This window comes from Lynx canadensis, chromosome D1, assembly GCF_007474595.2.
Source record: "Lynx canadensis isolate LIC74 chromosome D1, mLynCan4.pri.v2, whole genome shotgun sequence".
Lineage (NCBI taxonomy): Eukaryota > Metazoa > Chordata > Mammalia > Carnivora > Felidae > Lynx > Lynx canadensis.
In genome coordinates, this window is record NC_044312.2 from 70,824,816 (window position 1) to 70,968,994 (window position 144,179).

Genomic DNA, 144,179 nt, shown 5'->3' on the forward strand with positions numbered 1-144,179 from the left:
TATTAAAAATACTATTATTAAAATCTTTGGGCCTCTTCTTTTCAGTTAAGTCTCTCAAAGTGATATTACCAGGGAAGAGTCTGAGTAGGCAAGGAATTGTATAGCTACTGTTGTACGTGGTCAAGATTAAAGTGTAGGTTTTAATTGTAGATTATATGTGAAATGTATGGTTAGGCCACTGAAGACTAAAGATGACAAGAATCTAAACTAAGGCAATGGTGGTAGGGGCAAGAAGAAAAGATTACAAAACTACTGAGGAAGGGAGGACATGGGACTTGGGGTCTGACGAGATATGGAAGGAAGAGTTTAGGTGACCACTGGGTTTCTAGCAGTAGTGACCAGAGAACACAGCAAAGGAACAAGTTTGAGGGGCAAGATAAGCTCATTTCACAATGTTAATTTTAAGTGGCCTGTGGGTAACATCCAAGAGACATCCCAGCTGATGATACAATTTGTTAAAGAGGTAGCTATAAAAACACAAGGCTTTTTATTTTTTTGCATGAATTTTTTCAGCTAGGAACCCTGGAGGTCAGCTAAATGAATTGTTTCATTTTAGAGATAAGGAGATAGGCCCACACAGATGTATCTACTTTCAGAAAGTTACTTAGAGAACAGAGATTAGATTTAAGAAGACTCATTCGAGGACTGTTTCAGCCCACCATGCTGCATCCCACTGGTAAATCTTGTTGGTTTTACAATTATTCAGAAAGACATACAGAGCTGTTTTCTCAGAATCCCACAATGATACGCAGAACCCCAGATGAAAGGTACAAATCCCACTTGCACTCTTTTGTCACTGCATAACTAACCTCTTAACCAAAGAGATCCTGCCATCGCTAGGTGGAGAAAATAAAGAGAAAAAGGTCAGACTGCTAGAAGTGACTTGATGAGTGACTCGAAATATCACGTTATTACTATCACCTGGCTGCACAGATCTTTGTGCTCAATTTTTAAAGAACTGCTCATTTGTCATTCTGAAAGCAAATAAAACCAGCATGTTCATCACAGACCATTTATTATATGAGGTATATGGGCGTGACAGTCACATCAGCTGTGATAAGTTGATAAGCGGAAGTGCCAAAAGCTAATTAAAAAATTGACATGATATGGGTGCCTGGGTGGCTCAGTCGGTTAAATGTCTGACTCTTGATCTCAGCTCAAGTCATAATCTTACAGTTCATGAGCTTGAGCCCCGCATTGGGCTCCACACTGACAACACAGAGACTGCTTGGGATCCTCTCTCTCCCTCTCTCTCAAAATACATAAATAAACTTTAGAGCTTTTAAAGAACCGACACACGAAGGGGCGCCTGGGTGGCTCAGTCGGTTGAGCCTCCAACTTCAGCTCAGGTCATGATCTCGTGGCTTACAGGTTTGAGCCCCGCATCAGGCTCTGTGCTGACAGCTCGGAGCCTGGAGCCTGCTTCGGATTCTGTGTTTCCCTCTCTCTCTGTCCCTCCCCCCTCATGCTCTGTCTCTCTCTCCTTCAAAAATAAACATCAAAAAAAATTTTTTTTAATTGACACTGTTAACAAACTATAATTTAAATAAAAATTTGAAAAGAAAAAAATTGACAGAAAAGACGTTATAAAGTTGAAGGCCAATGACACTCCAGTTAAGGAGTTCTTGAGAAATGAAGAAATCTTTTGAAGTAACTGGTGCTAAAAAACAAAAGCATTCAAGTAGAGTACAGAATTAGGACCTAATTTCAGAGGGAGGTATGGAGTGAGCGAGAGCAGGTTTCCAATTGTCTGCAGGTGAAGGAAGGAAGGAGATGGGGAAAGAAATGGAATGAACATTTACTGAAGAGTATGTGTGACGTGCCAAATAGTCACAATTAAATGCAGGCTTTAACTTCATCCACACATCAACTCTGTTAAGTAGCCATTATAAACACCTTACAGATGAGGAAACTGAGGCACAGAGCAGGCAGTGGTGGCAGTGTGTGACTTGCTGCACACCAGTTGTGTGTGACTGTCTGACACCCTGGCTTTGTATCTGGTTTCAACTCTTACTATCAAGCCTTAACTAGTAGTAACTTACCCTCTCCTAACACTGTAATCATCATCTGGAAATGAGGATATAATAGTATTTCCTCAGTCATTGGGAGGATTACGTATGCCACAGAAAAAGCACTCAATGTCGCGCCCGGTACGTATCAGCACTCCATAAACCAGCTATCACTGTCTAAGAACACAGCAAGTAATTGGAATACAGGAGTCCACATTTTGATTCTAAACTGAACTTCTGCACTATACCTGGTTGTGTCTTTAGGCTCCTGAGATCCTGGGGGTGGAGAGTGCAGCTGAGGGGCAGGGACAGATAACATTAATGGTGTGCTGGGAGTGTGGGTGAGGGCAGTTAAGGCAGGCAGCAGATAGGCCTGACCCTACTTTGAGGACGGTATTTAGAATTGTTAAAACAACAACAAAGTATAATTTTAAACTAAATCTTGACTTACAGGAATGGCTATAAATTATTAGCTAAGAACATTTACCAGTGTGGAAGGAAAAAAATCACCAGTAAAACTACTTACTTTACCCAATGTGTAGCACAGTTATTTCACCTCCAATACTACTGAGTTTCTAAAAATTTGTGGTTCTCTTGTCTTTTTAGATATCCTGAAAGGAGTTCTGTCACCTATATTATTTATAATTCATGTAGACAAGTTTCTCACACCAAGCAGAATAGCACTAATATCAATCTCCTTGCTAACAGAAAAATTACCTTGTTTTTCCTTTTTATAAGAACAATTTAAGGGGTGCCTGGGTGGCTCGGTTGGTTAAGCATCTGACTCTTGCTTTCTGCTCAGGTCATGATCTCATGGTCCATTGAGTTTGAGCCCTGCATCAGGCTCTACACTTGTAATTCTCTCTCTCCCTCTTTCTTTGCCCCTCCCCCACTTGCACACATGTTCTCTCTCAAAATAAATAAATAAACCTAAAAAAAAAAAAAACAAAAAAACCAAACCTTTAAACTCCAATCACTCTAATCCCAAAATGAAAGTAACTTCCTTCCTAAGAGCTCTAAGGGAGCACTGAGAGCTCCCTCTAGTGTCATGACAGCAAAATATAAGGGCCATTAAATTCTCTTGTAAGATTTACAGGTTTATTCATTCAATACCTTTTATATTATTAGGCCCTCACCTGGTGTCAGATGCCATGTTTATTCTCTTGGCACACATCATGGTCCTAATTATATGATATCTTCTAATATGAGCAACCACAACCTTTAAATGTATATTATATCCTAACACAGCACAGTGTGAACAGCTTTCTCCAAGCAGTGCTGCTACCCCATTCAGTTCACATTAATTGCATAAAGCTAATAAAATGCTAATGAAGTAAATAGTTTAATGTAGTATAGATATCTGACAAGTGCATTAACTTCTTTCTCTTTGTTCTCATTTATGAATTTAAGATAACAGCAATGTGAGCCAATCTGATCCCAACAATCAGCTTTAGCATGTTAGGGAGGCAATTTTCTGAAACTGCCAAGAGAGATTAGACGTAGAGGCATAATTCCTTGACACTTTAAATGCAATACTGATTGACTGTGAATAAAAAACCAAAACCTTTAACATGCCAAGTCACTTTTCCTGTCCTGTAATATCAGCTAAAGGTATTCAATGAATATGGATTCCCCGACCAAGTAAGATTAAGATATACTGGGTTGGGGGTGTCTGGGTGGCTTGATTAAACATCCAACTTTGGCTCAGACCCTGGAGCCTGTTTCAGATTTTGTGTTTCCCTCTCTCTCTGCCCCTCCCCTGCTCATGCTCTCTCTCAAAAAATAAAATAAAATGTTAAGGAAAAAAAAAAAAAAAAAAAGGATATACTGGGTTAAACCAAATTAAGGTGCTTCTTTATTGAAGGGGCTCTCTCAGAATTTCTAGTATGCTAATGTACATGGTGAATTTCCTGTTCAGGACGGTATGAAGCTTTTCCCAAACTTACTTGACTATGGAATCTTTTTTCTCCCAGAATATCTAATGACATCAAAGAAGCTAATGTTCAATGGAACAGAGTTTGGGAAATGATCTAATCCAAAGTTCCATCAGTTCCTCTGCTCTCATCATAAATTTCCAGCACTTGACTCAATGCATGAAACTGACCCCTTTCCTGCTTTCCTAGTATCTTCCCCACTGGTAGCCACTTACTTTGCTTTGGGATCTCAGTGCTCTGGAATCTCAAATGCCTTGTAATCCTCTGGTTCTTTCTGATTAAAAAAGCAAGTGGCTTCAAAGTTTATGACATCATACAAGGTATCAATCTCCTTTATACTCCAAACAAATCATTCTGTTCTCTCTCAAGTGCTGAAATAGGAGATGCCGCTCTCTTTCACACACCTTATCTATGGACACATCCTGAATGTAGCCTGTAGCCTAGCTGGAAGACAAAGTATGACAGTTCAGTGTTCAGACTTGGCTAAAAGATCAGACTACCTCAATCATCCCCAAGGAATGCAAGGGCCAACAGGGCAGCACAGCCAGACTCTAGGGAACTCAGCACAGAGAGCCATTTGGAGTCACATTGAGAAGTGAAGGTGCCCAAGCCCGGGTGTAAAGTAAGGAAAGGGGAGGAGTGTGTAAGGCTCGGAGGAGACATGGGAACAGCACAGCTTTTTGAATCCCCTGGAGTTGACTCGTCACAGTGCAGCCCCAGGAGCTGGCTGCTGCCAACAGAATTCCTAACAAACATAAAATAAGACTTGAAGCTAAATGTGAATGATAAAAAGATCTATTTTGGATGATCACTTTTCATTGTTTTTCAGAGTAATTAAGAATAGTATGTTTATTGCAGAAGAATGAACCTGGACCACTTTCTTACACCATACACAAAAATAAACTCAAAATGGATTAAAGACCTAAATGTAAGATAGGAAGCCATCAAAATCCTCGAGGAGAAAGCAGGCAAAAACCTCTTTGGTCTTGGCCACAGCAACTTCTTACTCAACACGTCTCCGGAAGCAAGGGAAACAAAAAGCAAAAATGAACTATTGGGACCTCATCAAAATAAAAGCTTCTGTACAGCGAATGAAACAATCAGCAAAACTAAAAGGCAACCAAAAGAATGGGAGAAGATGTTTGCAAACGACATATCAGATAAAGGGTTAATATCCAAAATCTGTAAGGAACTTATCAAACTCAACACCCAAAAAACAATAATCCAGTGAAGAAATGGGCAAAAGACATGGACAGACACTTCTCCAAAGAAGACATCCAGATGGCCAACTGACACATGAAAAAATGCTCCACATCACTCATCATCAGGGAAATACAAATCAAAACCACAATGAGATACCACCTCACACTTGTCAGAATGGCTAACATTAACAACTCTGGCAATGACAGATGTTGGCGAGGACGCGGAGAAAGAGAATCTTTTTTGCACTGCTGGTGGGAATGCAAACTGGTGCAGCCACTCTGGTAAACAGTATGGAGGTTCTTCAAAAAATTAAAAATAGAACTACCCTATGACCCAGCAATTTTACTACTAGGTATTTATCCAAGGGATACAGGTATGCCGTTTTGAAGGGACACACACACCCCCTAATGTTTATAGCAGCACTATGAACAACAGCCAAAGTATGGAAAGAGCCCAAATGTCCATCTATGGATGGAGCCTGCTTAAGATTCTCTCTCTGTCTGCCCCTCCCCCTTCTTGTGTGCTCTCTCTCTAAAATAAAAAGAATAGTATGTTTATTTAAGTTGGGGTTCATAATACCTTTTTACACTGAAGATGGATCTATTTTCTCAAGTTATTTGATACTTCCCCCTAGAGCTAAACGCCAGAGAAAAGCCTTTAGAACACAAGGCATTTTTGGAGATACTGGTTGCCGAAACAGTAAGTAAGTAAAACTCAATCAAGTAAATCAAGGCCTGTCTCATTTCATGTCACTGAACTTTTCTTTTTAAAGTTTATTTATTTATTTTGACAGAGGCAGAGACAGCACGAGTGGGGTAGGGGCAGAGAGAGAGAGAGAGACAGAGAGACAGAGAGAGAGAGAGAGAGAGAGAGAGAGAGAGAGAGAGAAGGAGAGAGATGAATCCCAAACAGGCTCTGCACTGCCAGGACAGAGCCCAATGCAGGGCTTGAACCCAAGAACTGTGAGATCATGACCTGAGCTGAAATCAAGAGTTGGACGCTCACTGACTGAGCCACCCAGGCGCCTCCTCCTATCACTGAATTTGCAAATTCTCTTTTTGAGAGAGACAGAGTGTGTGCACACACATGGCAGAGGAGCAGAGGGAGAAGGAGAATCTCAAGCAGGCTGCATGCCCAGTGCAGAGCCCAACATAGGGCTGATTTCACAACTGACTGTGAGATCAGGACGTGGGTCAAAATCAAGAGCTGGATGCCCAACCAACTGAGCCATCCAGGTGCCCCTGTAAATTCTCTTAATAAAGTCTGTACATGCACAACTCAAAAGGTCATTTAAATTTATAATAGAAACCCATTTAAAAAATATAAAATAAAAAAAAATTGAAAAAAGGGCACTTGGGTGGCTCAGTCAGTTAAATGTCCGACTTTGGCTCAGTCGTGATCTCACAGTTCATGAGTTCAAGCCCTGCATCAAGCTCTCTGCTGTCAGTGCAGAGCCTGCTTCGGATCCTCTGCCTCCCTCTCTCTCTGCCGCTCCCCCCATTCATGCACATGCGCTCTCCCTCTCTCTCAAAAATAAATAAAACATTTCTAAAATAAACTATATTAAAAAGTATAAAATAAACTATGACTAAAAGAAATCCATTGCTACATAACTAAAGTTATGTAATTATAGATTTATTTATAAAATAACAAAAGATTTAGGAATAGATCTGTTTATTATACTGTGAAAATGGTCTTGGTACATGTGAGAAATATTATATACTTTAAGGACAGCATTCAGAACTGTTAAGACAAAAGACAAACTATAATTTTAAACTCAATCTTGATTTAAGGGAAGGCTATTAAATTATTGGCTGGAATGCATTCAGCATGAACTCAGATTCTATATAACATAAAGCATGAAAGAGTACAAAAGATGTTGGGAGTCCAGTAAGCCCATACCTAAATATTAACTGTAAAACTGCAAGGACTTTTTTTTTTTTAAATCTTATACACTAGTTTTCTTCTGAGACAAGTTGATTTTATCTCCAAGACTTAAGGCCATTCCCTGTAAAGAAGAATGAAAATGTTTATAATTATTAAAACTACATAAAATCAGTAGGTTATTCTATCTTAACCAAGTCCCCATTCAATAAGACATCAATAATGAGGGGCGCCTGGGTGGCTCAGTCCATTAAGCATCCAACTTCAGCCCAGGTCATGATCTTGCAGTTCATGAATTCGAGCTCCACATCGGGCTCTGTGCTGACAGCTTAGAGCCTGCAGCCTGCTTTGGATCTTCTGTCTCTCTCTCTCTGCCCCTCCCCGGCTTGTACTCTCTCTCAAAAATAAATAAAACATTAAAAAGTAATAATGAAACCAAGGATATACAAAACAGACTCAACTCAACTTTACTTTGTTAAGTACTTTTAGTGCTAGATTTACAAATAGTCAATAGATTTGTAGCCTGGATTTCAAAAATTATAGAGAACCCATTTCACAAACACCCTACGGGAACCAATCTGTTTTAGGCAAATAATGCAGAATGACAGGCCCAAAAAGTGGGCCATTTTAATGAAGCAGAAGTTTTATTTCTATTAAGAGAATACTATTATTACATACATACATACATACATCTAATACATAAAACACTAGTATGATAGAGAATACTACATATAGAAATAATGAAGAAATGCATTCTTCCTTTTTATTCAGTTTAGAGATGATCTCAAAAAAAAACCCCAATTGTTACCTGACTCTTTGCACGAATTCTTATGTGGCCTGTAACAGGGGCCTCTGGTCCCTGTTGAATTGGCTTTTCAATGCTGACATTTGCAAGTGCATCTTCTCCAAATATGGAACGGGCATAGAGGTTGGCTGCCATAAAGCCACAGTAACCAGAAAGAGCCTGAAAGAAATTTGCGATAAATTCAATACTTCACTAGACAACTACACATAAGCAGGACCCATCAGCATAGGTAAATTATCATTTTTCAACACAGAACTTACCATGTAGTGATGGTTACATGACTACATAAATGTGTCAAAACTCAGGAACTATATATGTAAAAAGTGTGAAGGTTACTGGGGTGCCTGGGTGGCTCAGTCAATTGAGCGTCCAACTTCGGCCCAGGTCATGATCTCACAGTTCGTATGTTCAAGCCCCACATCAGGCTCTCTACTGGCAGCACAGAGCCTGGAGCCTGCTTCGGATTCTGTGTCTCTGTCTGTCTCTGCCCCTCCCTTGCTCTCTCTCAAAAAATAAATAAACATTAAAAAAAAATTTTTTTTTAAAAGTGTGAAGGTTACCGTGTCTGTATTATGCCTTAGGAAAAATGACTTCAATCAAAGACACAACACTTATTCCAGTTTGTATTTTTACATTCCCTGTTTACTTACAGTTTCCTGATTGCACCAGACCTTAAGTTCTAAGAAGGAAGAGACCATTTTTGTTTTGTTCATTACTATATATCCAGCAGCTCACAGAGTACTCGGCATATAGTATTTGTTTGTGTATCTGCTAGACTATTTTTTAAATAAACTAATATATGAATTAAAACCTATTTGGCAGAATTTTACTGGTAAAATTAGTATTATAACATTAGCAGAAATTCTACAAAGAAAAAAATTTCCATAGAGCCTCAGTTTAATTTTTCTTTCTAGTCTTTTTTCATACATATACAACTTAGAAAATTCTGTATTCGAACAGATATATTCTGACCCACAATCAGAGCCAAGAGAAAAGAGGGCATGGACATTTTTAAATTCAGTATCACAACCTATTCTGGAAGGAGCCTTTAGCTGAAAGGGAGAAGACTGACAAGGAAAACTAACTTGACTCTCAACTGGGTCACTGCACTGGGAACAAGCAGGTTGATGCATTCTGGTAGAAAAGGATAAGCGGACTGACGCATTCTGTGGGATAACTTATCTCTTAGCTAGTCCAGAATGACACTGCTTTTCTCATGCTCAACAGAAACAAAAACACACTAAAGGAAATACAACAAAGCCAGGAATCTGCCATACTACTCTCTTATCAGATTTAAGAAGTTCTCAGTTAAATCTTACCTTCTCTGGAGTGAGGCATTTCATGTTGGTTGACTTTAATATATGCTGTAAATAGTCATTTAAGTCAACAATATTTGTGTTAACTGTCACCTGCACAGAGGGAGGAAAAAAGTCAAGGAGATCAGAATCCTAACCATGAGAAAGTTATGAATTTCTTATCTTGAGGTTGAGAAAACACTCAGTTGTCATATAGAACCTCCTCAGTATTTATTGGGGAGGATGGGCAACAAAAAAAGTAAATGACATCTCTACAAAATCCAATAAACTGTAAGCTGGCATCAGAACTTTCATACATAGATAACTTCATAAAAGATCAACATGCTGTATATAAAATATTTCTAATAAAAATTAAGGCCACTTTGTAAAACCTCTTTTGGACACTGGATTCAATGGTAAATTATTATTTATACATGCAATTATTATTTATACATGTCTTTAATGTCTTGATCAATCAGATTAATAATAGAACTGCTCCCTCACCAATTTATAACAGCAACTTACTGACCTACTTGCATAATTTCTGGTGAAGACTAATTTGCAAGAATAGATTATCGAGAGACAGCTTCTCATATCTGACACTTTTTAGGGGGACTAATTTTATCAGACCATCCCTCAACACTAGCCAAATAGGAAGATAAGGAGTTCAAGGAAATCTCCCAAGGACTAACTTTGTTTTCCCATTCGAATTCAGCCCACATCTGACGGAATTCAGCATCAGTGCAAGTTGCAGGCTGGATATAGTCCATGATGTCGATGTGAATATCACTGAGGACTACACAATTTCTGTCACTTGCTGCTCCGGAGACATCATAAACTGCAATATACACACACACAAAAAGGTCCTGAATCACCAGAGGCAATCTAAAGGTAAATCTGAATGTTTTACAAATATTAACTAATACTCCCATCAATCCTATGTTGTAATATTATGATTTTCCATGTTATGGATGAGAAAACAAAAACAAAGAGAAGTCATGTAAGTTGCTCAAGGTCACAGAGTTGATTAAGTGGAAGGGCCAGGATTCAAACTCAGTTGGTAAATACACAGCAGTTGCAGTGTGTTAGGCACCCCGGGTGGATATGTAAGTAGGTAGTATTCATGGAGGCAACTACCCTAAGTAGGTGCTTAACTAATAGTTTTGAATGAATACTGAGGAGCCATGGTGCTTAATGATACAATTATTTGCTTCTACGACTGCTTTTTCCACAGCAGAGTCGAAATCTGATTGGAGTCTCTTCTCTTGACATTTCTCCACCGTCTTGACATTTCTATCATACTTTCAGAGAAAACTGAGGTTACCAAGAAAAAGTTCCTTCAATTTCTAGCCCCCTTTCTACAAACAAGTTTCTCTCTCTCTGAATCCATTCCCACCTCCTTACCCCACGTATCAGCACATCTGTGATCCCTGCTTTGGTCCAGGGCTTCATTCCACCAATCATTACCTCCCTCACTCGTGTGTTTACCTTTGTATTCTTTATGGACTTTTTTCCCTTTGTCTGTAAACATACTCACAGATCTCCCTCCCCCTCTGACTTCTCTTCAGTCTACTACCCTCTCTCATTCTTAACAAAACCAAGGTTCCAACTCAGAAGAGTCTATGCTCACTGTCTATGTCTCCATCTCCTAGTCTTCAACCCACCACCACTGTGCAAGACATACCAAAAGTGTTACTTCACTTCACTGATCGCCAAATCCAAAGGACCCTGCTTTTAGACTTCATGCTACTTGACCTTTTGAAGTTTCAGATTCTTTATGAAGAGTTTTCCTTAACTTCTTCTTGACCACATTTCAGATACCTTTGTAGGATTCTCCTCGGCTGACCCAGCTTTCAGTATTCCTGTTCTCTTAGATTCGGTTTTCAAATCCCTCTTCATGCCCTCTCTGGGGGGGGATTCTTCCATTTCTATGGCTTTCAAACAAATATTTATCTCTAGTTGAGACCTCCTGTTCAGACTCCTATCAAACTGTGCTTTGACATCTTTAGAAACTTTATTACTCAACTTGCTTAATATTTATTTTTTCTCTCAAATTTGTCCTTCTCTCCAGTTTTCCTTGTTTTGGTGACTGCCATAAATATCAACACAAGAAAGGCAATAAAACAATCTGAGGGTTATTCTAGCCCCTTCCTCCTCAATCAGTCCGTGTCCTGGGCATTCTATCTTCTTAATACTGATAATATTCAGCCCTTCCCTCCATCCCAACCTCTGCTACACTGGTTCAGACTCTGTCATCTCTCACCTGTGCTACTAAAATAGTCTGCTAGTTAACCTTCCTGCCTCCTCCAATCAGTCTTCTATCGTGTTGTTTAATCACATAACTCACTTTTAAGTCCTTAATGGCTCCCCTTTACATTAGGACAAACTGAAATCCTTAGCATGACAAAATACAGCTCCTACTAACCTTCCTAACCTCTGTACCCTCCAGTCCACTTTGAACTCCAAGTATGTCAAATTACTTGCATGTGTTCCAGCTGAATCCTTGCCTATCTGTGGAACACTTAGTAATCTTTCAAAACGCCACTTGAGCATTTAGTTGTTCCACAATGCCTTACCTAACCTTCCCTGCCCACTCCCCCCACCACTTTGAGAAAACTGACCAAATGTCTGCACAGACTCCCACTTTCCCCAGCACAAACTTCCTCGTAGCACTTACCATTCTGTATTACACATATTCTCTGTTTTCTCTGTATTCTCTATTCTACTTGTCTGTTCTCCCTTACCACAAACTACGTGAGGAAAGATCTGTTGTCCTCACCATGGTGGCCCCATCCCTGACACAGGACTTACTTTAAAAAATGCTATTGACTAAATACCTCTGTGTAAGTTAGTCCCTAGGTGGTCCGGGAACCAATGCCTGTACAATGTTTTAGACTCAGTTCAAAAGTTATCCTTTGAGGGGCACCTGGGTGGCGCAGTCGGTTAAGCGTCTGACTTCAGCCAGGTCACCATCTCGCGGTCCGTGAGTTCGAGCCCCGCGTCAGGCTCTGGGCTGATGGCTCAGAGCCCGGAGCCTGTTTCCGATTCTGTGTCTCCCTCTCTCTCTGCCCCTCCCCGTTCATGCTCTGTCTCTCTCTGTCCCAAAAATAAATAAACGTTGAAAAAAAAAAATTAAAAAAAAAAAAGTTATCCTTTGATAACATATCCTCTTCCTCTGTAAAGCCTTCAGTACAGTCAGCATTTTTCCTGTATGATCTCAAAGCGTATAGTATATAAACTAGTACCAATCACATTGTGCTGTACTTATATATTTACTTATCTATCTCCTCCTTTTGCTTGGCAGTTTCTTGAAGACAATGACCCTCTATGGTTCATTTCCGTACATCCGTGAACAGAGTACAGTGCTTACAATAGCAGGTGCCCCATAAATGACGAATGGGTGAATGAATGAATGAATGGAATAGATTCAGGTGCTGTCCTCAAGAAATGGCATACAGCTACTCTTTACAGAAATTCTTTAATAAAAATATTCAAACATCACAGGCTATAAAACAATTCCTTACCTATGTTACCAAAAATTATTCCATTTTCTGTTGATGCTACTTTGACATTAGCTTTAATATTTGCAAAATCATGAGGAGCAAGAGTCAAAGGAGATGGCTTTTCCACAAGTTTCAGATCCCCTGAGAAAACATTGAGATATGGTTAAAAAATTATTAAATCACATATATATTTCTCAAATCATAAATCACACATCTCCCTAAAAATAAAATCTTAAAATGTATGCAACTTAATTGCTTCTAGCAAAATAAGGAACAAGAGAAATGTTAGGATTCAAATATTTTGAGGAAAAAAATAAATCATTTAACATCTTATTCACATCAATATGCACATTTTTAAAAACAGGCTTCTCAGAATAATTCTATATTTAATTCGTGTGTGTGTGTGTGTGTGTGTGTGTGTGTCTATTTGGGGCATACCATTTTATCTCAATGACTGAATACAAACTTCTCAAAAATCTTAAGTTTTAAATTATAATATACTCCATTATAAACAAAGATAAAATAATCCACAGAAAGACTTGTAAATGCTTAGAAACAGTTTTTTGTTTTTGTTTTTTTTTTTAATACAGGCATCAAGCTATATTGAGGAAGACAGGGCAGAAGTATCTTTTCCCTTGATATCTTAAAGTCCTTTAACTCTTGCTTCAGTCACACAAAATTTCTAAAAGGCACTGTACTCACTATTCCTGTACACAATTTGTATTTTCCAACTTCAAAGCCAGCTGTAGAAGTGGTCAGAGAGAGTAGGATTCATGTGTCTTTATTAAGAAGAAAAAGACATCTCAAGCTGCTAACTGTAACAATATTACTTTGGTAGGTATTAGTTACAGACTCAGAAAATCCCTAGTTCTGTTCTAAGGCAATTAAAAATTTAACTAAGTGAACCATGTGGTAAATCCATAACTTTAATAGCTCTTATTAATTTCTAGAAAAACTGATATTTGTTATTTTACTGAACAAACCCATCTGGATGTACCAAGAGCATAAACCTAAGAAAGGCAGTGTCACAGAGGTTCAAAATATTGGGAGCTGAAGGAGACTAAACATTAAATGTAAAACTAATAAGCCTTGATACAAAATGTCACAAAGACTCAAGAGAATTCTTACACTAAAACTTGTACACTTCCCTTATTAATTTGTCATAAAGACTTGCTATGTAATAATATCTTTCCTTTATGGTAAATGTCCTTACCCAGAGTAGCTAACTCTAACGTGCAGTTCTGCAAAGTATCACTGGTTTGGTTCACAACAAGTACATCCAGGACGATATCATACTGGTTGACATGGACATAAGCTTCTGCATATACAGGATCTGAGAAACCTGTCAACTGGGTGACCTATCAAACAAAAATAAAGAGATAATCAAGTTACCAAGACCATTTAACCAAATATATCCCTAGCCAAATGACTAACTGTGTTAGGTAATTAATTAACAGGTGTACTTAGACAAATCATTTTGAAGTAGATAAAATAAAACTATTTTATAATGTAGATGTGGGTAACTGAAACGGAGACATTAGAAATAACAGGTGCTAGACTTTACAGCTGGGTAGGAGAAAGATGAGCAAATACATTAAACATGATCTCCATTTAGGAACCGAATAGATTTGGATACATTTTCAGTTAAATCCCTCAGCATCTAAACTTACTAGTTGCTCTCCAAAACTTGGGAACTAAATAAAATCCAGATCATGTGGTAGTCCCTGCTACCTAAGCTCAGGAACTAAATAGATTATATAGCAAGAAATGCTTGTAATTCCACAAAGATAAATTTTATACACTTCTCCCACCATATTTTTTAAAAACACCCATGTATAGCATTTTAAACATAATATTGTCACCAAAAACACATGCAGCAAAAGAAAAAAAAACAGATTAAAACTGGATTATGTCAAAATGAAAAACTTTTGTGCATCAGAGGACATTATTAACAGAGTGAAAAGACAACCTGTAGAATGGGAGAAAATATTTGCCAATCATACATTTGGTAAGGGACTTATGATCCAGCAATTTCACCTCTGAGTATAATCCAAAAGAAATGAAAGTAGTGCCTCAAAGAGATATTTGTGCACCCATGTTCAAAAAGCATTATTCACCAACAGTCAAAAGGTGGAAGTAATCCAAGTGTCTACCAACAGATAAATGGATAAACAATTATTCAGAATGGAGTATTACTCAGCCTTTAAAAAGAATTCTGACACATACTACACCATGAATGAACCCTGAAGAGGTTAAGTGAAATAAGCCAGTCACAAAAGGGCAAATTCTGTATGATTCTGCTAATATGAGGTGCCTGGAACAATCATTCATAGTGATAGAAAGCAGACTGGTGGTTGTCAGAGACTTAGGGGAGGCGGGTATGGGAAGTTATTGTTCAATGGGCACAGAGTCTCAACTTTGCAAGATGAAAAAAGTTCTGGGGATGGATGGATGGATGCTGGTGACAGTTGCACAATAATGTGAACATACTCAGTGCCACCGAACTGTAAGGGGCTTGGGGTGCCTAGGTGGCTCAACCAGTTAAGTGTTCGACTCTTGATTGCAGCTCAGTCATGATCTCAAGGTGGGTTTGAGCCCTGCGCTGGGCTCTGTGCTGACAGGAAGGAGCCTGCTTGGGATTCTCTCTCCCTTGCTCTCTGCCTCTCCCCTGTTTGTGCACATACATTCTCTCTCTCAAAATAAATATTTAAAAAAAAAAGAATACTTAAGAGGATAAATTTGATTTTATGGAAATTATATCACAATTTAAAAAAATTAATTAAAAACATTAAAAACTCTAATATTGTTGATGTCAATTCCCAATTATAAGGGAGAGAAAGTGTTTCAGTAGTTCCAATTCTGCTACTAACCATATCTAGGACCAATCAATTTGAGATTGTTTACTCTCACCTAATAGATGAAAGGAGTGAACTAGATCATTGATTTGTGAATTTATGTATTAAGAATAGAATAGTTTTCCTAATAAAATCCTATATGGTACTCAAAATACTAGGAATATAAAAAAGTGGGGTCACACTGTTTAAAATAACAGGGGACAAAGGGTGCCTGGTGGCTCAGTTGGTTAAGCATCTGACTTTGGCTCAGGTCTCACGGTTTGTGAGTTCGAGCCCCACATTGGGCTCTGTGCTATCAGTGCAGAACCTGCTTCAGATCCTCTGTCTCCCTCTCTGTCCCTCCCCAGCTTGGGCTCACTCTCTCTCAAAAATAAACAAGCATTACAAAAATATAATGTAACAAGGGACAGAAGAAACTGAGGGCAGGGTGTCAGAGCAGAGGCCAGAGCCCTGTCCTTTAAAAGTTTTAGTTAATCTTTTAGGATCTCCCAGCTTATGTGTTAGTCTATGATTCCACAAACAACTGGAACAAGTTATAAAACCATCTATTGGACTTATAGTACTACTGTAGAGTAAAATACTTTATTGGAATCTGAGGGTTTTTTTAAGCATTTTATTTTTTTTTAAAGTTTGTTTATTTTTGAGAGAGGGTGCACATGCATGCGCACAAGCAGAGGATGGGCAGAGAGAGGAGACAGAGGAGCTGAAGTGGGCTCTGTTCTGACAGCAGACAGCCCATTGTGGGGCTTGAACACACAAACCGTGAGATCATGACCTGAGCTGAAGTTGGATGCTTAATTGACTGAGCCACCCAGGTGTCCCAGTATCTTGAGTTTAATACATGTTTCGTGAACCTATTGATCACAGTGACTTGACAAAAACTGATGCTGTGTAACAAGTTATTTTTCTTTTAAAAAACAGCGAGACCATGGGGCGCCTGGGTGGCTAAGTCAGTTGGGCATCCGACTTTGTCTCAGGTCATGATTTCACAGTTCGTGAGTTCGAGCCCCGCGTCGGGCTCTGTGCTGACAGCTTGGAGCCTGGAGCCTGCTTCAGATTTTGTGTCTCTCTCTGCCCCTGCCCTGCTCACTCTTTGTCTCTGTCTCTCAAAAAGTGAATAAATGTTTAAAAAAAAACCCAGTGAGACCAGGGGTACCTACCTGGGTGGCTCAGTCGTTTAAGTGTCCGACTCTTGATCATGCTCAGGGCATGATCTCACGGTCTTCAGATCAAGCCCTGCATTGGGCTCTGCACTGGCAGTGCAGAGCCTGCTTAAGATTCTCTCTTCCCTCTTCCCTCTGCATCCTCCCCACCCCCCCCAACAAACAAACAAACAAACTCCTGTTTAAAAAAATATGGGAGCAGCCACTTCCTAATTACTACTTTTTTTTTTTAATACTAATTTTTAAAAAAAATTTTTTTTATATTTATTTTTGAGAGACAGAGAGACAGAGCACAAGTGGGGGAGGGGCAGAGAGAGAAGGAGACAGAATCTGAAACAGGCTCCAGGCTCTGAGCTGTCAGCACAGAGCCCGACGCGGGGCTTGAACTCACAAACTGTGAGATCATGACCTGAGCCAAAGTGGACGCTTAACTGACTGAGCCACACAGGTGCCCAATTACTACTTTCTTAAGTGGCTAATTTAAATCACTTACCAATGTATTTGACATTTTGTTACCTTGTTAAGTTTAGATGCGAGGGGATCTGCTGCCTCTTTCCTCTGTGTGTTGCCCATTGCTGCCAGCAAGCTCAGCTGAAACTGATCTTCCTTGCAGTTCATTTCATTCTTAGCAGTTAGTTGCATAAAGGAAATGGGGTCATCAGGCTGTACTGTCACATTTCTCTTTTCAGATTCTTTCTGTGTTGAGAAAACAGTACACACATCTCTCTTTAATACAGAAAGGAAGACAGCTTTCTGTAGGCCTATAGGGACAGCCTTCACATAGGAGAACAGAAAAATCAACAAAATAAAAAACCACAAAGTGCTTTTATGACTTAATCATATATACCTTACCTTCTGAGATAATTTCTCTTCTTCTAGTTTAGCAGATAACATGTGAGAGAGGGACTGTCTGCATTCCTTATTGAAAATGTCATTCATTAAAGGTGAACATTCAGACAAGACCTTGAGGCACAGGGAAATTCGATCTACGTCATCATCTGTAATTGGCTTCTTAGGAAGAGACGATTTTCCCAAATGAAGGATAGTGGCCATAAGCAACATAGCCTCAGCAACAAAAGACTAGAAAAGTAGAGAAATGGATTATTATTGTCACGGTTCTCCAATTCAATAATGTCACTTTATTATAACTCACAATCCAAGGAATAAACCTAATTTTCGCTTCACTCAAATAAGATTTCAAATGCTTTAGATTTTATCGCCATATATTTGATACACCCTTTTCCTGCCTATCTTTTTAACTGCCACCCTCTAATACCTTCATTAACCTTCAACTGAAATAGCAATGGCTTTTTAACTGTTTTCCCTTACCTAACCCCTTCACATGCCAGTGCTATCTTTTTTTTAAATTTCCAACTACAGAAAAGTTAAAAGAATGATACATTTTACCAGTTGATGACATTATGCCACATTTGCTTTCTTATTCTGCCTGTATGTGTACACTTCCTTTTTTGACTAACCATATGAAAGCAAGGTACTCCACCCCATAAGTACTTCAGCATACACGTCTTAAGAATCAAGGCAGTTTCCTATACAACCACAATATTGTTATCTCACCTGAGAAATAGAGCAATCTAAAAATATATATACTATATACTTATATTCAAATAAATTTTCCTAATGTCACAAAATGTTTTTATTGTTTTTTTGATCCAGGATCAGCTTCATCAATCTTACTTGGCTGTTATTCTCTTTAGTCCTTTCTAATCTAGACCAGTACCCCCTGGCTTTCTGTACTATTTTCCAGAAATGAAAACCCATTTAAGAGACACTTCTGGGATAAAATAGACAGTGACTGACTAGATGAAAATACTGGAGAGAGAGGTCTTTCCTTCACTGGGCCTTGACTGATCCTAGCAAACAAACGACTGGCTTCATAAACCCTTACATCTCTTCCACAAGGTACCATTATCGTATTACTTTGTCAATTTTACAATAACGTTATATTACTATGTCCGTTTCCCCATTACCATAAGCTCTTTATTTTTAATAGTTTTAAATATTTATTTTGAGAGAGTGTGCATGCACGCACACACAAGTGAGAGACGGGCAGAGAGAGAGGGGGAGAGAAAATCCCAAGCAGGCTCTCCGCGGTCAGCATGGAGCCTGACACAGGGCTTGATCTCACCACCATGAGATCATGACCTGAGCTGAAATCAAGAGTCAGATTCTTAACCAATTGGGCCACCCAGGTGTCCCCATAAGCCCTTTAATGACAACAACTTCAGCATTTCCTTTTAGGTCCTTCACTGTTCAGTGCATATAGCAGACACTCAATATTTGCTAGGTAAATGCAGGATAAATAAGCTTACATTTTGCTTTTTCTTCTCCTGAACCAAAGCTACATAGCGCAAGGCAATCTTGGTCAGAGTTGTGGCAAGGGAGGCAGCAACAAAGAAATCTCCATCCAGAAGGAATCCTCTTAGGGGAGGTCTGCAAAGCAACCACAAAAAGTGAAACCCACCCACCCTTTCTTAAGCAGCATACAGTTTTTGCAGAAATGATTCCAATAAGCCTATTTAACAATCTCACTGCCACCCTTCAGTGAAAAGGATTCTCAGTTTCCTCCTTAGCTTTTAGAATGGAAAAAGGAAAATATACATGGTTTTACAGCTTATCCTCAAAAGATGCTAGAGCCACTGAATATGGAAAAAGAAAATGATTACCAGTGTATGTACTGGAGCCAATGAGCTACATTCAAATTCCAGCTTATCTATTTATTGTTTCCCTATGGGTAAGTTACAAACTTTTCTAACAGAAGAGGAATTTGAAGTATCTTCTGTAAAACGCGGATAATCATATACTGCATTTCAACAAGTTGTTGTTAATAGACAAACTACTTAGCACAGTGCCTAGCATACAGTAAACAACTGTTAAAATTTTAGGCATCATTTTTATCTTCGTTATAAAAGTGGGAGTGCAAAATAAGGCAGAAACATCAAATTGTTATTCCATCAATTAGAAGTGGAAAATCTTCAAAATATGTTTCCCAAGTACTAATACAGACAATGAAACTCACAAAGTTACCTCTACTTTGCATTTTCTATGTGAGTAAATTGATTTTAAACAGAACAGTTCTTTCAATGAAAGTAGTTTTAAGAAGCAGAGATTCAAGCCATTAACACAATTCCTGGGAGAAAGAAATTAAATGTCCTCCTTTCAAGTATCTTAAATGGCTAAGATTTCCATTTTGGTCAAAAAAAGCAAACTAATCAGAGAAAAACCACTTGTCCTATCACAGGAGTGATAACTTAAACAGTACAGATGGTAAGGTACAGGTGCTGCAAATTACCTTTCATCCTCTTTCTTGGTGGGTCGGGAACTACTAAGGGCGCTCTGAGTTGCATAGGTGCCCATCTCAGTTACTAACTTCTGAACTGGCCCCACAGTCATTTCCTCTTCAGGTTTTAATTCACCAGCTTCTTTCTTTATTTCTGACTCTACGATTGGGATCTAAAAATCAATTGGAATATCAATTTAGTAATAATATCAACCGCAAGCAAATTGTATTTAAATATTCAATCATTTCTATGGAGGAGGCAATTCCCCCGAGGGGATTTTTGCAACTCTGCATTCAATTTTCTTTCCTTCCCTGGGCAATGTAGTGAGGAGAACAGGGCTTTGGAGTGAATGCCACTTACTTGTTGAATGGTTCTGGGCAAGTTAATTAAACTACTTTGAGTCTCAGTTTCTCTCTTAAATGGAAATCTTAATTCTATTCATACAAGTTACTTTATAGGAAAATGCTTAGGACAGTGACTAAGAGTAGATACTTACTAAGCCTTACTCCTCTTCTCTATCCCTTCCCCTGCAATCCTAGCCCTAACAGCACCTATGCTAAAATGAAATAAACCTGACTTGTATGTACATAGTAACTTCATCAACTACCTTTTTTAAAAAACCAAATGGCTACTATGTATTTATTCCTCAATACCAATCCAATCATCTAACTTAAGAGCTCTTCAATCATTAACTATCAATTCCCTGATTTCATAAGTGAAAAACCTAAAGTCCAGTCATGTTAAGAAACTTAGATCCAAGGTCCCAGAGTTAATTACCAGCAGAAGCGAAACTGTAACCAAGGTCTCCTGACAAGCACTGTTCTTCCTATTCTACCATATGGTGGGATGAGGAAACACTGCCAGTTTTAGTACAGAAATATTCTAATGTCAGCCCAGTTCTTATAATATTTACATTCTCCTTTCAAAACATAAAGGCTAGCACAGAGTTTTACAAGTCTTTTTTTTTAAACATAGAACCTCTTGTTCAAATAAAACCTTACCCTAAACAGTAAATAACACAGACAATGCTGTATGCAGCTCAATGCAAGGGAGAGGGATGCCCCTAATTTCCCACAGCCTCTAAGCCTTAGTTATAGAGGTAATTAAGACATATTTTTCAATGTTCTTTAACCCTGACGCTACTAACTAAAAACATGAAAGAAAGCAAACCAGCACACAAAAGTCAGATTTACTGAAGTAAATACCACCATTTAAGTAGTTTTTTCTAAAGTAAGACATACCTCCCCCAGGGACCTGCGGACTTCTGTCATCACACTCTGAATGTCTTCCTTGGTACTACAGTATTCTCCCAGGATCCATAATGCTCCTCGGTAAATCCTAAGGGAAGAACACAGTTCTTGAAGCAGAGATTGTTCTCTGTGAATTTAAGCTCAAGGAAAACAACAAGATTCTGCAGTTCCAAGGGTATATGGATGAAATTTTAAGAAAGAATGTAATAAAGGCACTAAGTTTCTTTGATTCTCTCCAGAAATCACAAGGATTAAAAAGAAAATAAGTGTTCTCACCCATTATTATTACAAATATTCTAAAACTGGTAAACTCATTAGTAAAAATAAAACACCAAAATGTTTCCCAGAAAGGTGTTATCCTCCATTTAGGACAGAGTTAAGGTAAATTTTATTTTAATCACTTACTACTATAAAAACTGTATTACTTTGATGTAAAAAGTAATTCACTTTTTATTACAGCCACTGAAAAGAATAGACAAGATGCTGAACAGAACTATTAGGAAGGAGTGCAAAGGATTGGTAATACAAAAAACCCAAAAACAGAAGGAAAGCAATAATTCTCTAATTAAAAATGTTAAACTGAATAGAATCTTCAGTCACCTTTTCCCTAAGATTTTCATTAAATTTATTCAGAAAAATTTTAGAAACTAAAGCTCTAAGAGATGATGGCCACTGAAGGCAAAACTTAGATATACTTGTTTTCTCACAAAGGAAGCAAATCTTTCTCACTTCCACAAATATCAATTCATTGTCATATCATAAAAACAATTTTGCAAAACAAAAAAACAAAACAAACAAACAAACAAACAAACAAAAACAATTTTGCAATGGTCCTTTCTTTTCTATCCAGGCAGATATAATGGAAGTGTATTACACTCCACCTATCAGATGCTTTCAATGAAGCAAAGTTTGGATGCAACAGTCCTTTCTCATTAGCAAAAGCTATTTTAAGGGAAATGCATGACGTCAGATTTGGGCTGCATTTTCAATCCCTCATTTTAGTAAATGCTAATGGGGGATATAAATACTGATATCCAAAAAGTGATACCCTTTAAAAATATGTTCCTTTGCCACTTTAGGATACACCATGTTTTAGAGGAAATACGGATAGAGAAACCTAGGTCAATCATACCTACAAAAACAAATTCTGCCCATAGATTGCAGATTTACAGAGAGTAAGGTAAGGTGATGTTTACTATGACACTTATGTTGGTTTTAGTGTTTTGCTTCATGTCTTCTCTCTTGTATTTTCTACCAAATGACCCTTTAAAGATAGAAACGGTAAAATGCTTGCTTGACCTTACATTTAAACAGATGTTAAACTTACTTGACAGATTTAATAGCATGAAAGACTTCAAGCATCTTCTCAACAATAAGCATTCTCAGGTTATCAAAGCGCTGAATGGCTTCACGGACAAACTCCAAGACATCAGCGGCTGCTGCTTCATTATTGTCACTGAGAAATTCCATTAACTGAAAGGAAAAAAAAGAAAAATAGGTAAGTTATATAATTTTCAGAAAGAAAATTATCTAAGTTTTAAGAAGTAAACAAATTCACAAGAAATATAATTAATGATTTTCAAACACGTAACAAAATGTTGAGAGACAAGTACTGTTATGTAAACAAAGTCACAATGTCTTTTCTGGTTTTTGTGCAGCCAAGTTTACTACAAAAAAACTCACTATAAAACAAAAGCTGGAAATACACAACTCAAAATAAATTAATTGGATACACCTCAGTTGTAACTAAAAGCAAAATCATTTCAGAGGAAATCTGAAGTTCAAAGATAAAATTTCAAATTATAATAACATACTTCATTTATCTGACAGTGACAGAAGCCAAAGATTCTAGGTATATATATTTTTCCTATAACTAAATCCTTCAACTTTTTTTTGTTGTTTTTTTTTTGTTTTTTTTGTTTGAGAGAGTGAGCAGGGGAGGGGCAGAGAGGGAGAGAGAGAATCCCAAGCACATTTCGCACTGTCAGTGCGGAGCTCAATGCGGGGCTAAAACCCACGAACCATGAGATCGTGACCTGAGCTGAAATGAAGAGCTGGCCACTTAACTGACTGAGCCACCCAGATGCCCCTAAAGCCTTGAACTTAACAAAAAATTTTTTTTTAACGTTTTATTTATTTTTGAGAGACAGAGAGAGAGGCAGAGTGTGAGCAGGGGAGGGGCTGAGAGAGAGGGAGACACAGAATTTGAAAACAGGCTCCAGGCTCTGAGCTGTCAGCACAGAGCCCGACGTGGGGCTTGAACTCAAGAACCCTGAGATCATGCCCTGAGCCGAAGTCAGACACTTAACTGACTGAACCACCCAGGTGCCCCTAAATCCTTCAACTTGTAAAGAGATAAAACTATTTGAGAGAAATACTTATTTGCCCTACTGAATCACATATACACAGCATAATTTTGCCACAGGTAATTGTAACAAACATCAATTATAATAATACATGGAAGTATTCATCACTGTGTTTTTCTGTATTTATTAAAACAAAAAAACGTTTGTTTGTTTGTTTGTTTGTTTATTTATTTATTTATTTTTGAGAGAAAGAGAGAGAGAATCCCAAGCAGGCTCCACGCTGTCAGTGCAGAGCTCAACAGGCTTGAACTCATGAATCCTTGAGATCATGGCCTGAACTGAAATCAAGAGTCAGCCGCTTAACCGACTGAGCCACCCAGGCACTCCCGTTGTTTAGTTTTTTTTTTTTAATGTTTATTTACTTTTGAGAGAGAGAGAGACAGAGTGCAAGTGGAGGAGGAGCAGAGAGAGGAGATGCAGAATCTGAAGCAGGCTCCAGGCCCTGAGCTATTAGCACAGAGCCCAATGCAGGGCTCGAAACCACAGACTGTGAGATCATGACCTGAGCCAAAGTCGGACGCTTAACCAACTAAGCCACCCAGGCGCCCTGTTTACGTTTTTGATGTAAATGTAAGAGAAAGAAGTCAGAGTCCTTAACCTTCTGAGCTTAACAGTGAACATCAAGATCCCGTCTGACCACAAGATTTAGTGAATCTACTAGACAGTTCCAGAGTCTAAGTGCTATGTAACTCTTTTCATTCTTTTAGAGAATTTCAAAATTAAAGTCACTGGAATTACATACCACAGGAATAACATTTGCAGCCATATCTGGAAATCGGACAGAACAGGAATGCAATGTTCTCACAAGGAGTTGTCTGTATTTGTCAGTATCTTCATGCTCAGACACATTATTTGTTTTAATCACTTCCTTCTTCAGAACAATAACCAGCTAGAGAACCAAATAAAAGTGGGAATTATACCATGTTTGGCCTGACAGCTTACAACAGTGCTTTCTTTCAGAGTTTTGTTTTACCTCTTCAACATTCCTAGAAGAAACAAGATCCAGTGCTAACTGCAGAGTTTTCTTGCGTACTTCTAAGTCTGGTGTGCTCAATACTCTCAGGATGTCCATAACTAGATCCTGAGAAAGAACAAAAACTCCAGAATTAACACAAATATTAACAGAAAAAAATCCTAACCACACAATAGGGTATCTATCACCACCTTAATTCTTTAATCAATAATACAATCACTAGTGGTAGAAGAACCAGATATCTGGGGTATCCTGATGTAATGCAATATGAAGTATATAATATCACATATGATGCAAACTACAAACATTTACTCTTTATCAAGCTTTAGATCAAACATATAGTTAACAGGAAATATAGGAGTCAGAGAAACAAACTGAATGACACCACTGGGAAGTCATTAAATAAACCCACAAGGAAGAGCATCTTACAGGACCATTGGTCTGGTCTCTTCAACAAGCCCACGTCATGAAAAAAAAAATACTGCTCCAACTGAGACATAAGGACATAATCAGGTAAGCCATATGGTCAAGAATTGGACAAGCTAAACAAAAGTACATTTCAGGGACATCTGGGAAAATCTGACTTTGGAGTTGGCATTGGATAATATTAAGAAACTATTAATAATTTCATTAAATGTGGTAACATTATTTTTGCTCTGCAGGAAGATGTTATGTTTTAAAGGAATATACTTTAAAATATAGCAAAACTAGGGATACCCGGGGGGCTCAGTCGGTTTAAGTGTCTGACTCTTGATTTCTGCTAACATCTTGATCTCACGATTCAGGAGACTGAGACTGGCATCGGTCTCCACGCTGTCAGGGGCTCTGCCCCTCCTTCCTATTTGCTCATGCGTGCGCTCTCTCTCAAAACAAATAAACTTAAAAACATGTTTAAAATATAGCAAAACTAATTTACACATGATTTTACTTCTTTATTTATTATTATTATTTTTTAATTTTTTTTTTCAACGTTTATTTATTTTTGGGACAGACAGAGACAGAGCATGAACGGGGGAGGGGCAGAGAGAGAGGGAGACACAGAATCGGAAACAGGCTCCAGGCTCTGAGCCATCAGCCCAGAGCCTGACGCGGGGCTCGAACTCCCGGACCGCGAGATCGTGACCTGGCTGAAGTCGGACGCTTAACCGACTGCGCCACCCAGGCGCCCCTGATTTTACTTCTTTAAAACTTTATTTAAAAAAACTTCACTGATAAAAAAGTTCTAAAACTCTATTCCTGTGTAACTTTCACTTACATTCACCAGTTGTTAATTCTGTTGCATATGCTTTATCAAACTCTACCCCTAAACATTCTCGTGTACATTTCCAAAGAAGGACAAGCTCTTACATAACCACAGTACAATGATCAAATTCAGAGAACTTAACACTGGGAACAATGATATTAACTAATACACAGTCTATAATGCACATTTCTCCAACTGTCCCAAAAATGTCCTGTAAATTTTTTGTTGTTGCTCTGATCCGGGATAGCATTGGAGTTAGCTGTCATGGGGCTTTACTTTTATAACAATCATTATTCTCACAGATTAAATAGGTATGTTGATAATTCCATAGAATTCAATTATCTTTTTTTTTTAAGTTTATTTATTTATTTTGACAGAGAGAGAGCACATGCACGCACACACAGGGGAAGGGCAGAGAGAGAATCCCAAGCAGGCTTCACAGTTTCAGTGCAGAGCCCAAAGCAGGGCTCAAACCCACGAGTTGTGAGATCATGACCTGAGCCAAAATCAAGAGTCAGATGCTCAACCAACTGAGCCACCCATGTGCCCCCAATTCAATTACCTTTTATTTTCAATCAACTGGAATAATTATTTTTCACAAACTGTAAATTATATCCAAATTAAAATGCGTGTATTTCTATTACTAAGAATATCCAATGCAGTACAAATAGCATATAAGATAACATTAATTCATTTTAGAAAAAAATTTTTTATGGCAAAGACAATACCCCAAAAGACTATGGTGATTCAAAAGTTACATCTTAGTTGACCAAAATTTACACTGCCCAGTCTCCAAGAATTTATGTTACTACACTTGATCTTAGCCAAAAGGCCAAGGAGTGATTCAAGAATTTATGTTAACCAAGACAGCAAGGCTTAAGTATTATCTCAACTTGAAAAAGATTTTATCTAGGATTTTTCTCTTCCAGATAATGTTTACCTGTAGTACTCGTTCATGAGCAGGATGCTCTTTTAATTCTATCAATCGATCCAGAACTATGAGCTTTACGTTGTTGTCACTTTCCTTAATAATTAAATCAATGTAGCACTGAGCAGCAGCCTATATAAAAAAAGAAACATGTTTTAAACACACACCCATCTTAAACACAGAATTTGAAGATAAGGAAAAAAAGCCCCTAAGAAGCCAAAATATATTCACTACTACTGTACTAAAACTTTATGTATTTTCCCCAAAGGAATATGTCCCTCTATTTCCTAAATTCTAACAAATTTCATTATTTTCAAGTTTAAAAAACTTAGGAAGCATCACAAATTAAAATAATGAAAAGGGGCTGCTATAGGTAGAAATACCAACAGTCAAAAATTAAGAGTCGAAACTAAGGAAAAGGTAGAAAAAAGCAGACAGAGTATTCCCTAAAATATAGCTATTGAGTATCTTTTAGTTTAGGTGCAAAGTCTAACACACCTGCATTACAGTACAGAAAAATTAAGACCATAAAAATTACCCTGACTCATTAAAAGCAGAGGACAAAGGAACAACCTGAAAGAGCTCCCAATGACCAAAGCTGGAATAACATGACCAATAAAATTAAATAATAATGACTACAATATACAGAATGAAATAGCCATGCTAATATAAAGAGAGAAAGAAAGCGGGAGGGAGGAAAAAAGTACAGCTCCTCCTTGCAGAACTCCAATTATTAAATGTAGAATGAGGAAAATAGAAAACCACCATTAAAATATCACATTAACAACTGCTGTACAGGGGAGCCTGGGTGGCTCAGTCGGTTAAGCATCCAACTACTTATTTCGGCCCAGGTCATGACCTCATGGTTCGTGGGTTGAAGTCCCACATCAGACTCTGTGCTGGCAGTGCAGAGCCTGCTTAGGATTCTCTCCCTCTCTCTCTGACCTTCCTCCATGTGCTCTCTCTCAAAATAAATAAACATTAAAAAAAAATTGCTGTACAGAAATGCTAAAATTAGTTGGTTTAAGTCTGAGCAGAAATAGGATATTTCTTTTTTTTTTTTTTTAATTTTTTTTCAACGTTTATTTATTTTTGGGACAGAGAGAGACAGAGCATGAACGGGGGAGGGGCAGAGAGAGAGGGAGACACAGAATCGGAAACAGGCTCCAAGCTCTGAGCCATCAGCCCAGAGCCTGATGCGGGTCTCGAACTCACAGACCGCGAGATCGTGTCCTGGCTGAAGTCGGACGCTTAACCGACTGCGCCACCCAGGCGCCCCTAGAGAGACATTTTACAAAGTGACCCACCCACTACTCTTAAAGTGTCAAGGTCATGAAAAACAAGAAAAGGCTTGAGAAAGTGTCACTGATTAGAGGAGACTAACACATGACAACTATATGTAATGTGGGATCCTGGATTGAATCCTGGTACCAAAAAAGGACATTTTTGTGGGGGAAAACTGGTGGAATTCAAATAATGCCTATAGTTTAGTTAACAATAATATTGTTCCAATGGGAATTTCTTAATTTTGACAATTATACAATTGCTATCCAAGACACGGACATTATGGGAAGCTGGTGAAGGGTGAACTTTGTCCTACTTTTACAACTTTTGTTGTTTCGTTGTTCTGTAAGTCTAAAATTATTTCAAAATAGAGTTAAAAAAATTTTTTTTTAAATTTTTTTGTTTACATTTATTTATTTTTGAGAGACAGACACAGTGTAAGCAGGGGAGGGGCAGAGAGAGAGAGAGGGAGACAGAATCAGAAGCAGGGTCCAGGCTCTGAGCTGTCAACACAGAGCCCGATGCAGGGCTCGAATCCACGAACCATGAGATCATGACCTGAGCCGAAGTCAGACGCTTAATCGACTGAGCCACCCAGGTGTCCCAGAAAATTTTTTCTTCTAAGTATTGGCAGCTAAAGCAATCAAGTCTCCTATTTATACAAGCTGGCTTTATAGAACAATTCGTTCTCTGAATATATTAGAGGTTCATCGTGCAGTCTTGATACAGTAAATTAAAGAGAAAACTTAATACTCCATTATTGAAAATATGTACTCTTTTTAGGATCCATCATGTAGAATCTAAAATTCATTTCCCAGATCTAGGTTTTAATGTAATTAAAGTATGGAGAGTGATCTTAAAATCTTCATCATTCTCCAGAAACCAGAAATATTAGTATTCTCTGTCACTCTTTCTCCCCACATATATATATGAAAGCAGGAAGGAAGAAAACAACATTGGGGTATGTAAGGAATCTAATAAGTTCACAACATTTATAAATTGTTGTCTCTGTGTCATGTAATCACATAGTAAACTGCAATGCCACTAAATCATAGTGCTAAGACAGCATTCGTATCATCCAACTGGCACCAAAAGAAATAAGCAGTACCTTGATTGCAGTGGGCGCACTAGAAAGTGTCACTAATGTTCCAGCGGCTTCATATTTTACAGCAGGGCTAGATGACTGTAGTAAGTTATAGATGCAGCGAATGAAACGAGCCCTTTCTGATGGATTAGCATGACAGACCTGGAGAAGGAAACATTTAGGTTTCAACGGACTTCAGGGATACTTGCTTTCAAACAGATTTTTTATAGTTGTCAGCTTACGGGATGCTACTTCTTATCATCTGAAAGCTAAGAATAGTCTTATAAGGGCATCTGAAGATGTCAGCCAACGTGAGATGAGACACTGTGGCTGGTAATTTCAGAAAGAAATAGGTTTTACTTTGGATAATTGTTATAGCTACTCATTCATTTATTCATTCAGTCATAAATACTCTCACAAAAGGTTTTCAAATGGTTTATAATAAAAGATATGCGTACTATACACAAATGAAATAGAAAAAGAAAATGTAGAGTAACAAAATCAAGGACAAATTATTAACAAGTGATATTAAATTTGATTCTAAATTTTTATTCCAGATGTAATGCCAAAAAGGAAAACATAATGGATATCAATCTCAATAGCTTATAAAAGGAAAATATCTGTTCTTAAAGCAAGAAAGATAACCCCCTTTTTAAGTACTACTACTTCTTATTGGGAACTATATTCCATACTGTGGAGACAACTAATTTTCTATGTTGTCCTAAATATATTTTAATACCTTTACCTATAAAGCAATTTTTTTTTTGATGTTGGTATTTCTGTCAGATTTTCCTAAAATATGTACAGTCAAATCTCTCATTCAGGCAAGACTCAGAAGCTATTCCCTTTTACTATAACCTGGACTCTGTTAGACCAAGAAGTCTCTGAATAGCAGAGAACCGCTATTTTTGAGAACCTAAGTGGCATCTCTAAACCATAAAATGAATTAAAAGGATCTATAGTAAAACCTTGGATTGCAAGTAACTTGTTCTGCAAGTGTTCTGCAAGATGAGCAAACATTTCTAATAAATTTCAACTTGATAAACGAGCGAAGTCTTGCAATATGAGTAGTACGTGACACCAAATGTCACATGATCATAATTGAGCCAATGGTTCTCTCTCTCTCTCTCTCTCGATGATGGATTGTGAGTGATCATCTTCCATGCTCGGATGCATCTCAGGCCACAGTGTTTGGCAGAAATCAGTGATTTTTCAGACTGTTGGAAGGTGCCCACAACTGGCACTAGTGTATTTTTTGTCACTTCAAAGCACCTACGGACAGACCTTTGCTTTTCCATACAAGAGTAAGCTTAGGAATGCTTTGCTTCATTCTAGGTCAGGCTGCCTGCAGATACAGACCCTTTCCTTTGTTGCCTTATTGGAAGTTACATTAAATACACTATATGACAAGAGTTTATTAATACTGTACTATAGTCAACATCCGTGCGAGCATATACAATGGCCCCCAGGCAGAAAAAGGTTGAAAAGAAAGGCGGTAAGGAGATGATTACAGTGGAAGTTAAGAAGGAAATCATCGAGAAGTACGAATGAGGTATACAAGTAGCCGAACCTGCAAGATTTTATAAGGAGGCTACATCTGCATCTCCTCTGAGAAGAGGAAGAGAAAAAGGCAGAGGAATACCTCACTTCAAAAGAGATTAGGGAGATGTGTACAATGTGGGAGACAGTGCAAAATTTTATAGAAAAGCACCACCCAAATAAGGCTGTAGCAGTGTGAGTGATGAATCTGTTTAACGATAATGCAATGTCACATTTCCGGAAAATCCTCAAAAGGAGGCAAAAGCAAGTGTCACTGGATAGGTTCCTTGTTAAAGTTGCATGAAAAGAAAAAGATTCGATTGAGCCAATAGGTAGCAGTGATTCTGTTAGTGATAGTGAAAGTCATCCTACACAATAACCCTCCTTTCTTGTCTCCCTGACACTAGCCATGGAGATTTTCAAAGGTAATGCATGTTAATTTTTCTTTATATTTTGTATTTTCTTTATTACTTTGTATTATGTTACAGTACTATAATCATTTTTATATAAATATTTTTGGGTTGTGGAATGAACCATCTGAGTTTCCATTATTTTTTATGGGGAAATTCACTTTGATATACAAGTGCTTTGGATTACAAGCATGTTTCTGGAATGAATTATGTTCACAAACCAAGGTTTTACTGTATATATTTACAGCTCTGGTTTCAACTTAAATGGCAGTTCCAAATGACTGGTACCCCGTATGGAAAGGGGCTTTTTTCTTTCAGAATCAAAGACAGCTGTAACCAGCAGTGTCTGCTCTAGGTACTTTGTTAGTGTCATCCTATTTAGCAAAGTCATCCCTGATGTATATTTTTGTTGCCCTCCAATGAATGGTATCAATAGCAAAACTGGATGTTATTACATCTTTTATCAGAATATTAAGATGCAATCAATTCTTTCTAAGGCTATATCAAATTTAACTGTTTCCAATAAAGCACTTCATTTTAAAACCCAAATCTCTTACCTAGTTTTAATGGCCTACAATGTCATATTGACATATTTAAAGTCTCTCTATTCTCTTTTACAAATAAGGAACACAGTAAGTATTTAAAGCTTTTCTGGTTTGTTTTTAGATGTCCAAAGTAGTCTGGTGTGTACTTAAGAAAAGACCTGAATTTTATTCCAAAGCCTGATTCACAATCTATTCAGTTACGGAACAGTGCACAATGATTTCTCTGCAGCTGTATTGGGTCAAGCCATGCGTTTTTAATAGAATTCTTTACGGAAGTTTAGAAAAACAGGAAGTGCTTGGAAAACAAAATAAACCAAAGGGAAAAGAAAAAAAAAAAAGACTTTCACAGGCAATGCTATAAAATATTTCTACTACTAAAACATTATCCCAGCAAATAAGCAGCATTCCAGAAAGAGATGATTTAACCTTGTCTTAAACTCCTGAAGTTTATTTTACCCCTTATAGATCAGTCTTACCTTGTAAATTAGCTCAACAATAACCAACTGAAGAATGTCTCCAAATGTCTGAACTTGATCAATGCAAGTACTTAGGTAATCCAAAGCTCGATCCTAACAAAATAAAAACGTATTTATCAAATTCCACTTCATTCAATAAAAGGACTTAATTGGTGCAACCTTAAACATACACAACTGAATATAAAACAAATGAGGCAAACAGGGCAAAGAAAAATTAAAAGAAGGGGGGAAGAAAGGTTAACACATAAATGTTAAGAAAAATACATTTTCTAGAAATGGGCCACAAATCTGGGGTCTGGATTTTCTAGCACCTAAATGGAAAAGAAAAACCACTATGTGTTATATGACTCAGAGTACCCATACAATCAAAACAAACCAGCTATTTAGGTGCATAGTTATTCCTATTTCTAAGACCTAAAAGAAAAATCTCATTGATTTTCATATACTGAATGTGTGATATAGAAAACTATGACCTCAACAGTATCTCTACAGCAAAAGTATCAGAAAATTTCACCGAACTTTTTCTGATTATGTCCCCCCCCCGGCCCCCATGTAGGTAAAGTGCATAACACCAAATATACAGGTTAATAAAACCAACACTACAAGAGGACAAAACATTCTGGCCTAAATAAACAGCTTTCTTATAATCTTGTTCACAAAGATGAAATGACAGCATCTAGATTTCAGAGAAATGGATAGAGTCCCTATCCTTCAGTCTTCAAGCATATCATTTTCCACATTTTGGTAATACTGGATAGCAAAAATTCCAAGATTAGATGCCACCAAAGTATGGAGAGTCATTGCCAAGCCACCAGCAGACCCATTCACTTTCAGTACCAGCAGAGCTGGATGTAGAGTTGACACCAACTTATGAAATTTGAAGAGCCTAATAAGGATACACATTTATGCTGAAGGCCATGCTTCTTTCAGGCTCAGGGCGAACCCTATACAAAGCTACTACTCTTCTCTGTTAAGCCATTTTAGAGCTACATCAACAGAAGGAAAAACAGGTTCAAAGCCCCAAAATAGAGTGCCACAAAATAGGACCATAATAATTTCAATCTGGAAAAACTGTCAAGTGGCTATTATTAAATATCTCTCAAATGTTTACTTAAAAAAAAGTATATGTATAAGCAATAGTCGGGAGAGGGGTTAAGAAAAACTATTTTACACAAATCAAGTTCAAAAATCTAAAAAAAAACCCCAAAATATACAAACACTTCTACTATAAACAAAATTACTAAAAAATTTGATTAGGACTATGTAGTACTTTTAATTCTCATTGAATTACAGACACAAAAGTATTTTTTAAAAAGTACTTCACCTAGGGGCGCCTGGGTGGTGCAGTCGGTTAAGCGTCCGACTTCAGCCAGGTCACGATCTCGCGGTCCGGGAGTTCGAGCCCCGCGTCAGGCTCTGGGCTGATGGCTCCGAGCCTGGAGCCTGTTTCCGATTCTGTGTCTCCCTCTCTCTCTGCCCCTCCCCCGTTCATACTCTGTCTCTCTCTGTCCCAAAAATAAATAAACGTTGAAAAAAAAATTAAAAAAAAAAAAAAAAAAAAGTACTTCACCTGATCTGCATGAATTAGCATCATAAATGCATTCCTTTTACAACTTGCATCCTTCTCATTCACCAGAAAATCATGTATCAGTTCAGGAGCATCAGGTATAAGGTGTTCAAAATTCCTTGAAATAAAACAGGTAATATTCATATTTAATAAAAACTACTGTTATTTTAGTAACTCAAAATTAATCCTTATCAAGCTTTATAACACTATCAATTGTTTTACCTTTTGAAACTTTTTTTAAAGGTTTTTTTTTTTTTAAGTTTATTTTTATTTATTTTGATAGAGAGAGAGAGAAAGCATGAACAGGGAAGGAGCAGACAGAGTGGGGGAGAGAATCCCAAGTAGGCTCCACGCTGTCAGCATGGAACTTGATCTCATTAAATGAGATCATGACCTGAGCCAAAATCAAGAGTCAGACACTTAACCACGCCACCCCAGTACCCTGCCTTTAGAACTTTAAATCAATTAAAATTGTGGGTAGGAGGGGCACCTGGGTGGCTCAGTTGGTTAAGTGTCCAACTTCAACTCAGTTCATGATCTCGCGGTCCGTGAGTTCAAGCCCCGCGTTGGGCTCTGGGCTGATGGCTCAGAGCCTGGAGCCTGCTTCTGGTTCTGTGTCTCCCTCTCTTTCTGCCCCTCCCCGTTCATGTTCTGTCTGTCTCAAAAATAAACATTAAAAAAAAATTTTTTTTTAAATCGTGGGTAGGAATCACAAACTTACATTTTCATCTATTAAATTATCAAATTATACGTTTTCTACTTCAATAAAGAAAAAGGTGACTTATTCCACATGCTATCTATCACCTGAGTATCTCTAATAATTGTCTTTCATATACTTTAGGAATATAACATCAATGCTCATAATGACCATCTCAAGGTACTAAAAGATTCTTCATTAAGAATTATCAGAGGGGTCTCTGGGTGGCTCAGTTGGTTAAGTGTCCAACTCCTGACTTCAGCTCAAGGCACAATCTCATGAGTTTGAGCCCCATGTCAGACTCTGTGTTGACAGTATGGAGCCTGAATAGGATTCTCTCGCTGTCTCTCTGCCCCTCCCCTGCTTGCTCACTCACACTCTCTCTCAAAAGAAATAAATAAACTTAAAAAAATTATCAGAAAAAAAAATAGTACCTTGAATTTTATTAATTATGCACTATATTTATTTACTTACTAACTTCCTATTCTGGAAATTAAGTACTTGCAGTATATAGAATAATGAATACTAGCTTAAAAACCATCACCTATGGGAATGCAAGCTGGTGCAGCCACTCTGGAAAACAGTATGAAGATTCCTCAAAAAACTAAAAATAGAACTACTCTACGACCCAGCAATTGCACTACTAGGCATTTATCCACGGGATACAGGTGTGCTGTTTCAAAGGGACACATGCACCCCCATGTTTATAGCAGCACTATCAACAATAACTAAAGTATGGAAAGAGCCCAAATATCCATCGATGTTTGAATGGATAAAGAAGATGTGGTATATATATACAATGGAGTATTACTTGGCAATCAAAAAGAATGAAATTTTGCCATTTGCAACTATGTGGATGGAACTAGAGGGTATTATGCCAAGTGAAATTAGAGAAAGACAAAAATTATATGACTTCACTCATATGAGGACTTTAAGAGACGAAACAGATGAACATAAGGGAAGGGAAACAAAAATAATATAAAGACAGGGAGGGGGACAAAACAGAAGAGACTCATAAATATGGAGAACAAATTGAGGGTTACTGGAGGGGTTGTGAGAGAGGGGATGGGCTAATGGGAAGGGGCACTAAGGAATCTACTCCTGAAATCATTGTTGCACTATATGCTAATTTGGATATAAATTTTAAAAAATTAAAAAATCACCCAACAATTGTTAATTTATAGTCATTTCTGTTTCACTTACACCTCTGCCCACTTCTCCTCCCATATTATTTTGAAGCAAATCTCAGACCACTTATCATTTTTCTGTAAATATATCAGCATATTATAATTAAGGATTCTTTTAAAAAAAGTAATCAATATACCACTATACCTTAAACCGAAAATTCCTTAATATCATCATATACAGTGTTCAAATTTCCAACTGTCTTATAAATGTACTAATTTCTGTGTGTGCAGTCTAGTTTAAATTCTGATATTTGTGTAGTCTGTACAGTAACTTACAAAGAACTCTACATTATTAACCAGAATACCACTTCCCTAACAGATAACAAAATCATGTAATAATAAGAGAACTGTGAAATTACCTAACAATCAACTCTACAAAAGACATTTACAAAAATCACATCCTACTTCTAAATGGATTGACACCAGCGATTGTAAAAACCAAGCATTCTAGCCTTATCTAACTGGTTCTCTGAATCACTGTTAAAGTCCAAAATCTTCAGCTTTCCAAGAACAGGAGTCAGTTGAGAACTGCAACCTTTCTCATTAAAAAATACCCTCCTTATGCCTCTAAGGGTAAAAAGACAAGAACCACATTCCACATAAAGAGAATTCAAAAACAGGGTCAAAAAACTCAAAACCTACAGGGTTAACTTGACCTAACAGGTTAACTGGTCAAAACCAGTTAATAAATTAATTAAGCGCACTGAAGTTACTACAGTTAAGAATGATAGGCACTGTAAACTAGAGTCTGTGTACAACTTATTTAAAGGGAGCTAGTGTCATCCAATATCAGCATATTGTTGTCAGACAGAAACTAGCACCCAGTGTTGTCAGATCTTTTCAATGATGACAATATAATGATATTAAGAAAAAAATACTGTTCAAGCCAAACCAAACATTACCTGTAAAAGACATATGACTTGCAAGTAACTGCTTTGGAACCTCCAGGCTAAAAGACTAAACAATCCTCACAAAACTAAGCCGCAGGTGTGCCTTTACTTACCTATAGATAGTATAGATGGCCAAAACAGCATTTCTTCTAACATAGCTGTGTCGATGCTCCAAACAAGCACGGATAGCTGGCATTAAAGGTTCTAGCAATTCTGCTTCTTTCAATTTGCAAAGAAAACGAAGAGTAGATCCTCGAATAAATTCATTAGGATGCTGAAGATCCTGATAAAATTTAAATATGAAATATTGAGTTCCAGCATTTTACAAAACACACAATTTTTAAGTGCAAAATTTTCCTATGTAAAAAATAAGAAAGTAGGTTTGAGGAAAAAGATCTAGATTACCAGACAATTTCCTTTAGATTCCTGTCTAATCAATTTTTCTCTTTTAAAGTTTATTTATTTATTTTTTAGAGAAAGAGAGAGAGAGAGAGAGAGAGAGAGAGAGAGAGAGAGAGAACACACACATGTGCAAGGGAAATGTTGAGAGTGGATCCCAAGGAGGCTCTGCTCTGATAGCTGACATGAACTGTGAGAGCATGACCTCAGCCGAAATCAAGAGTCAGACACTTAACTCACTGAGCCACCCAGGTGCCCCTGTCAAATCAATTTTTACTTATCATAGCAATGTCTCATATTCTATGTGTCACTATTTTTTATTAAGAACACATAAAAATGTATGGAAAATGTCCAAAGAAATTAACAATAAAACTTTTTACAGTAACTTACAACTTCAGTTCCAAATATCAATAACTTCTATCTTACCCAAGATCCAATTTTAAAAATTAAAACTAAGCCCATTCCACCAATTTTACAATCAAAAATCAAAGCAATAATCAGAAATAACCATGGTTTGGTTTACCTTTCTGTATGCATCACAAACAAGGATCATTTCATGTAAAAGTCTTCCATCTGGAGTTGTTTTAGGAACAATTTCCCAAAATACTAGAAGTAATTTTTTGATGGTATGATCCTGAAGAGGTAGTACGAAACGAATGATGGTCATCAGAAGCCCAGGAAGCTTTTCACCATTCAGAATCATAATGATCACTTTCTTCAAAGCTTCAGTCTTTGACTTCACATCTCCTTTTTCTGATTAAAGAGAAAAAAAACACACATTTCAAAGGAAAATTCCTCTGATAATTTTACAATTCAGAAAACGTTTTCTCACTTTATTAGCAGTAATGGCAATAATGTAATAGAGTGGCAAGGGCTCCCCACCTATCTCTGCCACAAATAAGCTGAATGACTTTACACAAGTCATTTATTTCCAAACCTCATACTTCACATATAACATGAAGGCACTGGATTAGATCTCTGGTCCCTAACCCATGGAATTACTGCAGAAGCCATGAATCTACAGGTATACCAAACAATGCATTTCTCAAACACATATGTAGCTATTTTTCAAAGTGTAAATAGATGTTAAGATAAGTGCTTCTGAATTCAAAGTGGCTTTTAGTTAGTGTGTATTTCCTCAATCAAAGTTACAACCACTATCATGAGGGGAAGGAGGAGGAAGATCAGTGGCATTTTTTTCAACATTAGATCTTCAAACTCAAAAGGCTGGGAACTAATACACTAGATTAATTCCAAAATCCCATCATATTTCTACAGACTATAAAACTTTAGGATCTTAAGAAATCACCTTAGAAATTGGAAGAAAATTACAATGTACTAGAGGAAAAGCCACTATTTAGAATTAAGGATGACACGTTTAAGAAATAAGTTTATTGTCCTTACTTAGCGTAAAACAATTTATACTATAAACTATTTTATGCAAAACAACCTATAATTTCATATCATTATCACTGCAAATTGAAGAATTCAGGGTAAAAATCTCTTGTATCTCAAATTTGAAGGCAGGAATGTAAGAGGCAAGTACACCAATACAACTGTTTAGATCACAGAAATAAATTACCTAGGAGATGGAACAACAAAGAGGGATGACAGAAGTTTTTAATAATTTCAAGGAGTTATCATGAGGAACAGAATAAAACTAGAAATATAGTTCCAGCAGTTAGAGCTCAGTGGCTCTCAAATAAAGAGTTTCTTGTGGTTGCCAAAGAGACAAGAAACTGTGAATGACCAGCTGGTAGAGTTACAGAAAAAATTTAAGCTTTGGAAGAATCATAGCAGGTAAATCAAAATTTCTCTCTAGCCCCCTAAGGCTATTTATCTATTACTAGCTTGGTATGATATTTTTACATGTTGCAAACTAGAGAATATCTTCAAATATTTGGACTAAATCACAGTAAAGGTTCTTGCCAAATTTATCCATCCCACAAGTGTCAACATTTTTGCTAAAAACAAACAAAACAAAAAAAAAACATTTTTGTTTAAAACAGACCAATTTCAAATAAATAAATGTTAAAAAAAATTTTTTTTAAATAAATAAACGTTAAAAAAAATTAAAAAAAAAAAAGAGGGCGCCTGGGTGGCTCAGTTGGTTGAGCGGCCGGCTTCGGCTCAGGTCATGATCTCACGGTCTGTGAGTTCGAGCCCCGCGTCGGGCTCTGTGCTGACAGCTTAGAGCCTGGAGCCTGTTTCAGATTCTGTGTCTCCCTCTCTCTGACCCTCCCCCGTTCATGCTCTGTCTCTCTCTGTCTCAAAAATAAATAAACGTTAAAAAAAAAAAAATTTTTAAAACAGACCAATTTCTCATGCATCTCTCCCTGCTTCAGAGTATTATCCTGCTACATATGAAAAACTTGGTATGTGCCACATCAACTCAAGAAACCAAAAAATGATGAAGAATCAATCTGTGCAAACCTTCAGTTTTTAAGTCTGTGAGGATGACAAAAACAAAGCATCAGGAGAGGTGACAGAAGCTGATAGCAAAAACTATGATAAGATGACAGACTGGGCAAAGTTTTAAGTAGCTAAAGTTGGATTTGTGAGCCTAAACAGGTCTTATCTCTGTCTGGAAGCTTCCTGAATATAAAAAAAAAAGAAAAGTTTTTTTCCCTAATCTGTTTGATAACATAAAGGACACAAAGTCCAAAAGGCATAAAACTGTATCATTATAATGCTGATGTCTTTTGTTCCAGTTTTTTTTTTTTTTTTTTACTACTTTTCCTAAATTAGCAAATTCTAAAAGTTTAGCAGAAACTTTTAACTGGTAACTAAATAGAAAACCTGTAAAAAATATACAATCATTTATATTGCCAGCCCTCTTAACTCCAATTTCCACTTATTCCAACAATTCAAAGTGAGGTAAAGGATACTTTTTTTCCTATATCTTCAAAATTTTCAGAACTTCTTGTCCTTTATGACACTACTAACAAATAAACCAAAATAAACCAAGTACTTCCTACTCCGGGTAATGTAAAGTCATCAGAACTCATATCAATTGACTAATAAAAGTATACATAAAATAACTCAATATATCACCAAACAAAAAAGTATTTGTTACTCTAACTGGAAACTATTTCTAAACTTTTTCTCATATCAACTCTTTTGAGATACAGTAAAAAATATATACAGCAGGGGCGGCTGGGTGGCTCAGTTGGTTAAGTGACCAATTCTTGGTTTCTGCTCAGGTCATGATTTCACAGTATATGGGTTTGAGCCCCACGTTGGGCTCCGCGCTGAGGAGCCTGCTTGGGATTCTCCGCTTCCCTGTCTCTCTCAAAATAAATAAATAAACATTAAATATATATATGCACATACACATAAAATTTGAGATTTAAGACTACTTCTTTCTTTCTTGGTAAGGGGAAGGTAATTAAGGCAGCTGCAATTACAAAAAAGATATTGTTACAATTAAGGACAGATTCTGTTCTTTATCTTCCCATCTATAACCTCAGTATTTTAGGGTCTAAAAGCGAAAACTTTTAAATTTTAAGAAAAAAAATAGTGGGGTGCTTAGGTGGCTCAGTCGATTCAGTGTCTGACTTCGGCTCAGGTCATGATCTCTCCGTCTGTGAGTTCCAGCCCCGCATCAGGCTCTGTACTGACAGCTCAGAGCCTGGGGCCTGCTTTGGATTCTGTCTCTCTCTCTGCCCCTTCCTGTTAGCGCTCACGCGCTCTCTCTTAAAAATAAATAAACCTTAAGAAAAATGTAAAATGGGACACCTGGGTGGCTCAATCAGTTGGGTGTCCAACTTCGGCTTGGTCATGATCTCATAGTTTATGAGTTTGAGCCCTGAGTGGGGCTCTGTGCTGACAGCTCAGAGCCTGGAGCCTGCTTGGGATTGGGTCTCCCTTTCTATCTGCCCCTCCCCCACTCACGCTCTGTCCTCTCTCTAAAATAAACATTAAAAAAAATTTTTTTAAAGAAAAATGTAAAAAAAGTAATGAAAATTTATTAATTTGCATTTCATTCTACTATCTTACATAAACATGAAAAAAAAGGAACTATATGTACCTTTTGTATATAGGGGCATGGGTTTAAATGCCATAAAGGAGGGTTTCTTTTTCCTTCTCTAAAAATAGATCTCAATAGAAACCTAATGTTAAGTAGCCTAAAATCAGGAGGTATTCAATGCTTCTGATTAAGAGGTGGAATGAGGCAAGTAACATATTGTCTCCTTTCAAACTGCAAATTATCTTCTAAAAGATATTTCCAAGATTTGAAGCATAATTCTCACTCTATTCTTAGATTAGAGTCACCAGTGTAGGTTAAACTTATTTTCAGTAGTTCAATGAAACAAGAATTATTACTTTGGAATGCATTGCTTTAAAAAAATGTTTCTGACAGAATCACTCACAAAAAGGAGACAGAACATACACTTTTAAAATCCACTTGTTTTCTTTTTGTATAAAATGCTTTAAAAAAGCTTAAACTTTTTTAAACCTCAAAAGCTTGAAAAAGGGTTGACTTCATTTGTTCAATAGGTGGCGAACCCAAAAGAACAAAGTTCTTTTGGTTTTACAAGCTAAGGAATATGAAGTTCAGTGCACAAAGAAACTAAGACATTCAAATACACATTCTCAACCTGTTATCTATAGAAAACTGTCAGCTATACTTCAGCATAATATATTAAGCTACACAAGCCATTATATCTAACAACTAAACTATTATATTTCTTTTGCTTTACTAAGACAAATTGAGATGTTATTTCCAAAAACCAACATTGCAAGCCTAAATGTAACAAGTTTCCATTTTCAGTAAGACCAAAGGTCTATTAAAGAGATCCTAGAAAACAGTGTTTAGACAAAATTAAGTATTTCTAATTACAAAGAAACTTGAAAAGGAGCTTTTTGTTTTCATTTTTTTCTCCATTTAATTTTCAAAATATTATCAGAGTTTACCTAGATCATTTTTTAAGCTAATTTCAGATGGTGGTTCTGAATCCATGGGCACGTTAATTAACGTATAGCACACGTTCTCAGCAGCCGTCATGGTTTCGGGATATAATCAAATCTCGATACAAGACGTAAGGATGATAGATGCCAGAAAATCTAGAAAAAGAAATACAAGGCTATCGTTACAAGTAAAAAACCAAAAACACAACCAGTAACTATTGTGATCTTTACTGTCTAAAGTTCATTCCGTTTGGCTAGTGAGTTTAAAGTATTAGAAAAGTGGGATCAGTTTATATGTGGTCCCATAAAAATAATGCCTAACAATAAAAAACACGGTCTGCCTCGGTCTAAGGTATATTATCTCCCACCCCACAAACCCGCCCAGGGCTTGAGAATGCTGTACTGCAACACTAAGGCCCACAATATAGTGACAGTCCTCCAGCCCCACCCCACCATTTAACAGAACAATGATTTTTGAACATAACACACAATCTGAACTGCTCAAGAGACCTGCGCACGAGTACTCAGCTAAAAACCAGAAACATTTCGCGTTCATGGGTGGACGCGACTGCGTGTCCGAGGGTCAATGGGTGCGCTGCACCCCACCCCTCCTCTTCCTCCTGCAAGGCAGCCCCCCGTCCTGGAATGGTGAGTCCCGGAGCCCGGGAAGAGATCAGACCCCTGGTCAGTACGCAAGGACGGGAAGGGGCGTCTGGCCCAGAGCTCCCCAGCCCCCCGTTCCACTTGGCCAGGCCCGGACGCGAGCGGCCTAGTCGCTCCCCTTCCTCATCTTCCCGCCGGAGAGCCAGTTCCTCCGACTCAGCCCGGCCCAACACGCCTCCGAGATTGGGGGCTTGTAGCCCGCTACCTGGCTCCCAGGGGCGGCAGCTAGGGCAACGGTGGGACCGTCGACTCCGGCTCCAACCCGCAGCAGCAGCCGCCGCTCCGCACAGTCTTCGGCTGACGTGGAAGGAGGTGGGGGTTACGAGGCCAAGCCACCTAGCGCCTACGGCAACTCAGAGAGGACATGCCTTCTCTGTCCTGCGCTTGCGCTCTGCAAGTACGCTGCAAGTTTCTTCCTCTAGTCCACGGTTGTTTTAGACTACGTTGGGGACTGGAGAAGCATTAAGCTTTCCCCGCAAGCCAAGCGCCGAATTAAGCGCTGTGGTTATTTAAGCGGTACTTAGAAATTGTTTCTTTCAGGAACTGCAACAGGCAAGGGAGGAGGTGCCCGGAAAGAGGAAAATAGGGTTGTGTGGTCCAGGGGGAAAGAGCACCAGACTGGGAGCTGGAAGCCATTTTCTAGTTCACCCACTAACAAAACAGAGAAAGTAACTAATTACTCTTTGGGAAAGTCGCCTCATTTCTTCTAATAGGTAACACTAGATTCTATGAAGATCCATTTCAGTTCTTAACGTCTCCTCTCCAGTAGTCTGAATCTCTGCCTCTGCAGTTAGGCTGGGTTTATTGGAACATCAAGGCCACTCTTTATCTCGTAATGGTCCCTTTCACGATCCTTTTTGAGCACCCAAGAAATTAACTTTTTTTTTTTTTAACGTACAAAGGGAGATTAACGATTTTAAAAGATTTTTACCTGTCTCCACAAACCTAATTGTTACAGCTACAATCAGCCATGGCACCTTCAGTTTTGCCCATTTGAGGTTCCATGTGCCCCCACACAGCATCTTCCCAGCAAAGGTTTTCTGCCCAATTATCATTAAACATTTTTTTTGAACCCTTGAGCAAAATACTGTGAATACAAAGACATCTGACAGAACTTGCCCTTAATAGGTTCACTTCAGTTAGGAAGACAATACAAATACTGCCTCATGTATCCAGAATCTAGCTATTTGAGATTTTTAGAACCATCAAGCAAAATGTAAATTCTTCAAGCACCCAGAATATATCACGAAAGTCACCCATTTATAGCACTTTCTAAGAAAGCTCTTCAAAACCCGTGCATTGATTAAAAAAAATTTTTTTTCATCGAAATAATTGTGGAGTGATCTAGAGATCCCATATACTATCCCACTAGTTTCTTCCAGTAGTAACATTCTGCATCATTACAGTACAATACCAAATCCAAGAGATTGACATTGATATAATTCAGTCCTTACCTCATTCTGATTCACGTTTTACATGCATTCACTTGTGTATTTAGTTCTATGCAATTTTACCATATTTAGATTCATGTGACTACCACCACAAATGATACAGAACACTTTTAAAGATCCCTCCTGCTATCCTTTTACAGTCACAGCCACTTCCTTCCTTAATCTCTGACAAGTCTGTAATTTCCCATATCTCTGTAATTTTTTCATTTCAAGGATGTAATATATATGAACTATACAATATAACCACTGAGATTGTTTTTTCATGCAACGTAATTCCCTTGAGATCAACCCAAGATATATATACAACAGGTTCTTTCACTTCCATGTGTTTAACATGAAATTTTGCAAGTACAGTATCTGGTTTCCAAGCCCACATATCAAAAAGTGACAATCTGTTGGCATGAAATAAGGCCCCCAAAAGCGTAAAAACTAGACAGCAATATGAAAGCTCAGTTTAGAGCCACTATGGTGTAGGACCAACCACACCCACTTCAGTTGCCCTGGAGGATCATTGTGTTACAGAAGAAAATTTGAGACTTACCGTGACAGAGTCATTAAGGAAACTATTAAATGTGAAGAGGGCAAGAAAATACAATGTTTTACAAAATCTCATTTTAGGTCTGCACTTAAAATGTCATTGGTGGTGTATATGTATTGATGTATATTAAGTACAGAGTTTGTTCAACAGATATCATGACCTTGAAAAGCCTATTTCTTCCTGGTTTATAACATGCACCTTGTTTTGGGACTTCTATTTTCTATCCTACTATGTAATTATATCATTTTTTTTTTTTTAATTTTTTTTTCAACGTTTATTTATTTTTGGGTCAGAGAGAGACAGAGCATGAACGGGGGAGGGGCAGAGAGAGAGGGAGACACAGAATCGGAAACAGGCTCCAGGCTCTGAGCCATCAGCCCAGAGCCCGACGCGGGGCTCGAACTCACGGACCGCGAGATCGTGACCTGGCTGAAGTCGGACGCTTAACCGACTGCGCCACCCAGGCGCCCCTGTAATTATATCATTTTGAATGCATGTGAAATTTAAATTTTTTGAGAGCAAAGACCTTTTGAGAGTCATATACCAAGGATCATAAAAACAGGCATCTAGGAAATCAAGGCCTAAAGAAAAGGGACTTGCTCTCAAATCACAAAATCATCAAACATTGAGAAAGCTGGTCCCACAACCTGAATCCTGTGACCCACTTTACTGCCTCTTATTTTTTAACCATGAGTTCTTCAAAGCTGTACATATAGATGTCTAATAAATTCCAGGTAAATTGATTGTTTGTGTATCAGTGATAGGTTTTATGAGAGGATACAACTAGGAATTTTATTGTTTATCATTAACACAGACTAAACAGAACGAATATAACACACTAGACAAAGTGACAATGAAAAGGCATTACAACGAACTCTGTACAAACAGTGGAGTTGACTGAATCTTACTGGGGTGGAAACGATTTTAAATTCTAAGGTCAACGTATAAGACTAACATCACATATTAAGAAGATTACTAAAATCGCCTCCGGGGACGCCTGGGTGGCTCAGTCGGTTGAGCATCCGACTTCGGCTCAGGTCATGATCTTGCGATTTGTGAGTTCCAGCCTAGAGTCAGCCTTTGTTTTCATAGCTCAGAGCCTGGAGCCTGGAGCTTGCTTCAGATTCTGTGTCTCCCTCTCTCTCTGCCCCTCCCCGCTTGCACTCTGTCTCTCTCTCTCTCTCTTTCTCTCAAAAAAATCTTTAAAAAAAAAAATCTTTAAAATCGCCTCTTAAGTACTATCCAGATCACATTTTTTTCCCACCTGAGCACCAGTCAAGTAATTGGTTTACATTTAGGAACAGGTACAAAACGATATACATTATACATGTTATCTTTAAACAACAGAATCACTCAACAAGACAGAGGCTGGCACAATGATAGGCACAGAAGAGACCCGCCTGAGGCTTTAAAGATCAGATTATGAAATTTCCCACTTATGTTCCCTCCTCCAGACTATACTAGCTATTGAGTCTGAAGGCCTGTGGGAGAACTCCCTCTTCACTTTGCGTTTATGAAAGTTGCATGTGCTTAATGCAAATCTATTGTAGGTCAAATGGCCACATGGTACTTGTGGTCTCATCCCAAGCTCAAATGGCAGACTCCTGAGGCTACTTTCAGAACACAGACCCAACACCTCATACACATTCCTATATTTAGTCAGGTCTTTCCCTCAACAAGTTTGCCAGAAAGCACCTAGCACTTTCCCTTCAAGAAGCTAGAGATTTAAATCTACTCAAGCTTTTAAAGTTTTAGGTGATCTGGAAAAAAAAGTAAAGTAACAATTTATGAATTTTAAAGTGTCCAAGTTTTCACATAAATTCTCCCATTTAACCTTCACCCTAATTCTCCAAAGGAGTTCCTTAAACTAGAGCTAAGTAACTTGCCCGAAGACAATGGTAACTAATTAGTAGAATTAGGTCTAAAATCCAAATTCCCTATCTACAAATGAACTGCTCCTTTCTAGATAGGAATCTCAGGAAATAAAAAACTCCTCTCGGCTTCTTAGCAGCGAAATGTTGGGATTGTTTTGTAAATCAGATTTCCTCAGATTTCATTTTGCATGGCCTAAGATAAAAATTGTTCTGCAATTTCTGCATACACCACTCACAAAAATAATGGAAGTCAGCCTAAAGATTACGATGGAGTGGGGCTGGGCAGGCTGAGAGGAAATGATGGTTTGGGATTAAAATTTCCCTTTGTTATTTTTGCAGGAAGTTCCCTACATGGAGGCCAGAGCTAGCACTACTGCCATCTGCTGGTTGGAAAGAAAAACCATTCATATGTTAATAGTCTCGCTACTATGGTGGTCGCAAAGGGGAGGTTTCTTAGGTTTATTAAGAAATCTCCAGGGTTGAACTTTGCAAGTTGTATTCTGAAACAAATCTCCATAGATTCTCATGTAGCAAGTCCACACACAGGGAACTGGTATAAGGTTGTGATAGATAAAAGGTATTATTTTCCCTGTCACTAAACATAAGGCAATTTAATTTGGCAAACATGGCAGATGACCAGTTGTAATCTCGTACTATTTACAGTTGAAGCTACTTAAAAAACAAAAACCCAATACACCAGCAGGTGAAACAATTTTATTTCACAGTTGTCTTTAAAACCACAAAGACACTATGTTCTTCATATAAAAACATTAGTACAGATAACTATACTTTCTAGAAAATGATTATATAGACCCTCTCAAAAAAAAAATGCATACCATCATATGGTTTCAGAGAAGTAGCCTGGGAAAAACACATCTGGGCTGATTCCTAAAACATACCATAAGACCACCCTGCATCTTTTGGTTCAAAGTATAGATTATTGTCATCAGTACGTGCTCCTGAATTCTTACATATTTGATAATATACAGATAGACTGGTTTATGACTTAATGTTCCATTGGTTCATCAGCCTTTTCTGCAGGTTCATCAGCAGGTTGAGCAGGCTGTAAGGGGAAGAAAAAAACAAAATAGGTCAAAAAAAAAATCACTTGACTAATATATACTTCTTATCACACTTATTACAGTCTGAAAGAATTTATGAGAAAAGGGGTTAGGAAAGATTTTGGATATTCAATTTTAGTTGACTGTCCTGTTAAAATTTCTGAACAAAGTTTTGTTTTTGTTTTTGTTTTTAAACAGACGTAATTTTATAGGTCTGAAAACCAAAGCATCACTGAACAATTCCAGCATTTTACCATATTGTCTTGGTTAGGAATAAAGGCCTTCCTTTTATCATCACTACTAGCCTTAGAATATAATCAGTAGATTTTAGGCATTCTCTTCCTCTTTGGCACTAATAAACAGAGTGAAAACATGGTCAAACCAACCAGCTGTGTGGAACTCACAGCATTCTCCCCAACAGTGCTGGTTCTTACCAACAGGTTTAAATACAATGCAAATCTTGCTTCTCTAAATAGTACCAACAATATCCTCTCCAAGGTGAAAAAAAAAATTCACACTGTAGAAAACAGTGTCTCTCCAGAACACTTTATTTTCAATTATACAACTATCAAATAAGTATCTGTAAATAGCCAATGTGTATTCTTTTTTTTTTTTTAAAGAAATTTTATTTATGTTTTAATGTTTATTCACTTTTGAGAGACAGAGACAGAGCACGGGCAGGGGAGAGGCAAAGAGAAAGGGGGACACAGAATCCAAAGCAGGCTCCAGGCTCTGAGCTGTCAGCACAGAGCCCAACGTGGAGCTTGAACTCATGAACTATAAGATCATGACCTGAGTGGGAGTCAGACGCTCAACCGACTGAGCCACCCAGGTGCCTCGCCAATGTGTATTCTAAATATTCAACCAAAAAGACCAGTATTTCCTGACCCTTTTCTCAGTATTTGTGAAGAGCCAACTTAGTTTCCAGAGGGTCCCCAATGAACTTTCCCTCAGTCCTCACTCCTATAGACTCTTGGCCGGCCCTGTGACTTGTTTTAACCAATAAAATGTGCAAAACTGATGCTGTGCCACTCCCGAGCCTCAGCCTTTTAGAATGTCTGGCAGCTTCCACTTTGGAGCTTTTGAACTTTTACAAGCTCTGAGACGCTACCCTGCTGAAGAAAGGTTCTGAGAGGACTCAGCCATCCTAGCAGCAGTCTCAGCCTTCTAACTGTCCCTCTAAGATATACCAAGAAAGTCTGAATAAAGAAGACATGTGAGGGGAAGCTTGGGTAGCTCCCTCAGTTAAGTGTCCAACTCTTGATTTCAGCTCAGGTCATGGTCTCATGGTTCATGAGATTGAGCCCTGGGTCGGGCTCTGCTCTGACAGTGTGGAGCCTACTTGGGAGTGTCTCTCTGCTCCTTCCCTGCTTGTGCTCGCTCTCAAAATAAACAAATAAAATAAAATAAAACAAAACATTAACAAAAACAAAAAACAAAAAACAAAAAAAGGGGTGCCTTGGTGGTTCAGTTGGTTAAGCATCCGACCTCAGCTCAGGTCATGATCTTGTGGTTGGTGGGTTCTAGCCCCACATCAGTCTCTGTGGCGACAGATGGGAGCTTGGAGCCTACTTCGGATTCTGTGTCTCCCTCTCTCTCTCTCTCTCTCTCTCTGCCCCTCCCCTGCCTTGCACTCCATCTCTCTCAACATTAACATTAAAAATTAAAAGAAAAAAAAAAAAGACGCATAAGTAGAGCCATCTTGGATGTTCCAGCCCCCCTGCTTCAACTGACTTCAACACAAGAGGCCCTAAGTAAGACTAGCAAAAGAATTATTTAGCCAGTCAACCCACAGAATTGTGAAAAATAGCAACAGATAACTAGATTATCAACCCTCTTTCACTTATGTAGATAACTGCTCCCTCAGTATTTCACATTACTCAGTTCTAAGTTCTCCTACTGTCATTTGAATTATGAGCCTACCTCAATAATTAAAAACAAAAATGGTAGGTTTACACACTTGTGGTAGGAACAGCAGCTTATGACAGAACTAAAGTCTCTGGTGTAATGATTAGTTATATACCTGTGCCTTTCTCTGTGGTCTTTCTTCAAGACCTTCCAGGAATGGAGATACATCATCATCATCATAAATCGTAAACTCCAAGTCTTTACCAACAATTCCAATGGAAACATTCTAAGGGGGAAAAAACGGTAAAAATTAAAAATCAAGAGAATTTAGGTTGGAAAAATGTTTATGATTAAATGGGTGAAACAAAGCAGAATAAACGTTTATATAGCACTTAAATAAGACTTGAAAAACACTCAAGTGTAGAGAAAAAAGGAAGAAAACTGTAGACTCTTATAACTTGCAAATTTCATATTTTGATAATCACAAGTAACTTCAAAGGTCTATGCCACCAAGAAATTCGCAAATTGAATCATAATGAGAATGTGCTGCAGACCAGTGTAATGGAGCAAGTCACTTAGCTAAGCAGTAAGCCTAACTCCTAAGAAACAATCAGGTTTGTTTCTTGTTTAAGAGATGATGGTTCTTAACAAGGAAAGAGAGTAAGTAGTGGGTTATAAAGTGCTGAAGTTGGTGGGCTCCTAGAACTATGTTCTACATATTAAAATTAAAGACCAATTCTTAAAATGCTCAGTGAATGCTATCCAGTGTAAAATTAAAATTTTAGTAAAAATTTGAGGCATAAGGATATATAGGCCTTCTCTCAATGATTTCACTGAATCATTATCTACGATTCAGTAAAAATATGAAATCAGAAACCCAGATACCTGAGCAAACTTTTCCAAAGTGTACATGTCAACAGTTAACTATAAACCCAAATTTTAAAAGACAGTCATCTTCAGTGATAGCATTATGGGTACTTTAAACAAATAAAAATAATTTAATGTACATTCCTGATTTCTTTGAAAAAAAAATTACTTTTATGATAGGAAAAATTATTTTCAAAAGATTATCAAGCTATAAATTCTTCACATACATATTACATAATAATTATCTAATCACTGTAACAAAATGGATTTATAAAATGCTGACTGATACCTATACTCTGGTTAATGATCATTCCTGCATTGTACTATATGGGTCCCTAGATCATTCAATCTCTTCTCCTGGACATCTTCTAACATTTTCCATTCTCATTTCACTGAGAAAACAGAAGCAATTAGAAGAGAATGTTCACAAGCTCCCATGGTATCATATCCCTAGATCCTCTCCCTTGCTGTGTTAATGAATAGTCAAATTTCCTGTCTAAGGTCTGTCTACTTTTCTTCCACCTGTGTACTATTTAAGGACACTGGTCTAGCAGTTTTTCTCATATTCCTCCTACATAAATGTTTCCCTTTACAGGGATTATTCTTATAACCATGCACCAAACATGCTGTAATTTCTCCCCTCTTAATTAAAAAAAAAACAAAACAAAAAACTTCCCTTAATTCTCTTCCAGTCACCACCCATTTCTCTGACCCTGCAAGAGAAAATCTCCACAGAGCTGCCTCCAGTCCGTCCTTGCCCATTCTCTACTGATTCATCCCTTTCAGGCTTTTGGCTCACCATTCCAATGAAACCGTCTAGTCGAGTCCCCCATTACATTTAATTCTCACTGCACATCTTCCTTGATGTATTACCAATTTTTTGTTCCCTCCTCCTTGAAATAGTTTCTTCATTTGCTTTCAAGAATGTCTCACTTTCTAAGTTTTCCTCCTATCTCCCTGGTCATCATTCTCAGTCCTTTTTGCTGATACTTACCTTCCAATCTCTGAAGGTTAGAGTGCCCCTGGCCCAGGCCTTAAACCTCTTACAAAACTATGATTCCTTTAGCAGTGTCATCCAATCCAGTCTCAAAATGCCGTTTCTACATAAAGACTCCAATATTTGTAAGTCTAGGCTAGACCATTCTCCACCAAACTTTAGGGGAGACACATCTGATAAATGCTGTTTTTTGTTTTTTTTTTAAAGTAAGCTTTACACCCAACATGGGGCTTGAATTCACAACCCTGAGGTCAAGAGTCGCATGCTCCACTGACTGAGCCAGCCAGGTGCCCCAATAACTGCTTATTTTATATCATCAATGGACAATAGGCATTTCAGGTTTAATAAGTCCCAAGCTAACTGCCTGATCTTCCACAACTCCCACCCCCAAACCTGTCCCTTCTACTGTCTTATCCATCTCAGTAAATGTAAACCTCTCCTTAATCTATCAGGCCCCAAATTTTGAAAACAACTTGTTTTGTTGTTGTTCTCACACCCTCACAACTAATTCGTTAGCAAACATTTTTAGCTCTAATTTCAAAACATACCCCAAACTGAACCACTTACCTCCCCCTCCAACTCCATAGCTCTGCTCTAATTCACCACGTTCTCTCATCTGCATTACCTTAACAGTTTTAAAACTATTTTCACCCATGTTGCCCACTATAATCTGTTCTCAAAATGGCAACCAGAATGACTCTTTAAAACCCAAATCAAATCATGGTATTCTTCTGCTCAAACTCTTGACAGCCCACTCAGAATAAAACCCAAAATACCTACAATGGTTTATACATGATCTGGCCTCCATTTATCTGACTTTATTCCTTCTCTTTCTCTTGATCACTGACTCCAACACTACTAGCCTCCCTGCCTCAACTACAAGGAATGTTCTGGACTCAAGGCCCTTATACTTGTATTCCCTGGATTAATCTTGTGGTAGACATCTGAATGGCTCACTCACTCACTTCCTTTAGATATTTTCCTCAAATTTCACTTTCTTGACCATCCAAGGCCATCCTTGACCACCCTATTTTAAATTTTCCCCAGCACACCTCCTTCCTATACCCAGATGGTCTTTCTCATTTTAACCTGTTTTATTTTTTCTGTGGCATTTATCACCTTCTAATATATTATATAATTTACTTATGGGTATATATTCTCGCCCCAACTTGGATAGTATGTTCCATGAAGGCCAAGATGCTTGCTGTGCTTATATTCTCAATGCCTAGTGTCTGCATGTGGTAGGTGCTCAATACATATATTTGTTAACTGAGTTAATAATACAAAAAGGTATCAGGGCGCCTGGGTGGCTCAGTCAGTTGAGTGTCCGACTTCGGCTCAGGTCATGATCTTGCAGTCTGTGAGTTCGAGCCCTCCATCGGGCTCTGTGCTAACAGCTCAGAGCCTGGAGCCTGCTTCAGATTCTGTGTCTCCCTCTCTCTCTGCCCCTCCCCCGCTCATGCTCTGTCTCTTTCTCTGTCAAAAATAAATAAACATTAAATAATAATAATACAAAGGTATTCTGACCTGCTAAAGAAACGTAGGGCATTCTACATAAAACTTACTGGCTTTATTGCTTTACACCAAAAAGAAATGTTTAAAAATCATTGCAAAATCAGATCACTTAGTGAATAGCTTAAAGAGAAAGAATGAACCAAGGCAAATCTCCCAAATTGAAGAACTGTGTAGTACACGCCTCTATTACTTATACTTATGAAATAAGTGATTGACCTGTAATGTTAAAACTTCAAGTTGAAAAACATGATTATCTACCTTTGTAGTTAGGTCCTGTTCTGCAGGAAGTGTCTCTCGTAAGGCACGCAGACCATGTTTAACCAGTTCATTCAAATTGCCTATGTAACAAATTAACAATTATTTCTTAAGTTCATCTTCACATGAGGCTGCTTTTACCAGGTCTACAGTCTGTTATTATGGTTTTAGTCACATAATAAATATATCACAATAAAAAGCCAAAATTTTAATGTTTAGCCATATAATCTTCTAATAATAATAAATAACATTGCTATTATTTTACTTAAAGAGGAGAATACATGATTTTTGTTACTAAATTTCACCTTTATGCTAAATTAAATGAGAATCCTCACTCACAAATGCTACAGCTCAAATTTTTGTAAAATGTATTCTGTGGAATTTATTTGCTCTTTATAAACAAAGTCTGCAATATTTCTATGTGGCCAGTATTAACCTGATACCAAAACTAGACAAAGATATCACAAGAAAATAAAACTACAGATCAATTATTCTTATGAATACAGACACAAAAAAAACCTCAACAAAATATCAGCAAAATGAATCCAGCAACAATTATGTTTATGTAAACATTTCTATATATAGTTACTATTATAAATCATGATCAAGAGGGATTTGTCCTAGGAATCCAAAGCTGGTTTAATATTCAAAAGCCCAATAATGCAATACACCACAATAGAATGAAGGGTAAACAACCACACAGGCACCTAAAGAGATGTCCAAAAAACATGTGTTAAAGTCCAAGACCACTGTTTAAGCAAAGCACTTGAAAACCCGCCCCATGATCACATCTTCCATCATCATTTTACCTTTCTTTTTCATAGCTACCCTCATTTCTTGTCTATGCACTACTTATACAGAAATGTCTATGTGGCTAAAAATAACAACAGAATCATAGAAAACTAAAAGTTGTCAACAGAACTTATAATTGGTAACCAATACAGTGGTTCTCATCTCTGGCTCATCTCTGGAGGGGACAAAAAAAAAATTACTTACACTCCATAAACCCAGACATATGTCTCTCCAAGTAAGTACGAGCTGATTGAGAACGTGCTCCAATGGACATAGCTCTACAGTCAAAATAGTTAGCAGAGGGACAGGTCTGGAAAATGTGAGGGCCCATATCCTACAAACAGAAAAAAATACACATACATATATATACATACATTACATATATATATATGTACACACACACACAATTTTTGACTTTGAGCTAAAAATTACGAAATTTCTAGTCAGTTTTGAAAAATCATCAAAATATAACAAATATTCTATGAACTTACATCATAACCAGCAATAAGCAGTCCAACACCATATGGTCTCCGGCCATATCGTTGCGTTGGTATCTGGGTCTCTTAAGCTAGTTAAAGAAACTGTTCTAACAAGGAATAAAGTACTATCTTTTTTTTCAAGTTAAACATTATTAACAAAGAGCTTTGGTTTTTTAATTGCTGCATAATCCATCACAGCAAAGAGAAAATAAAAGAACCGTATTTCTTTGGCCCCATATTAAAAAACATTGGGAGGGGGTGCCTGGGTGGCTCAGTTGGTTGAGCATCCGACTTTGGTTCAAGTCATGATCTCCGGGTCTGGGAGTTCAAGCCCTGGATCAGGTTCTGTGCTGACCGCCTCGAGCCTGGAGCCTGTTTCAGATTCTGTGTCCCGCCCCACCCCCTACCCCCCACCTCCCCACCCCTCTCCTACTCGCATGGTCTCTCTCTCAAAAATAAATAAACATTAAAAAAAAAAAAATTTTTTTTTAAATGTTAAGACTATCCACAAAACCTAAGAATGAGTGCCAGCAAAATGATCTCCTCTTATGTAGAGTACCTCATCTATTTTGGGTGAGAGGTTAAGAATTTGGGGGGATATCTAGAACCACCAATAAAAACTTTAAATCTCCTCTAAAAATGATACTTGAATAGTTTTCCTGAATTGGGCTTCTCTATGTCTGGAATAGGGCTGATGAAAGAGCAATCTAATGCTTTACTTAGAACATTTTTCCATGGCAAAACTTCCCACAATTCTAAATTTTAAACATTGTTATTGAAAAGTAACTAACCTTAAAGTTTTCAGAATCTTACCTATCTTATGTATTATATTCCCAATAATTAACATAAGCATTAGATTATATTTTATATAATAATTAACATAAGGATTAAGTATCAAAATTCTTTGAATTTCACATCCATAAATCCTAACATAAAAAGGATACTGCTTCCAATTAGAGAGACAAGACGAGACACAGGAAGAGGTCTGTCAAATACAAATCTGGAATCCAAACACTCCTGGCGCATAAAATTACTAAAAAAGAAACAAGAAAAATTAGTTATTTCAAATCAGAGTTATTTCTATCTAAATAAAGTAGTTTGATATCTTTTTGCTTTTCCTCACATGGATTAAGAAAGACATGCCACAAGGATGCATTTTTATACTGAACTCTGGGGCATGATGAGGTTTTTAAAAAGACTAAATATTCCTTAGCTCTAGATAAACTTGGTCTCTGAGTAGTTTAGAGAAGGCTGAGCAAGAAAAAAAGAGCAAGCTCTCTTTTCTTACCCTTTCCCACTGTCAATAAGATTGTCTTAATTCTAGGTCTTAAACCAGCAAAAAGAGTAACTATTTGCTTTTTTTCTTGAAAGCTGACTGAAATTTCCCCGAAAGAGCAAATGCAAGGAATAGAATCCATACAAGGACATTGCTACATGTTCCTGCCAATGTTGCTCCTCTCCATAAGCAGCACTCTAAAGGAGACACAGAACACTAGACTATTGAGTCTCACTGTTAAACATACCAAGATTCAAGCAGATGTAACATTGGGGAAAACAGAATTCATGCCTAACGATTAAAGACAACAAGATAAACAACAGGGAAATGGATATGCACCTTTCTTTCCATGTTGCTTTGTCTAGTTTATGTGTATGTCACATCTGATAATCAAATGTTGACTGTGGGAACCATGCTATTTGTTCACTACTTTTATTTAAGCTCATTTCCCAAGGCTATCTATACTGCATTGCCCAATATGGCAGGTATTGATTACATGTGACTGTTAAGCACTTAAAAGGTGGCTAGCCTGAACAGAGATGTACCGGAAGTGCAAAATACACCTGAAATTTCAAAGACTCAGTACAAAAAACAATGCAAAATATCTCATTAATGAAGTTTTTACATTGATTACACATTTACATGGCAGTATTTTAGATAGATGGGGTAAATAAAACGTTTGACCATGGAACATATTTTACACTTTCAAGAGCTCTCAGAAACCAATAATGCCGTCACTATCTTGCCAACCTAAGAGAGCAGGCGACTCACTGGATAACTCTAAAATCTTCAACAGTGGCATTACTATTTGCGTTTCGTGCGTATATTCTTTCTTCCCTAATTAAATCACAGGCTTGGGGCACCTGGGTGGGTCAGTCAGTTAAGCGTCTGACTTCAGCACAGGTCATGATCTCACAGCTCGTGGGTTTGAGCCCCATGTCGGGCTCTGTGCTGACAGTTCAGAGCCTGGAGCCTGTTTCAGATTCTGTGTCTCCCCCTCTCTCTGCCCCTCCCCTGTTCATGCTCTGTCTCTGTCTCAAAAATAAATAAACACTAAATCACAGGCTTAAGAGATTAGTTTTGGCTAACTACCTTCGACCTCCCAACACACACATTCATAAATTACCTGAAAGGCACTGTGTTAAGTGCTCTACATGTCAGGCTATTCAACAATAACTCTGAAACAGAACATACTAAAAGCATCAATGGTGTAAGTAACTAGCCTCACCTCAAATCCTAAGTGGTTTCAAAGCCCCAGCTCTTCACTTATATGTCTCTCATCTCTATCTCCTCTGGACTCTCACAGAAATCTACCTGTTCCTCTCCACTTTCTACCTTGTATTAAAGATATACTACTAGATTTTAAGTTCCTAGAAGACAAGATGTATATCTGACTCATACATACAGAATGAATATCCAGTAATGAGCTTCGCAAAAAATAAATATCTTACAAATACTGGCATATTAAAGTAAGGGTAGGTCTGCCGATCCTTAGAAACCAGACAAAAGTGTCAAGCTCTTCTTAGACACAACATTGTCTCAAACAATAAACACTGAGTTAACAAGTATCGCATTATGAGGTGACTTCTCAAAAGCTTTAATCTTAACATGGCTAATTGTTAGTAGTTACTACTACAGGGATCAAGAAATGGAATACTTAGTAACTGAGCCCAAATCCAGTAAGGTATTCACAATCTGAACTTCTAAACTCTGCCAGACAACTTCCTAAAACATCGTATCTTGATGAATCCAAATGGATGTTTCTTTTGCTTTTCAAGATCATACTCACCATAACAGTCTAGCATCAGCAGTAAGTCCCGCAATCGAGATACCAATATGGTTGTCAACATGGAGAATTTTTTTCTGATGAGCTGCAAGCTCTGACTGTGCCCTCTAAACAGAGACATTACAGAACATAAAAATACATTTACGATTTTATTACCGACGCAGTGAAACTTCTGACAGTTCCCTTTTCTACACGAGGAAGATTTATTTACTGCTGTACTTACCTTCAATGCAACCAGCACTGCATGGGTTTTTGACTTCAGACCAACTGTGGCTGAACCTTGTTTAACAGCTTCCATTGCATATTCAATTTGATGAATCCTGCCCTAAAAAGAAAACAACACATCTTAGAGTCATCTTGTAAGATCCTTTTATATATTTAAAATTGATTTAGTGGTCCCAAATCTCAGGGGAGTATGGTTAACTCTCAAATGATTTTTCTTTTAAACTAGGAAACTTACTTTAATGATAAATTTAGGTTCCAGGATGTCTAAAATGATTATATTCCATTTTGCCACAGCTTACACTTTCATGAGTTTCTAAAGTCACTTCACAGATATAGTATAAAACATTTTTACTGGGACACATGGGTGACTCACTCAGTTGATTAAGCGCCCAACTTTGGCTCAAGTCACATGTCACAGTCTATGGGTTCAAGCCCCGTCGGGTGTTGTCCTGACAGCTCAGAGCCTGGAGCCTGCTTGGGATTCTGTGTCTCCCTCTCTCTCTCTGCTCCTCCCCCGCTCACGCTTTGTCTCTCTCCCTCTCCAAAATAAACATAAAAAAAAAAAAAAAATTAAAATAAAGAAAACCACAACATTTTTACCTGAGGGCTCCAAACAGTGACATCATTGTCATACTGGTTGCGAAACTGAAAATAAAAGAAAAAAGACCTGTTAACTTAAGAACACTACAAATTCCAGTTTTTAACAAGCTCTATCATTACAAACTGTTCTCCCATCTGTTTCCATTCAACATTAACACCTGCTATTAATACAAACTCATTGGAAGATTACTGCTATACTCAGTTGCAAGCAAATTCTAAATTTACCATGAGCTACAAGGGAGGAGCAGATCTAGATAGGACCCATCTTTCCAACTTCCAATTCTACCACTATCTATAGCATTCCCTTTGGGTTCCGTTCCTAAAGTTCATAGTGTCACCTTTCCTTCCCATCTCTGCTTAGGCTCTTCTCTTATACTGGGCCCTAATAAATGATCAAAAGCGCTTTTTCTTTAACCTCGCTCAAATGTCTATCTCTCTAAGTCTTCTCTATTTTTCTCCCAAAATTCCAACACATACTCCCATCAGTTCTTTATCTACACTCCCTTTCTACTTTATGATTAGGGACATGTCAGATTTATCTTTGAACCCTTACTGCACTTAAAACGGTGCCTTGTACGTATAAACATTCATATTGAAGGAAAAAACACAAGAATGTTCTCGGGAAGTTAGATGTTAACACAAATAGCTACACAGCCAGAACCATTACTGCTTTAATAAGGGTACTGAAACAAGTCTACCAGCACAATATTGGGGAAATAACCCGAGGGGTGAGAAAGTTGAGTGCTGGAATGGCAGACATGAGACTGGAAAGCCCCGAGCCCTAGACTGTGTCCGTGGTAACACCACTTCTCTCAGCCTCGGTTTATTCACTTGGACAAAGTGAATGAAAAGAACCCTTTCTGATCGAGTGTAGGGGAGAGAAAAATGAGACGGGCCCACAAGGAAAATAGACGCTGTCCTGGAACCCAAACCCTAGGATCAAGCCCGCAGTGGCAGTACAGGGAAGCCGCCAAGTCAAGTCCCTATTTCCTCCTCTCCTACATAGAGCACGAGGAGCCATTCTGAACCGCTCGAAACTACTCCGGCTGTAGGAACTTGAGGGGCGAGCTCATCTAGTTGACCGAGGAGGTAGTGTCCCAGGCCCGGCAGAAAGCGCAACAAGCCCGGGAGAAAGGCCGCACTACCCATCGCCCCTCTCCCCGCCAGGCCGGAGATGCTGAATCACCGCTGGAACCCTCCCGTCGGCCGAGGTTCCCATACCCCGTGGCCCCAGGCCGCTCTGAGGATGACCGAAGGGGCGGCTCACCATCCCCCAGTCGGCGGATCTTTGCCCCAACCCTGCCTGAGCTCGGAATCCAACGCACCATGGTTCCGGCGCGGGTCTGGCTGCGGCCTCCAGCAGAGGTGCGGACCCAGGAGCGCGGCCGAAACTACTGCTCGGCGATCTACAAACAAGTCTTCGGATTTTGACGGCGGCGGCGCAGGGCAAGGCAATCTATCCCAGAGATATCGATAGGCGCCCAGCGCTACCCCACCCTCAAACTCCCAGATCAACCCCCCCAGTAGGCGGGGCCTCGTCAGGAGGCGGGGTTGAGATTGGCGGGAAATCTTGGGCGGGGAGTGCCCGCGGCGGCTGAGAGCTTCGGGGCGGCCACTACAAAATCGCCCTTCTCGGATCCTCAGTGATTATTACCTGTGTATTGCCGATTCCCTCCAGTTTCTCACCGCTCGGCTGATACACCTGAAATCGTTCGAGACGACGCCTGCGACTACAGGTGATACAGTGTGCCGCTCGAAATCTCTCATTCAGGGTCCACAGAGATTTGGGGTATTGTGTGACTGGAAGAAGAGCGAGGCTGTAAGAAAGGCCACAAAATAATGGTTCGTTTGTTTGTGTCAACCACACTCTTCGTCAAGTACTTTGTGTACACGCATTTCTTTCTACTTCGGAAATCCTTTTCTCCATTCCCTGGAGAAACCATTTTTCAAGGCTCTGTTGCCATTGGTCCCTCTTTAGTATCATTACTGGTTTCCCCTACATGACTTTTAACTCCATGAGGGCACTAATGCCTTTCTCTGGTGTCAAAATCAAGCACGATGCTTGTTTTTTCTTTATTTTGTTATAATGTTTTAATCGGGTAGATCAGACCACTGAGAAAAACTGGACATTTTCTTCTGAAACACGTACTTTCTCTGTTGAGAACTTTTGGCAAATCCACAGAGAGTTTAGCACAGCTCTGCAAATATCTGCCAATTTAACACCTACCCTGTACCAACGTTGACATATTTTCTTTATAAAGTAGGAAAGTTAAGTACCTAGACTCAGGCAAGGTCCACATTGAAAGTTTGATCCTTAATGATCTAAGCTTTTGCAGATGAAGTAACAGACTCAGGTCACTTCTGTGATTTGCTCGAGTTCAGAGCAATTTAGTATCACAGTCTGTTTAAACCTTTCACTTTGATATTTTGGTCTTTTTTTCTCTGTCAAATATTTTTCAGGTTAAATATGACTCCCTAGTATTCAGCATTATGAACATACGATGTTTTATTTAACCAAATCCCTGTTGTTTAATATTTAGGTTCCCCCCTACTCACCAACTCATTTATGAACTGCTTGGTACATAGTTTTGCTTGTATATGCCAATACTTCCTTCTTTAGAATAAATTCCTAAAAATGGAATTGCAGAGTCAAGTGAAGTGGATTTTTCCAAAGCTTTTAATAAAAAGTGCTAAGCTGCCCTCCAGAAATGTTTTATCAGTTTATACTGTCCACAATAGTATATGAAACCTCCCTGGTGGTCTAGTGGTTAGGATTCGGTGCCAACCACAATAGTATTTGAGGGTACCCTCCTCCTTAAATTCACCAATACTGGTTGTTGTCATTTTAAAAAGAATATATATTATATATATTATATATATATTAATATATATTATTTATAAATTATTATTATTATATTATATCTTTTTAAATGTTTATTTATTTTTGAGAGAGAGCATGCAAGTGAGCGGGGGAGTGGCAGAGAGAGAGTGGGACAGAGGATTCGAAGCAGGCTCTATGCTAACACCAGAGAGCCCGGCTCAAACTCATGAATGAACATGAATGAGATCATGACCTGAGCCAAAGTTGGATGCTTAACCAAATGAGCCACGAGGCACCCCAAATTGTTGTCATTTTAAAAATCACTGTTAATTTAGTGGATTAAATTAGCAGATTGTTCTCTTCTGTTTCTCTAGCACCCAGCACAATGCCTAGCATATACTAAATGCTTAATAAATATTATTTAATGAATGTTGAGTGCAAAAAGTACATTTAATAATTGTTATATAGTACATAAACATTTTGGCAATTCTTTTCTGCATATGCGTATATTCACATGCTTCAAAAATAAGTGTAATAAATATATAATTGTTTTTAGAAATAAGATCATACTAAACTGTTTTATACTACACTTTAAAAGTTATGGCCATGTTTTCGTGTTCATAAGTAATGATATATATTATTTTCAATAGTGACATAGTATTCCATTGTGTAGAAATACAATAATTAACTAAACTATGGGTGAACCATTAGCTTATTTCCAAGTCTTCATTATTATAAAAATACTATAATGAATATTTTTATACATACACACATTTTTGTACTTTCCTGATTACCTCCTTATGATGAATTCATAGTAATGGAATTGCCAGGTCAAAGGGAACTTGCATTTACAATTATGATAAATATGGCTAAATTACGAAAAAGCAAAAACTTATATCAATTTATATTCTACAGTGCCTGAGAGTCCACTTTCTTTATACTTTCATCAGCACTGGATAGGGTAAGTACTTCTTACCTTTATCAATTGATAGGCAAAGAAAAAGAGGAAAAAAAATCTCTTTAATTTTACTTGTATTTTTTGCTTCCTAGCCAAAAAAAAAAATCTTTTCATGTATTTCTTGTCTGTTTACATTACTTTAGTGAATTGCCACTTAATTCCCTTCCTCAGTTTATTATTATTAGTCATTTTCTCATTGATTTCCAGGAGCCCCTGCCCTTAGGTAGTTAACCTATTGCTACCGTGTTACTTTTGTAGAAGGAATGTATTGAATACAAAGAAAAGAAACCCAATGAAGCTAGTTCAAGTAAAAGTTAGGGGGAGGGACAGCATGGGGGATACTGTAAGTATGTAACAGGGAATCACGTAACACTCAACATAGGGATTTTTAAAATAATGTCTACTTATTTATTTTGAGAGAGAGGGAGAGAGAGAGAGAGAGAGAGAGAGAGAGAATCCCAAGGAGGCTCCACACTCAATGCAGAGCCCTGTGTGGGCTTAATCTCACAATGGTGAGATCATGACCTGAGCTGAAATCAACGGTTGGACGCTTAACCCACTGAGCCACCCAGGCACTCCAGAAATTTTTTTTTATTTACTAAGCTACTCCTAGTGCCTAGAACAAAGCCTAGCATAATAGTAGGTACTCATTAAATATTTGTTAAATGAAAAAATGAAAGAATGATGAATCTGTCACTCTCAAACTTGTCCTTTTGATTGTTATCTCCTAAATAAATATTTAGGGCTTTGTGATATATCCTTCATTCACAGTGATTGGCTAGACTTTTCAGAGGCTCATATCAAAGCTCCTCTCATAAGCCATCAGAACGGGCATTTGGTTAACCTTTTGGTCAAAACTGAAGGTCCTAAGCACTTACTAAAGTTTTTACATGACTTTCAGCTCTTCATGTTTTGGGGATTTGGCTTAGGATGCATCTTGGTCTTTAACCAAGAGTTGAAAAATTGATCAGTAGAGATATTTTGTAGGAAGAGTGGGTCAGCAAATGTAGCAGTACTTCTTCAATTTCACTCAACACTTGTAACTTTATGCATTCTTTGGAAACACCTCTTTCCTCACCTTACCCCAATGAGCAAATACTGGCAATCTCTTGCTTGCACTTGGGTAAATATATGTCATCTGGCAATCAGCTCAATGTCAGTTGCTTGCATCTGTGCTATATGCCTCCAGCTTCTTTCTGTGGGGGTCTCTTTACTCTTCCACGTGACTTACTTCAGCAACCCATATCTGATCCAGATATCCACGGAATGGCTTTGCCTCACACCTCTGAGTATAGATTTTGACCACTCAAAACTCATCTTTGCGGTTAGCCAGCTATCTTTTCTTGTCCAGATTCCACTAGAATGTTGGCTCTATGGAGGCAGGGGCTTTTCATCTATTTCATTCACTGCTGTAGTCACCTGTGTCTGGTATAGTACCTGCTTAATAAGTGCTACTGAGGGGCGCCTGGGTGGCTCAGTCGGTTGAGCGTCTGACTTCAGCTCAGGTCATGATATCGCGGTCCGTGAGTTCGAGCCCTGTGTCGGGCTCTGTGCTGACAGCTCAGAGCCTGGAGCCTGCTTTGGATTCTGTGTCTCCCTCTCTCTCTGCCCCTCCCCCACTCAGGCTCTGTCTCTCTCACTCTCAAAAATGAATAAATGTTAAAAAAAAAATTTAAAAAAAATAAGTGCTACTGAAGTATTGAGTGAATGAATGCCTCAAATATAATCCTGACGTGAATCCACTGTGACCCCCATAACCCCCAGCTCTAAGGGACATATATCAAAGTTCCATTAAAGCCTCTCTCCCTGGGCATGAGGTGAGGAAAAACCAATGTCAACACACTGCACATTAAAAACCCTCTCAAAATCTTCTAAACTTCAACTTTTTTTCTGACTTAGAAGTGGATACACAGGTAAATTGCAAAAGCAGCCCCCCCCTTTTTTGCAATTTCTACTTTTGGTGGCCTTCCACTTTACTGTGGAATGTGGGAATAATTTACTTTCTTAGAACCACACACAAAAATGAGATAGAAAGAGTCTCACTTTAACATCCTGCTACACACATATAACAATTGCACTTATTTGTTTACATATTGTCTCCATCTATTAAATCACCAGCTCTTGGAGAACAGCAACACGCACGCACACACGCACACACACACACACACACACACACACACATACATATAAAGTGTCACACTAACTAGCGCCTAACATAGTTTAAAAAATCAGGGATGAGTAAAAGTACCTTAGCAGTACTAGTAATAATTCCAGTGTATTGCACAGTACCAAAGATTAGTGTCCAACACTGTCTTTCCGGTACCCTTCTAGGAGAAGTCTTTAAATTTGGAATTATTTTTTTCTATTAAAAATATTTTTTAATTAAAAAAATTGTTTTTGTTTATTTTTGAGAGAGAGAGAGAGAGAGAGAGAGAGAGAGAAACAGAGCACGTGTAGCAGAGGAGCAGAGAGAGAAGGAAACACAAAATCTGAAGCAGGCTCCAGGCTCTGAGCTGTCAGCACAGAGCCTGATGCAGGGATTGAACTCATGAGCTATGATATCATGACCTGAGCTAAAGTCAGAGACTTAGCCGACGGAGCCACCCAGGCACCCCATTTTTAAATTTTTTTTAAATGTTTATTTATTTTTGAGAAACAGAGAGAGACAGAGCACAAGCGGGGCAGGGACAGAGAGAGAGAGTGAGGCATAGAATCCAAAGCAGGCTTCAGGCTCTGAGCTGTCAGTGCAGAGCCCGATGTGGGGCTTGAATGCACAAACTGTGAGATTATGACCTGAGCTGAAGTCAGATCCTTAACTGACTGAGCCACCCAGGTGCCCCTAAAATATTTTTTTAATTGAAGTATAACGGACATATAGTATTATATTAGTTTCAGGTACACAACATAGTGATTTGACAATTTTATATATTACATAATGCTTACCATGGTAAATGTAGTCACCACCTGTCACTGTACAAAGTTAATTACAATATTACTGACTATATACCCTATGATGTACTTTTCATCTATGTGACTTATTTATTTTATAACTGGAATTTTATAACTATTAATCCATATATTTGGAAATATTTATAACAAAATTGTAGGATTGCTTTCCCCTTGATGTTACTGTGTTAGATAGTCTCCATTGCCGCTATAGATCTCACTGTGCCTTCGCCAGTGGCTTCTGTTTGAGCTCAGTTGATGGAGGGCACTAGCAGATCAGAAGGCAGTGGGAGAAAGAGATCAGGGTATTTATTAACCTCCCACCTTCCCTCCATGTTGGCCACAAGTCAGCAGTGGTACTATATCATCTCTTGCTGTTTCATTGCCCACATTCTGATTACACTGTTTTCAGTTGTGCCTTTGGAGTGTGCTGTTTCCTGCTGGGACCCTGACTGATTCAATAATATCTAAAAATTTTACAGGGTGCAGGAGGTATATGATAATTTTTTTTTAATGTGAGAAAAACCCGTTTTCTTTTCCTGAAGTTGAGTTTGTATTATACCTCTAAGAATATTAATACTAGTAGATCTGAAACAGCTGAAATAGAACCTAAGATTATGATATATACCCTTCTCTGTTTTTTACCTGTTCAAATATATAGGATAAAAGCTTATAGTTGGCTTTATATTTTTTTTCAAAAATAAAAGGAATACACATTTATTTAAACTGTTTCAAATGCAAACAGTGTGGAAAAAAATCCCCTATGTAGAGAAAAATCCCTATTAAAATTTTAGTGATTTTTTCCCTACGATAATATATACCTAAAGGAGGAAAATTATCCTGAGAATGTATTTTCTAATATTTATAGTTTGTAATACATTGTATTTGCATATGCATATTGTAGGTATGGCTCTCTTATTCCACAGAAGTAAATAATTGCATTTCTTCAGATCAACTTGAATCTAAACCTGAGCTCCCATCCTGCCATGCTGGTGGGTAAGTCCGTCTCGGTTACTGAGCATTTCCTCTCCATCTAGGATTGTACAAAGTTTCTAGGGCCTTAATTATCATGGAAATACCTGGAAATTATTTAGTTGTCTGTCCACATTGATTTACTGCTAAGATTCCCTTTTATGCCATCTTCCCTTCAGGTCTCATGACTCTGATACTCCTTTACCACCCTTGGAATCAAATGAGTGAATCTGGCAGCCCAAGCACCCAGGTGCAGCCTTCCCCTTTGAGGTTTTGCCACCATCCTGGGTTCTGTCACAGAGCAAGACAGAAGACTTAGCTGCTTACTCAACATTTCAGCTTCAGACTTCTAAGTCTTAAGGAATCTGTCTTCCACCTCACCTTCAAAGGCATTTCTGTCCTTTGTTTCTCCTCCTTATTTCAAAAGACAACAAGAGCCTATGTTTTGCTTTTTGCCTTACAAAAATATGAGGGTCTGGATACTTGCTTGAATGGGGGCGAGGGGCAGGGGGATACATAGAATTAATATCTCAACAAAATAACCTGCCACAAAAATTTATATCAAATTATAAATGCTTTTTTTACCCTGCTTTTTTATTTAAACATTATACCATAAACATTTCATGCCATGTGCTTTTGTAATTTTTAAGTTTTCCTTTATTATTTTTGAGAGAGAGAGAGAGAATACAAGCAGGGGAGAGGGGCAGAGGGAGAGAGATTCTCAAGCAGGCTCTATGCCCAGCGCAGAGCCCAGTGTAGGGCTCGATCCCATGATCCTGGGATCAGGACCTGAGCTGAAATCAAGAATTGGATGCACAACCGACTGAGCAACGTAGGCACCCCTAAAATCATGTCACATGATTTTAAATGTCTGCATAACAGTAAGATCCTTCATCATACAAATGTATCATAATTTATTTAATTGACATTTCATAGCCTTTAGATAGCTCACTCTAAATGCAGTCTAATCTATATTTACTACCTTTTTAAATTTTTATTTTTTCTGGTTATTCAGAAGCTAAGGTTCTCTTCTGGTAATAACTAAAGCTTAGAATAGAACAATTGGAACTAATGGACATAATTTGGAAGACTAACAGTTTAAAGTTTTATCTAAACTCCATAATATAATTTCCCTCCCTCGGTATTACCAAAAGTGAGGCCTGTACAAAAGCCATTGGCATACTTGAGTTGTTTAGAAATGTTTTTTTCCAGAAATGAAGCAATTATTACAGAATATCATCTAGATAGTTGAGTAACAATGAATGTTACATGTCCGTGGGAAAATTTCAACTTGGCTCTTACTACACTTTATTTTAATTTAATTCTAAAACATCCTGAACCAACAAAAAATAACCTTTAAATTGGAGCATAGTACTGCTTTTTTCATCTATTCTTTCTACTAAATACCCTTATTGATCTTTTGATCAAATTTGCAACTACTGGTTAACAGTCAAGTTGTACCCTGAGCAAAGTCCCCACATCATTCTTGAAGGAACTGAAAACCATTAATACCCCAAGAGACCAAATGTCTCTTCTTTTGGTTCACAAGTGAAGCTTTGATATAAGAACTGCTCTAAAGAGTCCAGCCAACCACTTTCAACTCCCGGAGCCACCAATATGCCCATAGAAGGGAATGATGAAAAGGAAAATTTCTGGAGTCAGATATTTTTCATTCATTCAATATGTATTTGTTGATCTTACTATATGCTAAGCATTATCACTAAGATACTGAGAATACCTCATAAACAAACAGATCAAAATTCCAGAGGAAGAATATAATGAGATGAAATCAGAGAGGAAATGGGACAGGGGTTACAGATAATATAAGGCTTTCAGGCCATAGTAAAGACTTTGAGAGAGATGGGAAGCTACAAGAGGATTTTGAACAGATGAATGTCATGACTGACATTTTAAAAAGATTATCCTGACCCATGTGCTGAGATCAGATTATAGGGGTCAAGCAGACTAACAAGATCCAGACGCTTATAGTAATCCAAGTGAGAGATGACAATGGCTTGGACCAGGATTGTAATGCTGAGATGGTAGGAATTAGTTGGATTCTGCATGTATTTAGAAGGTGGACCCAACAGTACATTTTGCTAATGGGTTGAATGTGGCATGTAAGAGAAAGAGAGGTTTCAAAATGGCTGCCATTATCGTCCTGAACAAATGGAAGAATGGAGTCGCAGTGAACTGCAATCAAGGAGAAGTGGAAGGAGCGGATTTTGGGGAGAAAGATGATGATATGATTTTATAATATTTCAACTTTGGGATGTCTGTTAGGCATCCTAGTGGAGTTAAGGCATAGTTTGTTGGCATATGAGTTGGAGTTCAGTGGCAAGATGGAGGCTGGAGATCTAAAATTGGGAGTCATTAGGGCACCTGGCTGGCTCAGTTGGTAGAGCATACAACTCTTGATCTTGGGGTTGTGAGTTTGAGGGGTATAGAGATTACTTAAAAATAAAATCTTTAAAAAAAAATAATAAAATTGGGAGTCATCATCATAAGGAAGTTATTTAGAACCACAGACTAAAGAGTAGATAGAAAAGAGTTCCAAGAATTGAATAGTGGGGCACTCCAATATTAAGATAGAACTGGGTTTGTATGAGCTTAGCTACTTACAGATTCTAAGATCTGTAATGCCTAATTTCGCCTCTCTGAACCTTTGTTTTGTTGTTGTTGTTGTTCTTGCTTAAACCTGTAAAATGACATACTTTGGCTAGTATCTTTTATGATTATTGTGATGACTAAGTGAATTTTTCATTTAAAGTGCTTAACACACTGCCTGGCACATGGTGAATTCTCAGTAAAATATTAGCTGTTATTATTATTTTTAAACCAGAATTTGTTTTCCAAAATGTTGCTGGTTGCCTTGGTGATAATATACTCATAGACTCAGTACAGTAGCAATACTTATTATTTAGCTAGGTAAAAAGTGGCAAACTGGAAGTGTCCAGTGAGCCACTCACTCCTCCATATGTAATATCTTAAATAAGTTACATTTTTAGCCAGTAGCCTTTTTTCCAACTTGTTAGCTTTTGAAGTCCTCCTAAATATTTAATTTTGTTTGAATCCCTTTTGAAAGTTTTTAATTATTTTATTTATTTTTCATCATTAGAAGTACACTTCTAATCCCCATCACCTATTTTACCCATCTTGCCCACCCACCTCCCCTCTAGTGACCATCAGTTTGCTTTCTATAGTTAAGAGTCTGTTTCAGGGCGCCTGGGTGTCTGACTCAGTTAAGTGTCTGACTCTTGATCTCAGCTCAGGTCTTGATCTCAGGGTCATGAGTTCAAGTCACATATTGGGCTCTGCACTGCACATGAAGCCTATATAAAAAAAAAAAGAGTTTGTTTCTTGGGGGGGCACCTGGCTGGCTCAGTTAGTAGAGCATGTAACTGTTGATCTCAGGGTCATGAATTCAAGCACCATTTTGGCATGAAGCTTAGGTAAAAAAAAAAAAAAAAAAAAAAAAAAAAAAAGTCTTTCTTGGTATATCTTTTTCCCCGCCTTTGGTCATTTGTTTTGTTTTATTAATTCCACATATGAGTGAGATCATATGGTATTTGTATTTCTTTAACTCACTTATTTCACTTAGCATTATATTCTCTAGCTCCGTCAATGTTGCAAATGGCAAGAGTTCGTTCTTTTTGATGGCTGAATAATATTCCATTGCATATGTATACCGCATCTTCTTTATCCATTCATCAGTCGATGGACACTTGGCATTTCCATAATTTGGCTATGGTATATAATACTACAATAGACATTGGAATGTGTGTAACCCTTTGAATTAGTGTTTTTGTAATTTTGGGGTAAATAGTAGTGTATTATAGGGTAGTTCTATGTTTAGTTGTTTTTTTTTTTTAAGTTTTTTTCTTTAACGCTTATTTTTGAGAGAAGGTCGGGGGCAGAGAGAGAGGGAGACAGAATCAGAAGTAGGCTCCAGGCTCTGAGCTGTCAGCACAGAGCCCGACACGGGGCTTGAACCCACCAACCCTGAGATCATGAACTGAGCTGAATCGGAGGCTTAACCAACTGAGCCACCCAGGCGCCCCATGTTTGGTTAGTTTTTTGAGGAACCTCCATACTGTTTTCCACAGTGGCTGCACCAGTTTGCATTCCTACCAATAATGCACAAGGCTTCCTTTTTCTTCACATCCTCACCAGCACTTGTTGTTTCTTGTGTTTTTTATTTTAGCCATCCTGACAGGTGTGAGGTGATATCTTATTGTAGTTTTGATTTATATTTCCCTGATAGTGATGTTGAGCATCTTTTCATGTGTCTGTTGGCCATCTGGATGTCTTTGGAGAAAGAAGATTTTTTTGTTTTGTTTTGTTTTGTTTTGTTTTGTTTTGTTTTTAGTGAGAGAGAACTCCAGCTGGGGAGAGGGGCAGAGGGAGAGAGAAAGTGAATCTTAAGCAGGCTCCATGCTCAGTACGGAGCCTGTCATGTGGCTTGATCCCATGACCTGAGTTAAAATCAAGAGTCGGACGCCCAACTGACTGAGCCACCCAGGAGCCCCAAGAAGTTATTTTTATTTAGCTGCCAAGATCTATGAAACGTAATAATAGAGACTCTCCTTTAAAGTTTTGGCATTCAGTATAGGTGAGTGCTATAAAACTAAACATGTGACTGGTAAACTGAAATAAGGATGTCCTTCTTCAGCAGATTTGAGTAATCATTTGGTCTGGAAATCATTTCGTCCAGTATAGGAAGATGTCTTCTAAATTTCAAAATAAATGACCTCTTATTGTCTTAGCAAAATAAAATCTATTCTGATCTCATTTTTTACAGAAACCCAACCCAAGATTATTTGGGAAACCACTTTCTGTATTAAAAACACACATTTCTTCCTTTAATAAGCCAAAGCCAGCATTTTTTTAGTGTCAGGGTGACTTTAGCATTTCTTTTCCTTTGGCCTATTGCTGAGGTGGCAAGGGTAAATTGAGAAACAAAAAAACTGAGACATTTTATGCTGGAAAGAGCATTCTTATAAATAAGCCAAAATTTTTCGTTTGTTGTATTTCTTTTTCTTCCCTCATGACAAGAGAGAAAAAATTCAAACCCTAACCTATCAGTAGGCTAATAATTCTTTAAATATTGGTCATGATAAAAAATAATGTGGACATTAGGGGCGCCTGGCTGACTCAGTCCATGGAGTGTGCGACTCTTGATCTCAGGGTTGTGGGTTCAAACTCCATGTTGGGTGTAGAGATTACTTTAAAAAAATAAATCTTATGGGGCGCCTGGGTGGCTCAGGTCATGATCTCACGGTTCCTGAGTTCAGGCCCCACATCGGGCTCTGTGCTGACAGCTCAGAGCCTGGAGCCTGCTTCGGATTCTGTGTCCCCCTCTCTCTCTGCCCCGCCCATGCTTGTGATTTGTCTCTGTCTTTCAAAAATGAATAAACATAAAAAAAAATTTTTTTTAAGTAAATCTTAAAAAAAAAGGTAACGTGCCCTTTAAAACCGACGTTTTCTAAAATTGAAGTCCAAAGTTAGTGTGCAATTCCCTTCTCTGCTGCTAGGTGGCAATTAATGCTTTGGAGAGAAAAAAATCTGCCCCCCCCTTCCCCACCCAAAAAGATACGTGCATTTTCTCTTCCATAAGGTAAGAATTCTCTTAAGGATAATATTCTCTTTCCTGTTTTGTTTTGTCCAAGTGAATTTACATTCACCTTTTCCTTTAATTGTTAAGAATAACACATACAAATCCAATGCAGATTGCTATAGCTAGGGAAGAATAGATCATATCTTTGAAAGAGGGTGGTTTCCAAAAAGGAGTGTATGTTCATCAGTGATATAGAGTAGGAAGTGGCTATAATTTCCCTGCGACATTTCTTTTCTTTTTTCAGTTTTACTAAAGAAAATTTCCTGTGGAAGGAATTATAACTGGCCCATGCCAACTTTATGCCAAATGTAATATAATTAACTATAAAACAAAAATGGAGAAAGAAAATAATTTTTAAGACCTAAAAGCAATTCCAGTGTTGCAAAGCTGCTTTTTCAGGTCAACTACAGGAAAAACAATAAAAAGATTCTTTTTTTTTTTTTTTTTTTTTTTTTTTCAACGTTTATTTATTTTTGGGACAGAGAGAGACAGAGCGTGAACGGGGGAGGGGCAGAGAGAGAGGGAGACACAGAATCGGAAACAGGCTCCAGGCTCCGAGCCATCAGCCCAGAGCCCAACGCGGGGCTCGAACTCACGGACCGCGAGATCGTGACCTGGCTGAAGTCGGATGCTTAACCGACTGCGCCACCCAGGCGCCCCAAAAGATTCTTTATCAGAGTCACAGACTGGTACAATATTAAAAAAACAAACAAACAAACAGCAAACCAACAACTTTTTTTTTTTTCAGACAACCTATTCAGGTTTACCTATTCCTAGCAAAATTATTTAAAGACTGTACATAGTTTCTGTGTATGTTTACATCTAGTGACTCTGGTCTACATCCTTTAAAAAAATATGCTTAATCGTATACATTGCTTTTTGTGACCTTCCTTACCAAAAGGATATATATAGTGGGTGTTTGCTTCATAAAATTCAAAATATCAAATCCCTATTCAAGGAAGACTCTCAGTTTGGGTCTTAAAGCAAAAAGACACTCCCCAGGCTGAACTTAATGAAGCCTAACACCAAAAAGAAAAGCTGTTTCTGGCATTCTAGGCTTTCCCTGCATCCAGATGGCCTGTCTGTAGCCTAGCCAGAACCAGACCCTTCCTGCTGCCTTTTCTGCTGGCCTTGGATGACAGCCCCAGGCTACACCGGCTTCCATACCCCTTTAACTCTTCAATGTCCAAGCTTTTTAAGAGACTGGACTTCCAGTGTGAATTGGGTTGAAAGAGTAAATCAAGTTTTAAGCTTAAAGTTTAGTTTATAAAATATTTATCCACATCACCTTCCACCCGGCCCCTCCCATAGGCTTCCTCCCCGGGTAGCTCAGCTAGCCAATTGGCATCAGAAGAGCACCGTTTGGAAGGGAGTGTGTGTGGGCAGCTTGCAGGTGAGGACAGGGCTGCCAAGGCAGACCATGCGGTTTGTCCTGTGCCTACACCCAATACCTGACTTGTGTCTTTCCAGAGCATGTGTATACACACAGCAGTTCTGCTGTTTAGGGTGTGGGTAACTTTAAAAAGTATTTTTTTTAAATAACTCTCTGACAAGACTTAGGTTCAGCAAACAAGAAATGCATAAATGGGAGATATAAAATGACCATGCATGGATTTAAGTGAGAACGTCTCTGAAGAAGTCGTGCCAGAAAAACCTACTCTGTGTTTCAGAAGTGCCCTTGGAAATCTTAACTGGTAGCAGCCATTGTTTTCATCGTAGGTTTTCAAACGTTTGTGTGTATATGAGCATTTCACCAGAAGGGAATACACAAAGCTGACTTCACACTCCAAGGCAGAAATCCCCATGGTTTTGCTTTTCTCCACATAGACAGATGCTATTAACTGATTTATAAGGGTGTTTCTAAGTTGGTCAGAATAGATATTTTTGCATGAAAGCCTATGACTCTGTATCTTTTGCCTTATTTTTGAATCTCATTTCTTAGTTCTGTGCTCCCTATTATTTTTAATTATTATTATTATGCCTGTTGCCAAGCTGTTTTACTTTCCGCAGAGTTGATTAGAGACCTGAGAAATCTAGGCCAACATAAAGTCCTGGTTTCCAGGTCAGACTACATGAACAAAGGGGGAAAAAAAGGCAAAAGTGCTAGCTTTCACAAAGCTCTTAAAGAAAACAAAACCAAAGCAAAAAATGCAAAGGAACCTAGAGCCTTAGCGAGTGGAGTTTAAATCTTCTTCTTCTTTTTTTTTTTTAAGTTTATTTATTTTGAGTGAGAGGGCATGAGCGTGAGAGGGAGAGAGAGGAAGAAAGGGAATCTCACTGCACTGTCAGTGAGGAGCCTGAGGTGAGGCTTAAACCCACAAACTGCATGATCATGACCTGAGCCAAAATCAAGAGTTGGATGCTTAACTGACTGAGCCACCCAGGCAAGTAGAGAGTGGAGTTTAAAAACAGGAACCCATGGAAGGAAACATGACAGGATAAAAAACTATACAGCACTGAGATGAAAAGAAAGTATTTAAAAGAGCGAATAAAAATAGATTTTTCAGTGTTTAGCCCGGAGTGCTGCGGGTCTATGCCAAGCAATAGAATCTCTCTCCACAGCAGACAGACGTAAAAGGGGCACTGGGTGTGGCTTCCCATTTGTGGCTGCAGAACTAAAACACTTCCCTTGACCCTCTGCACCCAGCTCACTCTGTTCAGATCTTCCCTCACCTGATCTCAGCTTTACCACTTACTTCTCTGCATTTGCCTGGCCCACAGATGTTGTCTTCTGTGCCATGACCTTGTCTCCTTGCAACTAAGTTGATGAAAATTGGGACTCTCCATCCCACTATGTTGTCTCAGGCCACATTGCATAACATTCCTCCCTGTTGGACCCACTCCTCAGGATTCTCCTTTCCATGAAAAAAGCAGTGAACCAGATGGGCATTTAGGAGAGATTATGTCCTCAGGAGAGATAGGGTATCACTTATTATTTGATGCACATTTCCAGAATACAGGCTGAGATCACCTAAATCCATACAGAGCAAAAAGGGCCATCATTTCTGGTTGTAAATGTCTGTTTTTCAGCTTTACATATGCTACCTTACTAATGATTGATGCATTGCAATCGGATTTTCACAGAACGATAAAATACTACTCCCTCTAGGACGTCAATGTTAGAAAAAAAATTTATGAAAGCAAAAAAGGAACTAACAAATAGAGTTCAATGTCAATTTTTCTTAGAAAATCTGAAGAAAAGCCCAATTAGAGGGGAAGATTATTTTATAATAATTCATCTACTGTGGGTTTAATGCTCCTTTTTTTTTTTTTTAAATTTTTTTTTTCAACGTTTATTTATTTTTGGGACAGAGAGAGACAGAGCATGAACGGGGGAGGGGCAGAGAGAGGGAGACACAGAATCGGAAACAGGCTCCAGGCTCTGAGCCAGCAGCCCAGAGCCCGACGCGGGGCTCGAACTCACGGACCGCGGGATCGTGACCTGGCTGAAGTCGGACGCTTAACCGACTGCGCCACCCAGGCGCCCCAATGCTCCTTTTTTTAAAAAGTGCTTTTTATTTCTGTGAAGAGAATTTTACTTCCCTTTCATTTTGAGGAGAGGGACAAAAACTTGGGAACACTATCCCTGCATTCTAGAATAAAAAGAAAATTGCTGGCATGAGAAATGTTATGAATTTGTGAAAAACGATAGCTTTATTTCCTAATTAGAATATTGCATTTTTCTTCACTTTCCCCATCACCATGAGAGTATATATGTATATATATATATATATATGTGTGTGTGTGTGTGTGTGTGTATGTATATATATATATAAAGGCGTCCTTGCCTGAAAGCCTTTGACCAGATTTCACAATGCTAGTCCTGTGCTAATAAGAAGTCTTTATTTAGTTTCTGTCTTTCCAAACAAGCCTGTAAGTTTCTGACAGAGCAAATACCAGTTTGGTCCTCTCTGTCCTCTGTCCCTTGACCCCCAGCTGAAATCTGGCTCAGTCTGTTCACCTGAAAAGATGAAACTAGACCCTATTTCTGTAGCATATTTTTGTTCTGATGCAGGGCCACACAGAGCTGTGGAGAGTTCCAGGCAGGCCCAGGGAGGAGATAGAGATTGGCCGCCATCCAGTTCAGCTGGACGAGAAGTTCAGCTTCCTTGTCCTCTCACACACAGCCCCTTCCGTGCTGACCTTTGACTAGCTGGCAGTGCTCTTGAGCCCTGACCCTGCTGCTGCTCTGCCCACATTCTTCCTCTTCACCGCACTCTCAGTACTTCTTGGAAAGAGGAGAAAGCCAGAGGAGAAAGGGCTGGGGAGAGGAAAACTGCAAGTCCTGGATTTTTGAGCCTCTAAGGATTTTCTCTCCATCCTTGATAAGGGGTTCTGTAATATAAAAGGATGTCAACAGGGCCGCCTGGGTGGCTCAGTCAGTTGAGTGTCCAGCTTCGGCTCAAGTCATGATCTCACAGTTTGTGGTTTGAGCCCCTTGTCGGGCTCTGTGCTGACAGCTCAGAGCCTGGAGCCTGCCTCTGATTCTGTGTCTCCCTCTCTCTCTGCTCCTCCCCTACTCATGTGCTGTCTCTCTCTCTCCTTCAAAAATAAATAAAAACATTAAAAAATAAAAATAAAAAATAAAAGGGTGTCAACATATGACATGCAAAATTCACAAATACTTGGAGAATTTACCATGACCTATGCATCAGGGTAGATAGCTTACAAACCTCAGAAGAACATGCTAGCCCTTCTGCAAATATCCCATAGTCTTTTTCTAAACTCCATATTTAATGGAACATTTTGCAAATGGCTTGCTTCTTTTTTGTGGTTATTATTATCAGTACTTCCATTGTAGAGGAATAGATTCCAGGAAAAATTATGATGCATATAGACAGTGATCAAATAGCTTATAGAATTTAATGCTAATGCCGTTAAAAGTGCAAATGATTTTTTTATAATCGTTTGAATAATTTTGAAAGAGACCCAACCAATACATAACACCATCTATACCATGTTTAAAATTTAAGAAAAAGTAAATAATATGGAGTAACAATTGTAAAATTACCTTTATCATTGTAAAAGTAAATATTTGATTGTATTTTCCTGATTTTTCTTCCCCTTTGATGACTTTAGTGTCAGTGGCTCAGTTGCATGCTTGGCCTCTCTCCTCCTGCTAACTTTGTACAAACAATGCCCTCCCTCATTTGGGGGTGTCTATTACCCTTTCATCTGGCCTGCTCTATTTACCTTCCAAAAGCTGGCATTCAGCTGAAACCAGAGGAAAAAAAAATCTTTCCCCAGTTTGTTGGCGACTTGTTGAAGGCAATTGACTGCTTTTCAACAGAAAACATTTCCTTCCCCTATTGTGTCACCTCTACTCCTTAAAACACTCAATAAAGTTCTGGCTGAGCCCTTCTGTGATTGCCAGACAATGGCTTCCTTTAAAAAAATACTTAGAGGGGCGCCTGGGTGGCTCAGTCAGTTAAGTGTCCGGTTAAACATCTGACTTTGGCTCAGTCATGATCTCACTGCTCCTGAGTTCGAACCCCACCTTGGGCTCTGTGATGACAGCTCAGAGCCTGGAGCCTGCTTCAGATTCTGTGTCTCCCTCTCTCTCTGCCCCTCCCCCACTCATACTCTGTCTCTCTCTCTCAAAAATAAACATAGAGAAAAATACTTAGGGGCATTGAGGATGGCACTTGTTGGGATGAGCACTAGGTGTTGTATGGCAGCAATGAATCACAGGAATCTACCCTCAAAATCAAGAGCATACTGTATACACTGTATGTTAGCTAACTTGACAATAAATTATATATATATACTTATTATATATATTTATATATGCATATATTTATATATATAAATATATAGTACTTATATATAATGTAAGTACTTATCATGTATATATATACTTAGAAGCAACTGGTGTCACAGACATGGGTATTTTCTTAAGAAAAGAGTCATTGGGGCGCCTGGGTGGCTCAGTCGGTTAAGCGTCCGACTTTGGCTCAGGTCATGATCTCGCGGTCCATGAGTTCGAGCACCGCGTCGGGTTCTGTGCTGACCGCTCAGAGCCTGGAGCTTGTTTCAGATTCTGTGTCTCCCTCTCTCTCTGACCCTCCCCCATTCATGCTCTGTCTCTCTCTGTCTCAAAATTAAATAAATGTTAAAAAAAGAAAGTCATTGATTTCCACCCATAATGTCTGCACAATAAAAGGTACCATAGAACTAGAAGGGGCTTCCCAATCCTACCCATGAATTTTCCAGGGAAGGGAAGTGAGGCCCAGAGGAGTAAGAGTCTTGTCCAATTTCTAGAGTGAAGATTCTTCATTTTTTCTGTACCATGAATCACCTTGTCAATCTGGTGAAGCCTATGGACTCTCTCTCAAAATAATGTTCTTGAAAGCATGAAATAAAGTACATGAAGTCAAACTCTTTCCTTATACCATAAACAGATATTAATTCAAAGTAGATCAAAAACCAAATGTAGAACTTAAAATGATATAATTCTTAGATGAAAACATTAGTAAACATGAGTATGACTGTAGATTAAGGAATGGTTTCTTCTGTCTGTTTTCTTTAATGTTTATTTATTTTTGAAAGAGATAGAGCATGAGTGGGGGTAGGGGGGTGCAGAGAGAGAGGAAAACAGAGAATCTAAAGCAGGCTTCAGGCTCTGAGCTGTCAGCACAGAGCCAACACAGGGGCCTGAACCCATGAACCATGAAATCATAACCTGAGCCGAAGTCAAATGCTTAACATACTGAGCCACTTAGGCACCCCTCTTCTGTCTTTTTTAAAACAGCTTTATTGTGGGGCACCTGAGTGGCTCAGTCAGTTAAGCGTCTGACTTTGGCTCAGGTCATGATCTCATGGTTCATGAGTTCAAGCCCCTCATTGCATGGGGCTGCTTGGGATCCTCTGTCTCCACCCCCATCCCCTCCCCCCACTCAGTCCCTCCCCTGCTATGCCCCTCCCCTGCTATGCCCCTCCCCTGCACTCTCTCTCTCTCTCTCTCTCTCTCTCTCTCTCTCTCTCAAAAATAAATAAAAATTGGGGTGCTTGGGTGACTCAGTGGGTTGAGCATCAGACTCTTGGTTTCAGCTCAGGTCATAATTTCACAGTTTGTGAGATTGAACCACACATTGGGCTCTGTGCTGCCAACACAGAGCCTGCTTCAGATTCTTTCTCTCCCTCTCTCTCTGTCCCTCCCCACTCACGTTCACTTGCTCTCTGTCTCTCAAAAGAAATAAACTAAAAATAAACAAACATACATTAAAAAATAGCTTTATTGAAATATAATCTATATACCATAAAATTCATCCATTTAAAGCATATACATTTTAAGTATATTTACAGAATTGTGCAACCATTATCATGGTCTAATTTTAGGACATGATTTATTGATTTATTGAGTTTTAATTTTTTTTTTTTTAGGAATCTCTATACCCACCATGGGGCTCGAACTCACAACACCAGAGATCAAGAGTCACATACTCTTCTCACTGAGCCAGCCGGAAGCCCCACTTATTTATTTATTTATTATTTAAGAAAAAAAATGTTTTTTTAAATTTTTTTTTAACGTTTATTTATTTTTGAGACAGAGAGAGACAGAGCATGAACGGGGAAGGGGCAGAGAGAGAGGGAGACACAGAATTGGAAGCAGGCTCCAGGCTCTGAGCCATCAGCCCAGAGCCTGACGCGGGGCTTGAACTCACAGACCGCGAGATCGTGACCTGAGCTGAAGTCGGACGCTTAACCGACTGAGCCACCCAGGCGCCCCTAAGAAAAAAATTTTTAAACATTTATTTTTGAGAGACAGAGAGAGACAGAGCACGAGCAGGGGGGAGCAGAGAGAGAGGGAGACACAGAATCTGAAGCAGGCTCCAGGCTCTGAGCTGTCAGCACAGAGCCTGATGAGGGCTTGAACCCGTGAACTGTGACATCATGACCTGAGCTGAAGTTGGGTGCTTAACCAACTGAACCATCCAGGTGCCCAGCCCACTTATGTATTTTTAAACAATAAGGAGGATTTATTGGTTTATGTACAGACATGACCAAGCAGTGACACCAAAGTCTGGATTTTTCTAAGCCTACCTGTTCTTTTCTTTTTTTTTTAAATATTTCTATTAGATTAAATCACATGTTACATAATTCACTCATTTAAAATGTATAGTTCAGGGGCACCTGGCTGGCTCAGTTGGTTGAGCGACCAACTCTTGATTTCAGCTCAGGTTGTGATCCTAGAGTCATGGGATCAAGCTCCACATTGGGCTCTGTGCTGAGTGTGGAGCCTGCTTGAGATTCTCTCTCAGCCCCTCTGCCCCTTTCTAGCACTAGTGCTCTTTCTGTCCTTCTCTAAAATTTAAATCTCTAAAATTTAATTTTAATTAATTAATTAATTAAATGTATGATTCAATAGTTTTTGGTGTATTCACAAAGTTGTGCAATCATTGCCTAGGCAATGGTTTCTTAGATATGACATCAGAAGCACAAGCAACAAAGAAAAAAGGTAAATTATACTACTTCAAAATTAAAAACATCTGTGCTGCAAATAATACCATCAAGTCAGTCAACCCATAGAATGGGAGAAAATATTTGCAAATTATATATATGATAGGGGACTTGTATCCAGAATATATAAAGAACTCTTACTGCTTATAATTAAGGGCAAATGACCCAATTAAAGAATGGGCAAAGGATTTGAATAGATATTGCTTCAAAGAAGATATTCAAATGGGCCATAACCACATGAAAAAATACTCAGCATCATTAGCCATTAGGGAAATGCAGATCAAAACCACAGTGATATACCACTTCATACCCACTAGGATGCTATAATCAAAAAGATACAGAATAACAAGAGATGGAGAGGATATTAAGTCAGAACTGGAAAACATTGCTGGTGGCATAAAATTCTTCAGAAAGTAAAACATGGAAATATCATAGGATCCAGCAATTCCACTTATAGGTATAAATCCATTATAAATGAAAATATCCATCCACACACACATGTGTACAGGGATGCTCAAAGCAGCATTATTCATAAAAGCTAAATAGTTGGCATAACCTAAATCTACATTGATGTGAATAAACAAAATGGCACATCCATTGCAATGGAATATTACTTGACTGTAGAAGAAATGAAGTCCTGATACGAGGTACAACTTGGATGAACCTTTAAAACATTACACTGAGTGAAAGAAGCCAGTCACAAAAGACCACACATTGCATATTTATATGAAAGGTCTGGAATAGGCAAATTTATAAAGATGGAAAGTAGATTAGTGGTTGTCTTGGGCTGAGGGATGGAGGAGAGGACAATGGAGAGTGATTGCTAATGAGTATGGGTTTCTTTTCATGATGATGAAAATGTTCTAAACTTAGATTATAATGATGGTTGCATAATTCTGTGACTACAGTAAAGTCGTTGAATTGTTCACTTTGAATGGGTGAACTTTATGGCATATGAATTATATCTCAATAAAGATGTTTAAAAAATAGAATACATAAGAATCCAAAGGAAACCAATTCTATCGAAATAGTTATCAGAATATTGAAAAGCAAATATGATACTGTAAATATGTGCTTTAAAAATTTTTTTTTTTAATTTTAGGGTGAGGGAGAGTGTGTACACAAGTCAGGGAGAGGAGCAGAAGGGAGAGAGTTAAGCAGGGTCCACACTTAGTGCAGAGCCCAACGAGGGCTCGATCCCATGACCCTGAGATCATGACCTGGGCCGAAATCAAGAGTCAGGCGCCCAACCAACTGAGCTACCCAGGCGCCACTATGTGCTTCTTTATTAACGCATTAAATTATAAGATATAGCAGCAAATCTATTAGCTACCATAATTTTGAAGTAGTGATGAATGGACATGATATTTTGAGATACCAGCAACAAACGTAAAAGCAATAAGAAAATATCTGGTTTCTGTTGGTGAAACGTCTTAAGTACTGCTAATAATACTCTATGGTTTCTTGTCTTCAGTGATGATCAAAGGACTACATGGCACATTTAAGCCAACAAATGGGAAGAAGTAACAGGGCAGAGGTTGGGGAGATCCTTAATGAAATGCTAACTTTCAGTGGGCAATGATGTGATTTGTTTCCCTTCCAACTTCACTGACACCCTGAATTCTGTCTGTAGACCCCCTGGGAGCTTATCAAGAAAGGTAGTGAAAAGCTGGTTGAAAATCTTGGGGCATCTGGGTGGCTCAGTCAGTTAAGCGTCCAACTTTGGCTCAAGTGATGATCTCACTGCTCGTGTGAGTTCAAGCCCTGTGTTGGGCTCTGTGCTGACAGCTCAGAGTCTGGAGCCTGCTTCAGATTCTGTCTCCCTCTCTCTCTGCCCCTCCCCCATTTGCACATGCTGTCTCTCTCCCTCTCTCTCTGTCAAAAATAAACATTAAAAATTTTTTTTTTAAAAATCTATGCCTCATGACTTAGTCCAGTTCTCTATCTAACCCTACTCTTTTTTCTCTTTTAATAAAGGGGAATAGGTAGAAAAGACTGAATTTTCTAAGTTCTAAAAAGAGTGAGTCAGTTCTAAAAAGAGAGGGACCTGAGGTTTGCCAGCATGGGAATTTCTACAGAAAAAAGGATTCTGGTTATAACCCTCCCCTTCCTACTCTGTCCCAGCCCTCCCCTCTCCCCAACTAAATGATGCTATAATGCTTTTTCTTTTCAACAGAAGACCGTTGATTTCAAGAAATAATTGTAATTTAGAGCTCTAGAGTGGAAATGTGAATTTTGCAGTTTTCTGAGAGGGAATATTTTCAAGAGTTTGCCTCTGAATGCCTGGCAAAGCAGAAAAGCTGCTCGCAGAATCTGAATCGGTGGGAAATGGTGGGTAACCAAATTCCCACCACTGATTCTAGATTTTGCAGAAATTTAGCCACTTTTTGATTTACAGGGAAGTTTACCAGGGCATGCCATCATTAGAGACAGCTACTAATATACTTGTGGTCACTAAGAGGTGGGATGGAGGAAGACAGTCAAGTTTGCCTCTGTTATATTCACACAATAAATATCAGATGATTACAATATGTATACACAAAAATAGTAAATATTTTTTAAAAATGAGAATAGGAGGTGTGACATTTCTTCCATTATTTGAAATGTGGGGCAAGGAAGTTTTTGTGTCCTCATGTGAACTGTGCCTTCTTTCCAAACCACTTCCACCAGGTAATATGATACTGCCTGATAGAGTAGTACAACCTGGAGCATTGATGGGTGCCTGAGTGGCTCAGTCGGTTAAACGTCTGACTCCTGATTTCAGTTCAGGTCAGGACCTCACGGTTTGCGGGCTCTGGCTCCTATGATCTCACAGTTTCTGGATTTGAGCCCCATGTCAGGTTCCGTGCTGACAGTGCAGAGCCTGCTTGGGATTCTCTTTCTCTCCCCCTCTCTCTGTCTGCCCCTCCCTACCCCTCAAAATAAATTTTAAAAAAGAGAGAGATTGGCCATTAAGACTGGCAATCACTTCAACACATTTGTTCCACTTCAACACTGGAACTTTGGAATTGCCCAAAGTCACATAAGTAGTGATTGGTAGAGGTGGGATTTCGAAGTAGGAACTGGCTTCAGTCTTCCTCTCTACTCCATAGCCGTGTGTGTGTGTGTGTGTGTGTGTGTGTGTGTGTGCGTGCACGTACATGCATGGATGTGTGTGATGTATACTTACCCATACACACAGGAGTATGTGTGTGTGAACACGTGTGTTTATATATGTATGTATACTGACATGCACACACACACACACACACACACACACACTGGAACTTAAAAGTTTAGGCACACCATGATTTTTCTGGGTTAGAGAAAAAAGGATGTGTTTTTTTTTTTTTTTCAACGTTTATTTATTTTTGGGACAGAGAGAGACAGAGCATGAATGGGGGAGGGGCAGAGAGAGGGAGACAGAATCGGAAACAGGCTCCAGGCTCTGAGCCATCAGCCCAGAGCCCGACGCGGGGCTCGAACTCACGGACCGCGAGATCGTGACCTGGCTGAAGTCGGACGCTTAACCGACTGCACCACCCAGGCGCCCCGAAAAAAGGATGTGTTTTGACGATGGGGTTTTGTAGTTTTTTCTTTCATCAAAAATTCTCTGGGCAATCTACTTTGTGCACCAAACCACTAGAGTTATAATGACAGAGTATATAAAATTCACATTATCTGGAAAATCCAGGTTGAATAGCCATCAAGGTTATAGATATCACAAATCAAAAGGATTGGAGTTGCAATAAAAATGGACAGGAAATGGGAAAGGTCCAGAACAAGATCATTAGTTGGGATTCCAAACCAAAGCAAGATCATGAGGTCAGACCCTGGCAGTGGAGGTCCAGAGATCCAGATACACACTCAGAACAAGGATTAAGAAAAGACACCAGTCAAAAACCAGAAGAGAGGCAACCAGATGAGCTCAAGGCTCTGGGGGATGAAGGTGGGTAGCTGAATACCCAGGGCAATGCTCCAGTACCAGGAGCTCTCCGGGGTCTGATAGAGAGGGATTCCCAGGCAAGATAACACACTTGAGGCTCCCTAACAGCTTCTTCCTCAAGTCTGAAGATTGGTGGATTCTTTATTTTTTATTTTTTTTTATTCTGTTTCCAACAACTTCTTTTTTTTTTCAATATATGAAGTTTATTGTCAAATTGGTTTCCATACAACACCCAGTGCTCATCCCAAAAGGTGCCCTCCTCAATACCCATCACCCACCCTCCCTTCCCTCCCACCCCCCATCACCCCTCAGTTTGTTCTCAGTTTTTAAGAGTCTCTTATGCTTTGGCTGTCTCCCACTCTAACCTCTTTTTTTTTTTTCTTCCCCTCCCCCATGGGTTTCTGTTAAGTTTCTCAGGATCCACATAAGAGTGAAAACATATGGTATCTGTCTTTCTCTGTATGGCTTATTTCACTTAGCATCACACTCTCCAGTTCCATCCACGTTGCTACAAAGGGCCATATTTCATTCTTTCTCATTGCCACGTAGTACTCCATTGTGTATATAAACCACAATTTTTTTGTCCATTCATCAGTTGATGGACATTTAGGCTCTTTCCATAATTTGGCTATTGTTGAGAGTGCTGCTATGAACTTTGGGGTACAATTGCCCCTATGCATCAGTACTCCTGTATCCCTTGGGTAAATTCCTAGCAGTGCTACTGCTGGGTCATAGGGTAGGTCTATTTTTAATTTTTTGAGGAACCTCTACACTGTTTTCCAGAGTGGCTGCACCAATTTGCGTTCTCAAGATTGGTGGATTCTAATTGGGACAGAGTTTAATCCCTACAAGGCTAACCTGCACCTGCAAATTGGAGGAGGGGAGAGATGGAACAGAAGCTGGGGAGTGGGGAAGGAGATGGAAGTACTGGCAGCAGCGGCTTCAGTTGTGCAAGATCCCACCAAATCAATATTTATGTGTGTGTGTGTATATATATATATACACACAGAGTTACATATAGATAATAATATTAATAGCCACAGCAATAATAATAGCTGATGCTTATATAGCACGTGTTACTGTTGTTAGTACTTTACATATGCTAATTTATTTAATCTTCATAACACGCCTTCTAAGTCATACCATTATTATTATGTTCATTATGCAAAAAAGGAAACAGAAGCACAGAAAAGTTAAGTGATTTGCCCAAAGTCACATAAGTAGTGATTGGTAGAGGTGGGATTTCGAAGTAGGAACTGGCTTCAGTCTTCCTCTCTACTCCATAGCCGTGTGTGTGTGTGTGTGTGTGTGTGTGCGCGCGCACGTGCATGCATGGATGTGTGTGATGTATACTTACCCATACACACAGGAGTATGTGTGTGTGAACACGTGTGTTTATATATGTATGTATACTGACATGCACACACACACACACACACACCCATGTGTAGATACAGCGGTAAGCTGGAGGTTGTTTGTACTGACTTACTGGAGGCAAATGTGGACATCAGTGCTTTCAGTGGCATCATATCGGTAGCTTGAATTTGGTGTTGATGGGAGTATTTTATAGCATGGAAATTGCCAAAGGCTGTACACCAAGACTTTACTTATTTGAAGGGCTGACTTTACCAGAACACCACTGGGTTCACATATCGCATAGATATATTATAAACCACACAAACTAAAAATCCCCAAATAGAAAACAAAGTTTAAAAATACCAAAACTGCATAATAACTTTATTTTGACCTGCTTTCCTTCTCACTCAGAATGACTAAAAGATCAATTAAAAATATTTCTTTAGAAGATACTTGCTATAAAATGTTAAATTAAATTTCATTATAGGAAAAAATGCCTTGATACTGCTAGGTGGATAACATTGATAGGTCCCTAGAGCTGCTATGTTGCTAAAAGAAAAATACTGATTAAAAAAAAAAAAAGCAACCCTGGTATTCCTGGTGTTCCTGGTTGCTGTTTGTTTTTCGGTTAGACTCCTGATAGAGTCAACAATGGAAAAGATACATTACAATGTCTCTCTTAAGGCTTTTGATGAAATGTGCCTATGGGTTGCTGCTGTGAATCTTAATATGAAACTCATTGCCTCAGATCTGCACAACTTTTGTTGTTTCACTTAGTACAATCCTCCGGATGTGGATTAACTTCCTTTGCTCAATATTTATTGTTTCATTCACAATGAAATGGGAACCATAAGCATTTTAATAAGTGGGCTGTAAGGCTTCTAAATCTCACTCTAGCCTTAGAGTGAGCCCCATGTGCAGTAATCTGTTTTTATAATTTCCTACAGTGAAAATTAGACCTAAAGAGATGTTCTTGCCACCTCATGCAACATGGCAACAGTAGGCAGCCTGCACCCTTGGCTCCTCCTGGCCAAGTGAGCGTCAACAGTGTGCACAAGACCAGAGCTGTGGCCAGAGCCAAGATGACAGGAACAGGTTCTGTCCTGATATTCCAATTGCAATAGGGTGGCGGTGGTAGGCAATAATAGTACATGGAACTGGATGTTTCTTGCCTTAGCAAAGCAAAACATGTAAACTCTTCTAAGACTCATCTTACCCTGATGCCTCGCGTTCTGTATTTAACAAAAATGTGTTTTGGGTGAAATGGTTATCTGAACAAGATTCTGAGCACAGTCATTACTTGTAATCATGCTGAGAGCAATGGAGACCATGACTTCCCTCTGGGGCTATGACTGCAGCTCTCCATCTCAAAGGACAGAGCTGAACACACTAGGTTATTATTATTATTTCAAGTTTACATAAATAAAAAAGGGTCATTATGCATGAGTTGGAGGAAAGCAAAGCTCAGAGTAAATATGTTCATGTATTTCATAAACATTCATGTGTTTCATAAATAGTCAAGGAATCAAATCAAAATAAAACAGCACAACTTGATAGAAACATTATGCTGTTTTATCCCCAAACCAGTTGAAGTGAAACTGGTTAAAAACTTCATTTTCTCATATACTGCCTTTGGAAGCCCAAATTTATACCCGAATTACTCAGAAGCCCTAACATGCTAATGGCATATCCATTTATCTTGATAGATAAAGCTGTTGCAAAATCATTCATGAAGCCAGTTGGCCGGTGTTTTTTCCTTGCTTTATTGAACATAATGAATTGATTAAGATTGGGAAGATCTCATTACTAATGAGGAGAACCCTGCTTGTGCCATTTCAAGAAAACCAGAGAAGTGAAAAAGATTGAAAAGAGAAACAAAAAGCAAGCAGAGGATACTAGAGAATACAAGGTAACTAAACAGAGTTCAAAGGAACAAGCTTAGTCTGAATTTTATTCTTGCTGCCATGGGTGATGTAACTTAAACTTTTCATGGGAAAAGTGATCTTGAAATCTATTATTATTATTATTACTGCTACTACTACTATTAATTATGTTTTCTTATTCTTCTGTAAAGTAGAAAAATAGGGTAATACTAGGGCATAGATATATAGGTGAGGAATTACCATAAAGATTGCTTTAAGCACTTTCACATTCAGAGTTCAGTTTTTTCTTTAGAACATCCATTATTTCTCTGCAAAGAGCAGGAGGAAATGTCATGGATTTGCCTGTCCTATGCTACATTATTGATATATCTGAGGTTAGATATCTCAACACAGCATACACATACAATAATCCGAAAAGATATTGTTACCCACTAAGCCAGACATGCCTAGGAACATTTACAGCGAGACCACTCAACACTTAACAGTATGCACTCAACACTTAAAAATCTGACTTCAAGGATGCCTGGGTGGCTCAGTCGTTCATGTGTCGTTCTTTGGTTCAAGTCAACATCTCATGGTTTGTGAGTTTGAGCCCCACATTGGGCTCTCTGCTGTCAGTGCTAAGCTCACTTCAGATCCCCTGTCTCCCTCTCTCACTTCCCTTCCCCCACTCATTCTCCCTCTCTCTCTCCCTCTCTCTCTCTCTCAAAAATAAACAAACATAAAAAATATGATGTCAGTAACATTATTATTGGATCATTTGTATCCAGCAGATTTTACCCATAGTCATGGGTACTGCACTTAACAATTATTCTTTAATGGTTACAATGATATAATTTTTTAAGTATAATTATTGAAAAATGTTTAAGATAATTCTTTTGGATGCTTCTGGTGTTTAGAATCACACACTGAAGATCTTCTAATATAATTAGTTTTATACATACCATTATCAGTATGTGGCAGGTACAGGAAGAATAACCCAAGAAATTATATGCCTCTTTGAGAGTTCAGTTTAAAGTCTCTGTGCAACTGATTGGAGCAGATCCATGCAAAATCATCCCAAAGAGACATGAATCCTAGGCCTACAGGAATGGCCTGTTATTTGATGAAAGAGGTGGTGAGTTGTGGAAGCATAGAAAAAGAACAGTCTCTAGGACAAATGGTGGTGGTGTTCATCCAAGTGGTCTCCTGGGAGACAGTGTCCTAGCCAAATGCCTCTGAATATTGCAACTCCACTGACAAGGACATTCTCAAAGTGAACGTGGATCCAGGGAACTATAGCCAATGAACTTCCCGTGTTTTTGGCTTTCTTAGCACAATGTAGGTATGCCTAATGTGGAATTGATACATCAGGCTATGACTGCTTGACCTACTTATTTGTTCATTCATTCATTCATTCACTCATTCATTCATTGATTCATTCAGCCTGACCCCTTTAAATGTTGAATTGTTCTAATATCCCTGGTTCTGATTCTAGGCTCATTAAGCAACAGTTTAACTAGCATCTTGATTGTCTCCTTTAAAGAGAGCAGAATGGGCTAGTGGATGTGACCTGTTGCTGTGATATTTATTGCTCATTGCCAATTAATTAAGTGGCTTTTCTGGTTCAATGTAGTTTGGGCAGAATGAATTGTTAAAATATTAATTTCATTTTGTTCTCCATATATTTTCCCCCCACATTTCAGAAGGTAGTGAGGCTTTGTAATTCCTTTCCATGGGTATTTTAGCAGGACCAAAAATAAAAGCAGCTTCAAGTTAGTGGTTTTTCCCACCTTCTGGAAGAGCTAAGCTGATTGAACAGATGATGCTGGGTGTCCTGGAGAACAGAGAGAGAAACGATAGAAGAGAAGTAAGAGGCTGCTCCAGGAGCTTCCCCAAGGTAGGGCAGGGGGAAATTTCAGAGCCTGAGAAGGTATAAGACCTCAGGGGGAAAAGGCTTTATGGAATACTCAGGGAGGTTGGATTCTAGTCACTGAATACTACTGAGTCCCAAGCATCACAAAAGCCGCAGTCACCATTTTTGGGAGAACCCTTCAGACAATAGTGGGAGTCTGTGCAGTAACCACACCAACGATGCCTTTGCAAAGAATTACTTAGGTTGAATTTCCTCCAACTTACAGGATGGGGATTTGGAGTTCAAAGTAAATTGATTTAAAGAACAGAGAAATTTGAGGGGTACCTGGGTGGCTCAGTTGGTTAAGCGTCCAACTTTGGCTCAGGTCATGATCTCACAGTATGTGAGTTCAAGCCCTGCATCGGGCTCTCTGCTGTCAGCACAGAGCCCGCTTTTGGATCCTCTGTCCCCTCCTCTCTCTGCCCCTCCCTGACTGATGTGTCCTCTCTCTCTCTCTCTCTCTCTCAAAAATAAGTAAGCTTTAAGAAAAAAAAAAGAAGAACAGGGTATCTGGGAGGCTCAGTTAGTTGAGCGTCCAACTCTTAATTTTGACTCAGGTCATGATCTCCTTCAGAGATCAGAGCCTCCTTGAGATTAATTCTCCCTCTTTCTCTCTGCCCCTCCCCTGCTCTCTCTCTTAAAATAAAGAAATAAACTTTTTTTAAAAAAAGAGAAACTTGGCTTTTCTGGAATATCTGAGTGTGGCTGAGATTGTCATCCATAGCCCATCAGTCTTATGAGCTCAGTTAAGAGGAAATCCATGCTCAGTTTGCAACAAAATCAAGTTTTTCAGCTGAAAAGCTGAGGGCCAGACATTGGGCTATAGTAATAGGTGCCATTTTGTAAGGACTCTCAGAATCTGCTAGTTGCCTTCACTTCATTTCCTGAAGTGAGCACCTTACATAAGCGCGCGCGCACACACACACACACACACCTCTTTGCCTTTACCATATTTTGAAAGAAGCACTATTCTTAGACGAATTTTTATAATTTCGCCTAACTCTTCGAATATCTTTTAAATATTTATTTTTGAGAGAGAGACAGAGGGTAAGCAGGGGAGGGGCAGAGAGAGAGGGAGACACAGAATTCAAAGCAGGCTCCAGGCTCTGAGCTGTCAGCACAGAGCCCAGGGTGGGGCTCAAACTCATGAACCTCGAGATCATGACTTGAGCCGAAGTCAGATGCCCAACCAACTGAGCCACCCAGGCACCCTGCAACCCTTCAAATATTTAAATTATCATTTTATACAATCTATAAAGAGCTTGCTAAAATAATCTCCAAAGTAATAAGATTTGCCTAACATTTTCCATAGCATCTATTTTTTTTTCAACTTTAGTTTGAAATAATTATAGATTCACAGGAAATTGCAAATACAGTACAGGGAGGTCTGGCATACCCTTTACCCAGTTTCCCCCAGTGGTAACATCTTATACAAGAATAGTGTAATGTCAAATCCAGGAAATTGACCTTGGTACAATCAGTAGACTTTACTCAGATTCCTATTTCATATACGTGTGTGTGTGTGTGTATAAATGCCCAGGAGTATTGATTGTTGGTTCATGTGACAAGTATATGTTCAGTTTTGTAAAGAAATTGCCAAACCATTTTGCAGAGTAATTATACTGTTTTGCATTACAACCAGCAATATGTGATAGAGCCAATTTCTCGGCCAACATTTGGTTTTGTCACTATATTTTATTTTAGCCATTCTCATAGCTATTGTATAGTGAAATCTCATTGTGGTTTTAATTTGCATTTCCCTAATACCTAATGATGTTGAATATATTTTTACTTGCCACTGTATGTCATCTTTCTAGAAATGTCTTTCCATTTCTTTTGCCCATTTTCTAATTGATTTGTTTGTTTTCTTACTGCTGATTTTTGAGAGTTCTTTATGGCCCCTTACAGATGTTTGGTTGAGATATTTTCTGCAATACTTTTTGGGTTGCAAATACTTTCTCCCAGTCTGTGTCTTGTCTTTTCATCCTCTTAACAGCGTCTTTTTGACAGGTTTGCTCTTAAATTTTTTTTAATGTTTTATTTTATTTGAGAGAGAGAGAGAGAGAACAAGTGTGGGAGGGGCAGAGAGAAGTGGTGACAGAGGACCTGAAGCAGGCTTTGCACTGACAGCAGAGAGCCTGATGCAGGGCTTGAGCTCACAAACTGTGAGATCATGACCTGAGCCGAAGTTGGACGGTCAACCAACTGAGCCACCCAAGTGTCCCAACATGTTTGCTCTTAATAGAGCAGAGCAAACATTTTTAAGTTTGATGAAGTCCAATTTATCAAATTTTCTCTTATGGGTTATGCTTTCAGTATTATACCTAAGAAATCTTCACCTAGCCTTAGGTTCCACAGATTTTCTCCTTTGTTTTTATCTAAGAGTTTTCTAGTTTGACATATTAAATTAAATTTTTTTTAACATTTATTTATTTTTGAGAGACAGAGAGAGACAGAGTGGAGGGGGGCAGAGAGAGAGAGGGAGACACAGAATCCAAAGCTGGCTCTAGGCTCTGAGCTGTCAGCACAGAATCTGATGTGGGGCTCCAACTCACAAACTGAAGCTAGAGGCTTAACTGACTGAGCCACCCAGGCACCCTGACATGTTAAATTTTAATATATGCTCCATTTTGAGTTAGTTTTTGTATAAGGTGTGAAGTCTATGTTAAGGTTCATTTCTTTGGCTATGGACATCCAATTCCTCTAACACCATTTGCTGAAAAGACTATCTTTCCTCCATTGAATGTTTTGTACTTTTGTCAAAAATCACTTGGTTATATTTGTGTGGATTTGTTTCCCTATACTATTCCATTAATGAATGTATCTATCCCTTCGCCAGTATCTCACTGTTTTGTTTAGTGTAGTCTTCTCATATCAGATCCATTTTTATTCTTTTATTTTTTTAAGCTTATTTATTTTGAGGGAGAGAGAGAGCAAGTAGGGGAAGGGCAGAGAGAGAGGGAGAGAGAGAGAATTCCAAGCAGGCTCCACACTGTCAGCACAGAGCCCAACATGAGGCTCGAACCCGTGAACTGTGAGATCATGATCTGAGCCAAAATCAAGAGTAGGACACTCAACTGATTGAGCCACCAGGCGCCCTGAAATCCATTTTTAAAAAACATTTCTTGGGGCGCCTGGGTGGTTCAGTCGGTTGAGTGTCCAACTTCGGCTCAGGTCATGATCTCACAATTTGTGAGTTCGGGCCCCGTGTCGGGCTCTGGGCTGACAGCTCAGAGCCTGCAGCCTGCTTCGAATTCTGTGTCTCCCTCTCTCTCTGCCCCTCCCCTGCTCATACTCTGCCTCTCTCTGTCTCTCAAAATTAAATAAATATTAACAAAAAATTAAAAAAAAACATTTCTCTGAAAAATAGCTATCTTTTTCTTTGAGTGCTTATATATGCCAGGCATTGCTTTAAGAGCTTCATAAGCATAAACTTATTTAATCTTCACAAAATCCTATGAAATGATAATATTTAGGCCCATCTTATAGATGAGAAGTTAAGTAGCTTTCTTAAGATGCAGATTTGGAACTCAGGCCCACATGCTAGCCACCATGTTTCTGTGCTCTCTGAGGTGAGCATATTTTTATCTCCTCACAGAAATGCTTTTACTGGACTCTGCTCTGGCATTTTGTCACCAACCTACATTGAGAGCCATCATAACGAGCAGCTCAATGAAACTTACTGCACTTACTGGGCATTTATTGGGCAAGTTGATGAGGATGTGGTTCACTAGGTCACATGATGCCCTCTTTAGGAGGACAGATGGGAAAAATGTCTCTCAGATCTCAGTACCAGGAATAGATAGATTTCTCCTGAGTAAGTGGTTTGTTTTTATCTCTTGGACATGGTGAAATTGTATAAATGATTACATTTCCCACTTTGTGCTGGATGCTAAAAAGCTCAGAGTCAAATTTTCAGTCTATCTTTAGCAATGATGTGTACTCGATCTAATATTACGTCTGACTTCATCTTAGTTTTCTACTCTAACTTTCTTTTCTCCCTTATTTCCTCACTCACTTTTTTTCTTTAGTCTTTCTAAAAATCAAAATATACAAGTACGTAGTAGAAAATAAAATAAAATACAAAGCTTTTAACAACGGTAGCAAAACAAAGTGGCAGTCTCTGCCCACTCCTCCCCACCTGTGATTTCTGCTGTGCAGTGCCAACCATACTCACATCGTTTAGCTATTTTTTGTGGTGCTTATTCTGCTTTTTTTTCCCTTGACTTTTCAATTTAGGTATTATCTCATTTCCTATGGCATAGGGTAGGATTTTACTTTCTCATACCACCCTCTACAACACACACCCTTCAGCTGCAACCATCCTCCCATTATAATTATATGACAATTTTGGCTAAACTCATTTTTAGTGTTTAGATTATTATGCCTATGGAAATACTGTTCACAGGTGAGCTGCTCACTGTTCGCTTTGTATCTTACATAATAGTTTTGTTTTCCCTTAGGTTAATAATTATCTTTTTTTAAATTTCAGTTTCATAGGGCAATCATTAATGTCTACTCAAGTCCTCTGACAGAATTGTAAATTTCTCCTCCATCAGTATTGTGTTTGTTTGTTTGTTTGTTTGTTTTTCTCACAGACACCTCTTCTGGTGCTTTCCATCGTTCAGCTTAGGTCTGGACCGGTAGCTCTCTAGGCCAGCTGTCCAGCTGCCATCCCAAGACTTCCCTTTTACATCATTTTAGGAATTTCTTCTGCATCCTCTCTTTTGTTGGATTCTTTGTTTGCCAGGTCTCATATTTTCCTTTTGGTTTACTCACTTGGTTTGGTGGAGCTCATCCTGCAATAGCTTCCTGAGAAAAAGTTCATAAAAAATAAAATTTTTTGAGACCTAGCATGTCTAAAAATGCCTTTGTTTTAGCAGCACACTTGAATGGTAGTCTGGGTATAGGATTATAGGTTGGAAATTATTTTCCCTTGGGATTTTAAAGGCATTGCTTCTTTGTTACCTAGCTTTTCACCTTGCTCTTGAGAAATTTGATGCTAACACCTCCTACTCTCTGGAAGGTTTTGAGATCTTCCCTTCCTTCCAAATGTTCTGAAATTTCACATTGATACACCTTAGAACAGGGTCTTTTATCATCTATTGTGTGGAATGAACTCAACACAATGAACCCTTTTCAGTCTGAAAACACATTTCCTTCAGTTTTGAGAAATTACCATGTATATTCTTTTTTTAATGTGTGTCCTTATTTTCAGCATTCTCTCCCCTCCATTTTCTCTGCTCCCTCTTTCTAGTACTCTTGATTCAATTGTTGGATCACTTAAACTGATATAATTTTCTTCCTATCTTTCCTTTTTTTTTTCTTTTCTGGGAGATTTTCTTCACTCTGTCTTCTAACTCCTCTAGTGAATTTTATATTGTTAGTTTTTAAAGTTCTATCTGGTTCTCTGACTGTCCCCTTCCCCCATTCCTGTTTTTGTTTTGCTCTGTTTTTAAATGACATCTTGTCCTTGCTCTGTGGGTGCAGTATCTTCTCTTACCTCTCTAAGGATATTAATTTTGATGTTTGAAGTTTTCTTTTACTTCCTACATGTCATCTCCCGCTGAACTCTTTTTGTTTGTATTTCACATCAGTGACTTTTCATAAATGGCTGTCTATTCATATTAAAGAGTGAGACACTTAAATGCCCCCCCCCCCCTGTGAATAGGCAGAGCTTGTTGACTGTTAGGATTCACAGTAATTTAACATATCTTTTTGGGGGGGAGGGACCTCCAAATGTCATTATGTGAAGATCTTTTCTCTTAAGCTAGTCAGTCAGTCAGTCAGTCAGTCAGAGGAATTCTTTTGCATGGGAGTTTATAAACTGGCTTCTAGCCTTCTGGGAGCTTATCAGGTGAAAGGGACTGGAGGGTGGGGGTGACAGGAGTTCATCATTCCTTATAGAGACTTTCATTTAATCCTCTGTCTTCCACTGTGTCTGGTGCACCAGACCTAGAGCCTTTGACCCAGCCTCTCAAAAGAAGAAACTGCCTGGCCTCTTTTAGGGTGGTGAAAGGGTAGTCACTTGGCTGTGCTGTTGCAAAAAAGATCTAGGCATTTAGCTGGTCATTATAAAGACTTTGAAATAATCTTTTCTTCCTATGCCACATTCCCATCTTCAGAGGCACCTGGTGTCTCCAATTTCAGAATATTCCAGGGTTCTGGGGTTCAACTTCTCTTACTTCTTTCAGCTTTCTTTGATTTGTCCCCATGTAAGGGAGCCTGAGTCCTGATTCAGGAGTAAAAAAAAGTTTGCAGTCAAAGTCAGAGAAATGGTACCTACAGTCAGATACAAAAGATGAGCAAGAAACAAGAAAGGTTCTGAAACTGAAAGAGTAATCATATTAAAAGTCACAGTCTTTGTCTACCTTCTCTACATATTTCTCCATTTGAAAAGACTGCTCTTTGAGCTACTGTGCTGAAGAGGACCAGTAGTTCCTTCTGCTGACCCCAAACGGCCCTGAGGGAGAGGCAAGGCTGTCTGTAGAAGAATGAATCCCAAGGTCAGAAACCTGGAGGTTGTAGAAAGATTGAGAAGTGTGTCCAGGCTTGAGGACTAAGGTCAACGACAAAATGAGGATGGAGAAGGGCCAATTTTATGTGGCTCTTGATGTCGAAGTGCCCAAGAGGGCCTGATTTCTTAAAGGAGCTACTGGGGAGGGGCCTGGGTTGTGGTTTCCAGCCTCCCTGTCCAGTTGGCCTTTGAAGACTGACTGGTGGATAGAAATCTACTGGTTAGGGACATTTCACTTTATTACACTAAATATAGTGGGCCTTTACAAAACTTGGAGGCCTTCCTACACAAAGAGAATGCTGTTAATATGTTCTCCATCCAAGGACATGAGCTCTGGGTTGTTGTTCCAGTGGGATGTGTGCTGCAAGACTCAGCCAGAGCAGCCATCTGCTGCCAACTTTGGACCCTAGGGAATCTGCAAGAAGGAATGATTGTGTCCTTAATATCACATTTAATAACCTTAAATAAGGGTAGGTAGAGCCCAGCTTCTCTTATGAGATGACTCAGTTGGTACACAAGACATTTACTAAAGGAAGGAAGGAAAATAGGAAGGAAAGAAAGAGCTTTGTTCTCATTTATAGCTTTGTCATTCAGAAATTTTGAAGTGTAATGATATCATAATAATAATAATAATAACAACAACAACATTTGAAACTGTAATACAGAGATTTACTACAAAAGGGTGTTGAAATCCCGGTGGCAAGACAATGACTTAACTCTGATCATGAGAGAAAAATCAGTGGGGGCAAACAAAAGAAACAAACAAGATGGTGATTGGTAACCAGAGGAATTTAAGCTCCCCTCCTCCTGGTGACACTGAGAGACTCCCACAACTCCCTCAGCATCTGGAACTTATTTGACTGTGGGTGGAGGGAGACAAGTGACAGCTAGTAGCTTTCTGGAAAGATGGGATAGAAAAGCTCAGGGCCTGGCACAGCCAGAGAGCTGAAGAAGAAAAGAAATGACCATGAGACAGAAGCAGAACTGAGACTTCCTGGCTGCTTCTAGTATTCAGCACCTCCAATGGGGTCCCAGGAAAACAAAGTCTCCAAAAGGAGAAGAAATAGCATCAATGTTACTGGTAAGGTCAATGAGCTTTCCAGATGTAGATCACCCAGGGATTCTTAATATCTATATATGTGATAGCCACACAAAGCCTGTGTGTTAGACAGTATTTTTCTGTTTAAAAAAAACTGATGTAACTCTTGCGTACTGAGTCCCCCAGAAACTGACTCTGAGATGGAGGTTTGTCTGCGGGAAGTTTACTGGAGAGTGCCCAGGGATTCGATACCAGTAGAAGAGTGAAGGAAGTAAGACTGGGTAGAAGGAGGAGTTGGATTGCAGTGAAGTCACAACATGGGCCTCTCAGTCAGTCCTGCGGGGAACTCTGTCCTGCCTTGGAGCAAAGCAGGCTGAGCCTTCGTCCCTGGGCATGGACTCATCATTCCGTGTGAGCAAGGTGACTCCCTGGCTGAGGACAATATCAAAACAGCAGTTCATCTGAGGGCCATCAGCTGCCAATATTGCTAGCAGCTGAGGGTCTGATTGCCTCAATCCAGAAAGGAGGACTTGAGTGGCACACCACAGCATTCATTACAGCAAACCCTTTGCACTGGATCCACTCACTTTGCATAATAAGTTCTGAGAACTCCTCCAGTATCCCTGTTGGTGTCTTTTGCCAGGGAAATTTACAAGAGTAAAGTTACTCGGACAAACTACAGTCACCAGGCCCCCTGGTACTGCTCCTGGTCTGAAGGTTGCAACTGATATTCATCTCCCTCCTCTCCAGCCCATTTTCTTTTCCCTCACTCTCATCTCCATTTGCCATCAACATTGGCAAAGAGTTTCTGAGTCAATCACCAGGACCTCTAAACCCACAGAGTTTAGACTTGCTGGGACAAGAAGCATAAATACCACAAGTGGGTCACTGTGAGTGATGGTAAGCAGGGCTCAGAGCCACTCCTACTTCCTTCCCTTCGATTCCAGAACCATGTATTATGCCTAGAATAATTGTTGATTTACAGTGTATGCTGCATCTTAGAAGACGGCGCTCCATTTTTGCAAGGTGTCACCTCCAAAGTGGTAGCTCAGTTGTACTTCCAAAAGGCCATTTCATCACTCTGTCAAGCTGACAGCTTCTGTGTAGTGTGGTATGAAATGGGAAGAGGGGATCCCACGGTTATGTGCCACTGTTGCAGCTACTGTGTGTGAAATGGCTCCTGGGTCCCATAAAAATATTACACAGGATTCCATGTTTGCAGATCAAACACTGCGTGCCTTCAGGTGGTGGTACCAGCTGAAGCCTAAGGGCAGGAAAGGCAAACCTATACCCCAAATACGTATCCATTCCACTCAAAATGAATCACTGCCCCTTCCAGTGTAATCAACTTGTCATCAAGTGGCTGGTTGCTCTCCCAGAAGAATGGTGCTGTATTGGGGACAGCTTGGTATCTCTTGGTGACAAGTTGGACAGAGGGAGAAGTAAACAGTTACAACAAAGGCTCCCATCCGGAGCTCTGGGATGAGATGACCCTTCCTCTGAAGGCTTCCTTGTGCTTCCTCTGTGCTTCCTTGAGCAAGAGAGTCTGACCTCCCCCCACCCTCATCATTGGCCAGACATTAGATGGTGGCTGCTCCCAAGGCCAGTGGGCACAACCTTGGGCAAGGCAGCTTTCTTCAGCTGAGGGAGGGCAATTCTTGAAGAGATGCTCATCTGAGAGTTGTCAGCCAACTCCCCCTGCAGCTGGAGAAATGAGTGTCTCATTCTTGAGTGGGAGATCTAAGGAGGTGGTATACCACAGAATCCAGTACAATGACCAAATTGTAGGAGTTTCCGTTCTAAATTTCAGATTTTCTGAGGAGTTCTAGAATGCGGATGGGTTGGAGTTAGGATAGAGAATTGTGAGATATGTCACCTGCCAAATTTCATAATTGATTATCTGGGAAGATTAATTGAAAACTGCATCATAATATATGCAGTGGGTTTTTTTTTGTTGTTGTTGGTCCAGGCAAAAAAATTCCAAATGGATCAAGAACTACAAAGAAGTCTTTTTTCATAAAATAGTCACCATTTATGAGATTCTGCTTCCTTCCTTCAAAAATCTTTATTGTTGGGGCAATCTTTATTGTTGGTGGCTCAGTCGGTTAAGCGTCCGACTTCGGCTCAGGTCATGATATCACGGTTCGTGAGTTCAAGCCCCGCGTCGGGCTCTGTGCTGACAGCTCAGAGCCTGGAGCCTGCTTCCGATTCTGTGTCTCCCTCTCTCTCTGCCCCTCCCCATTCATGCTCTGTCTCTCTCTGTCTCAAAAATAAATAAACGTTAAAAAAAATTTTTTTTAAATCTTTATTGTTGTGTAGACAATGTTTACATAGTCTTAACAGGAAGTCGTTTGCATACTATTTTTGTTTTTCCTTTTCCATTAATACACATCATTCACAGATTTATTGTTTTTTATTAGCAATTCAATATTCTAACAATTTTAATATAGCAATGCTTTCATAATGACTTATTGCCTCTATTTGGGGCATTTGACTTATATCCAGTTTTCCACACTAGTAAGTCATACATATTTAAAAAATCATTTTTAAAATCTTTTTCTTTTTTCTTTCCCAAAGTAGGATTAACACGTATATCCCATGTTGCTTTTTAGGAGGGTTTTCTTAATTTGCAGTGATATCAGCAATGTTCAAATGCCTGTTTTCCCATTACTATGCTAACATTGGATCTTTCTCACTTGTACTTTTTTTTAAGTTTACTTATTTTTAAAATTTTTTTTAAAGTTTATTTATTTTGAAAGAGACAGAGAAAGGCAGGGAGGGGCAGAGAGAGGGAGAGAGAGAATCCAAGCAGGCTCCACACTGTCAGTGCAGAGCCTGATGTGGGGCTTGAACTCACAAACCATGAGACCATGACCTGAGCCGAAATCAAGAGCCAGCCGCTTAACCAACTGAGCCACCTTAGTACCCCTGAAATTTATTCATTTATTTTGAGAGAGAGAGAGAGAGAGAGAAGGTGCGGGGGGTGGGGGTGGGCAGAGAGAGAAAGAGAGAGAGAGAATCCCAAGTAGACTCCATGCTGTCAGTACAGACAGAGCTGGATGTGGGGCTCAATTCCACAACTCTGGAATCATGACCTGATCTGAAATCAAGAGTTAGATGCTGAACCAACTGAGCCACCCAGGCACCCCTCACTTGTACTTTTGATACAATGAATTGTCACCTCATCATTGTTTTAAATTCAGCTTCCTTCCTTATTACTGAGGCTGGGAATTTTCCCAGGTGTTTATTTACTTTTAAAATTTTTTATTATTTATATCTTTTGGCTATTTATCTTTCCCTAAAAGGGTACTGAGTTTTTATATTTCTGTCAGTCCCTTATATATTACAGATAATAAACTTTATTTGACATTTCTTTTCAGTGGTTTCTCATTCTGTTGCTCTTTGTCTTGAATTCACTTTTTAATTAAATAGTTGGCTTTGTGTTTTACAGCATAAAAACCACACTGACCTTGCCAGTAATGATTTCTTTAAGAGTTTCAATATGCCAACATTGATACTTTGTTTTCTTTTAGGAAAGAAGTATTATTGGATTGTCTTCTGTATTTTATGATACATTTTTGAAATTTTTATCTTCAAATGAAAATAGATTTCAGTTTAATTGTTAAACTCCTCCATATCTATTGTGGCAAAATATAGTGGGTTATATATTTCTAGTCTTTTAATAGATTTATATTCTTTTAAATAATATCTAGTTTCTCCCCTATGGCTTGACAGGGATTCATTTATTTGTTGCTTATTTCAACAAATTTTTCATGTATTAATTTATTGTGTGGATTTGAATTTATTTCTCAAATTTCTAATTTGGTCAATTGGTCTACTTTTTAAAAAATATTTATTTATTTATAAAGTTTATTTCTTTATTTTGAGAGACAGGGAGAGAGCAAGTGGGGTTGGGGGGGAAGCAGAGAGAGGGAGAGACAGACTCCTAAACAGGCTCCACAATGTCAGCACAGACACAGGGCTGGAACTCACAAACCGTGAGATCATGACTTGAACCAAAATTAAAAGTAAAATGCCTAACCGACTCAGCCATCCAGGCACCCCAATGTTTATTTTGAGAGAGAAGAGGAGGAAGGGATAGAGAGAGAGGGAGAGGGAGAATCCCAAGCAGGCTCCACACAGATGCCCCTCAATCTGTCTACATTTTTTAAAAATCCAGTATTATAAGACTCTTCCCTCATATTTCCCCCTAAGAAGGAAAGTAATTTTGGTTCTAAAATATACACATAATGGGGTGCCTGGGTGGCTCAGTCGGTTAAGCATCTGACTTGGGCTCAGGTCATGATCTCATGGTTCATGATTTCAAGCTCCACATTGGGCTCTGTGCTGTCAGCGTGGAGCCTACTTTGGATCCTCTGTCTCCCTCTCTCTCTGCTCCTCCCCCACTCGTATTCTCTCTCCCTCTCTCTCTCTCTCTCTCAAAAATAAATAAACATTAAAAAAATAATAAAATATACACATAGGACCATAGGCATATGCATATGAATATGGAGACATAAAAATAGTCTGAAAGGTTAACATTGGAGGGTTGGATTACAGATGAACTATATACATTTCTTGTCATTTATCTATAAATTCTAATATACATTACATTAAAATTAACATATCACTTTATTGCTTAAAAAAGGAGAAACTCTTCAAACAAAATTAAGAAAACAAAAATATTCATTATGAAATAAAAGGCAATTATTAGGAAAATAAGAAGAAAGGGTGGGTTGGGGAATATGTCACATTGGGGGCAAACTCAGACAAATGGTAATTCCTCTCAAGTCCTTTATGTGACTATCCTCGACCACTATGCAGACCACTGTGTAAGCACATCTCTGATAGCTGCCCCTGACATTTCAGAAGTGTCTTCCATCCCCTGTTCCAGCCTGTCTCAGTCCTATTTCTGGATTCTACTACTTGTGACTGCAACTGTACCTGCCATTGGTGTTTGACCCAGTTGGTTACCACAGTGATTACCACTCACTGATTCCTTTCTAGATTTCTGATATCAGATTTTGTGCTGTGTTGGGGCAACTGCTCAAATCTCTTTGTTTTCCTTCCTCAATCATCAACCCTCTTCACCCCCATACTTCCCATCCATCCCCAGCGCTACCAACTTCTGGACTGTCTTGTTCTCAGCTGCACCAGATCATTTGGGCTGACAAATCATCTACTCAAGATAGCCATGCCCTGAACGTGGGTTTTGTTTTTTTTTTTGGATCAGAAATGGATACCTGCCCACAAGAGAAACAGGTTGTGATTTCTGCACTCTGGCTCAAAACAACCAAACCAAGCTCAGCACTAGAGCTGGCCATGTAGCAATCAGAGTCCAGTCAGGAGAAGAGGAGCCACTGTAGACATGTTAAACGGAAGGGATTTAATTCAGGGAATTTGTTACACAGCAGTTGGAAAGCTGGAAAAGCAGCAAAAGGGGAAGCTAGGAAAACCAGAGATTTATATTTCAGGAAATAGCTACTGCCTCCCACACTAGCAGAACAAAAGGGAAGACGTGGCATGAACATCCTCCAGGGCTGCTGCTGCTTCAGGAGCTGGAACTTCGTGGACTGTGATATGGCCTAACCAGTGCCCAGAGCTGGGGGATCAGGGAGGCACCAAGAAGGGTCCTTCAGATGTGGAGAGAGTTGCCTTGGTCCGTGGTTTTAGTGCACCAAGGTCCTACTATTCTGCTTCCATCCTCAGTGAGGTGAAATTACTTGACAGAGTCTTAAAATAAGCTTCATTTTACTTGAGCTACCTTGTCTCACAAACAAACCCTCCCGAGACACCCACTGTGGTCGTCAGCCTTGGCCTCTTCCCGCATGTTCTCCTTCACCATGCTGATTCAGAACAGACCCGTCAACTGGGAGTTGAACTGCCCGAGAGTTCTGATCATGGCTGGTCTGTGATATCACAGTGTTTTTAAATGCAGGAAAGGGAAGTTCTGAAACATGATCTTTTTTCCTCCCAGAACACTAACCTTTTTGTATGCTTCTTTTCAGGTGCATTGTACCATTGTTTTGTATTTTATAGTTATAAAACTCTTAATGCTCCATTAATTAGCATTGCATAAAGTCTGTCAACAGGAAGCGTTACCTTCACATTTGTTTAGTCTCTCCAGTTATGAGCAAGGTTAACTCCCCATCTTGTCTGATTTCCTTTTACTGTGTCATTAAGGTTTTGGGGTTTTCTTTATGGTTTGTGTTAGGCAGACATTAAAAGTTTAAGTGGGGATTCAAGGTCTTGGTTGTGAATGGATTGCTTTTTTCATGCTTTCATTTTTGGCTATTGATTGTAACAACTACATATTTTCAAATCTGTTTATGTTCCCTGCTGACCACTTGAGGAAATGAGGAATTGTCCAGTGTGAGAAGGGGTGCAGAGCAGAGATGGATTTGTGTCACATTCACATGTTCCGTGTCTCTTGTGGACAATGTTTGAGTAATGCATAGCCTTTGTGAACATTGGGGCGTGTCCCTTCCCCCTTTTTCCCTGGGAATGAGCCAAGTTAATTGACCTGTGCTAGGACCAAATCCATGTCCTTAAACCCTCTGAGGGCACAGGCAGTACAGATGTTTGCTTTCAGGAGCCCTCATTTCTAATAATTAGAGCTACCTCGGCCACTTTGGGAAATATTAATTTCTATGATATAAAAGACTGAAATGACTAATTATTTGGAGATTGATTGCAGGTTTTCAGGCAATGGATTAAAGGTTGGTCTAAACAATGTCTTAAAAATATGGTGTACTTTGAAAATTGCTCATGTAATATGTGTCCACTATACAAAAATAAGAAAATGCCCATAAGTTAAAAAGAAAGAAAGAAAGAAAGAAAGAAAGAAAGAAAGAAAGAAAGAAAAAAGAAGGAAAGAATGCTCACAATCCTACTACTAAGAGAAGACTACTGTTATTTTGGTGTCTTTTCTTCCAAATACTTCCCTGTGTCTGATGTACATGATTACACAAATAAATATGCATACTTGTGGGACTTTCAGTCTCCATAATCATGCAAACCATTTCCTACAATCAATCCCCTCTTACATACCTGTATCTATCTATCTATATCAATATTCACATCTGTATCTACAACCCTGTTCTTGTTTCTCTGGAGAGCCCTAACTAATACACTCAGTTTCCCCATTGGTAACATCTTGCAAAACTATAGTACAGTATCACAAACAGGATATTGATATTGATATGAACATTCCATCACCACAAGAATCCCCATGCTGCCCTTTTATTTATTTATTTTTTAAATGTTTCATTATTAATTTTTGAGACACAGAGAGAGAGAGAGACAGAGCGTGAGTGGAGGAGGGGCAGAGAGAGAGGGAGACACAAAATCCCAAGCAGGCTCCAGGCTCCGAGCTGTCAGCACAGAGCCCGATGTGGGGCTTGAACCCAGGAACCTCAAGGTTATGATCTGAGCCAAAGTTGGAAGCTTAACCAGCTGAGCCACCCAGGCACCCCTCCCATGCTGCCCTTTTATAAGGCAACTCTGTCCCATTCTCCTCACCTCTACTGAGTCTGTTATCCCTGGCAGCCATCAATTTGTTCTTCATTTCTGTAATTTTGTTATAGAATTTCAAGAATGCTCTATAAATAGAATCACACAATATGTACTTTTCTTGGTTTTTTTCCCACATAACATAATTCTTTTTTTAACTTCTCAAAATTCATAATTTTTTCACTTTGTGTAATTTCACATAGTATGCAAAATGTAGCATGTATCAATAATGTGTTTTTGTTTTTTGTTTTTTTATTATTGCTGAGTATTCCATGGGGTGGATATACCTGATTTGTTTAGCCGTTCACCCACTAAAGTACATCTGGGTTGTTTCCAGCTTTTGGCTATTATAAATAAAGCTGCTATAAACATTCATGTAAAGATTTTTGTGTGAACGGAAGTCTCCGTTTATCTGGGATAAACACCCAGGAGTGCAGTTGCTGGGTTGTATGGGGTTGGATGTTTAGTGTTTTTTTTAATTTTTTAATTTTTTAATTTTTTTAAATGTTTACTTCTTTTTGAGAGAGAGAGAGAGCGGGGGAGGGGCAGAGTGAGAGGGAGACACAGAATCTGAAGCAGGCTCCAGGCTGAGCTGTCAGCACAGAGCCCGACATGGAGCTCAAACTCACAAACTGCCAGATCATGACCTGAGCTGAAGTTGGACGTTTAACCGACCGAGCCACCCAGGTGCCCCATGGATGTTTAGTGTTTTTTTAAAACTACCAAACTTTTCCAGAGTGGCTGTACCATTTTACAGTCCCACCCGCAGTGGGACCAGCAAGCGATCTGGTTTCTCTGCATCTTCAACAGCATTTGGTGTTACTTTTTATTTTAGCCATCCTAATAGGTATGAATTTCTGTAATAGTTATAGTGCTACTCAAGTGATCTATTCCACATTGGGCGAGTTTGGTTGGTTTGTGTTTTTCAAGGAATCAGTCCATTTAATCTAAATTGTCAAATTTATGTGTGTAGAGTTGTTCATAGTATTGTTTTAAAAAAAAAACTGATTTATCTTGCCATTTGCAACAGTATGGATGGAGCTAGAGGGTATTAAGCATAGTAAGTCGGTCAGAGAAAGACCAATACCATATAATTTCACTCATATGTGGAATTTAAGAAACAAAACAAATGAGCAAAGGGAAAAAGAAAGAGAGAGATTAACCAGGAAACAGTTCCTTAACTATAGAAACAAACTGATGGTTACAGAGGGGAGGTAGGTGGGGGGATGGGTGAAATAGGTGATGGGGATTAAGGAGGGCACTTGTGATGAGCACCAGGTGTTATATGGAAGTGTTGAATCACTATGTTGTACACCTGAAACTAATATTATACTGTATGTTAACTAACTGGAATTTAAATAGAAACTTAAAAAAAATCATTGATTTCTGCTATTTATTATTTCTTTTGCTTTGGGTTCATTTTGTTCTTTTTCTAGTTTCTTCAACGGAAGCTTAGATGATTGATCTGAGATTTTTCCTCTTTTCTAATACGTGCACTTAGTGTTATAAATTTCCCTGAAAGAGATCTTCTATATTGCATGGAGAAACCTTAGTGTACCTGCCACGTATATAGCTCCCTACCGAGGAATTCAATTTAATTCAGCAAATATTTATGGAGTGCTTGGGCCAGGCACTATTCTAAATCCTCAGTATACATCAGGGAACAAAGCAGACAAAGATCTCTATCTTTGTGGAACTTACATTCTAGCTGGGGGAGACATGCAATAAATAGCATGCATAATTTAGATAGTATGTTAGAAAGCGGTAAGTAGAGGAACAAAAAGTACTGTAGGAGAAGAGGAATGGATATGGGGAACTATAGTGTTTAATACTATAGTACTTACAGTACTGCATTTGATACTACAGGTGTAGTATTGAATAGGTTGGTCAGGCAGGCCTTGTGGAGAAGTAAAGATCTAAAGGAGTCGGTCAAGCCAGTATCTGGGGGGTATGCTTCAGACAGGTGGGGCGGCGAGAGCAAAGGCCCTGTGATGGGAGCATGCCTGGATGATCTGAGGAAAAGCAAGGCAGACAGTGTGGCTGGAGCAGAGTGAGCAAGACAGAAAGTGGTAAAAATGAAGTCAGATTATAATGGGGGCCAGGTATTTAGGTCTTGCTCTGAGTGAAATTCACATTGCAATATGTGAAGCAAAGGAATGACATGACCTGGTTTGGGTGTTCAAGGAATCACTCTGGGTGCTATGTGAGGAATAGAGTACAGAGAAGCAGGTGACCTCATGGCAGGTGAGAGGCAGTGTGGCTTGGAACAGGTAGCAGCAGCAGGCATGGTGAGAAGTGATTACATTCTAAATACATCTCCAGAGTAGAGTTAATAGGTGTTCTTCATAGATTGGACTCGGGGTGTTCAAAAAACATAGACAGCTGTTGCAGCAATTTCTTGCTTGACATGTCTCCAAAGGCAAGGGAAATAAAAGCAAAAATGAACTATTGGGACCTCATCAAGACAAAAACTTCTGCACTACAAAGGAAACAATCAACAAAACTAAAAGGCAACTGACAGAATGGGAAATATATTTGCAAAGGACATATCAATAAAGGGCATATCAGATAAAGGGTTGGCATCCAAAATCTATAAAGAACTTACCGAACTCAACACCCAAAAACAAATAATCCAGTGAAGAAATGGGTAGAAGACATGAATAGACACTTTTCCAAAGAAGACATCAGATGGCTAACAGGCACATGAAAAGATGCTCAACATCACTCATCATCAGGGAAATACAAATCAAAACCACACTGAGATACCACCTCGCACCAGTCAGGGTGGCTAAAATTAACAACTCAGGAAACAACAGATGCTGGAGAGGATGTGGAGAAATGGGAACCCTATTGTCCTGTTGGTGGGAATGCAAACTGGTGCAGCCGCTCTGGAAAACAGTGTGGCAGTTCCTCAAAAACTTAAAAATAGAACTACCCTACGACCCAGTGATAGCACTACTAGGAATTTATCCAAAGGATACAGGAGTGCTGATTCATAGGGGCACATGCACCCCAACGTTTATAGCAGTGCTTTCAACAATAGCCAAACATGGAAAGAGCCTAAATATCCATCAACTGATGAATGGATAAAGATGTGGTTTATGTATACAATGGAATACTACTTGACAATGAGAAAGAAGGAGATCATGCCATTTGCAGCAATGTGGATGGAACCAGAGGCTATTATGCTAAGTGAAGTAAGTCAGTCAGAGAAAGACAGATATTATATGTTTTCACTCATATGTGGAACTTGAGAAACTTAACAGAAGACCATGGGGAAAGGGAGGAGAAAAAAAGTTACAGAGAGGGAGGGAGGCAAACAACGAGAGGCTCTTAAATACAGAGAACAAACTAGGGTTGATGGGGGTGGCGGGGGAGAGAGGAAATAGGTGATGGGCATTGAGGAGAGCGCTTGTTGGGATGAGCACTGGGTATTGTATGTAAGCAATGAATCACGGGAATATGCCCCCAAAACCAAGAGCACACTGTATATCCTGTATGTTAGCCAACTTGATAATAAATTATATTTTAAAAAAAAAAACCACAGGCATCTGGATAACCACCTTGATATCAATCCATAAACATAGGTGACCACATTCCATACCTGCCCCCCTCCCACCTCTACAACCCTGCTTGCGGCTTATTGGACAATGGGAGGCACTTACCTAGGAGCAGCTGATCCATAGGCTGGACATGAGCCTATAGAGTATCCTGGCATGGAAGTTTCACTCAAGAAGGTGGCAATTAACTGTGCCAATGATTTTCTCTTTCAGGAATCAGAACTGGAGAAATAAGAAAAGATGATCAGTGAAAGCAGAAGCTGAAAGACACAGAGAGAAGGCAGTATTCAGATTTCATGAGTAAGCAGAAGCAATGAATACACAAGAGCTCTGAGCAAACAAAAGCCTTAGGAGGTAGCAAAAAAGATATACAAAGTGACAAAGGAAGTGATAGACCATAACTAAGAGAGTATCAAATTCTCAGGAGAAAGTCAATGGCCTGGGTCACGGGCCAACCCTGAAGCCAGAGATACAGTCACCTCCTGTGTTACCGGAGGTGGGGGAATAGTACTAGACAGGCAAAGAGTACAGGTGTGCCCCAGCCATGTAAAGTCAGGCTGGAATCAGCTCTGTAAGAGCCAGAACTACATTTGAGCCAAAATTCTGAGGGTACAAGGAAGCCAGAGAGAGGAGCGGAAAGCTGTCTACCAAGAGAAGCAGAAAGTGTAGCAGGTGCTCAGAGAGAAGCAGGGATGGCAGATGGTACGGCCACAAGACACAGCACTGCATCTCACCTACCTGTTTCAGTCCCATCCTGGGGTGTCCTGGCTGTGCTGACCGCTGCACGTTAGAGCCCCCAGAGCGTGTCCTTTGTAAAAGTTTGAAATACCTCCTTCCTGCTTGCATTAGTGGGAGTCGTTTTTGGTTAATGCTCCAGGGATAAAAATGGTACGTTTGGCTGGAAATTTCTTGGTGCCTACTTATCCGTCTGGATTGAGCATGGCAGACAAGGTATAAAACGTGAAGATGCAAATATATGTGATAAAGAACTAGCTGGAGGGGTGCTTGGGTGGCTCAGTCGGTTAAGCGTCTGACTCGATGTCAGCTCAGGTCATGATCTCACAGTTTGTGAGTTCGAGTCCCACATCAGGCTCTGTGCTGACAGTGTGGAGCCTGCATGAGATTCTGTCTCTCTCCCTCTTTCTCTGCCCCTTCCCTCCTCTCTCTCTCTCTCTCCCTCTCTCTCTCTATCTCTATCTCTCAAAAAAAATAAATGAAAAGTTGAAAAAAAAAACTAGCTGGAACCATGTGAAGCATTTTACATACCTTCTCTCATTTAATCTGTAGGGTCAGGGAGGTAGCATTATGGCTCACAGGGAGGCTCAAAGAGGGTAAGTACGGTCCATCTTCATTATTCACTTAATCTGTATTTGCAAATTTGCCTACTCACTAAAATTTATTTGTAAGCCTAAATCAATACCCCCAGTGCTTTCGCAGTATTTACAGACATGTGCAGCGTGGTGAAAAAATTGAATTGTTCAGCGTGCATGTTCCCAGCTAACCTAAAAAAAGCAACACTCTGAAACCTTTCTGTTTCAGCTCTCACACTGTAAACAAGTTTCCGTTTTGCAAGTGTATTTAGTGCTACATTTTTCACGTTTTGTGCTGTTTGTTGATGACTTCACTGTTTAAAATGGCCTCAGTTGTAATGTTGAAGTGCTGTCTGGCGTTCCTAAGCCCACGAAGGCCGTGACGTGCCTTACGCTGAAAATATGTGTCAGATAAGCTTTGTTTAGGCAAGAGTTATAGTGCTGTTGGCTGTGAGGTGAGTCAATAATATACATTAAATGTTCTGTCTTTAAACAGAAACTTACATAGCACGAAAGCTATACATTGATTGGCTGATGAAAATGTCATGACTGGAGGCCCACAGGAATCTACCCCTGTATTTCCCCTAGGAGTATTAATAGTTCAGTATTTGCTAATTCAGTGTTTGTAGAGACTTCACAGAGCGTAACTACTATGAAAAACAAGAATCCACTGTCACACGTGCAGGATCGGACAGTCTGTAGAACAGTGGATGCCTAGCTCCAAAGCCTCCTCTCTCTGATTCTGGACACCTTGTGCTCATTCCATTCCACCATGCCATGCTTCAGAAGAGAAAGAAAGACTTCTATGCACAGCTTCCAGTGCTCCTTCCACTGTGCAATGCCACCTTCTCTAGAACTTGTTGCCTAGTTGGGAAATGAGCAGGTAGGAAACAACTGTGGAAAACGTAGTGGAATCTATGTTAGGGCTGGGAGAGTAATGTGTAGCAGTTAGTCACCACTTATCTCTTAAGTATATGTGGCAGGTTTTGCTCATCTACCACAGCCCTTTTCCTGCTTCAGCCCTGATGGGGTTTCACAGTCCTTCTCAAGATAGGATTCCAGGCAACCACTACCAGTTGATCAGAATTGGCATCCAATGTGAAACTTTTATGTTCCCTGCATGACAACCTGCACCCTTGAAGATTAAGCACGCACTTGGAGGGTCTGAGTTGCCAGACTTAAGGAACTTTAGAGGTAAAACAAATGTGTCAGTCTGTTTCAAAGCCTAGACCTTCTGGTTTCTCTGCGAGTCCAGTTAATTGCCTTCGCAAAGGCTTTCTGGGTTCCTTTACATAAGACTTTGATCCTGAAAGATTCATCTGGATGGGAACATCTTCCTTGGTCATCTCTGAATCATCTGTGACTGGAGCACTGTCTAGCATAGAGTTGGTGCTCAGTGATATTTGTTGGATGAAGGCTTGGGGACCTAGACTGACACCTATCTTCCCCAGGGAGAAAGAGTTCTGATGTAGGCCAGTGACAGTATGGAATCCTTAAGGGCACAAAGCAGGGCAGGCACAGCAGGGGGTGGGATTTTCAGGGCAAGCCATCAAGAAATTGTAAATGAAACTGACTTGGAGCTACATTCTGTTGAATCTCTCTGCCTCTTTTTTTTTTTCACTTCTCTTCATGTTTTCTCCTATGGCTTACCTCTTTACTTCTGGTAAGATGGATCTCAGAATCCCCAGCAGGACTAGGCTATAGGCATACAGGGAAAAGGAAGCATGAGCTGGTAGCTAGTTTTGGCCCTGAACTAAAGGACCCCAGCTTTCAGTTTCTAGAGCTGCTGGGCACCAGTTCTGCCCTTTCTCACAAAGGACTCAGGACGTTTACCACTGCATCAGCATAGCCCAGTCCCTCTCTTCCTCTGCCCTATTTCCTTTCCCCTTCTTTCCTCCATTAGTCATGACAAGTGGGGTTTGATAAGAAATAAGGAAGAGGTGATGGGAAGTCAGGCCATGAAGAGATGGATATATGTGGCTGGGAGAGCCTAAAAAGAGAATGGCATGTAGAGCACCAATATAGCATGGTGGTTAGGACTGAAAAAATGTTGTTAGGTTTCTGGACCATGTTTGTTATTTTAGTCACAACAAGTAATGTTCAGTCAAAACCTCTGCCCTGGTATTGGGAGAGCTAGAGAAAACTGGAGCTTTCCAATCTGCAGCTAATTCTGGGGAAGTAGTGTGGTACTTACAGCCATGGGATACAACACATGGGCTTTGGAGTAAGATTGAGCTGGGTTACCACTTGGCTAGCTCTGTACTGTGGGGCAGGTTCCTTAATCACTCTGGATTTTAGTTCTTTCATCTGTAAGTTGAAGATAATAATAGTACGTACTTTATGGGATCATAATGACTAAAAGAAATGAGGTTTACAAAGTTTCGTAAAGTGTTCTTAGGAAACTCAAATGGTATCGTTATCATTACTAACATGATCATCTTGTGTTATTTACTTACACGTGGTGAGGTATTTCCTTTTTTTCTCAGCTCTGAGGATGGAAGCAAAATAGACTTGAGTTTTGAGTTTCTGAGAATTCATAAGAGGAAGACAGACACTCAGACAGTCTGTCTGAGAAGCAATTCTGATAGTTTAAGTGTCAGGAAGCCCACAGAATTCCCCAGCAGTGACTATAATGGGGACTCTAGCGACCATTAGTTCTCAGGATCATAGTGTGACTGACTAGGAAAAACAGAAAAGTCTTACTTTGGGCAAGTTTGCCCACACTGCCTGCTACCCTTTCTCTACAGGCTTGGATAGTAAGGGGTGGCCATCACCAGTTTAACCAAGAAATGAAACAATTAGCCAAAGAGCTGGCTATTAAGCTACTGTAAGCCCTGACACATTTGGCTTTACCTCCCCAGTCTCTGTGACATTTACTTTGCCACAGCTGGGCTCACTGATGCATACTCCCCCTGGCCCCCAGGTTTTGCCCATCACCCATTGTGTTAGTTTTAATGCTGCTGTTACAAATGATCAAGACCTTGGTTGCTTCAACAACACAAATATATCATCTTATAGTTCTGGAGGGGTGCCTGCGTGGCTCAGCTGGTTAAGCATCTGACTCTTGGTTTTGACTCAGGTCATGATCTCATGGTTTTGTGAGTTCAAGCTCCACATTGGGCTCTGTGCTGGCAGCTTAGGATTCTCTCTCCTTCTCTGCCCTTCCCCCACTTCACTGTCTGTCTCTCTCTCTCTCAAAATAAATAAATAAATAAACTTTATTTTTAAAAAATGATCTTATAGTTCTAGAGATCAGAAGGGCAAAATCAGCCTCACTGGGCTAAAATCAAGGTACTGGGGGATGCCTGGGTGGCTCAGTCCGTTAAGCGTCTGACTTTGGCTCAGGTCATGATCTCGTAGTTCACGAGTTTGAGCCCCACCCCACATCATGCTCTGGGCTGACAGCTCAGAGTCTGGAGCGTGCTTTGGATTCTGTGTCCCTCTCTCTCTCTGCCCCTCCCCCACTTGTACTCTGTCTCTCTCGCTCTCAAGAATAAATAAAACATTTAAAAAATTTTTTAATAAAAAAATAAAATAAAATAAAATAAAATAAAATAAAATAAAATAAAATAAAATAAAATAAAGGTTTTGGTAGGTAAAATCAAGTGTTGCTTTCTAGAAGCCCTAGAGGGGACAATCTGTTTCCTTACTTTTCCAGCGTCTGGAGGCCATCTACATTTCTTGGCTCATGGTCCCCTTCCATTTTCAAAGCCAGCAATGGCAGGCATCGAGTCACCTCCACCGGCTTATCACATTTCCTTGTGACTTTTCTGCTTCCTTCTTCCATATTTAAGGACTCTTATGATTACAAAGGGCACACCTGAATAATCCAAGATAATCTCCTTATTTTAAAGTCAGCTGAAGGGCACCTGGGTGGCTCAGTCAGTTGGGCGTCGGATTTCGGTTCAGGTCATGATCTCACCGTTCCTGAGCTCGAGCCCCATTGTCGGGCTCTGTGCTAACAGCTCAGAGCCTGGAGCCTGTTTTAGATTCCGTGTCTCCCTCTCTCTCTCTGCGCCTTCCCCTCTCGCACTTTGTCTGTCTGTCTCTCTCTCAAAAATAAACATTAAAAAAAATTTTTTTAAGTCAGCTGATTAGTAACCTTAATTTCATTTGTAACTCTTGCCATCGTTCCACAATCTCCCTTGCCATGTAAGGTAACATATTCATAGGCTCTAGAGATAGGATGTGCATATCTTTGGGCGCCCTTGTTCCACCTTCAACAACTATTATCTGTTATGCCCTGCTCTCTGCTTCTAAACCAGGATTTAGAATTTAGTAAACTCCCTCGGATACCAGGCCTGAGCCATCCGCTTGGTGAATGGTGTCCTTGAATCCCATGCTGGAGGAGCTGGTCTCTGGCCTCACTGGCTCCCTTCCCTTCACTTGACCTTTATATTGAGGATCAAGTGACCTAAGGTGTTGTATACTGAGCCTGCGAGTACTCTGGTTTCCCTGCCCAAACTGGTGGGCAGGGGAAACTTTTCTTTATTTCTTCAACAATATTCAGATTTTTTATTGTGATAGCTGGCTAATAGATCCACTTTTTCTTTGATGAATATTTTCAAACATAAGAAGCTTATCTGTCCATTTTATGTCACAGCCTTATCTGATAGTACTTTCCTTAACTCAATTAATGCCCGAGGACAGTTTATACAAACTACAATAATCATTAGCTACCAGTGCCTAAAACTACCCGCAGGCGCCTGTACTTTTTAAGATATGTACATAAAGGCATGCTCATACCTTCTCAGACACATGCACGAAGGCACACTCATCTACACACACAGTGGTCAGTGCAGTGGGAAAAAGATCTTAAACATCTGTTAAGACATGCTAGATGTCTACAGAGTCATGTATGGAAGTGTTGAATTACTATACTGTACACCTGAAACTAATATAACACTGTATGTTAACTAACTGGAATCAAAATAAAAACTTTAAAAAAAAAAAAAAAAGATGTGTTAGATGTCATCTTACCCTAAGGGGAAGAAAACGTTTATTGAGAACCTGCTTTGGTGTTGGAAACTATATATTCTTAAACTTACTTTAATTCTCCTTACAATGCAGGAAAACAACTTTTATAATTGCCCTTTCACAAATGGGAAAATTGTGGGGGGCCTGGGAGGCTCAGTCGGTTAAGCATGTGACTCTTGATATCAGTTCAGGTCATGATCTCACAGTCATGGGATCAAGCCCCATGTCATGCTGTGCACTGATGGCAGCAAGCCTGCTTGGGATTCTCTTTCTCCTTCTTTCTCTGCCCCTCTCTGCTCACGTATGCCTGCACTCTCTCTCAAAAGAAATTAATAAACATTAAAAAAAAAATTGGGAAAATTGTGACCCACAAATCACACAGCTAGTAAGATCTCAACCTTTCACTCCTGGACTGTTTCTAAAACCTTTTTCTTTCCCCTTTACCTGACCAGCCCTTAAAGCGAGGGATGGGAATGTCGAAACTGATATTACTGGAGTGAGCCCTAGAGTTTTATTGAGGTACCCAGGGACTCCTCACATGGGGGGTGAAGGTGCTAGGTAAGAGGCAAGCCCAGTGGGCTGGGCAGTGGGCTCATTCCCACCTTCAATGAGGCCAGCTCTGCTATTATTCGTTCCACATATTGGGATGCAATGTAATATTTCAACAGAAAAAAAGATGGGGTGCAGTTCTGCTACAATAGTCTCTTGAAGGCCATTAGACTAGAATATGGCCACCGTATCTCTGGGACTGTGGAAATCCGTCCTAATTGTCCCCAATTAATTAACCAGTTCTTCCAATGCCTTGGTTATTCTCTGAATGTGATCAGGGGCTTTGCTGTCTAGAATGAATGAGATCACCTCAAGTTAGTGACTGATGCAAGAATTATTAAGGTAGAGAAGAAGCAAGATTCTCCAGGCACTTTGCTGCACCACACACAGAATATAAGCTGAGGGCAGAAGGGAAGTCAGATTCATGTTAGAGAGAGTGCTGATCAGGCCCTAGACAGTGGAAGATTCTACAGAAAAGGAAACCCTGACGGTGATGGTGAATGGGGTATGAGGAGGTACACAGATATTTTGAAAATTGTCCCTTTTAGGGACTATATGCAGTTTGGATATTGATATGGTCCCTTCTGAGAGTCTGCCTTGCCATACCACTGATTGGCTTGTAGTGAGTCAATATAAGACTCTCAAAGCAAGTACAGTCCCATTAGAGTATCACTTATTTAAATCTGTAAAGGAGATAACAACTTTGAAAATTTTAAGTCAGCACCTCCTAGGCTACCATGTCTGGGTGAGTCACTATCTTAAAGAAGACAATCATATGTGGAATATAAGAAACAAAACAAATGAGCAAAGGGGAAAAAAGAGAGAGAGAAAGAGAGACAAACCAGACTCTTAACTATAGAGAACAAACTTATGGTCACCAGAGGGGAGGTAGGAGAGGGGATGGGTGAAATAGGTGATGTAAGGAGTATGCTTGTGGTGACCAGCACCAGGTGATGTAGTCACTGAAAGTGACTGAATCACTATATTGTACACCTGAAGTAATATTACACTGTGTGTTAACTAACTGGAATTTAAATAAAAACTTAAAAAAAAAAGACAAAAGATAAAATGAAAGCTACATTTTCTCTTCATTCAGGGTATACTCTTACCCTTGCTTCCCTGAGTTACTTCTTGGTAATCCCTCAATGAAGAATATTAAAAATAGTCAACATTAATTGATGAAGCTCTTGAATCTTTACAAGCACTTGAATCTTTAACAGAGCTTCAAACTGTCCTCCCAAATCCACCTTGCCCCTCTCCCATAGTAATAGGGTTCCCAAGTTTTAGCTGTGCCCAAGCCTACCTGGAATGTCCCAGCCTCCCTTACAGCTAGGTGTGACCGTGTGACTAAGCTCTTGTCAATGAAATACAAGCAAAAGTGTTATATGGCAGCTTCTAGCAAGTTTCCTCAAAAGATAAATGGTACATGCCTTTTGTCTCTTCTTCATGCTTTCCCCCATCCTGCTTCCTGGAACACAGAGGCGATGGTTGTCTCTCTAGTTACCATCTTGGACCGTGAGGGCGGGGCCCACACTGGGGAATGAAGAGCAATGAGCTGAACCTGGGTCCCTGAGGAGATTGTAAAGAAACTCTGTATTTTCTAACTCAGGACTTTGATTCGAAGGAGAAATCAAATATTGTTTAAATCACTTATATTGTATTTCTGTTTCTCACAGCCAATATTAATACAAAATGATACACTATGTACTAGGTGCTATATTATTCCAGTTTTGCAAATGAGAAAACTGTGGCTTAACCAAATGAAATCATTTGCCAAGGTCACCCAACTAGTAGATGAAGGAATTAGAGTCTGAATCACAGTTTTTGCCAAAGCCCAAATGAGAAGCTCTCCTCATTGTTTACTCTCAGACCATGAGGGCGATAGTCTCTAAACTTCTCTGGTTGGCAAGAGCCTTTAAAGAAAAGCCCCTGACAGTGTCTGGTCATGAGACTACAGTCTTCAACTTGCCCCTCCATCATCTCTTTCAAAAATAAAATTCACAAGCCACAAGGGTCATGGTGAGACTCAATTGAGTATCATCTTGTGAGTTCTGGGATGTCACAGCATCCACCAGGGGTCTGATTTGCATGAAGACTTTTAGGCCTTCTGGGAGAAATGGTATAGAGAACCATGGGAACTAATGACTGGGACCCTAAGGATATGGTTGACACCCTTGAACAGAGAGGGCATGATGAATTAGGCCATAAACCTAGGAGGAGGGCAGATGCCTGATGGTGGAAAATCAGAGGACTATCTTTTTTTTTTTTTTTTGTATTTATTTAAGATTTTTTTTAAAGTAATCTCTACACCCAACGTGGGCCTAGAACTTACAACCTCAAGATCAAGAGTCCCATGCTCCACTGAGTGAGCCAGCCAAGAGCCCAAGAGGACTATCTTTAGGTGAGAGTGGGGTGGAGCTGGGCAGTTGAAGTGCATATCCATCTTGCTATGGGCCCAAATAAGATAGGTGAGGGAGGCTGAGTTAGGTGGTGTCACCAAGTGAGTCCCAGACCAAATCAAACCTTAGTTCATGAAAACAGCTTCATGGTTATATGAGCCCAAATGTACTTGTTTAGATGCCAGATAATCTAAGATTTGTTGGAAATGCTTTCACTTTTTAGAGGAGCAATTTCATTCCATTTTAGGGTTAGAGAGGGCCATGGTATGATTAAATAGAGCTAACACTGATATGGTGATCAAGGTTGGGCGACAGAGGAGGCAAATTGGCAACATCAGCAGAAGTAACGGAAAGGGAGAAATGGACCCTCTTCCCCTTGACTACACACATCTCCATCAAGGGGAGAATCACAACCAGTGGTGGATAAGGGGCAGATGGTTGGTTTATCTGAAGACCTAATTAGAGGCACAATTTAGGGCTCATCTGACAACAGGCTCCTTAGGAATTTGAGGGAATATTATAAGGTATGTTTCATAAACCAGATATAAATGGACAAATTACTGTATGATTCCACTTATATGAGGTACACAGAATAGTCAAATTCATGGAAACAGAAAGTAGAACAGTGGTGACCAGGGCCTAGAGAGGGGGGCGGAATGGGGAGTTGTTGAGTGGATCCTGAGCTTTAGTTCTGGAGATAGACACTGGTGATGTTGCACTCCAAACGTGAATGTACTTAATATCGCTGAACTGCCCACTTAAAAATAGTTGAAATAGTAAATTTTATGTATATTGAACACACATACAAAAAGGTATGTTTTAATGTGCAGGGCATACATTTTCCCCCCAACCTCTACGTCCCACTGAAGAAAGGGAGCCCCAGGTAACCAACACTGTGGCCAGAAATCCTGTACCTTTCACTCATTCCTGCCTTGACCCTGTCTTCTGCTCAGTTTCTGCATTTACTTGCTTCTGACATTGGGCTTCTCCCATTTTTGACCTTGTTCCTTGGACTTAATGCAGATTTGGTTGCTAAGACTCAACTGCTGACATATATTCTTGGAATACATTTGTTCTTTTTCTATGTCTCAATTATATCCCAGAGGCCCTCGGGAACTCTGGACCCCTGCTCCCTGAAGCTGTCCCTACCTCTGGGACCTCACTTTTGCCTGTGGCTCCGCCTGGCTTAATTTGGCCTCTCTCAAGGGCAAATCGGATACCTAATCACCCAGGCCTACACTGCTGTCTCTCTTCCCTAACCCCCTAGACTCTAGGACCTACAGTACTTATCTACAGAGTTTCTTGTGACAGGCCTCAAGAGAGTGATAAGAGCTGAGGCCAGAGATGACCAGGCCACTCTGACCAGCTCCAGAGACCAGATAAACTAGCAGAGAGGCCCATGAGTGCACAGTGGCTTATGTGGCCAGCCTAAGAGTCAGGTGGTTCTAGTAGCAGGACCCACAGACCATTTTATGTTTTGCTTTCTTTCCTGCTGTTACACTGATGAAGGCTGAAGCTTCCCTGACCAGTGCAAGCTGGATAAGATGCCTCAACTACCTGGTTCCATAACATGGAGTAACACAAGCCCCCTGCCCCTCCACCTACTGTATGGGAATTTTTAGAGGTTCCTACTTTCCTAATCCTCTCTGCCTCCAGCCTTCTGCATTTGGTTTGCTAGATCTGCATTTGGTTTGCTTGCCCCCATTCAACCCAAGTTTTACCAAGATTTAAGCAGTTATCCAAATATTTCATCTCAAGCAGTTAATTCTCCCCTATTAGGAGCACTAGTACTAACCTTTAACGTAATACAATTTTCTGTACTCTTACATTCTTTTAGTTTTAAATGTTATCATATCAACAAAGCCAAACGTGATGAAAACAAGACTATCAATGTGATCCATGCCACTCAGAATAAATTAAAAAGCTGAAACCCTCCCAAATCAGACCTTATATGATAGCCCTTTCTATATTTATGCCCAAATGGATACCCTTTACCTCCAATCTCCTTAGATTATGCAGCAATTCCTAAATCTGGTTGGATATTTGTCACCTGGGGACCTCTGATCAAGCCCCAAATATTCCAATTAAGTAGATGAAAGTGGGGCCTGGTGTTCTACATCTTAATTGAGGGAAAAATTCCTCAGTTATTATTTAGGATCACTGATAGCACTGGCCTCATCTCAAGCGCTCAATAGCCACATGCAGCTTGTGCCTACCATATGGGTCAGTGCAGATATAGAACATTTCCATCACTGCCTAAGGTTCTAGTCAATAGTGCTGATCTATACCATTTATTGTCCATAGCACTTACTGTGATGTTTAGCAAAGGTAGCTTTACCCTAATCCTTCCTCCAACTTCCATACTCTTACCACGCCATCAGGACCATCACTCCCTTAACAGAGAACCCTCTGGACCCTCAGAACCTTCTCTGACTGTTCCCTCTAACTCTTGGCTTTATTTTGTTTCCTCCATTCAGGGCCAAGATATGGTGGTGGGGTCCTCTTTGCTCCCAGCACATGCTTCTACATTCTTGTGAAAGACCCACACACCAGCAGCCAATGCCATTTGGTTATTATTACTCTTCTCCTTCTCACTGCTTTGCTATCAGCCTCCTGGTCATCTCATTCACTGAAGACTTTTACACTGGGCTCACAGTGTTCCTGTTTACCTCAGACCTTGCTGTCACCTTGGATAATGCCAACATCCAGCTAACAGTTGGCCTCTCAGTTCCTTGACCTTCTCATCTAAAAAAAAAAAAAAAAAAGAAAAAGAAAAAGGTAAGAATAATGGGGCACCTGACTGGTTCAGTTGGAAGAGCATGCAACTCTTGATCTCGGAGTTATGAGTTTGAGCCTCACACTAGGTGTAGAGATTACTGAAAAAAAAATAAGTAAACTAAAAAAGTGGTAAGAATAAGAACTAACACTTGCTAACACTAAGCTAACACTTAGACCAGTCACTAGTCTAAGTAATCAGCATGTCGTGTATTAATTCATTTGATTCCATGACAGCCTTGTAAGATAGGTCACTCTTGTAATTCTCTCCATTTTACAAATGAGGAAGCAATTAAGTAATCTGCTCATGGTCGTGTCACCATTAGGTAATGAAGGCAGGACTCAACTCAGGCACTCAGGTCCCAGAGAGCATGCGCTTCTCTGTTACTCCATACTTCCTCCTTCCGATGATGATCTTTCTTCCATTTCAGCTTCCACTAGCCACTTCCACTGTCATACAGTGAACTCTGCCATCACCTCTACCTGTATCACCTTCAAATCACTATTTCAGGCATCCCAGCCTCTGACCAACTTCCTCTTCCTCCAGCAGGTCAATAAATCCAATCAAAGTAACAATAATAGCAGTTACATAGTCTAAGTGCTTTTCACATGTTAACTCATTCATTCCTCACAATTCTGTGATGAAGGGAGGTATTATTACCACTGTTATACAGATGAGGAAACGGAAGCACAGAGAGATTAAGTAACACATGTAATGTCACACAACTCATAGATGTCAAAGCCAGAATTGGAATCCAGTCAGGCTCCAGAATTTCCATTCTTATCTACAGTGTTAAGGATGATAAGCCTGGAGTTGTGGGGAAAAGCATTATCATCTGGGGATTTTTTTTTCAAACTACCCATGTCTACCCTCCAGTTCCAAATGTTTGCTTGTTTATTTATTTTGAAAGATACTTTCGGATTATCTAGACATTGGCCTCATATTGAGAACCACAAATCAAATCATTTCAACTACCTCCCAACCTGGCATTCTAGTGGAATTCAACCAACTGCTGTCCCACTAGCCTTTGTCAGGACATCTTCGCACAAACAGGTCAGGGTTATGCCTGAGGGGCTGCAGCAAGCAGGGATGGGCAGATTTCTTGATGCCTGTATAATAGTTGATTTTTTTTTTTTTTCTCATGTCCATCTGATTCAATCCAATAGCCAGGAAGAGAACCAACTGTGTAACTGTGGAGTCTTGGGGCAACGATTTGCTCCTTGGCAATGTGATGGCTTCTAAGACGAGAAGAAAGCAGAATTAGAGTTGAGCAAAGAAAGTATTCTTGGCATAGGTCCAGGGGAAAAGCAGTCTGGCTGAAACGGTTCAGTTCCCGTGGCCAGGAAGCAGCTATCTACGTAAACAGGAAGTAGAGAAGCTTGGGGGATAGGGCAGTGGTTAGTTGGTGAGAACAGGAGCTGACGCCAGATGGGTGTCAAGTGGTTACATTCAAAAGAGATTCTGATATAGGTCCTGACTTTGCACATTAACCAGCCCTGCTCTCACCTGGGAGGCCTGGTTTCACCAGAGTGTCTGTCTGTGCTGTATGTGATGGGTCCTACTCTTAAATGGATACATCTTTGAACACCTGCCTTTTTTGCTAGTTGTCTGCTAGGTAGTTTTATTTTATATGGTTTAATAGTCTAAACACTCTGGAGGATAGGGCTATTATTTCCATGTTTGTAGGTGAGAGAACTGGCTCAAAGGGATTAAGTTACCTTGCCCAAATTTATTTACATTACACCATTATACAGGACACTTTTGAAAATTGTCTTCTCTCTGGGGTGTCTAGGTTGCTTAGTCAGTTGAGAGTCTGACTCTTGATTTCGGCTCAGGTCATGATCCCAGGATGGTGGGATTGAGCCCCACATCAGGCTCCGTGTGCTGAGTGTGGAGCCTGCTTGGGATTCTTTCTCTCTCCCTCTGCCCCTCCCCCCTGCTCACACATCTCTCTCTAAAATAAAAAAAAAGAAATAAAAAGAAAAAAAGAAAATTGTCTTCTCTCTGAAAAGTGACTATTGAGCATAACCTATTAAACAGAGAGTGTGTGCATTTTCTAAAGATGCCATAACAAATTACCACAAACCTGTTGGCTGAAAACAATAGATTTGTTTTCTCATCATTCTGGAGGCCAGAAGTCTGAAATCAGGTTGTCAGCAGGCCCATACTCCTTCTGAAAGCTCTAGACGAGAATCCTTCCTTGCCTCTTCCAACCTCTGGTGGCTCCAGACATTCCTTGCCTTATTGGATGCAAAACTCCAGTCTCCTCCTCCGACTTCACACAGTCTTTCCTCGTTGTCCTCATCTTCTCTTCTGTCTCTTATGAGGACCCTCATCATTGGATTTATGGTCCACCAGGATAATCCAAGGTGATCTTATCTCAATATCCATAACTTAATCACAGCTGCAAAGAGCTTTTTTTCCAAATAAGGTAACATTCAAAGGAGCTGGGTATTAGAACATGGACATATCTTTTTGGAGGCCACCATTCAACCAACTACATTGATATTATTCAAACATCAATGCAGATTGTGTATACATGCTTCCGAAGCGAGCATATCAATGCAGATTTTGAAGTATTTTAATAACAACCATGGAATTTAGAGGGACAATTATCTTGATTAGACTTCCCATGGCCAGATCTCTATTCTTTAAAAGAATAAACTTCCACAGTGCTGGTCTCTCCACCCAACCCAGCCCATCTTCCCAAGACTTAGGCCTATCACAATTTCAGGAAAAGAGAGGAAGATATGGCAAAAGCATGCGTATTTTGAAAACGTCCTCCAAATGAAAATGATAGACCCTTCCCATAGTGCACACAACCACACATGGTTGAGAAGTACTTCTCTGAGGGAATATTATAACCCAGGCTGATGGGAAAGGGGGATCCTTAGGGTATGCTAATTATGCGTTGGGGAAGGAAAGAAAAACATCTAAAAACAGTAGTGATCATGGAGGCTGAGAGTTGGGTCAGTCCAAAGAACCTCAAATCCGAAGAGCAGGGCTGGAAAAAAGGGCTTAATTACTGCAAGGACGTGATGCTGTTGTCCTTGCAGTCCGTCTGGAATACAAATGCAATCATGTCACTCTCTGCTTGAGATCTTTCAGAGGCTCCTTATGAATACTGAATGAATTCCACATTCCTTAATACTGCACACTAGGACTTGTCAAAAGTTGGCCTCTATCTACTTTTTTAGACTCCTCTCTCACTGCTGCCTCTGAAAGACTGTCTCCTCCTGCCACACCAAAATTCTTGCTATTTCCCAACAAGGCATGTCCTTTATTGCTTTTCTAGCCTTGAACATGCTGTTCCATCTGATTGGAATCCTCTTCTCTCTTCTCTGCCTGCTAATTCCTACCAACACTTCAAGACCAGTTTCCCTGCCATTTCATCTGCAATTCTTCATCAACAAGCCCCTTTAATCCTTTCCATGAGTTGGCACCTCCCTGTACTGTGATTTCAAGTCACTCTGTTCATGGGAACTGTTGACCTCTGTCCCATCCAACTTCTCTTCAATAGTTTGAGAGCTTTCAGAAAGAACTGTATCACATTCATCCCTGAATCCCTGGTGCCTACTAGGTGCTCAATAAATGTTTCCTGAAAAATGAAAGGACTAGATGATCATGGATTCAAGTCTGAGATACTTGGTTTGGTGACAGTGAGACCCAGGATTTTACTCTTTGTAAACTTGTCAGGCTGCAGCTAAAGGCAGAGAAGAACACAGAGCCAGTCCTAGAAATAAGTCCGGAATAGCACAAGACAGAATTGTAGGAAATGGAGTTATCCATTTTGGGGGCATAGTGGTATTGGTTTAAGACAGACTGGGAGGCCTCAGTCCATTTTCCCACGTTCAGCATGAAGACTGTGGAAATGGAATTATGTTGGGATTCCCCATCAATATCAATGACAATACATCTGAAGGGTTGAGGAGGACAGATGAGCTACCAACTAGAAATGTCAGTACTGATACCAGGGAGCTATGTAGTTATGGGATGAATTAAGGGAAAGAGGACAAAGGGAAATATGTGTGAGAGACCATTTAGGAATTTCCTGAACCAAAGAATGATATGATGTTGGGTCCTATTGGCCAGCACACATGTATTGGTTAAGAGTTTATTATGTTCTTGGTACCTGCCACTCTTAGGCAATTCTGGGGAAAGTGTATCATATTGCCCACCTCTAACATTTGTTCAGGGCATCTGAACCATAGGCCAGCAACAGCTAATGATGTCATGGTGTGAGAGTTCTTAAAATGATGTTAGTAACCTCTGAATCAGTAGGCTCAAGCAACACAGTGTAGTGATTAGCAATCCAAGGTCTAAAACCAGAGTGCATACCAATTGGACAAGTTATTTGACTTCCATGTGCCTCGATTTCCTCTTTAGTAAAATGGGTATGATAAAAAGGTTGCTTTAAAGTTACAATGGGTTATTTCATTAATAAGAGTATTCAATAAGCATTACCTATTATTACAACTATTAAGAGGCAAATACAAAAGGAATTTTATCAAAGCATCAAATTGTACACCTTAAAGTTATACAGTGTTATGTGTGAGTTACATCTCAATAAAGCTGGGGGAAGAAGAGGCAAATACACCAAAGTGCGACCTTATGAACAGAAATAATAATAGTTATCCTTTTCTCACCTGTTGGAACCCGTACTAGTTAAGACTCTTTCAGTTGCAAATTACTGAAACCCAGCTCAAACTAGCTTAAGCGAAAAAGGCTTTCCTGACTGGTCTATCTGGAAAGCCCAGAGCCCTTGTACACCAGCTTCAGTATAGTTGGTTTCAGGAGCACAAAGTCACATGATTAGCACTTGGCTAAGATCTTTTCATCTCCCAGCTCTTCTTTCTTATCTAATTTTATTCTCAGGCAGGTTCTTCTAGTAGAAGCAGAATGGCTGTTGGCAATGTCAGACTTGTGTTCTCACAAAGGAACAACCATGGTGGAAACATCCAGCAAGCATTCTAGCTCCAATTCCTCTTGGCCTAAATTGTATCCCATGCTTATTCCTCAACCAATCTCTGTCTCTCTGTTTGGTGAGACCTAGGCCATGGACCTACCCCTGAGTGAGCAGAAGGGCCTTTCCACAAAGGCAAAGTAGGGTGTGGTTACCAGATGAAAACCAGTAGAGGCATATTGGGACAGATTTGGATTTTTGTGGAACCTGAAGCTTTGTACTTTGGGCTCTCTTTAATAAAATTAGCATAAAATTACAAATTAAAAAATACATCTGAAATTGAATTTTATTTAGACTGAGAAAATAAACCACAACAAATTATTGGAATCTTGGAGAGTCGGGGAAGAGATTTAAGCTGGTGCAGTAGCAGGGAGACCCTATGCTTTCCTTGTCCCTGGAGCACAGCTGGATAAATATCTAATCATTCTGGAATCTGGGAGATTTGGGTTCTTTTCTTTTGAGGTCCACTTAGGGTATTTATCAGAAATGCTTATCTATAAAAAAGCTTCCTGTCACGTAGTTTCCTCGCCCCATCTAGAACACTCTGTAACTCCTAGAATCTCCCAGCACTTATAGGGACCATGCAAGTGAAGGGCTCTGAAGCTTAAACTTTGTGAGCTTCCCAATAAATTCACCTCTGGACACAGGGCAAGCAAAAACAACAGATGTCTATTTCTTAATAGCAAGTTCCTTGTTTTAAAGAATGGCGATCTGGACATATATCCTAAAAACTCTGCTCAGGCCACCACGTCTGAGGAACCTTGGGTCTTGGCAGAACAACTGATCATCATTTTGTACTTTGCGGCACTGGCCAAGCCCAGCTGGATTTTTGCTACATGGATTTTAACAGCTCTGCTCTCACGTAATTCCGTGCTTTAAAAGGCCATGTTTTATTTGGCACTGCTGCTTTCAACAAACTTACAGGGACCATTGGCCCCAGGAGTCCAAAGCTGAACCTGTCCTGCCACAGCTCCCAGCCATGTCCTGATTTCCTCCTCTTCTTCTCATCTACCTTTGCCTGCACCTCTTACTTCTCTTCTTCCTCCTCCTTTTCCTCCACTTTTTCTTCTTCCTTCCTCCTCTTTCTCCCTGATTATTTTGACAGATCTTTGAGTTCAGACAGTGCATCACACATGAGGCCTAAATTATGAGCAAATTCCACTGACGTCAGGCCATTTGCACATCCAGTGAACTTGGCTCCATTTTTGGCATCTCTAAGCTGTGTCCACTGGGGATGCAGACAAGTGCCTTCAGGGCAACAGAGGCATTCCAGATGGTGGTGTTCAGATAGGCTCCCCGGCACACTGCCTCCCATCTGGGCCAGTGCTCTGAATGCCATAGGCCACTCTAGGCACATCCCCACAGCTGCTGTTGACTCTTGGAAGGAGCGCAGCAAACATACTGTGACTTATCAGGGGAAACCTGCAGATGATTAACTCTGGGCCCATTATATGCTGCATTTCCACCCAAGCAGACTCCAGGCTGGGGGTAAAAGCAGGGTAGGAGAGAGAGGGCAGACACAGTGGAATACCAGGAGTCTGGCAGCAACTGAAAATGTTTTCCCCTAGCAAAGGAGACACATCAGTGGGAGAAAAAAAAAATTTAGAGGTAGACGAACATAGGTTCAGGTCTCTATTTCACTCATTACCTGTGTAAACTTGATAGATTGTGGTAGATATCTGCGGAGCATTCTTTCCCACACTCCTCTTTCTGAAAACAGTAGCCTCTTTACTTTGGGGGACTACTTTGCTACTCCATATGGCCTCAGGGCTCTGTCCTCCCACCCCCACTCCCACTTCCACTCCTTCTCCCTCCTACCCCTCAATGATGGTACGCAGGGGGACCAATTACAGTGTCACAGCCTTCTGGACATAGCAAACAAACACATGGTTTATGCCAGCCCATTGGAGTCCTTCCTTGAAAGTTTCCAAAATTTCTAAATTAGATCAAAGCTCTACAAGAATGTTAATACACCTTACAACTCAAAAAGGACGGAGAAAGGAAAATAGCTGTCAGTCTAACTGGGAGAAAGGAGACATCCAAATTTAAAAAGCTATGCCTCTACTTCTCTGAATTGCTGCCACAGCTACCTAGATTTATGGGGGTAATGTGGGATTACACATACGTGAATTTTCCTGGCAGCTGAAGGTTAGCCTTTCTAGCATAAAAGGACCTCTTACTATTTTTTTTAAATGTTTTTAAATTACTTTTCTAAAATGTTTTATATACTTCCCTTGCTTTCAAAATGGGAAATACCACATTTAGCCTCTTCTGGAAGGCTCAGGGTCATCAAACCGAGCCTCAATTAATAGGCTATGTGATAATACGCACTTCTTAAATCCTTCCTGCTCACCCCCAGCTCTCCAGGGAGAGCCCCCAGCAAGAGCGAGCTTCATTCATAGACAACACTCCCGATTCCCTTCCTATCTTCATACCCCCTTCCTGATGTGTGCTCATGCATTCCTCTGGCTCCCGAACTTCTGTTTGCTTCCTGCTTTTAGTTCAGCAGTTTCCCCTTAGATCTCACCTGTGATACAGCTACTCTGTGGCTGACCTTTGGTCCTCTTCCTCATGTGCCATTCTGCCTCTGCCCTTGGGCCCTGTTCTGCTTCCAGCTGGCATTTGCACTGAGCCAGGTGAGGGTCCCATGACAAGGGATCAGATGTTAATGTTCCTGTCTCCTTTCACATGGTTAAACGAACTGGGATCATTTACTGCAGGAACAAACAACCTTACAAACCACCATAACCCCCAGAGTAAAAGTTTAAAATAGCTGAGGGCGGAAGAAGGGTTACAGAGGATATTTGCACTTACAGCAGAGTAGTGTCCTATATCTTGATTGGGCAGGATAGATATCACTTCTCTGGGGAGCATCAGTCACCAATTTTACTGGATGGGTTGCAGATGCTTCTTTGCATTGTCGAATTTCCAAGCCTGACAGCTAACCTTGACTGCCGGCCCCTGCTTTACCCAGGCCTAGCTTTCGCTTGTTCTCTCCTAGCTGACACATAAGCCCATTGCCACCCAGGTTACAGTATTTTCTTTCTGCTCCAACAGGCCCATCTCTTCATCCCCCCAAAATGGCTTTAAGATGAGTTAGAAAAACATGAAAATGTATGTATATACATGTCAAAAGTGGATCTTGAACCGTTTTCAAGATGAAAGGGAGCTAATATGATAAAACTGCCATTCTAAAAAAATAGACACTTTTTATTTAAATTTTTTTAAAGTGTATTTATTTTTTAGAGAGAGAGAGAGAGAGAGAGCATGAGCATGAGTAGGGGAGGACCCAAGAGAGAGGGAAAGGAAGAGAATCCCAAGCAGGCTCTGCAATGTCAGCATGGAGCCCAATGTGGGGCTCGAACCCGTGAACCATGAGATCATGACCTGAGCCGAAATCAAGAGTCAGACACTCAACCGACTGCACCATCCAGGTGCCCCTGACACTCTTTTTAAAAGCTATAGGAAACATTTCCAAGGATGAATCATGCCAAATTAAATGCTTAAATTAAGTATAAACTTCTCATTCTCATTTTAGAACTTCAGAGAACCCTGACCAATTCCGCATTCTCAGTTACCTGCTAGGTAGTAGCTTCTTGCCTCCTTGACAGGTAGCTGGGTCATCTGCCTGTCCAGCTACAGAAAGCGCACAGAGCCCAGCCTGGAGGCCTCCTTGCCTTTGCACCCCTCTTGCTTACCCCATGCCCTGTTGTACCCACTCTTACTCTATCATCCCATGGCATACTTTAATGCAGTGGTCCTCAATCCTGGTCACACCCTGGCATCATCCAGAGAGCTTTTTAAAAATTCTAATGTCCAGGTCCAGTTAAGTCAAAATCTCTGTGGCTGGTGCCTAAGGGTAGAATTTCCCCCACATTTTACTGAGAAAAATTTCAAACATATGAGAAAGTTGACCCCTATATACCCACCACTTAGATTTCACTGTTATATTATACATGTCTCTCCATCTGGTAACATTTTATTACTGCATGTCTATGTATCTATTAACATTCTGCTAATCATTCATTAATTCATCTTATTTTTTAAAAAACTTTAAAGTAAATTGATACCAGTGTGATTAGGGAGGAGAGGATAGAAAGTTATAGCTCAATGGTAACTGAGTTTCTTTGGGGTGATGAAAAGTGTCAGAAGGAGTAATGACGGGGTGACGGGGCACAACATTGTGAATGTAACTAATGCCACTGAATTATACACTTAAAAATGGTTATAATGAGGGCACCTGTCTGGCTCAGTCAGAAGAGTGTGCAACCCTTGATAGTGGGGTCATGAGTTTGAGCCCCATGTTGGGTATAGCGATTACTAAAAATAAATAAATAAAACTTAAAAAATGGTCATAATGGCATATTTTGTTGTATGCACACATTTGTATATATTGTAAATATGTATTTATTTAACCACAAAAAATTTTCTAATTGCAGATAATGATGTTTTGCTTCCTGAGCTTGGATAGTGTGTGCGTGTTTACTTTTCTTTATTCTTTATTCTGTGCGCCTATATCATAGATATTCCATTTTATCTCCTGAGTAGAAAGACTTTTAAGAACAATGAGTAGTAGGGGCGCCTGGGTGGCGCAGTCGGTTAAGCGTCCGACTTCAGCCAGGTCACGATCTCGCGGTCCGTGAGTTCGAGCCCCGCGTCGGGCTCTGGGCTGATGGCTCGGAGCCTGGAGCCTGTTTCTGATTCTGTGTCTCCCTCTCTCTCTGCCCCTCCCCTGTTCATGCTCTGTCTCTCTCTGTCCCAAAAATAAATAAACGTTGAAAAAAAAAAAAAAAAGAACAATGAGTAGTAGTCTTTACCTGCCGGAAAATACCTAGATGTTCTTTCTACCAGAAACACCCACTCTCTTTTCTTGACTTAAAGGTATGTGGAGTCTCTCCCTCACTACTGCAGCTACCACAAATCTCCCCTTCTTCTGAACTTGCTTAATATTTTTGCCGTTCTTCCTAACTCTAAATTGAGTACTATGTCATTTCCTGGTCCTTTCGTCTCAGGTAGAGAGGTAGCATGCTTGTGCTGGTCTCGATCCAACCCCACCCTTTTGTGCTCTGCTCTTGTATTGCCTCATGGTATTGCCTCCCATGAGCTCTTGATAGTTAAGGCCATGGGACACACCATCGAGGCTTGGAAACAGAAGGGAGAAGCCAGAGTATTCCTCACTCTTTCCCTGCTTTCTGTGGAATCTGGCAGGGTCCCACCGGACAGCCTCTCCCTACCTGGCCCCAGCTCTCCCTTGGACAGTTTCACCAGTGTTTCTGGCTTCCTCTGCCTGACAGCCCAGGTTTCTGGGCTCTGGTAACACTGTCTTCTCCCAGTGTCACCTGTGCAGCAAGGGGAGAAGCCTCTTGGTTTTGCTAAATCTTTGGGTTGCTTTTCCATTCCCTATTTGGCTTCTTCATTCTTCCATTCTTCTATGTAATGAATCCTTTGTGAAAAAAAAAATTCCTTTCCCCTGAAAGACCTACTTATTCTCCAGGATAGATTCGCAATTGCTACAACAGATAGTAAAAAAGAGCAAAAGCTTGGAAGCTGGAGGGACGTAAAACTAAATCGTGTTGCTTACTCTATGAACTTGGACGAGTGACTTAACTTCATTCTGTAAACTGGGGGGGGGGGGGGGGTCACAACACCTGCCTCATTGGGCTGTTATAAGTATTAAATAGCGTACAAGCCCAGCCATGCTATAGGGATGGTGCCTGTGCTGTAGCTAGGACTCTGTCAATGGTAGCTACCATTATTGATTTATAAATTCCTTGACAGCATGACTATAATATTACTCTCTTTGTGTCCCAGTGCTTTATGTAAAGCTGTTTGTCGCATTCTTGCCTCTAAAATTTTATTTCAGCAGCAACTTATTGAGCACCTGCTCTGTGCTAGCAGTTGTCTTAGGCACTAATTCTAAGAAACATGACAAAAATAAAGCCTTGCTTCCAATGTGCTTGCAATGTAATGGGAATAAGAGACGTGATAACAACTACGTCTATGGAAAGGCAAACACAGCAAACTGAGACACATGTAACATGGATGGATACATGGCTGGAAGAATGAGGACTGACTCTGCCTGTGAATATCAAGCCCAACTTCAAAGGAGCATCAACTCTGCTGACTTTGAAGGAAGAGAAGACTTCCAACAAGCAATGAAAGCAAACAACGGGAGCACAGGCTGAGGGAATGGCGTGAACTAATGGTAGGGCTCTGATCATGCATGTATGCTTAGAGCACAATTTGTCCAGCCCTCTCCTTTAACAGGAACCTGTGGAAGGACACCTAGAGGGAGACCTTGAAATCCTTTCTACTTCCTGAACATGAACTTGATTGTGCAAGTAAAAAAATCAGGAAATTTTTGAGGAGAGGAGTGATTTGATCCTTCCGCAACCCAAGAAATAGAAAAGTGGAGTTTGGGGAGACCTGTTCGCAAGTTCCTGCGATGGTCCTACTGTGGTGTGATTCACAGCACTTGGGGATTGATTGATATGGGGGGTGAGGAAGAGGGTTAGTTAAAATTGGCCCTAAGGCAGCATTTCTCAATCTGTGCCACAGAATAATGTCTCATGGATACCAACAATAGTTATAGCTATTTTTTCAATGTCTTTAGAAAAACATGTAGAGATAAACATTTCACACACTGGCCTGTCATTATAACATAAGGCTCTACGTGATCTGATTCAAATGACATCTTGGAGCTCAACTCTTCCTTTTGCTTAGTAGACTCTAGTTTTCAGCCATTTTTCTCTTCCTCAGATAGGCCAACCTCGGTCCTGATCCGGGGCCTTCGCACTTGTTATTCCATCTGCCTGGAAGAATTTTCCTCCAGACCTTTGCTTATCCTTCCATGATCTGGCACTTTCTTACCACTCTCTGTTTACTTACTCTCCTTTGAGCATTCTCTCCCCTTGTTCTTCTCTGAATATATCAGTGCTCTAGCTCCAGGGTTTTTGCATTTGCCACTTCTTTTAGCCTAGAATTATCTTCCTCTAGGTTTCTGTAAGACTTACTTCCTCATCTTTTTCAGGTCTTTCATTGGGTATGTGTCACCTTTTCAATGAGGGATGCCTGCAACCCTATTTAAACTGTAAAGTTTAAAATTAGATAGTTTTGGGGCACCTGGATGGCTCATTGGTTAAGCATCTGACTCTTGATTTTGGCTCAGGTCATGATGTCGTGGTTCATGAGATGGAACCCTACATTAGGCTCTGCACTGCCAGTGCAGAGCCTGTTTAGGATCCTCTCTCTCCTCTCTCTTTGCCTCTCCCCCTACTTGCACCTGCTCACACATACACTCTCTCCCTCTCTCAAAATAAATAAACATTTTTAGAAAATTTACAAAGGGGCGCCTGAGTGACTCATTTGGTTGGGCATCCAACTCTTGCTTTCCACTCAGTTGGTTTCCAACTCTTGGGGTTGGGATCAAGCATAGGGTGCCATGCCAAGTGTGGAAACTGCTTGGGATTCTCTCTCTCTCCCTCTGCCTCTCTCCCCTGTTTGTGCTCTCTCAATCTATCGCTCTCTAAAAATAAAAATAAAATTTAAAAATTATTTTTAAAAATTTTTAAAGGATTTAAAAAATAATAAAATAAAATTAGATAGTCTCTCCCTGCTTTTCCCCATGGCACTTAATACCATTTTGGTGCACTATATATTTTCCTTTTTATTTTTGTCTTCCCACTCTGGAATATGAACTCTGTTAGGACAGGGGTTCTTACCTAATTTTATTTATTGTTCTTCTGTGCCTAAAACAGTCCTGCCATATGTGGTAAGTACTCAATAAACATTTGTTGAATGAATGACTGAATGAGTGGAGAGATAACTCCTGTCTCATTCTATCTTGGGTCTCAGATAAAATGCCTTCCTCAGAAATACGGTCTCCAATCTTCCCATCTTAACCAGCCATTTCCATCCTAGTTATTTTTTTTTTCTTTTAGAGAGAGAGAGTGAGAGCACAAGCAGGGGATGGGGACAGAGAGAGAGAGAGAGAGAGAGAGAGAGGGAGAGAATCTTAAGCAGGCTCTAAGCTCAGCACAGAGACTGGATGCAGGGCTCGATTGCACAACCCTGGGATCATGACCTGAGCCAACATCAAGAGTTGGACACTCAACTGACTAAGCCACCCAGGTGCCCCCCCTAGTTATTATATAACATCACCACATTTTATTTTACTCATAGTACTTGTCACTACCTGAAATTATTGTTTATTTACTTGTTTATTGTCTGTCCTCCTGCTCTTCCATTAGATTGCAGGCTCCATGAGACCTGGGACTGTGGTGCATAGTAGGTAGTCACTAAATATTTGTTAAATGAAGGAGAAAAAGCTGTGCTGACAGCTTCTCATGGATTATCTTACCTTCTGACAGTAACCCCCGTTAAATAATACCATCAGACTCCTCTTTTCTCAAATGACGCAACAGAGGCTTACAGCACTTACACAACCTAGAAGGTGGTAGAAACCAGATTTGAACATAGGCAGTTTGATTTCAGAACTAATTCTGAGTTAATTTATTAACTGCAAGACTTCTCAGACCTTCTGAGTCTATAATCAATAAGAGAAGGAAAGAAAGCATATGCAACATTGCCCAAACTTATGTGACCACAGAATCCTCTTTTTTTGGTGGAATATTCTTAGAGTTTTATGGATATGTTTTCGAAATGCCATTATAACATTTCTAACCCATTTGATTAGGAAGTTCATAGAGTTTTATTTATGGGTCAATAACATAATTCCACTGTAATCCCATGTAGCCTAATACATCTAAGAGGTGTGGTAGGATGAAAGAATAAAGGTCTTCTCAATGGGGAAGAAAAGAGAGCCCAGGGTTATTGTCAAAAAAAAGCAATGGAAGAGGAAAAGTATCTAAGTGAAAGAGACCCAAAAATAAATAAATAAATAAATAAATAAATAAATAAATAAAGGTAATGCTAGTATGGCACAAAGATCACCTTTCTTTCAGCAAAATCTGACTGTTCAGTATGTCGGCCTGAGTAAGTAAGGCAGCAGAAAATTAAGTTGGCCTGTAGCACAGAGGACCCTGCAGATTTTCAGTGGATGAGTAGACATTGGTATTGTTTACTCAACATGGTTCTTTCTCTTCTCTTTCTAATAGAACCCCATGTTTGCCCTTGTAAATCACCCTCTTTCATGCCGCCTCATGCTTATCTCCCTGCTACTGAATGGTGTAGAAATGAAAAGGTCACCTTATACATTTCTGGTCAGCAAGACATTAAGGCAAGTCTGCCTGGGGACTTCTGGGAAAGATTGGCCTGTTCATTGAAGAGCCAAGCATAGGTAGGGGTGTTGTATCATGTGATGCCCAGAACTAGACAGGGCTAACATGGACCATGAGATGGCAAAGCAGAAAAAGGGTATATGAGCTCTTTAGCTTTCTTATGTGCTTTATTATTTATTTATTTGTAAGCCAGATGTCTTGAGAGGCATATTCAAGGGATTAAATTGTAGGTAAGGAAGTAAATCATTCATCACCAGCGAATAGCGTTGTTCACGGCCATGTGTTTTTCTGTTTCAGAATTTTAGCCACGACTCCCTATTTCAGGTGACTGTCAGTTGACTGTTTCAGGAAGCAGGGGCTGGGCCCCAGTTACGCATGCAGTGTGTACAGGGTGTTGCAACCAGGGTGGATCGCTGCCAGCTCAAGGGTGCTGTTTAAATTGGAAAGAGCAGGACTGGTGTCAGAAGTGAGCGTGAGGGGAGAGGCCATCAGATCAGTGGTGTCATACTGGAGTAACAGTCCCCAAAGTACTTCGGTTGAGGATTTTAGGGATTCTTCCCTTTCGTTCCTAAACTAAGTTCTCATCTGCCGGGTACCCAGCTATGTGGCTGTCCCTGGGTCTTTTGAAATTCCTACTTGAAACCTGCAGTGTCTGCTGTCCTTCCACTTTAAAACAGGGGGCTGGCTGCCTGAGTTCTTGTCTGAGGTCCTCTGGCTATAGCCGAGAGAAAATGTAGACCAGGTCAGACCCATCTCTCTCTTTCTTCTTTTTTAAAATTTATTTACTTATTATTATTTTTTTAATGTTTACTTATTGTTGAGAGAGAGAGACAGAGACAGAGACAGAGACAGAGAGCAAGTGGGGGAGGGCAGAGAGAGAGAGGGAGACACAGAATCCAAAGCAGGCTCCAGGCTCTGAGCTGTCAGTACAGAGCCCGAAGCAGGGCTCAAACTCACAAACCACAAGATCATGACCTGGGCCAAAGTCGGATGCTTAACCAACTAGGCCACCCAGACATCCCAATTTATTTTATTTTAATACCAGTTTAGCCAATGTACAGTGTCATATTAGTTTCAGGTTTTAGGTGTACAATGGAGTGATTCCACTATTTCGTACATCACCCAGTGCTCATCATGACAAATGCACTCCTTAATCCCCATCACCTATTTCACCCATCCCCTCACCCACCTCCCCTGTGGTGACCATCAGTTTGTTCTTTGTGGCTAAGAGTCTCTTTCCTGGTTTGTCCCTCTCCCTCCCTTTCTTTGTCTCTTTTTCTCTTTGCTATTTGTTTTGTTTCTTAAATTCCACATATCTTGGGCTGCTTCCATAATTTGGCTATTGTAAATAACACTGCAATAAACATAGGGGTGCATATACCCCTTTGAATTAGTGTTTTTGTATTTTGGGGGTAAATACCCAGTAGTGTGATTAATAGATCATAGGGTAGTTCTTAGTTTTTAACTTTTTTTTTAAATTTTTTGTTTTTAATGTTCATTTATTTTTGACAGAGAGACAGAGCATGAGCGGGGGAGGGGCAGAGAGAGAGGAAGACACAGAATCCAAAGCAGGCTCCAGGCTCTGAGCTGTCAGCACAGAGCCCGATGCGGGGCTCGAACTCACAGACCGCGAGATCATGACCTGAGCCGAAGTCGGACGCTCAACCGACTGAGCCACCCAGGCGCCCCCTTAGTTTTTAACTTTTTGAGGAAACTCCCTACTGCTTTCCACAGTGGCTGCCCCATTTTATATTCCCACCAGCAGTGTGAGAGGTTCCTTTTTCTCCACATCCTTGCAAACACTCGTTTCTTGTGTTTTTTTTAAAGTTTATTTTCTTTATTTTGAGAGAGAGAAAGAGAGAGAGAGAGGTGGGGAGAGAGAGAGAGAGAGAGAGGAAGAGAGAATCTTAAGGAGGCCCCGTGCTATCAATGCAGAGCCCAACTCAGGGCTCAGTCTTACAAACCATGAGATCATAACCTGAGCTAGAATTAAAAGCAGGATACTTAACCAACTGAGCCACCAAGGAATCCTTTGTGTTTTTGACTTTAGCCATTCTGACAGGTGTGAAGTGGTGTCTCATTGTAGTTTTGATTTGTATTTCCCTGATCATGAGTGATGTTGAGCATCTTTTCATGTATCTACTGGCTATATATTTTTTAAGTTTTATTTAGTTAAGTAATCTCTACACCCCATGTGGGGCTTAAACTCACCACCCAGAGATCAAGAAACTGCGCTGGCTAGGTGCCCCCAATTGGATGTCTTCTTCATAGAAATATCTGTTCATGTCTTCTACCCATTTTTAATTGGATTATTTATTTTTTTGGGTGTTGATTGGTGTAAGTTCTTTATATATTTTGGATACAACCCCTCATCAGATATGTCATTTGCAAATATCTTCTCCCATTCAGTAGGTTGCCTTTTAGTTTTGTTGGTTGTTTTCTTCTCTGTGCAGAGCTTTTTTTTTTTTTTTTTTTAATTTTGTCCCAATAGTTTATTTTTGCTTTTATTTCCCTTGCCTTTGGAAACATATCTAGAAAAAAGTTGCTATGGCCAATGTCAGAGACATTATTACTTCTGCTCTCTTCTAGGATATTTATGATTTCCTGTCTCACATTTAGGTCTTTAATCCATTTTTAATTTATCTTTGTGTATGGTATAAAAAAGTGATCCGGTTTTATTCTTTTGCATGTAGTTGACCAGTATTTCCAACACCAGGTGTTGAAGAGACTCTTTCCTATTGGATATTCTTTCCTGCTTTGTTGGAGATTAACTGACCATACAATTGTGGGTTTATTTCTGGGTTTCCTATTCTGTTCCATTTATCTATGTGTCTATTTTTTGTGTCAGTGCTACACTGTTTTGATTACTACAGCTTTATAATATAACTTGAAATCTGGAATTATGGTATCTCCAGCTTTGCTTTTCTTTTGCAAGATTTCTTTTTCAAATGGCTTTGGCCATTTGGGGTCTTTTGTGGTTCTGTATAAATTACAAGATTTTTTATTCTAGTTACATGAAAAATGCTGTTGGTATTTTGTGGGGTTTTTTTGTTATTTTTAAAGCAATTTTAGTTATTTATTTTATTTTGAGAGAGGGAGAGCAGAACAGGGGCAGAGGAAGAGAAAGAGAGAGAGAGAGAGAGAGAGAGAGAGAGAGAGACTTCCAAGCAGGCTCCATGCAAAACGTGGAGCCTGATGCAGGGACTGATCTCAGGACCATGAGATCATGATCTGAGCTGAAATCAAGAGTCAGACACTTAACCAGCTGAACCACCCAGGTACCCTTGCTATTGGTTTTTTGACAGTGATTGCATTAAATGTGTAGATTTCTTTGGGTAGTATAGACCTTTTAACAATATTTTTCTTCCAATCAATGTGCATGGAATGTTTTTCCATTTCTTTGTGTCGTCGTCAATTTCTTTCATAAGTGTTCTATAGTTTTCAGAGTATAGGTCTTTTATCTCTTTGGTTAGGCTTATTCCTAGGCATCTTATTTTCAGTGCGGTTGTAAATGGGATTGTTGTCTTAATTTCTCCTTCTGCTGCTTCCTTATTAATGTATAGAAACGCAACAGCCCTATCAAAATAACACCAGCATTCTTCACAGAGCTAGAACAAATAATCCTAAAATTTATATGGAACCAGAAAAGACCCCGAATAGCCAAAGCAATCTTGAAAAAGAAAACCAAAGCTGGAGGCATCACAATCCCGGACTTCAAGCTATACTACAAGGCTGTAATCATCAAGACAGTATGGTACTGGCACAAGAACAGACACTCAGATCAATGGAACAGAATAGAGAACCCAGAAATGGACCCAAAAACCTATGGCCAACTAATCTTTGACAAAGTAGGAAAGAATATCCACTGGAATAAAGACAGTCTCTTCAGCAAGTGGTGCTGGGAAATTGGACAGCGACATGCAGAAGAATGAACCTGGACCACTTTCTTACACCATACACAAAAATAAACTCAAAATGGATGAAAGATCTTGATGTAAGACAGGAAGCCATCAAAATCCTTGAGGAAAAAACAGGCAAAAACCTCTTTGCTCTGGGCTGCAGCAACTTCTCTGGAGGCAAAGGAAACAAAAGCAAAAATGAACTATTGGGACCTCATCAAAATAAAAAGCTTCTGCACAGCAAAGGAAACAATCAGCAAAACTAAAAGGCAACCAAAAGAATGGGAGAAGATATTTGCAAATGACATATCAGATAAAGGGTTAGTATCCAAAATCTATAAAGAACTTATCAAACTCAACACCCAAAAAACAAATAATCCAGTGAAGAAATGGGCAAAAGACACGAATAGACACTTTTCCAAAGAAGACATCCAGATGGCCGACCGACACATGCAAAAATGCTCAACTTCACTCATCATCAGGGAAATACAAATCAAAACCACAATGAGATACCACCTTACACCTGTCAGAATGGCTAACATTAACAACTCAGGCAACAACAGATGTTGGCGAGGATGTGGAGAAAGACGATCTCTTTTGCACTGCTGGTGGGAATGCAAACTGGTGCAGCCACTCTGGAAAGCAGTATGGAGGTTCCTCAAAAAGTTAAAAATAGAGCTACCCTATGACCCAGAAATTTTACTACTAGGTATTTATCCACGGGTTACAGTTGTGCTGTTTTGAAGGGACACATGCACCCCCATGTTTATAGTAGCACTATCAACAATAGCCAAAGTATGGAAAGAGCCCAAATGTCCATTGATGGATGAATGAATAAATAAGATGTGGTATATATATATATATATATATATATATATATATATATATACACACACAATGGAGTATTACTTGGCAATCAAAAAGAATGAAATCTTGCCATTTGTAACTACGTGGATGGAACTGGAGGGAATTATGCTAAGTAAAATTAGTCAGTCGGAGAAAGACAAATATCATATGACTTCACTTATATGAGGATTTTAAGAGACAAACAGATGAACATAAAGGAAGGGAAACAAAAATATTCTAAAAACAGGGAGGGGGACAAAATGGAAGAGACTCATAAATATGGAGAACAAACTGAGGGGTTGTGGGAGGGGGGATGGGCTTAATGGGAAGGGGCACTAAGGAATCTACTCCTGAAATCATTGTTGCACTATATGCTGACTAATTTGGATTAAATTATTTAAAAAAAAAATTTTTAAGTATAAAAGGATAAAAAGGTTTAAAAAGATAAACATTTTAAAAAAAGAAATGCAACAGATTTCTGCACATTGATTTTGTATCCTGCAATTTTACTGAATTCATTTACCAGTTCTAGTAGTTTTTTAGTGGAGTCGTTAGGGGTTTCTACACAGAGTATCATGTCATCTGCAAATAATGAAAATTTTACTTCTTCCTTGCCGATTTGAATGCCTTTCATTTCTTTTTGTTGTCTGATTGCTGTGGTGAAGACTTCCAGCACTATGTTAAATAAAAAGTGGTGAGAATAGATGTCTTTGTCTTGTTCCTGACTTTAGGGAGAAAGCTCTCAGTTTTTTTCCCGCTGAGTATGACGTTCACTGTGGGTTTTTCATATATGGCCTTTATTATGTTGAGGTATGTTCCCTCTAAACCTACTTTGTTGAAGGCTTTTATCATGAATGGATGTTTTGCTTTGTCAAATGCTTTATCTGCATCTACTAAAATGATCATATGATTTTTTTTATCCTTTTCCTCTTTTTTTTTTAACGTTTATTTATTTTTGGGACAGAGAGAGACAGAGCATGAACGGGGGAGGGGCAGAGAGAGAGGGAGACACAGAATGGGAAGCAGGCTCCAGGCTCTGAGCCATCAGCCCAGAGCCCAACGCGGGGCTCGAACTCACAGACCGCAAGACCGTGACCTGAGCTGAAGTCGGACACCCAACCGACTGAGCCACCCAGGCGCCCCTATCCTTTTCCTCTTTTTAAAAAAAAGTCTATTTATTCATTTTGAGAAAGATAGAGTGTGGAGGGGGAGGGGCAGAGAGAGAGGGAAAGAGAGAATCCCAAGCAGGCTCTGTATCCTCAGAGCCTGACGAGGGGGCTTAATCTCATGAACTATGAGATCATGACCTGAGCCAAAATCAAGAGCCAGATGCTTAACTGACTGAACCAGCCAGGTGCCCCTATCCTTTCTCTTATTGATGCAATGTATCACATTGATTAATTTATGAATACTGAACCACCCTTGCATGCAGGAAGTAAATCCCGCTTGATCATGGTGAGTGATTTGTTTAATCTACTCTTGGATTCTGTTTGCCAGTATTTTGTTGAGGATTTTTGCATCTATGTTTATCAAAAATACTAACCTGTAGTTCTCTTTTTTGGTGGTGTCTTTTTGGGTTTTGGTATCAGGGTAATATTGACCTCATAGAATGAATTTGGAAGTTTTCCTTCCTCTTCTATTTTTTGGAATAGTTTGAGAAGAATAGGTATTAACTGTTCTTTAAATGCTTGGTAGAATTTGCCTGTGAAGCCATCTGGTCCTGGAGTTTTGTTTGTTGGGAGTTTTTTGATTACTGATTCAGTCTCCTTTCTGGAAGACTCATCTTGAATTGTTGGTAACTCTAGGGGCCTGACAACTCCATAAAAATAGAGTAGGGGGTTCTCCCTGGCCAGATAATCCTGTCTACATAAGATAAGATAGCCATGGGCTCCAGACTCTGTTTTCAACAGATTTTCAGATGTTTTAAATGAAAGTAAGTAGGGGCACTTGGGTGGCTCAGTTGGTTAAGCGTCCGACTTCAGCTCAGGTCACAATCTCACATGAGTTCATGAGTTTGAGCCCCACATCGGGCTCTATGCTGACAGCTCAGAGCCTGGAGCCTTCTTTGGATTCTGTGTCTCCCTCTCTCTCTGTCTCTCCCCTGCTCGTACTCTGCCTCTCTCTCTCAAAAGTAAATAAAACATTTTTTAAAAATTTTTTCAAAAAAAGTGAAAGTGAGCACTTCTACCCCTCATCCCATGAATTTACTCAGGTAGCTGGTCCAAGGCAACACTTTTAGTTTGTGGGAGAATGAAGATTAAAATCCAAGTTCTAAGTCCCAACATCTGTGCACATAACCATGACTAAGTGAGACCTTTCAAAGTGTGTGCCCAGTAACTTCACACATGAGAAAATCCTGTGAAGAGCTTGTAGTCAGAAAAAAATAATGAGACTGACCCCCACTCTGACCTGCCACCAGTCCCCACCTTTCACTTCCACCTAAAATTTGGCAAAGCCTTTCACTCTCAGTATAGAGCACTGGTTCCTCACCGTAAATGCACGGTTTCATGCTTCACACCAAGCATAGCACAAATAGGTATATGGGTCCTATCTCAAGCTCAGGAATCTCTCAGATTCCTCCCATTAGTGGAAGGGGATCCAGCAGGATGGAGAAACCCATGAACCACTAAACTTTGGTTGAAGAGGCAATCTCCATTACTATAATGGAGATGGTTTTCCAGAACTGAGCACTTGGGCAAAGCTGCCGGGGGCAGTGAAAAGGCTGGGCTATCATCAAGCTATTGGAAGTAGCAAGGAAAGTTGTCCTATCATCATCACCTCTCTGGGACATTTGTTTAAGAGCTAAGAGTGGACTGTGTTTTGTATTCTCTTCCTTGGCTTGATGTGTTCATTCATTAGCAGAGAGCTCTGTGCCAGGCTTTCCAGCTCCTTTTAGACCTTCAAAGGAATGAAAGAATGATAGTTACAGAAACTTGTTTATATATATAATAATAACATATAAAATAATAATTATCATATAAGTTTATAATCTCAAAAATGCTTATAATTTGACCCTTTTTTTTGTAAGAAAGAATGGAAATCATGCTGATAGTCCTGGAGAAGCCATATTTGGACAGGTACTAAAAAAGACTCTTGGTGATACAGTGGACGAAGTGGTAATGAAATTTAAATAAATGAACTTGGATAGGCACGACAAGAGCTGTGACAATTGAGCTAAAGTACAGAGAAAAAGAGAAAGATAGAACCCAGCTTGCACTGAGTGCCAGTTGCCTTTACACTGAAAGCAGAGACAAAGATAGTGAGTGTTTCTTGTGGATTAGATGTGGGCTCAGCAGAAGACAGCCAACCTGGAGCCATTTCAAATTTCACTCAAGAGTCCTACTCAAAAAGATGAAGTGACCCCAACAAAGGGCTGGTTCACCTGATTCCCACTGCTGTGGGAGGAAATAGAAGTGACCAGCGGGAGGTAAATGTTTCACCCACAGTACAGGCAATTCAATGTGGGAGCCTCCAAAGTACCCATGAAACCACCCACGAGAAGAATAGTCAGCTTTGAACATCCACCAGAAAAAGACAGCTTTAAACATTTGCCACAGCCAGAGGAAACCAATGCCAAAGTACCTTGGTGCCAGTCAGGTAAGACATTTCCTACCCTTCAGTTCTTATTCCTCTCTCTGTTTTAATATTGGAGGATCCAGAGGCAGCCTGGGGGCAAGTGGGGACGGAGGAGGGGAAGCATCAAGTAGGGGAACAGAGATGAGGCTAAGACCTCTCTTTCACTGCAAGCACTTTGTCAAGGGGAGAAACTTTAACTTTAAATGGAATTTGAACTTTAAACTATTACATTTAAATTACGGAACATTTTGATTAACAAAATAGGACTATTCAGATGACTAGATATAATTGGAAGACCTTTTTTTTTAAGGTTTTATTTTTTTAAGTAACCTCTACACACAATATGGGGCTCGAACTTACAACCCCGAGATCAAGAGTCGCATGCTCTACCGATTGAGCCAGCCAGGTGCCCCCATGGAAGACTTTTATTATCTATGAGAGTCCTGGTCTGGCCTTCTCTCAAGAGAAGGACTAGCTCCTCAGGATGGGCAGTGTGAAGAAAAGGGAAACTTGTTTTTGACTGTGTTGATTCAAAGTACCTGCCATAGTGTTTTGCCATACTTATTTTTCTGTTATATGAAACTGAAAATGTTCTAATACCATAGTGAATATTTCATGCATAAATTAAATACCAAATATACAAAAATGAATTTCCTAAAGTAATGTCTTACTTCAAATTCTGTTTCTCTCCGCTTATTGGAAAGGACATTTAATAGTCAGAAGAGGGGCGCCTGGGTGGCTTGGTCGGTTAAGTATCCGACTTCAGCTCAGGTCATGATCTCACGGTCCGTGGGTTCGAGCCCCTCGTCGGGCTCTGTGCTGACAGCTCAGAGCCTGGAGCCTGTTTCAGATTCTGTGTCTCCCTCTCTCTCTGCCCCTCCCCTGTTCATGCTCTGTCTCTCTCTGTCTCAAAAATAAATAAACGTTAAAAAAAATTAATAAAAAAATAATCAGAAGAAATGTATTTTAGTGCTAGAAAGGGCTTGCAAAGGGTGCTTTTTTCGGGGGATTTTGTAGGGAATCAAACATGAGATAGTATGTTGATTTTCTCAAGAGAAAGTTAAGCATCAGCCTCTTTCCTCCCCCTCATATAGGAATCAAGCCACGAGCTGTATATATCCGTCTTCACAAAGCTATGGAACTAAAGCTTCTTTTTGCCTTTGGATTCCTGGGGCATTACTTGATGCTGTTTTCCAATTCATAATTTTATGGATCTATTTTTTCTGTTGCTACATCTATGCATTTGAGCATATTTGTTTCTTGCACTTGTAAGTAAATAGTCGACCAGGCTAAGTCCAATAGAAATGTAACTGAGGCCACATATTTGCTGCTTTTAGCATCCCTAATAATTTCCATCTTTCATTATTCAGCCATAAGTATTAGCATTTTTATTTTTCTGCCTTCCACTCACTTTTATAAACTAGGTTCAAACAAAATATTCAAATCATTGCATACACCAACAATGCTTTACAGATAATAATACAGCCCAGACAAAATACGATCAATTGCTAAAGACACTATCATGAAAACTTTACTAATCAGCAAATGTTTGAGAATCCCAATTTATGCGTATAAAAAGTGGGTTATACGATGTCCAAAGACAGTGTCAGGGTCTCATTCATCTGAGGGTCACTAGTATCTAGAAACATGATGCTCAATAGATGTTTGCTCAGGGAATGAATTCCCTTCCTAGAAGGTGTGGAGTAGATTTGCAAGTTTGGTAAATTTTACCTGATTTTTGCGATGTGTACTTAATCATGTTAATTCTACTTCTTTGACTATTATGTTCAGGCCATTTCAAATATCTAGATTCAAGCCTTTCCAGGTCCCCAACACAAAGATGAAAATATTGGGACAAACACAATTTTGGGTCACTCCTTGTCATGTGCTAGAGGTACACATGAGAGACTAAGATAGTTAGAAGTTGTTTTCCTTTAAATCACCTCTTTTGAAGTGTTTGTCAAGACATTTGGTGACAGATTTCAAATGTGACCATTTAAAAGTTTAAAAGAAATCCAAGATAAATAAATGCAAGACTACAGAACCAAACTTTATGGACACTACTAATGTATTCACCAGCTGGATGTTTCTAATTTGTGCGTGTCAAAAGCTTTCCTTATGAAAATAGAATTATAATAAGAAATGACTAAATTAAAAAGCATGGAAGCACTCAGTTTCTTCTTGAATTCTAAGTCCACCACTTGTTGGGACACCCGGGTGGCTCAGTCCATTGGGCATCCGACTTCAGCTCAGGTCATG

General features: G+C 39.6%; 2 protein-coding genes and 1 long non-coding RNA gene across 3 annotated transcripts; 1 reads left to right on the plus strand and 2 right to left on the minus strand.

Annotated features, from left to right (window-relative positions):
* Positions 1-6,760: 6,760 nt before the first annotated feature.
* On the minus strand, positions 6,761-42,675 carry COPB1 (COPI coat complex subunit beta 1). Its single transcript, XM_030331819.2, has 22 exons — positions 42,568-42,675; positions 41,706-41,855; positions 37,312-37,541; positions 36,503-36,672; positions 33,619-33,733; positions 32,049-32,141; positions 29,103-29,240; positions 26,723-26,842; positions 24,540-24,647; positions 24,309-24,455; positions 22,528-22,673; positions 21,192-21,288; positions 19,962-20,122; positions 18,982-19,102; positions 17,504-17,731; positions 17,168-17,347; positions 13,847-13,991; positions 12,655-12,774; positions 9,823-9,968; positions 9,155-9,244; positions 7,839-7,994; positions 6,761-7,154 (listed from the first exon to the last, which is right to left on the minus strand). Exons 2-22 carry the CDS (start codon positions 41,794-41,796, stop codon positions 7,095-7,097), a joined length of 2,862 nt encoding a protein of 953 aa, XP_030187679.1. The 5' UTR covers positions 41,797-41,855; positions 42,568-42,675; the 3' UTR covers positions 6,761-7,094.
* Positions 42,676-46,912: 4,237 nt separating this feature from the next.
* Positions 46,913-59,349, minus strand: PSMA1 (proteasome 20S subunit alpha 1). Its single transcript, XM_030332715.1, has 10 exons — positions 59,252-59,349; positions 57,927-57,971; positions 57,325-57,426; positions 57,105-57,208; positions 54,984-55,072; positions 54,052-54,122; positions 53,765-53,894; positions 52,772-52,851; positions 49,310-49,420; positions 46,913-47,288 (listed from the first exon to the last, which is right to left on the minus strand). Exons 1-10 carry the CDS (start codon positions 59,252-59,254, stop codon positions 47,232-47,234), a joined length of 792 nt encoding a protein of 263 aa, XP_030188575.1. The 5' UTR covers positions 59,255-59,349; the 3' UTR covers positions 46,913-47,231.
* Positions 59,350-59,555: 206 nt separating this feature from the next.
* LOC115526147 lies at positions 59,556-88,737 on the plus strand. Its single transcript, XR_003972558.1, has 5 exons — positions 59,556-59,662; positions 61,663-61,708; positions 65,556-65,647; positions 86,688-86,890; positions 88,595-88,737. It is a non-coding gene; the product is annotated as an uncharacterized LOC115526147 (long non-coding RNA).
* Positions 88,738-144,179: the final 55,442 nt, after the last annotated feature.

Excerpts from the sequence above, each read along its gene's own strand:
- PSMA1 (XM_030332715.1), bottom strand. Across the intron at positions 57,427-57,926 it reads TCACTGTTTGGAGCCCTCAG|GGCAGGATTCATCAAATTGA; the intron begins GTAAAAATGTTG and ends TTTTCTTTTTAG. Across the intron at positions 49,421-52,771 it reads AACAGGACCTAACTACAAAG|AATGTTTCCATTGGAATTGT; the intron begins GTAGATAATCAT and ends TTTCCCCCTTAG.
- COPB1 (XM_030331819.2), bottom strand. The coding sequence starts at position 41,796 with ATGACGGCTGCTGAGAACGTGTGCTATACGTTAATTAACGTGCCCATG. Across the intron at positions 26,843-29,102 it reads GTGCGCCCACTGCAATCAAG|GCTGCTGCTCAGTGCTACAT; the intron begins GTACTGCTTATT and ends TTTTTTATATAG. Across the intron at positions 19,103-19,961 it reads ACCAAGAAAGAGGATGAAAG|ACCTCCCCTAAGAGGATTCC; the intron begins GTAATTTGCAGC and ends GTTGCTTTGCAG.